Here is a 144,179-nt window from a genome sequence, read left to right on the forward strand (position 1 = left end):
AAGAAAATCAATAAGGTACCTGCTTGTTTATCGACTAATTGAGCGTGCGCTAAGTCTTCCCGTTTCCACAACAACCGTAAAACGATCTTTCTCATCTATGCGCATAATTAAAACAAGGCTACGCAACAAAATGGATGACAATTTTCTCTCAGATTTTTTGATTTTATACATTGAAAAGGAAATTGCTTAGAAGTTTAGCACAAAATTTATCGTAGATGATTTTAGGTATTTGAAGGAGAGACGAGTTCCATTTTAATCTTGTTCTCCCATGTTACTTTTTTATTTCTATTTAATTTTATGACTTAATTGGATATTTTTTGTGGTAATTTTAAACTGAATTGTTATATTAATTTCTCAAATTAGTTTATAACTTCAATATTCGCCCCCACCCCCTTACAAAAATTCTGATTTCGTCTTTGACTGTGGCTAAATCCTAAAATGGGGTACCACACAAAGAACATTGGCTTGGTCGAAAGAAATGATAAGAGGGAAGTTTGTGAGGCTTGAGATGCGGTAAAGGACCGTCCAAAAGATGCACAAGGGTCTGGCAAGAAGTCGGACTAAAATAGATAAGAATGGTCGGCCTAGGCCCGACCATTTATAGGTCGATCGGTTAGGAGAAGTTATTCCATTGGATTCTACAAGGCCTAGCTGAGAGTCCCATAGGATAGGACATCTCTGGGCCAGCCACAGATTCCCATTAGATAAATATTAGATTTAATCCTTATCAGGGAATGTCAAATTAGATGAGAGGTCTGAGAGCATCTCCAATGCAACACTCAACTTCAAAAACTCAACTTGACACCTAAGATTAGTTGAGTTTTTCACAAAAAACACTCTCCAATGCAACATCAACTTAAAACTCAATATGATGTGGCAACAAGAAAAATTGAGATACTCAAAAGAAAACTCAGCAATTGAGTTTTCTTTTGAGTATCTCAATTGGCCACATCATCATTTTATACATTAAAATAAAGAATAAAAGTAAATCTAATTTACTTATTCCAAAGGAAATACCAACTACCCTTTCTTTTGAAACAGAAATACTCCACCGGTTCGTCTCCCCTTTCTTCTTCAACGTTCTTCTTCAGGTAAAGAAATGGATCTTCACTTCTTCCTTTCAATTTTATTTCTTCATTCTTTCATAATATAGAGATGTATGCATTTTATTTCTGAAAGATAGGCTTACAAATTTCTGATTTTATTTGTTTTTCTTAGTTAAATAAAAATTTGATTACAAGTTAGGTTTCTTTTCATCAACATTCTATTATTTTTCTTTTCTGCCTTCTTTTAATCAACCAATGAAGACTACTAAACAATCTCTAGTTATTTTGATTTGTGAAACCATAATAATAGATTTCTCTTTTGGTTCCTCATTTTTTCACAAAAAATCGAGTATAAATATGGCTTGCCTCTTGAATCTCAGTTGTTCTCTGTTGTTCCTTCAATCAGTTTAAGAATAATGAATTTTTATAGGTTTGGTAAATTTCAGGTTATCTTGATTTAGGAAACTCAGATTGTAATATCCCATTTTACGAATTTCTCTTGTTTTAATTAAAAAAAATTATTATCTGCTTGCTTCTTCCTTCTTTTAATCAAATAATGTAAGTTATAACAATTATAAGTTTCATAACTTCTTTTTCTCTTGGTATATAAAATCAAATTTTAATTGAATTTATTTTATTGTACAACCTGCTCAACAATGGACACGGACGATAGTTCAACTAGTAGTGATGGTCCCTTTTCTTACACAAAATGCTCAGTAGATGAGATTTCAAGTGATATCTCACAATTAAATGAAATGGTACAAAGTTTGGCAGAAACAATTGGAACCTATACAACCTATTGTGGCAACTACAATGATGCACCGTAGACGCCCTCACGGTGGATCTGTTTTCGGTACGGTAGACGTTATATTCACCGTGATAGAAAAGCTCGCCATGATATAATAATTAATGACTACTTCAAGGGCAAGGGTTCAAAGTATCCACCTGATCTTTTTCGTCGTCGTTTTCGTATGGATATTAGCCTCTTCAATCGAATTCTAAATGCTATTCGTGAAAAGAATAAATATTTTACACAAAAATTTGATGCTGTTAGGAAGAGAGGATTGAGTCCACTACAAAAAATGATTGCGGCAATCCGAATGTGTTGCATTTGGGTGTTCAGCTGATCTTTTTGATGAATACGTTCAAATAGGTGAAAGCACGACAATAGGTGAAAGCACGGCAATCGAATGTCTTAAATTTTTTGTGATTCTGTGATCGAGATTTTTGAAGAGGAATATTTGAGAAGACCTAATAAAGATGACATCCAAATGTTACTAAAACAAGGAGAAAAACGAGGTTTCCCTGGTATGTTTGGCAGTCTTGACTGTATGCATTGGCGTTGGAAAAATTGTCCTACAACATGGCACGGTACATATACGAACGGTTTTAAAAGGGTCCCTACTTTGATTTTAGAGGTTGTTGCATCACAAAATTTATGGATTTGGCATGCATTCTTTGGTATGGCAGGTACACATAATGATAATACTGTTCTTGATAGATCTCCATTATTTGATGATCTTGTGCATGAAGTTGCTCCAACATGTAATTTTGTATTACGAGGTCATAATTACAATATGGGCTACTACTTAACTGATGGAATTTATCCTGAATATGCTACTCTCATCCAGACTATTTCTCAACCTTCTAGTATGAAAGAGAAAGTCTTTGCTAAGCAACAAGAAGCTGCAAGGAAAGATGTGGAACGTGCATTCAGAGTGCTGCAAAGTAGATGACATGTTATCAAGGGCCCATCACATATGTGGGAGGCCGAGGATCTTGAAAAAATTATGAAGACGTGCATCATGTTGCACAATATGATCATTGAGAGTGAACACAACCAAGGAATCGATCCCGAAGATTGGGAGCCACCTACAAATGAAAAAGTTATAGCAGTTGAATTACAACATGATTATGTGTTTCTAGTATCAAATATCATTAGCCGAATGAATCAAATTAGAAACAAAGGTGTACACAAGGAATTAATGAATGACCTCATTGATCACTTATGGGAAATGTATGGAGATGGAGAATTTACCTAAAAGATGATTTGCATATTTTGATTTCATAGTTCTTCATTTTCTTTTTCAGAAACTAGATTTTGGGTTTGTAATTCTTAACAGTACTTTCTGGTGGTTTTGTTTGAATTTTGATATAGCTTCATTTAGTTGTAATTTTCAAGTTTCAGCAATACAAGATTCTTCATTAACTTGTTCTTAATGAACTTTTACTTGAATCTTTAATCATTTAGCTTTTGTTTCTCCGGGAAGTTCAAAGTTTCATGAATTTTGGTTTGTTAATTGAGTTGCAGATATGATAAGCTAGGTCAAACTGTTTTGGCCAAGTAAACTTAGTGAAACTTCATTTTGTCAAATGTTTCTTGTTGATAATGCTGGTGTTTGTATCCACCATATACTCTAATTACATGTTTGTTGAACTAGTCATACACAGATAAAGATACAAATGAGCATGTGGCCCCTGCTGCAACTGAGTTGATGATATAAATAGCTAATACCGTACTGCAATTGGCCAGATGGCGTAGCAAATTTCCAAATTAAACACACAATTCATCACAAGAGAAACTGAAAACTGAAAAGATAGATTCAAATGAGTAATGTGTCACAAAAAACTGAAAATATTGATTCAAACAAAACAATTCATCACAGGAGAAACAAATTCATCACAAGTTATTCATACGACATAGAAAATATAAGTTTCATCTAGCTTGTTGATGTGGAACTTCTCCCAATAGGCCTTCATCCTCCCATTCCTTCAGTATTTACGTTAGCATTTTTCTATAAGCATCTTGAACCAAAGGTTGGAGGTCGCTAAAATTAGTGATCAGAATTCGTTCCTGCTCTTTTCTCTTTTCTGCGCATTTTTTTTGCCTTTGAGCTTCCTCCTTCAACTGGTGATACTTCTCTTTAAGTTCTATATCCTTTTTCAGTAACATATCTCTAGCCTCCACATTTTGTTGATTAATAGCAAATTGCTTCTCTATAGTGGACTGCAGATTGTTCAACACATTTATCACTTCCTTTTGCTCACCTAACTTTCTTTTTTTCTCTTTACTGCCTTTTCGTCCAAGAGGTCGGGTAAATTTCTTCCACGTCATTATTTTTGGTAGTGGGTATCTCCAAGTTGATATGATTATCTTCGGGTAAGGGAACTGTGTTTGGTGATAATGAAGATGAATTAACCGGGTAATCACCAACCGTCTTTGTTTTCTTTGAACTATTAGTCCTTGAGAGTTGTTTTGAACACCACTTAGGGTCCTCTATCATTATCTCCCAACAATGTACAAATTTGAATGGTGATCCATCTCCTATTCCCACATATATATATATATATATATATATATATTTTGCATTTTTTATCTACAAATACAAACAAGAAAGAAATTAATAGTTAATACTCATACTGATATTATAAAATCAAAAGATTGTCAAAAGTAAGATGAATTATTCTTACCATATCCGAGATTGTCGTTCTACTCTGGGGAGCTCTCTCAAGTGACCCATATATTCCATGGAATTTGTTGACAGGTGATTGTATGGTGCCCCAACGACATTGTAAGCTCTTCGCATTTCTGGATTCATCATTCGTTCCCATTTTATCATTCCAAATGTTGATATACGATCCCACATCATTTGACAAGTCTGGTCTTTTCCTGTAATTGAGTCATTCGAGACATATAAATATGACTTTACAAGCGTCGTGTCCTCAAGAGCAGTCCAACGACGATTTGACGCTTGGTTCGTCTTTCTGGCTCCCTTAGAGCATGAGAGGTTTGAGAGTTAGGAGCACTCAGAAGACCTTGAAAAGAACCTCTACTACCAAATAATTGTTCATCCATAGGAGGATATGCAAGTACTCGATTTAAACCCATTGGTTGAAATTTCAATTGCGGCATGTTCAGTTGGTTTGACTGAAAAAATTGATTAGAGTGGTCAATATGTGATTGTAGCTATGTTTGGAGAGAATCGTTATCTATAATCCTCTCGTTGTGCGAATCATTTAGTTGAGACTCCATCTCGCACGCCTTTTGAATCCAAAAGTACATGCAACCAAAATAAGAAACCAATTGCTCATTAGTTATTAGTTATGATTTCAGACATACTTACGAGTCAAACGAGTTCATATAATTGCAATAACAACAAAGGTAACTCGGCTATTTATTCCTTCACCAAGAGAAACCAATCGTGAAAACAGGTCACTTAAATGGTGCTACTAGTGTTGCTGATTTCCTTGACATCAATTGTCTTTAGTGACTAGTGAATATTGGTTTTCTTGTGAGATGTGTTTTGTTCATACAATTTCATGTGATCCTTCATTGGGTATTTGTGTTTATGAGGCAATATCATGTGTTTCATTTGGGTAGGTCATTAGACTGTCAAATTTTTGTGTTTAGGCCAACAAAAAGATACGCCAAGTAACAACACATAATTGATTGTAATATTAAGATTTCAATAAATTCATTATGATGGTCCAATACATTAATACAAATATCGGACATAACATATACTTGAACAAAAAATTTTGCACAAAACTGTTTTGAAATTAACATATTAATTTGGGTTGGGAATTTATTCGAACAACTGATGAGCGGATTCCAGGAGTTACATTTGGTTGATGAAAATGATTAAGATAGAGACAAATGCAGTAGATATAGTAATCGAGTGAACACTAATGTGTTAATCCATAGACTTTGATGATAACAGAGATCAAGAGTTATCAATGTAATCAAACATACATAATTAATCTTATTCTGTTTGTCAAAGAAGAAATGGATAATCCCAAACTCAATTGATTATAACAAATGCAACTACAAATACAAAATTGTAAGAATGTATTACCTTAGTTGAAAATGATGATAGTTTCCACTATGATCTACAAATGGAAAGAAGATTCAGATACAAAACTGAAAAGACTCTAGCCTGGAAATAGTATTAGCTCCTATTCCCCACAAAAGTTGAACATTCCCTCCTGTGAAAGTTCAACTTTAAATAAGAGTTTTACTTTCCCCCCATGAACAAAACACAGAATTTGAACTTTCCCTCCCGTGAAAGTTGAAAACGAAATATTTCTGGTAAAAAATCGAGTAAAAATTAGTTTTGGCGGGATCTGAACTTTTAACTTTTTAGGTTGTGTTTGATAGGATCTTTTTCGGAGAAAATAGAAAAAGTTTCTCCATATTCCGACATTTTCTCGTGTTTGGTAAACAATTGAGGAGAAAAAATTAACTGGATCACGTGACCCATTTTTCTCCTTTTTTTCCCTTAAAAGAGGGAATCTCTTGACCCCACTCCCACCAAAGAAAGACTTTCTCCAAAGAAAAAAGTCTCACATGTTTCTCTCTCTTTCGTTTTAGATAAGTACGGGTTAAAATAAACTGAGTAAGTTCGTACTTCTGCAGAACTATGGCTCCTTTCTTCTCCATTGATCCTCCTTGTTTGAAGCAGACGCAGGCAGAATAAACCAACGTTATCCGACTGGTTGTGCAACATTTTTCTAAAATCTTCCCATCTTCATCCAATCAGAGATGAAATTTAAGGATGGAGGAGGATAGATTCTAAATGATTACATGAAAGGGGAGGAATTTAAAAGATTGCCTTAAGGGCAGTTGTAATGAAGAAAGAGATTCTGAGATTAGATTTAAAAATAATTTCTTGCATGCCAAAGAATATCCATGGATTCCAACAAACAGAAAACCAAAAAAGTTTGATTGATCTATGAATAAGTTGGTGATTATGTTAAAGGACTGTAGCTGTTTATCCCAAGTATGTTTAGTATAACATGGACATAAATTCATTCCTGGCTCTTTGCTACCTCCATGATCATGAAACAATAATGTCAAAGAAAAAACTAACACAAATTTCATTACAGAAGAAGATAGAGAGAGAGAGTTTGGAAAGAAATCTGAGTTTGAAGAGGTATGTGATTGAAAGACTATCTAAGGTAAAAATGTGTTAGGGTTTACTGCTTAACAAGGTTGATCATGCTACATCTTCTAAAAAATTGTTAGTGGTGACTGTGATGGAGTAAAACAGATACAATCAAGGAATACCCAAGAAGAATCTATCTCTAGGCTTGTGTGTTAACCTATTGGATGTGCCAAATTCATTTGCTATGTATGAGGATATTGGACTCATCAACTTCTACCTGTTTGTGTTTTTTATGTTAATTATTTTTGTTTAGTAAGAGAATGAGAAAAAAAAACAAGAAACAATTATTTTTTTCTCTTGCCCGACCAAACGATGGAAAGATATGAAAATATTTATAGAGAAAATAATTCGTAGAGAAAAAATTTCTCGGAGTAAAACTTTCCCTGATTTTTCTTCCTTTCCCCAAATTACTATCAAACACACCCTTAGTAATATAAAATTTAAATAGAGATGCCACCTAAGTAGTCTTGAGTTTTTTTTTAGTGTTGCATTGGAGAAGTCTTTTTAATTGAGTATCTCAACAATGCCACTTAGGAAAGAGGATCTCAATTCAATCTTGACACATAGGATTAATTAAGTTTTTGTTGAGTGTTGCATTGGAGATGCTTTGACTAAATATTAGCTTAGATTTTAGATAAGGTTCTGAATTTAAGTCTTTTAAGGAATCCCAGCCAGAATGAAATGACTTTTTAATCTTTATAAAATGACAAGATTAAATCAGAAAAAATGTAGAACGTTTCAGATCTATCTTTTTAGCTACTCTGACAAAAGATAAAAAGGAAACAGAGATTTCTCATAAAAATCATTTAGTCCATTCAAAATGAGTTGTAAAATGCAAGATAAAATATCACTAGCGACGGATAATCAAGAAGGTCTTGGTTCTAGCTAACTTAAAGTGAAGATCAAGTCAATTTGTGCGTGTGTCTCAAGTAGAGGAAACTGCGCTTGGGTAATTAAGTTTTGAGCATATAATATATATATAGGGTTATTTCCCTAATAGCCCCCAACTTTGTGACCAGCTTCCCGCTTGGTCCCCTAAATTAGCAAAAATACCCATATGGCCCCCTTTTTCAGTTATCTTTAACTTTCCGTTACTCTCTCTCCTCCATCTCTTTTTCTCTCTCTACCAAGTCACGCCACATCATCTATCACGCCACATCATCATCTTCTCCGGCATAAGTCGTCGGCCGGCCAAATTTTCGGTCGGCGACTTATGCCGGAGAAGATGATGATGTGGCGTGACTTGGCAGAGAGAGAAAAAGAGATGGAGGAGAGAGAGTAGCGGAAAGTTAAAGATAACTAAAAAAGGGGGCCATATGGGTATTTTTGCTAATTTAGAGAGCCAGGCGGGAAGCTGGTCACAAAGTTGGGGGCTATTAGAGAAATAACCCATATATATATAAGCGTTATTTGGGTATTGTGTGAATATAGTTTAGTCCTCTCACATAGTAATCATTTCCTTAAATGTTTTACGGTGATACTATTACAAGTCCGCAAAGGTGTAGACTTAGTAGCCTATATTGAATAAGTGAGGACTAAAGACCTATTCCATACAAAAAATGGAAGCATCAACCAAATAGCTTTAAAGTAATCTATATTATGTGTAATTTATTTTGTATCCTTATCTTATATAGAGTAATAAGTTATGTTATGCCTTCAACAAAAAAAAATTATGTTATGGTATAAAATATGAGAAAAAGAAACCATCAGATCATTACAAAATCTCTCTTTTCCCCGTTACATATTTACTAAGTGATGTAAATACTTTTAGATTTTTAAAGTGGCTCGATAGTCAAAGCAAATCAATCTCTTAAATATACCTTTTGGTTTTATTGAAAAAAATATATTATTCAAACACTACTGATTAAACCAAATAGCTAACCAAAAAACACTTTTCAAGAAACACAAACAAAACGACAAAAAACAGTGGGAATCGGGTCGCGTGACCATGAGCTTCCCTTGTCACGCCGGGTCGACCGGACTCCAAAATTTTATGTCCATAAAGATTGTCTGTCATATTTGGGTGGTCATTTATCAAAATTGATGTTTAAAATCCATCCAAGCATGCAACCCTTCACCTTTTCCGGAGTTTCAGGTTATCCGAATCTCAAACAAGACTCATGACGCACCAAATGATAAATTGATGCTCCCAAAACCTATGGATTGTGGGATAAAAAATTTATATAAAAAATGCTGATATCTAATTTTACTAAACACGTAAAAGAAGTCTTGTTTCAAGTTCACCGTGAGATAAAGAGAATGTAACCACATTAGTTTGAAGTTTATTTTGACTAATTTTAGATCGACATGACATATAATTAACCAAAAATGATTTAATTTATGATTTTCTTGACTTTAGACCTAAATTTAGACAGGCACGAAAGAAATTGTAATATCAATTTTGACTCAAAATATAGTCTCACTAATTGCATAAAAATGCACACCGTAGTACTTCTTTTAGCAACCTGATACCGTTGGGTAAATACTAACAAGTTAGGATTGGAGAAGAAATTGTAATATCAATTTTGACTCAGAATATAATTTTTCTCATTAATTGCGTAAAAATGGACACCGTAGTATTTCTATTAGCAACCTGATACTGTTGGACAAATGCTAACAAGTCAGAATTGGAAAAATATCGAGTACCGCTTCAGAACTTGAACATGATCAGTTTATTTTATCAGACTGGTAAGGTTGAACCCACCCTCAAGTTTTGGGTGTCCAGGGCTCTAACCGGATATATCGAGGATGGATTTGGGGATTTCGAAATATTTTGGGTGCCCAACATACGAGGGCACCAGCAACACACTTTTAGGGGCCCTTTTTAAATCTTTCTTCTTGTTATCATAGATTTTGCTATTCTTGATGCACATTCAATCAAACTCACAGTGAAATAACAAAAGAAGATTTTTGTAGTATTAAGAACATCTCCAATGGGACACTCAAACTCTAACACTTAGAGTGTCACATATGATTTTTCAGAGTTTTTATACAAAAACTTCTCCAATGGGACACTTTGTTAGACACTCAATTATGAGGTAGATGCATATATTATAGAGAGTTTCAAGAAAGACACCCTAAAATTAGTGTGTCTCATTGAGATTATCTAAGTGTCACTCTAAACTTTAAACCAATAGAAACTCTTGCTTTTTAACTACTTTTTTTTCTAAGGTTACTTCCCGATTGACCCCCAAAAGTATGACCAGATTCCCGCGTGGCCCCCTAAAGTATCAAAAATACCCAGATGGCTCCCTTTTGTATTTTTCTAAACATTGACTAAAAAGTCAGATTTTAACTTTCCAAAGTTACCCTTTTGTCTTTTTCTTCTCTTATTTCTACTTTAGTCCTTTATCTTTATGTCCTTTCACTTTTCATTTTCATTTACTTTCTTTTCTCACTCTCTAAAACAAAACCTCCATTAATGGAGTTTCTTAAATTTATTTATTTCAAATTATCATCTTCTTCTTCCCTTTCTTTCTCTAAAAGGGTTAACTAATCTGCTATACTAACATATACTAGAAAATCAAGATCTGGCTGGATATTAAATTCTGATCTTTATAACTGGCAATATAGAATAACTGAATATGGATTTTGTTTTTCATTTTGATCTATTGAATCGATGATATATAGTAAACCTCTCGACAATGTAGAAAACCTAGAGCTGGATTTCTGTTTTGGATATGTCAATCGACAATGTGAAGAACCTAGATCCGTATGGATTTCTGTTTTGGATATGGATTTTGTTTTTCATTAATTATTATCTTCTTCTCTCTTCCTCTCTCTAAGAAATCTTCATTGTAAAATAAACGAACTACATTCATCAAGAACAATGAAACACCCAAAAATCAAATATCTGTTCTTTCTAATCCTAATTTAAAATATCAAAATTATAACATGGGTTGTGAACTAAAATCGTGAAGAATCAAATCACGACCTTGAAGTTTCACTAAAAGAAGATAAAAAATTAAATGGTCAGGGACATCACCCTATGCAGATGGGTTTGATTTCGAATGTGGGTATGACTCCATAAGTGGGTAACTCCATTACCACTTATTTGGATGCCCGTTGAGATCCTCTAATAGAATGACCAGGGGCATCACTCTCCACATATGTGTTTGATTTCAAAAGTGAGTTTGATTTCAAAAGTGGCTAACAAATCCATTCAACTCATGATAACCAGGGGTATCACTCTCCACATATGTGTTTGATTTCAAAAGTGGGTTTGATTTGGCTTATGTCAGTTATGAGCCTGGAAAAATCAATTGAATCCTCACTCATGTACAAGAAGAACAAGAAGATAAAGGGTAGAAGATGTGATGATTTCAACTACTTTAGCTTTAGTCAAATAAATTACTAGAAATCAGGAAGTCTTTGAATAAGGTGTCGTTTGGCAACCAGAAGTAGAAGTACTTTTGTTTGTAGTAGAAGTTCTTTTGCTTCAAAAAGTATAAAAAATTTAAAAGTGTATTTGGCAAAAATGTTACTTATAAGTAAAAAAATCAAGAAGTTAGTTTGGTATACGAAGTAGTGGTGATATTGGTAGTAGTGGTGGTGCCATGAAGGTATGGTTATGGGTTGTGGTGGTGGTTGAGGTTTGATGGTGGTGGTTGAGGTTTGATGGTGGTGGTGGAGGTATGATGATGGCGATAGTGGTGGAAGTACGGTGGTGGTGGTGATGGTGGAAGTACGGTGGTGGTGATGGTGGAAATACAGTGGTGGTTGGGATACGGTGGTGGTGGTGGATAAGGTATGTGAGTGATAGTGACAGAGTTATGGTGGTGGTGGAGGTATGATGGTGGTGGAAGTACGGTGGTGGTAACAGTGGAAATACGGTGGTGGTAACGGTGGAAATACGTTGGTGGTGGTGGATAAGGTATGTGAGTGATAGTGACAGAGTTATGGTGGTGGTGGTATGGTGATGGTGGTAAAGGTGGTGGATAAGATATGTAGGTGGTACTGATGGAGGTATGGTGGTGGTAGTGGTGGTGAAGGTATGGTGGTGGTGGTGGTGGCGGTGAAGGTACGGTGGTGGCGGTGAAGGTACGGTGATAGTGGTGGTGGTGAAGGTACGGTGATAGTGGTGGTGGTGAAGGTACGGTGATAGTGGAGCTACGAGGTGGTTGTTGTCGAGGTGTGGTGGTGTATGGTGGTGGTGGTTAAGGTGTGGTGGTGCTAGTTGAGGTAGGGTGGTGGGGGAGGTGCAATGCTTGTTGTGGTGGTGGTGAGGGTAGAATGGTATGGTAGAAGTTCAGTTGTGGTAGTGGAGCTGAAATAGACAAAAAAAAATTCGTCAAGTAAAATTCATGCATGTCTCAAAAAAAAGTTACTTTACTTTGAAGTCAAAAGCTAAAAATTTTAACTTCTAAAAAAGGTCAAATTTTAACTTAAATAAAGTCGATAATTTTTGCGTACCAAATTAACTTTTTGACTTTTCTACTTAAATAAGCAAAAAAGTAACTTATTTTAGTGTTGCCAAACGACACCCAAGTCTTAGTTTGAATATTTCTTAGGTGAATCCCATCTAATGAGGGAAGTTGTTAGTTTGTTATTTTTCAATTAGTCACTCGTTGTAAAGTCTCTATATAAGCATGATTTTGCTTTCTCAAATAATAAGAAACTTTCCTAGTAAAAGTTAACTTGATTCTTGAGTAGTTTACTGTTCTACCTTACTGTTTTACATTTGGTACCAGAGCAAACTATGGCAGCAGAAGGGAATAACTTTGTACAACCTGCTATTCCAAAATTTGATGGTCATTATGACCATTGGAGTATGTTAATGGAGAATTTCTTGAGGTCGAAGGAGTACTGGAATCTGGTTGAAAGTGGGATCGTGCAATATCCTGAAGGAGTTGTTTTATGTGATGCACAACTTAAAACTTTGGAAGACCAAAATCTGAAGGACTTGAAGACCAAGAACTATTTATTTCAAGCTATAGATAGATCTATATTGGAGACTATCTTGAAGAAAGATACATCAAAGGATATTTGGGATTCAATGAAGAAAAAGTATCAAGGAACAACTAGAGTTAAGCGTGCGCAGCTGCAGGCTCTTCGCAAAGAGTTTAAGATGCTTCACATGAAGAAAGAAGAGTCTGTTAACCACTATTTTGCACGAACACTAACTATAGCCAACAAGATGCGGATTCATGGAGAAAAGATGGAAGACGTGATGGTCATTGAAGAAAATCTTGAGATCAATGACACCTAATTACGTTGTTTGCTACATTGAAGAATCAAATGAGATAGATGATCTCTCGATTGATGAACTGCAGAGCAGTTTGCTTGTCCATGAACAAAGAATTATTGGTCATGTAGTGGAAGAACAAACATTGAAGGTGAGTCAGGAATATAAATTCCTTATGCGAGGACGAGGTCGTGGAGGATCTAGAGGACAAGGACGAGGACGACAAGGTTCATATGATAAATCTACTATAGAGTGCTATAGTTGTCATGAGTTGGGACATTTTTCATATGAATGTCCTCATAGAGAAAAGGATACCAAGGCAAATTTCATTGAGGCAGAAGAAGAAATGTTGTTGATGTCTTATGTGGATGCAAAAGAAGATCAATTCAAGAATTTATGGTATCTTGATTCTGGTTGTAGTAACCATATGAGTGGAAACAAGAGGCTATTTAAAAATCTTGATGAAACATTCAGTGAAAGTGTCAAGCTAGGGAACAACAATAGCTTATGTGTGAAAGGAAAAGGAGATATTAAAATTGAAATGAATGGAGTTGCACATTGTATCTCTGGAGTAATTTACGAACCTGAATTGAAAAGCAATCTCATTAGCCTTAGTCAGCTTCAAGAAAGAGGACTTAGTGTCCTAATTGGAAACAATATGTGCAAAATCTATCATCCTAAGAAGGGCTTAATATTACAAGTAGATATGGCATCAAATCGCATGTTTCCGCTGCAAGCAAAGGTCATATATGAAGATAACAAATGCTTTAAATCCATCACTCAAGATGATAGCTGGTTGTGGCACTACAGGTATGGACATCTAAATTTTAATGATTTGAAGATTTTGCAACAAAAGCACATGGTGGTTGGATTACCTCAGCTGCATACTCCCTCAAATATATGTGAAGAATGTGTGATCGGGAAGCAACACAGTGAAAATTAACCTAAGAAAAGCACTTGGAGGGCCTCTCACATACTTCAATTGATTCATTCAGACTTTTGCGGACCGATAACACCTAATTCAAACAGCGGTAAAAGGTATTTCCTGACACTCACTGATGATTTTAGTAGAAAGACTTGGGTATATTTTTTATCTGAAACATCTGAAGCTCTAAGCATTTTCAAAAAGTTTAAAACTTGTGTTGAGAAAGAAACAGGGATGTCTATTCAAGTAGTTCGTACTGACCGTGGAGGGGAGTTTAACTTGGAAGAATTTATCAATTTTTGTGAATTAAATGGTATTCGAAGACAGTTAACAACAACCTATACACCTCAACAGAATGGTGTATCGGAAAGGAAAAATCGCACTATTACGAATATGGTACGATGTATGCTTGCAAGGACAAAGGTGCCAATAACATTTTGGCCAGAAGCTGTAATATGGAGTGTTCATGTTCTAAACAGGTGTCCGACAGTTGCCTTAAAGAATATTACACCCGAAGAGGCGTGGAGTGGGAAGAAACCAGGGGTGTCACATTTTAAAGTGTTTGGATGCTTAACACATGCTCATGTGAATGACAACCTAAGGAGCAAACTTGACGACAAGAGCATAAAATGTATTATGCTCGGAATCAGTGACGAGTCAAAAGCTTATAAGTTGTATAATCCAGTCACGAAGAAGATAATAATAAGTCGAGATGTAATATTTGATGAAGGCAAAGGTTGGGATTGGCCAAATGTAGAAGAAACAGAAATTATTGTTGATCATGAAGCGAATGAAGAAAGTTCAGCTGAAGATATTGTCTCTGAATCATCGAAGTCAGATACCGACTTAGCTGAAAATGAGTTAGATGAAGATAGTTCAGTCACACATGAAACTAGAAAATCAAGACAAAGGAAAACTCCGGCGTGGTTTACAGATTATGTAATTGGTAATGAATTATCAGATGAAGGAAATAATGCTCAACTAGCATTATTTGTTGAGAATGACCTAATTAAGTTTGAAGGTGTTGTAAAAAAACTTAAAGTGGAGGAGAGCCATGGATTTAGAAATTGAAGCAATTGAGAAGAACAATACACGGGAGCTCACTGAACTTCCAGATGGAGTAAATACCATTGGAGTGAAGTGGATATATAAGATAAAGATAAATGAAAATGGAGATATTAACAAGCACAAAGCAAGATTAGTTGCAAAGGGTTATGCACAAGAGTATGGAGTTGTCTATTCAGAAGTATTTGCACCCGTGGTAAGACATGATACGATTCGATTGGTGGTTTCTTTGGCAGCTCAAAATGATTGGTTCATATATCAACTTGATGTGAAGTCGGCTTTTCTATTTGGTGAACTAAATGAACAAGTGTTCATCGATCAACCTCCAGGTTATATAAAGAAGGGAGAAGAACATAAAGCATACAGGTTAAATCGAGCTCTATACGGACTGAAACAAGCTCCTAGAGCTTGGTACAGTCGTATCGAGTCATATTTTTTTAAGTAAGGATTCGAGAAATGTCCATATGAACATACATTGTTCATCAAACGTGGAAAAGAAGGTAAAATCTTAATAATATGTCTTTATGTGGATGATCTTATATATACAGGAAACAGTGAGGTTATGTGCAATGAATTTAAGACGTCTATGATGCTAGAGTTCGAAATGACGGACCTAGGAAAAATGCATTATCTCCTAGGTATCGAAGTAAACCAAGTTGGACTGAAGAAATATGCTCAAGAAGTTCTTGAGAGATTTCAAATGAGTGATTATAATTCTGTGCAAAATCCAATTGTGCCGGGAACAAAACTTACCAAAGATGTTGATGGAGTTAAGGTTGATGGAACCTATTTCAAACAAATTGTTGGGAGTTTGATGTATCTTACTTCCACGAGACCTGACCCAATGTTTGTTATAAGTCTGATTAGTAGATTTATGGAATCGCCGACAGAACTCCATCTCCAAACAGCAAAAAGAATTCTACGTTATCTAAAGAGGACTATCGACTTTGGATTATTCTACAAAAGAAACTCAGAAACAAGGATGGTAGGGTTCAGTGACAGTGACTATGCTGGCGATTTGGATGATCGAAAAAGCACTTCTGGTTATGTATTTATGCTTAGTTCTGCGGCTATTGCTTGGTCATCGAAAAAACAACCCGTTGTCACACTATCAACAACCGAAGCAGAGTATATAGCTGCAGCTACATGTGCATGTCAAGTCATTTGGATGAGGAGATTACTTGAGGAGTTAGGTTGTTCACAATCTGAGCCTAATCAAATATTTTGTGATAATAGTTCAGCTATCAAGTTATCCCAAAATCCTATTATGTATGGAAGAAGCAAGCACATAAACGTTAGATTTCATTTTCTTCGTGACCTTACAAAGGAAGAAGTGGTAAAATTGGATCATTGTCAAAGTCAAGAACAGATAGCTGATATTCTTACAAAACCATTGAAATTGGAAGTTTTTTTGAAGTTGGGGAATCTGCTCGGGATTCGTTCAAGTTCATGTGTAAACTGATTATTTAACCATATTCAGTTTAAGGGAGGATGTGATGATTTCAGTTAACTACTTTAACTTTAGTTAAATAAATTACAAGAAATCAGAAAGTCTTTGAATAAGTCTTAGTTTGAAAGTTTCTTAGGTGAATCCCAACTAATGAGGGAAGTTGTTAGTTTGTTATTTTTCAATTAGTCACCCGTTGTAAAGGCTCTATATAAGCCTGATTTTGCTTTCTCAAATAATAAGAAACTTTCCCAGTAAAAGTTAACTTGATTCTTGAGTAGTTTATTGTTCTACCTTACTGTTTTACAGAAGATGAGTGGATACAGATCCAGATTAGATTCATTTCATTTTCATTTAAAAAAAAAATATCTTTTTCATGACCTCCATTAATGGAGGTTCTTGTAGAGAGAAAGAGAAGAATATAATGAAGATAGAAGATGAAGAGAGATAATTAATAGGGACTAAACAAAAATGGAGGGAATACGAGCTCTGCTACTTAATAATCTTCCAAACCAATTATTTATGTGAACTAGGATACTCAAAGTGAAAGTTTAAAAGATTTTCAGGATCTAATTTCATTAATGGAGGTTTTTGTGTAGAGAGAGAAAGGGAAGAAGAAGAAGATGATGAAGATAGAAAATAAAGAGAGATAATTACGAGGGACTAAACCAAAAATAAGAGAAGAAAAAGACAAAAGGGTAGCCTTGGATAGTTAAAATCTAACTTTTTGGTCAATGCCTCGAAAAATACAAAGGAGGCTATCTGAGTATTTTTGATATTTTTGGGGGCCACGCGGGAAGCTGGTCATACTTTTGGGGGCCAATCGAGAAATAACCTTTTTTTCTATTGAATTTATAAGTGACATGTGTATTAAGTGTAGGTATTTTAGAGATATCCATTGTGGAAAGAGAAAATTTAGAGTGTCTATTTTTAGAGTGTCCTTTGCTTTTAAGTATTCCACATGTCATTATCCAGATAAAAAAGAAAGATTCACAAGTAAGATCCCAAAGATGACTTCCACACCATACGTGCAACATTATCTCTTTACAATCAGAAGATTCACACACACACACACAAACACACACTCTCTCCTCCTCTTTCTCGCGTCTTCCACCAAATTCTCTCTCTCCTCCTTCATCACTCATCACCTACTTCAATTTCAGTTCTAACAGCTATTTCTTTCTCACTTCCCCAATCACAATTTCCCTCTCTAATTTATTCCCACTCTCTCTCTCTCTATCAATATATGTATTTATAGTTAACTAGAAGAAGAAGAAGAAGAAGAAGAAGAAGAGAGAAGGAAGAGGAGGAGGAGGAAGAGGAGGATGTCGGCAGTCTTTAGATGGCAGAAACTAAGAGAATCGGCTCGCTACATCACCAAATCTCCATATTTTTCTAGTTATCGTTCTTCTCAGAAATCCCCAATCTTCACTCCTTTCAGTTGTCTCCATGTTGGTAGCTACCGTCGGAGAAAATCCTTGCTAGGGTTTCAGGAACGTTATTTATGGGATGGAACCTCTGATGATTTCCAAACTGGTAATATTCGAGCTGAATCCAATTGCCCTCGCTGTTCTAAACAATTAAGCTTGACTTTCTCTAACCGTGGTGACCTAATTGGTTATCAAGCTCTAAATTTATGCCCTAATTGCAAAACTGCTTATTATTTTCGCCCCCAAAAGCTTGTACCTTTACAAGGTAACTTTGTTGAAATTGGTCGGCTTAAGCAAACAGATGATTCTGTTAGAGCTGATTCTTGGGAGTTGGCCAATTCATTTGGTGGGGAACCACCTGTGCCTCCGAAGGAAGAGGGGATGGCAGTGCATACACCGCCTGGACCTCCATTTGCACCAGGTCTGAATGTAGTACGGGCGGCTGGACCTGGTTCGGGTGGGAGCAATGGTGGTTCCTCTGGGGATAATAATGGATGGGGTGGTTCTAATATGGGGAAAGATCTACCGACCCCAAAAGAAATCTGCAAGGGTCTTGATCAGTTTGTTATTGGACAGGAACGAGCGAAGAAGGTACTGCAATTTTACTTCAAAACTTTAAACATGATCAAATTAATAGCTACCAGTTACTATAGTAAGCAACGAATATTTCTTATTGTTTGTATTGCTAGAAGAACTTTTGTACATATTCGACCTTTTATGATCTATAATTTACTAATTTTCATTAAATCGCTTTTAAACATGATACACATCTTTTACACATTTCGTTTTTGAACTGTTTCATTATTGCTCTTTTAGTTTTTCTATTCAAATATAACCAACAAGATGCCAGCCCACATGCTTCCTGCTAGTTATGTACATTGGAATTCCGCAGAATGATCACAAGTTTTGCCGAGATTGATGCTTTCAATGTTGTTAAGTGCAACAGTCTGTGACAGGTTCTTTTGTACGAAAGTGAGATCGAAGAACCATAGATGTTTTATTCACAGATGTTTTTTTCCATGTTGCAGGTACTATCTGTAGCTGTTTATAACCATTACAAAAGGATACATCATGCCTCAAGAAAAGGGTTAGTTCCTAACGTGGGCCAGTGTATGTAAATTTAATGTTTATATAGTAGCTGGGATGGAATTACTTTTAAACTGTAAATAAGATACAAATTGAGTTGTGTAAATTAAATTCTAGGTCTGGAGAGATTCATAACAATATTGGGGCTGAACATGATGATTATGATGCTGTTGAGCTAGAGAAAAGCAATGTGCTCCTAATGGGTCCAACTGGCTCGGGTATGACAGCCATTTTTGTGATTTCGGAATCTTTATGTTAGCTTCTTGCCTATACTGCTTCTGTTGTTTCGTGCTGTTGTCTTTTGACAAGCCAGTGAGCTACGTAGTTTAAAGCTAGGTGGTTTAACCTACATATTGACATCCTTCAAAATTGACAGGGAAGACATTACTTGCAAAAACACTAGCTCGTTTTGTCAATGTACCGTTCGTCATTGCAGATGCAACAACTTTAACACAGGCAAGTTCAGATTTCAATCTGTTATACATTGTGGAGATCCTTCTTCTTTAGCATTTTTAACTATACTTGTGATTGAACTATGCCTTGTCAGTTTAGGTAGTACTACCATTATTCATATGAATCTTAGTTTTTATATCTTCTATCGTAATCATGATCCATATTAAGAGATCTTAAATATTGTGAAGACCGAAACTAGTCTACTGATACAGAACTCCATAAAAAACTCCTTTAGATAGATGAGGCGAAAGTTCTGAATATAGCCAGAACTTTATCTCTTCACGGGTTAAAAATATTTTATAGGATACAGTTTGCAAATCACTTACATTGGTAGGTTTTAAGTTGTAACATGCTAGGTCTTTTGAAGAAATATGGTAAGAAATTTATGCGACTACCACTTGTACGTCCTGGTTAATTTATTTGTTGAGTTATTTAGTATATACCTCTTAGTTGTTGTATGGATAAACTAAATCACACAAGTGATGAGTTTTCTCTTATGCCTTTTCAATTTTGTAGGCTGGTTACGTTGGGGAAGATGTAGAGTCAATATTGTATAAACTGCTCACGGTAAGTGTTTTGGTTGCTGCATCTTATTAAATATTTTAACAATTATTTTTTGAATCTGCATAGTTTAGTAACTTTTCATGCTTTTCTTCTGTTTAATCAATTCAAAGAATGACATGCAACACTGCAATTCTGTCTCTTATTGTGTTTGCCTTCTTATTTATTATTTTCTTCATTGTTGGCTACTTATTGGAACACGTATCTTTTGTCCTTCTCTATATGTTTTTTAGGTTGCTGACTTCAACGTAGAAGCGGCTCAACAAGGGATGGTCTATATCGATGAAGTTGATAAGATAACTAAAAAGGTCTTGTGGGCTTTTTGTTGCACCGTAGTGATTTAGAGCATCTTTCATGTTATGTGATCAAAAGTTTTATATTTACCAACTGCTTTTGTAGGCTGAGAGCTTGAACATAAGCAGAGATGTCTCAGGGGAAGGTGTTCAGCAGGCACTACTAAAAATGTTAGAAGGAACTGTGAGTTCACTGGTTCTGCAATTTCTACATTTTGTTAACATAAATTGGTTAACGCTATTAAATTGTTATTGTACGGAAAACTGGAGGCATGTCTAATTCTGCGTATTCAAAGTTTCAAACCATCTTAGTTTCTCTTCATTTCCTTAAGGATCATATTAAAAGTAAAAAAAAAGAACGAAAATTTCTGGCTTCATGCCAATTTTTCTGAAAGGGTTCCCCTCTCTATGGTTGCTCAATTATTATTTCTTTGAAAATACAATAATTGTTTCCAATTTTCGATCCGACTTTGTGGAAAAAGTCTCATCTTACCAGTTCGGAGGGGAAGGGGCTGCAGCCTCCTTGAAGTAGGTTGAAAAAAAGGTTCATCAATCTTTTTTCCTTTCTGTTGAAAGCCTTTGACCATCTTTGGAGTTAATTCTTTTTTTCTTTTTATAGTTTCTTTTTTACCTTCGCCGCCCTATCAGCTAGTCAACTTTCTTCCTTAAACCTCGTTTAATATGCATAACTTGATTATCTCAACATACGAAAAGAACATCACTAAATGCATGAGTTTTATCTTGTACAAGTCTTTTTCTTTTATAGGGCAACTGGGCAAGTTCACGTGAAAATATATTCTCTGAACAATTAAATGTAACATCATCTCTGAAATTTTAAATATGCGCAGTCTGAAAGGATAATACATTTTCTTGTACAGATAGTGAATGTGCCCGAAAAGGGAGCTCGGAAGCATCCTCGTGGGGATAACATTCAGGTAAACTGTACATCAAAAAGTACTCCCTTTATTTTTCTTTGGAAGTTTTGTATACAAGGGTATATCCTTAACAAAATCATAATTGGAAACCTCTGTCTATTTCCATCTGCAGAGGTATTGGACTTGTAAATCCTTGACATAATTGTTTTGCTTTCCAAGTGAAATAGAAAATCTCGGTTTTTTTTTTCTTGAAATGGATTATCGGCCCTTGATCATCCTAATTAGGGTTTAGGTTTCTCCCTTCCTCGCATGAGTTTTGGAGGGATCGTTACTATTTCGTCAGTTAAATGTCAGGGACTTCAAAACAAAGTCTTAACCGTTGTAGTTGCTCGGGAGTAATAACGTACTACAGATTCTAGAATTTGTGGAAATGTCAAAGCTAAAATTGAATGTTGGATCTGGCATGTCAGTAGCCTAGAGATCATAACTTCAAGATTCAATGGTCCAACAAGCAAGAAATGAAAAGTCGACATATTTCGGTCGAAATGGCCGAAATATGTCGGTTTTCTGAATTAGGTGCACAGAAACACACTTACATGAATTTCTTGTAAGATTTCGGTCGAAACATCAAGAAATTTCGACATTTTCCATAAACTTCTCAACATGAAGAAATAACATACCTTAAGCTTAACTTTATGCAGTTTTTCTTCTCAATTTGGAGTCGAGTTTTTCAAACTTTCTTCTGATTTCTTTAAAATTTCTTCTCCAATTCATTACTATCATCTTTCCCATTAAAACCCCCAACAAAATCATGAAACTTAAAGTGATTTTGGTTTGATTCCAAAATTTAGAGAGAGAAAATAAAAAACCCTAAAGTCTGTCGGCTGGAAACATCAGAAAAGAAGAAGACGATTTTTTGTATAAGGGTTTTGTAGGGTTAATGGGGATTTATCAAGGCGCCCCCCTTTAGGGTAAAGGGCACCTCCTTAACTCACAAGGGAGACACTTTTAACACTTACAGGGTGCGCCCTTAACCCTCATTTGGGATGTCTCCCTTAATTTCTAATATTTACCCCCTACCATAATAGCTTCAAGTTATCTTTTTTAAGTTAGCCCCCCAGTGTTACTGTTTTATTATAGATTAACCCTCAAGTTAACGAATTTTGTCACAAACCCGTCAACGTTTTTGCAAGTTTACCCCTTACTTCATGTTAGAGTCAAGACTACATGTTTTTTATGCTTAGTTATGGTTGAAAGTCTTGTTATGCACAACTACATCACATTTATATAATTTTCGTAGATTTGTTAAATTTCCACACTGACCGAAACGTTTCCACAAAACGTTTCCACTTTTGGGCCGACCGAAATTTCCACCGAAACCGAAGTTTCATTCCTTGCCAACAAGGTTGCAGGTGTTTACGTCCTGGCAGTTTTTTGGGTTGTCACAGCTTCCATACTTGTTTATGTTGGTCAATTTGTATTAGAACTATACTAATGATATATTAATATAATACATGTAACATGGACGCCGACACTGGTATTTGCCACATACACAAGATGTCAGAAACTGTGAGTAGAAAAAGGCCAAAAAGAGGTTACGGATGTACGGGCATAGACTTTTGTGTCCTAGTTATTTGGTCCTTTATGCTTACTATGTCCTGCAGTGATATTTTATGGTCCTAACGCAATTGAGTGCAAATACATACAAGATGTACATACAAAATCTGACATTATATCAGTAGGCAGTATCTGAGTTTTTAGCGCAGTTCAACATCTGCCATTATTGAATGTACTGGGTACCTAGTAGGAGCATAAATATTTATCAAGGCTGTTTAGACCATAGTTACCAGATTCGGTCATTTGGAGAGCGAACTCCGATCTGGTTCGATCGTACCCTTTTAGAGTGCTTACGCGAATGAGATCGCTAAGTCTGGCGTACCCATTTGCAAGAAGAAAAAAAAGATGAAAACATGATATTTAGGGTTTACAAAGTGTGAATATTGCTTTAACTTTAGGTTCTGCAGTTATTACTAAATTTAGGGTTTAGAAAGTGTGAATATTGCTTTCATCGATTTTAAGTTATATATATATACTAGGTTATATCCCGTGCCTCAGGGCACGGACAATTGTATTAATCAAATGTGACGAACTATAATCCAGTGCTTCTAGAGTCACCCCATAATACTGTTTTAGGCGCTCTCTCCAAACATGTCACCCGACTTTCCATATTTAATATCGCTATATTCTGGATATCCTAATTTTTTGGTATTATTTTCTTTTGTTTCCTTTTCTTAAATTAGTTATTATTTTATTGATAGAGATCTTAATTTCTTTTTTTTACTCTTGAAATATCTTTTGTTTCTTTTTTCTTAAATTAGTTATTTTTTTTTCTAAGGATACAATTATTTTTTTTTCTTCGAATAAGTTATTTTATTTCTACGAAGGACTATATTTTAAATTTTGAGAAGAACTTCTAAACAATATCCTTTATTAAAAAAGGATGTTTGTCCCAATCATCGTTTTCCCTTCTGTTTTATTATATATATATATATATATTGCATAAATTTTTGCGAATAATTATACCCCCTAGCGAATCAGAAACGTCTAATTAGCGTACCCCGTATTCGTACCGGAGCGTATCCCGTTTCTGGTAACTATGGTTTAGACATGAGTATATATTGTGGAAACATGAAATATGTATCTGTTTTAGTTTGAGTATCTACTGAAGCCGCTAAAAGTATATGAAGCTGTCCTTCGAAATTGAAACTTTAGACATTGTCAAAGAACATTCAGGTAGAGCTGCCGCTAGAGTTGGGAAGTTGGTATTGGAAATCCTATACACTCCAATTTTTTTAGGGTTGTAGGAAGTTGAAGCAGGACTAATACCCTAAGGCCATGTTGGCGCACGGGAATGGAATGTGACTCCTAGGAATCACATTCCCATAACGTGATTCCTAGGAATCAGATTAATTAGGTTGATGCTTGGTTTGACCAGGAATAGGAATTCGATTCTTGACATATTACTAACTTGGTGTGTTACTCGTACAAGAATAAGAATGTAAATTTTTGTAAAAGTTCTGTAGAAATATAATTTAAAACGAATTTGACGGTAGGCGCAGGATCTCTTAACATCAAAATCCATCAAAATTGGATGAACAAAGAACAAATCTCTCTCTCTCTCTTCAATCCATCAAAATGCCCCCAACCGAGAGATATAAAATTAAATCTATAGAAATTAACTTCATCTTCCCACATTAAACCTCTGAGATAATTTTGTTTTCTTTTTAAACGGTATGAAATCGATTGGAATGAACAAAAAACGAGAAAGAAGGAAAAAAAATCTAGAGAGATAGAGAGTTGCTTTCGAGAGAAAGAAAGAGTTGCTATTGTGATGGCTGAACCCGTAGGTTTATAAGTTTTTTAGTTGTGATATTATATTAAGGACAACTTTAATACTAGTCATTCTAATATTTTATTATGGATAATTTTGTCCATAAATATTAAAACAAATCATTCCGGGGAATGAGAATCACAAACCCGCGCCCTCATTGGTTTTGCTATTACCTCCTTTAGGGGGGTCCCATTCTCGGGGGAATAGGATTCCCCCTTCTTTCCAGCGAGTCAAACACTAATCTGGATTGTGATTCCCAGAAATCACATTCCATTCCACACTATTCCCGGATGCCAAACATGGCCTAAGAGTTAACACCAAATTCACGTAATGGGTCCTGAAGTTACCCTTCATGATAGGAATTCCTTTTCTTATGTGTTTTGGGAGGAAGCATTTGCGTCATTCTAACTAATGTGGGTTAATTTAAAAAATCAATTGTTTTAATATTTCTAGTTTAGTAGTGGAAACAAGATTTCTGTTTAACTAAAACAAACATAAGTTCTTGACGCGTACAAGTATACCCGTATTATTTATGCTACATTTAACTCAGTTTTTGTACTTGTTTTGCTTTGTTATGTCGTTATACAGATAGACACAAAAGATATACTTTTTATATGTGGTGGAGCCTTTGTCGACTTGGAGAAGACCATTTCAGAGAGGTAGATTGTATTATTTTGTAATACTCTTTATGGAAAATTTGCTATCACCGAATCACGTATGTTCACTTTCGTCTACTAAGATTAGAGGCTAAAAACTTGTTATCTACTAGGCGGCAGGATTCTTCTATTGGCTTTGGGGCACCTGTCCGTGCCAACATGAGAGCTGGCGGACTAACAAACGCCGTGGTGACATCATCATTATTGGAAACAGTGAGATCCTGAACACTTCTAACCTGTTTAATCAAGTTTTGTTTGTCCTGAAGCATGTGTAGGATTCCCTCCTAATTTAGAACTCCTCCCTTCTTATTTGTGTTATACATTCTTCTAGATATGTTAACTCAAAAGCTGCTCTGCCATTTGCAGGTTGAAAGTGGAGACCTTATTGCGTATGGTCTGATACCAGAATTTTGTGGACGCTTTCCGGTCCTAGTTAGTTTGTCAGCTTTAAATGAGGACCAACTTGTTCAGGTAATCTTCAAAACATTCATATCATGTTTTATTGCTTAGGGTTTTTAAAGTAGTTATGCCTTTCTCTCAAATTTCAGAAAAACAATAATGTTTAGTTTTATGGTTTTTAAACATGACTGAAGACCTACTTTATAGAGCTTTGATAGGGCTTCTTAACAGTTCATAGAATCACAACAGAGCAGTCGAGATTATCTAATCATATACCAACACAAAATTAAGTCTTGTTATGCACAATCGCATCATATTTCTGTCATTCCCATGGATTTGTAAAATTTCCAGACCGAAATATTTCCACGACACGTTTCCACTTTGGGCTGACTGAAATTTCTACAGAAACTGGAATTCCGTTCCTTGGTTATGATCAAACGTGAAATCTAGAATTTTTTTTCTCGATATTGCATATACAATTGTATTGAGAGTCTTGTGTCGCAGAACCAAAATGTGATTTTTTTACTTATCCATTGGTTGTCGGACATAATGATCGTGTTAGTCTCTCAGAGAAGCAAAATAAGACATACTCTTAAACTGAAACTTCAAATTTCAGCATTTCATATGGTTGACAAGCATGCCAAGTGCTGATCAAACTAGAAAGCCCAAGTACTAACTAGCCCAGCATAGAAACATAGCTTTCTTTTATACGGTATTCGTATTGATATTTTCCTTGTTTATTACATGTAGGTCCTAACAGAGCCTAAAAATGCTCTGGGTAAACAATACAGAAAAATGTTCAGCATGAACAATGTAAGTGCTCCGCTCTCTATATCTTTCAACACCCCCATGTACTAGTTCTAATTCTGTGACACATTACAGGTCAAGCTACATTTCACGGAAAACGCACTACGGTTGGTCGCAAAGAAAGCAATGGCTAAGAACACTGGAGCTAGGGGCTTAAGATCAATATTGGAAAATATTCTTACCGAAGCAATGTATGAGGTAATAGTAGGCCTAGAGTCTGTTGCAAATACAATTCTACGTATCTTAGTGTAACTTAAGACTTTTGATCCAGATTCCGCATGCTTAGCTACCTTTTCTTGTGGGGGGGGGGGGGTGCAAGCTACTAAGACAGAACTCAGATTATTAGCATGCAGGTTTTGAGGGATAATTATACCCTAATTGATTTGATTATCTCTATTCATCCTCAGATTCCAGACGTGAAGACAGGAAATGAGAGAGTAGATGCAGTTGTGGTTGACGAGGAGGCAATTGGGTCATCCGATACACAAGGTGTAGGAGCAAAACTTCTTCGCGGGGAGGGCTCACTGGAGCGTTACCTTGCTGAAGTGAAGCTGAAGGATCAAACGGTACGTACGACTGATAAGTCTTTTGCTCATCTGCTACTTTCTTTTCTTAAGCAGGAACGTAGATTCTTTAATAATCATTAGGATGGTTTGAGTTCCCACTAATTACAACTAGGGATACTCTCAGCCAAGTTGCTGAAAATTCATACTTAAACTAAGTCCGTCTAAAATGCAACTAATTATGTGTGGTTTCAGGCTAATGCTGAAGTTGCTGAGACGGAGACATCGGAGGGAGAAGCAGATGTCTCATCCAGAGTTGTAAGCTTGTAATTTTCTACGACCCTCACAGTGAGTCATATCTCTCTCCATGAAGTGCATTGTAGAATGTTACTCTGTATATAAATTGGTCAACAAATGTGATGTAATTATATCCTTGTAGAACGAACCTTCTGCCATGAAAAAAAATGTATAGCAAAATGAACTACTAGGGAAAATAAAACTGCCAATAATTGCTAGCTATTACATAGTACTTATAAAAGGTGTGCTTCCCTTGATCATAATCAATACGACATTTCGAAGTAAAAGTGAAGCGAGCTGAGGTTTTGTGTGGATTGAATATCATATCATGTGGTAGATCGTCTCTTCAGCATGTGAATTATCTTTCCTGAAAGTTACAGTGTAGGGAGATTTAGTTTCATCCGGCGAGCTACATTCGGAGTGTGAGGCTCAAAATGTACCGGATATAGAAAATTTTCAGCAAAAGTTATTCAGGAATAGTCATTAATTGTTTCTTAGAGACTAAAACTTGATGTACTTGGACAGTTTAATAGTTGATCAGTACAAGACCAGTACTTCTCAAATGAAACTAGACAACCCACTTCGACCAATGGAATCACATGCTATGCTGCACGCTATTACATTTATATATTTGAAATTTTGGGCCGGCTAACTAAAAAGTTGGTTGAGAACAAGTAACACATTAACTCGTATAGAACTAGTTTTTTTTTTTTGAAAATTTGATTAAATATAACGAAAAGAAACTATACAACAGCAACACAAGAAGAAGGGAGGCTAAAGCGGATTCTTCACGATATCCACGCCTCCCAATTACAAACTATGTCGACATAAGACGAGTGGCTAAACTTAGGGATGCCCTTCGCCCAGATAAATACAATCGACTTAACATCATCCACATCTAGACTCGTATTCCCATTAGCCTCCTTGAAAATTTTACTATTCCGATCCTTCCATATGCTCCACACTATTGCCGCTGGGATAACATTCCAGATTTCTTTTCTTGCCTTAGGCTTCGGAATGGAAGACCATTGCTCAAAAAGTTGTGGTACAGATACGGGCATACACCATGTTATCTTCAAGGACGATAAGAAATAAGACCAAATCCAATTGGCGACCTTGCAATGGATGAACAAGTGATCTCTTGATTCCTCCTCCTGCTTACATAAGATACAACGATTAACCATCTGAAAACCTCTACTTTTTAACTTGTCCACTGTCGGTAACCTATCAATGAAGGTGGCCCAAAGCATAAATCCAATTCTTGGAGGGGCTGAAACCCTCCTTAGTACTTTTACTAAGGTTGGAGTTATGATTTGGTCTCCTCCGTCCAATAACCCATAACACTGTTTAACAGAAAGCGACTCCTTCGCATCATGTTTCCACACTCTTCTATCGGCCTCATTGCCTAGGCTGACTGATTGTAATACCTCTAGCAGACCCATGTATGAATTGATTTCCCAGTCGTTTAGCGCCCTCCTGACATTGACTTCCCAAATTTGTGTCTCCTGATTGAACATTTGCTCCACTAGCGCCTTCTTATCTGTAGCTATATCATATATTAAAGGAAACTGGGCCATAAGACTTGTTGATCCCATCCAGACATCCGACCAAAATTTAATCTTCCCGCCATCGCCTACTTCCCACCTGGTTAAGTTACGAAAGCTGGTAAGGAAGCCTTGAATTCCTTTCCACACCCCACATTCGAAAGATGAATTGCGTGTCCTGATAGCCCATTGCTCCGGGTCTTTGTCATATTTGTCGCCCACGACCTCTCTCCACAGATTTCCTACTTCTTGATCAAATCTCCATATCCATTTTGACAACAATGCTTGGTTCATGATCTTCAGCTTCTTTATACCGAGCCCACCTTTCCCTCTAGTAGTGCTTACATATTTCCAGGCTGCCCAATGCATTCTCTTGCTATCCGACTTACCATTCCATAGGAAGTTGTTCATCTTGGCGTCTATGACCTTCAATACTCCGGAAGGAATAGAGAAGAGTGAGAGATAATATGTCGGGAGCGCTTGAAGTACTGCCTTAATAAGAGTCACCTTCCCACCTCGGGATAAGATCGTGCCCTTCCACATTGCCAACTTCCTATTCACTCTTTCGATGACCGGGTCCCACAGAGCTTTTGCTTTGTATCTGTGGCCTAGTGGCAAACCCAAATAAGAAGTTGGTAAAGTTCCTAACGGACACCCGAAACTATTGAGAAGCTCGTGGTTTCGATTGGCGTCCCCCACTTTCGTGGCCTCATAGACGTATGATTTTTCCATATTTACCTTCAGACCTGAAGCTAACTCATACCACAGAAGGATTTCCCTGAGTTTAGCCAATTGATCCGCATTCTCGTCCAGAAAGAACAGGGTGTCATCCGCAAATTGAAGATGGTTGATTCTTCTACTCGAGGATGTAACCTGGAACCCTGTAACCCACTCCTTCCTTTCCGCCAATTGCATACAATGACTCAAAACTTCACCCACCAGGAGAAAGAGGAAGGGGGATATAGGGTCCCCTTCCCTGTAACCCACTCGTATAGAACTAGTAGCTTTTATGAGTTCCTTCCAGAGATGATTGTTTCATTTTTGACGGTCCGCTGTTCTAGATTTACTACAAGATGGGTAGAGACTTGACAAGGTATCTTCAAGTGCAATGTAAGAAACTTAATAGATAGATCTAATATTAAAAGTAGTTCTAATTTGAATAAATATAAAGTGAAATAAAATTTTCTTTTAAGGATTTAGTGAGAGAGCCTTTTGCTATTATATGAGGTTCTCCTTGACGTTGATTATTTTAACATTATAATCGTGCCACATTTGTTGTAATACGTTTCTAGAGATTTTGTCCGCATAAAGATCCTTATTAGCTACATGTATAAAGAGTTGCCCTTAAATTATTAAACCAAACAATCTTTTTTTTTTTTTTTTTGTTAAGAGAAACCAAACAATCTTACACAAGGATCACAAACCAATGTTGGCTCTCATGGTCTTTAAGATTTTAAGGACCCTCCATCTACAATTCTCTAGATTTACATTCTTGATAACACCTTTCTTTGCTTTTCTTTAAGTTCTCTAAAATCAATCAACTTTTTTTTTTTTGCTGAAAGAAAATCAATCAAGTTGACTTTCAAAGAAGAGTATTATACAAGCATTTCCAATGTAAAACTCTGAAATAACTTCCTTAGTTATGTATGTGTTGAAGTCTCAATTTTTTTGGTCGCGACTTTGGAGAATGAATAAAAATTTTCGGGCATAAAAACTTTAGTCAGGAAGGTTTGACTTCGAGCACATTTTCATTTTGAATCTAAAAGTTGACTTTGTTATTTTTCGCCTCCTAACCATCATCTCATTTTTTTTCTCTCTCTCATTCTCTCTTCTCCCCTCTTCGTCTGTTGTTGCTATCTCCCTACCTCACGATTTCTCTCTCTTTTCTATTCCCATTTCTCTCTCTTGCAACGTCTCTCACGATCACACTCTCTCCCAACTCTTGTCAATTCCATCTGCAACAACTCCAATTGACTGACCTTCTCTCCCAACTCTTGTTATTACCCTCACAATAACTTCGTTTACCTCCAGCCATCCACCACTTCCGATCAAGACATTTTGTCGATTACGATTTGTTAAGAACAAAGCTTCGAAGTTGAGAACTAGAGGTATCATGTACCCAAGAGTTGTACAGAGAGAGGTTAGAGAGAGAGGCAGAGATCTGGTCATGAGAGAGTAGAGGGGAAGTTTTTTTTTTTTTTTTTTTTTTTTTTTTAGAGAGACTGGAAAAAAAAGTTAGTTTTGAAGAAGGTAATGGATAGGGTTAGGGTTAACAAAGAAAGGACCGGTGTCTACATAATTAGTCGGTGCTAATAGAGGAAAGAGCAGTTGGGCTTGGTGCCAACAGAGATGGATGCTAACAGCTTTTTGGTCCGGCGCCTTTAGAAGCACCCGAAACACAAGGACTACAATGTAAAAAGTTTGATCTGCATGTAGTATGGTACGCCAATAAAAGAAGTGCGACCTTAGGCTGATGAACAGCTGAAGTAGCCAATTCGTGAGCCACGGTATTGCATACTCGGGGTGGGAGGAGGAAGAAATGGGGGTGGGGGGGAAGAAATGTAGTTCAACATCGGCTATCGAGACAAGGGCACATATTTCTTTGAGTTGATCACTTAGTCTCCAAGGAACTTCTTGTTGATCGTCAGATAATAGGACAAATCACTCTCGAGTATAAAAATCTCTGGAGCGTCCAAGGAACTACTTGTTCAAGTCTTAATTGACATTCTCATTTTTAAGTGGTATTGTGGTAACTCTAACTCTAATTTTTACGTCTCTCTACCACAAACTTGTAAGGTTGTGTTTGATATCGCTTATTTTCATGATAATAAAAGAATTTCAATGGAAACATGTATTTCCACTATTTGATATTAAGTATATATTCATTGGCTTTAAATCTATGGGGAATCTAGTTCCGCAAAATACTCTACTTCTAATTCTTTGCTCTCCTGGGAATTTGCTTCGTGGAAAGTTGACAACCAAAGAAATGATTTTTTAATATATTTGGATATTAGAAACTTAATATATGTTCAAATCGACATTTTTACCCTTATATTTTCAGAACAACATTCGATAAAGATGTGTAACGCACTCTGGTTGACTGGTTTAAACCCCAATAGTTGACCGTTGAGTACAACTTGAAACATTTGACAGTTGCACACACACACAAAGGAAGGAAAAGAATCTGAACTAAGTGAAAAGATAACCCTAAACAAAATCTTGTTACAGTTTATATAGTGAATGTAGTGAAGTTGCATCCTGTGTTTTGATGGCAAAACAAGATAACAAGCATCATAAAAACTAAATGCCGATCAAAATCAGACCTTCTACTGATGGGTATCAGGGTGTGCATACATTTTCTCTCCCCCTGGAAGTTTTCTAGAATTCGGTGTCAAAACAAGCTACCATGACCTTTGAGACCATTGATCTTGCAAAAGGAATGTAGCTCAAGCTATACCTGCAAACATTAAAATGGAAAAAAGAAGCATGAAGTGATATTGTAAAGCTCTAGAATTAGAAAGAGATGATGTGTTCCCCTGTGTGAAAGTTGTCTTCAATAATTCGGGATCAAATACGTTGGTAAGAAAACTGTGGAAGAGACGTAAGAGTAAAGAGCAGATAAAATATAATCTCTCATGCACTATGAACAAAATATATACTTGTGCAAGAAGACATACCAAACAAGTGCACCAAACTCTAGCATGATTGCAAGAAGGGTTAAAAGCTTGTTATGGACCTGGAAGATACCATAAGACTAAAACTTAAGCCAGAGGCAGAAGGCAAAAAAAAAGTAACATAAAGAGAAGCAAAAGAACAAATGGAAAAAGTGAAATGATTGTCGACTTACATAAAGAGCGCAAAATAGGGCGACTATTATGCTCGCAAGGTATATAGCTGTTGCATAAATGCGAACAGGATCAAGCATCATTGTCACTTGACGTTTGGGGCCTATGAGGAAGGCTGTGCTGGCATACAAAAGACCACTTTAAAGTCTGGAACTATAAGTACTGGGATACAAACAAGAAAACTGCAAGATCGACATAATTTTGGGGATTCCTTTGTACTGATTTAAGAGAAAATGCAGCAAGTTTTTAGGAGAAACACCGTAAAGAATCTCCCTGAGTCAATGTCAATAGTAAAGAGGATTTTTTACGAAAGATAGAACAGAAATATAACAGGCTAGTCCATAGTGTCGATATAATCATCTATGGCTTCTCCATTAATACAAAAAAAAAAGAGCAAAAAAAATCAAAATTTTCCTTCTGTTCGATATATAGAGTCCAGTATCCATGAAATCAAATAACATACCTTCCAAGCGAAAGCAGGTTGCCAAAGGTAAATGTTATCCCAAACTTGATTGGATGGAGAAAAACAAGCAATGACTGTCCCCAAAAGAAAAGAAGTGGTAAACATGTATGTAGGTACTAGTTAGGAAGAAATATGGAATACGGAAAATAAATAACTAAACTTACAAGGAGAGTACAAGCTAAACCAGCAGACAAGCAAATCGCAAAGCCATAGAATCTCTGCTCAGTCAGAAGGAAACACATCAATGAGTACAGAAAATTAACTCAAGAACTTCATATGGAATACGTAAAAAAAAGTAATTCCAATACTTCATAAAAGTTGATCAAGCATTGACTAATTCAGTTACTGACCCTTTCACATTGTTTTAAATTTTGAATAGTTGATGTTATAAGATAACTACAAATCCTCGCAAATCTTTGTTTTGAATTTTGTTTCATCGACAACCTAAATACGAATTCCTTTGAGCCTTTGGCTCATGTTGTTGATAGAGATGAATGGCAGCAACTGTTTAAGGCATATGGGAGACGTCAAAAGAAGGATTGCCAGACCCAAATTCTGATTTGGCGTGTCTTGCATGAATGGCCCACTTAGAACCTTGAATAATGCGGGCCTGATCCACATGTCTTTGTGGAGATTCTACTAGTTTCTAAGTATTAGGATGGTTAAGTGTCTTTAATGTCTTTTAGTGTCTCTTTAATGTCTTTAATGTCTTTTAGTGTCTCTTTAATGTCTTTAATGTCATCTAGTGTCTCTTTAATGTCTTTTATGTCCTAGGAGTTTAGAAGTTTAAAAGTCTAGAAGTATGGGATATTAAGGGTCAGTTTTAGGCTATATATAAGGGTTGTATTCTGCTGTTTGAGGACAGACGGAGAGTATTCCAGCAGCTATTTCAGCTTTATGTGTTTGTGTGATGCAAATACCCCAAAGGTGTGATGCCTGAGGGCTCTAGGAGTGATTCCTAGTTTGTACTGGTGTGATACTAGTGCGTTATTTCTTATATCTATAATATAATCAAGTTATTTTCTTCTTCAATTCCATTTTCCCATTTCTGTCCTACATCAGTTGTTATCCTCTTTTGTTGCCCTATCGCAAAAATAAATTCGACTACAAGAGTCGACTTGTGTATTCATCGGCTATTGTGAAATGTCCAAGGGTTACAAGTGTCTAGATCCGAAAACATCTAAATAAGTAAATATGTTTAAAGAGATGTGTTATTCGATGAAACTCTATTTCCGTATGCTTTACCGCAATTCCATAACAACAAAAATGGGGTCGTAGTAAGTGAAGGTCCCCAATGGCTTTTTTAGAGACACCCATGTGCACTTCTGTCATACATCAGTCAGAACCCATAATACCTTCATGTCCCAACTCTACATCATCCTTTACCTCTCTCGGGCTCATCTCTAGTATTCCAGAAGTGTTATCCCACCAACAATCATCAAACACCAATGCCTCAGCTGAGCCAAGTACTGATTCGGAAACACCAACGGAGACACCGCTTGCTCCTCAACTGACTGATCAAATTCACTCAATGGTAACACGGGCAAATGACACAAATGACATTCGGGAGATCGGTTTTGTGGCTTCCAAATCAGACAATTCCATATTTATGTCTCGAACTCCTACTTCAATTACTAATTTGCTACCATGTGTTGACGACTTCTTACTTACATGGTCGAATGCGTGTGAGAATTGAGATTACTCGATTAATTTCTTGTCTTCATGAGCAACATTCTATGACAGATTTAGGGAAACTACATCACTTTTTAGGAATGTAAATAAATGATAAATCGTTCTCAATCAGGTCTTATGCTAACAAAAACTCGTTATACACTTGGGCTAATTGACAAACTCGACTTGATTAACTGAAAGCTGGTGTCTACACCTTGTGTTGTGGGCAAGAAGTTATCGATTCATGACGGAAGCCCTTTTGGTGATCCAACACTTTATCAATCTTTGGAAGGAAGTCTCCAACATCGATTCTTAACTCGTCCGGATATCAGTTATTCGGTAAATCAAGTGTCTCAATACATGCACTCTCCGCCGATGTACACTTTGTTGTTGTTAAAATTTTTTTTGGTATTTAAAGCAACTTTAGGACGTGACTTATACTTTAGGGCAGAGTCTGATAATCAACTAAGAGGTTTTAATTCACAAGTTAATTCTTATTCTGATGCCAATTGGGCCGGTGATCCAGATACACACTGTGTTGTGGGCAAGAAGTTATCGATTCATGACGGAAGCCCTTTCGGCGATCCAACACTTTATCAATCTTTGGAAGGAAGTCCCCAACATCGATTCTTAACTCGTCCAGATATCAGTTATTCGGTAAATCAAGTGTCTCAATACATGCACTCTCCGCCGATGTACACTTTGTTGTTGTTAAAATTTTTTTTGGTATTTAAAGCAACTTTAGGACGTGATTTATACTTTAGGGCAGAGTCTGATAACCAACTAAGAGGTTTTAATTCACAAGTTAATTCTTATTCTGATGCCGATTGGACCGGTGATCCAGATACACATTCACCTATCTCAGGTGATTATGTTTATTTTCTTTCCCACTTGATTCTTTGGTTCTCTAAAAAGCAACCAACTATTTCACGATCCAGTACAAAGACCGAATATACGGCCATCAAAATTACTACAGTTGATATAGCTTGGTTACAGTTTCTTCTTCGTGACCTGAGTATTTATATGAAGGACCCTCCTACGTTATATAGCTCACAACCCGATTTTACACTCTAGGACGAAGCATATGGAGCTTGACTATCAGTTAATCAAAGACGAGGTGTTTTGTAAGTCCAGTGCAAAGTACATACCAACTCATGCTCAAATTGTTGATCGAAGAACAATGATAACCCAGTTCATTAAAGTCCCACATGGGAAAAAGGGTGATCTAGTAAGCAAGAATATAATGTCACACATTAATACATGAAAGAAATTTCAGATCTAACAAACATTAATAGATAGATCAAACTAGAAATTTCAAAGACTGAGGTTTCAATAACAAACCCTAATAGATAGATTTAAAATAGAAATTATAGATGAATGCATAAAGAAATTTGTAAGCAAACCAAATAAACCCTAGAGAGAAGGGGAAGAAATTGATTAAATGTGGGGAAGTGAAAAAACCTGTTTGGTGGACAATGTGCACTGACGATTGAAATCTTCCATGAAAGATAAAGATTCTTCTTGTGCTTCAACTTCTTCTTCATCACCTTCAATTCCTACCATCATCTTCATCCTCTCCCACGTTTGATTCATCTTCTCCATCTCCTCCTTTTCTCTCTCCCTCCCTTTCTCTCTCTAGAAGTCTAGATAGATTATTAGGTCAGATGTGAAAGAACAAATTGGGAGTATCCAGTAAGTTGAAATCGAATGGAGAGAGAGAGAGTCTAAGTTGTTCCTTCTAGGAGTGATGAACTGGCGGGTAATCTTCTCGATCACCTTACTCCAATAGACAAATCATGACCGTTCAAAGATGAGATCGATCGTCGATTATCTTAGTAGATAGCACGTGCGACCCATACGTGTGGAATCAAGTGGGAGTTTGCTGAAATACCACCACTACTGTTTCTTTTAGCAAGCCAAGGAGGTAAACCAGTCAAGTACTCAAGTTCAATTTCTAGAGAGAGAGAGAGAGAGAGTAGAGAGATGAACGGGGGACGAGGGCGGAGGAGAGAAGACGAGGATGAGAAGGGTTTGATTTGGAGGTTGCCGGTGGTGAAGACAAAGGAATTAGGGAAGCTAGGTCCTGCTTTTGGCATCGGAGCTGGTTGTGGTCTCGGTCTTGGAATCGGCTTCCTCGGTGGTATCTTTCTCTCTCTATGCTTATTGATAATTTTTATTTTGTTTATGCATCTAGAATTTGAGTTCTTATTGCTTGATTTGTTTTTATGGATTCTCTTAGTGCAAATGATCAGAGCAACTCGATCACCTCGAATGAAATACAAAAGCCTAACACATAGAGGAAGAACATTTGTAACCTTAGATCAATTTTTTCTGATAATAAATTAAACTATTAGTTCTTCATCTTTTATAAATTGTGGATATGATTATCTTGACTTAGCATAAACCCTAGAGTCCTAGACTTAATCTGATTTGCATGCTAACTCTTGGAAGAGATTTATCTATTGTAACTATTGCTTTGTTTAGATGCTTCCTCTGAGCTTCTTGTCAATAAGAAGCCCCCTTGGTATGATGTTAAAAGGGATTTTACATTACTTGTTGTATTCTATTTTTGTCATATAAGTCAACTGCTTTGTTTTGCATTAAATCTTTACCTAGAAATCAGAACGCTCCGTTACGTGGTATAGTTACTATCAGTGTATGATATTTGAATCGAAATCTATGTCAAGTTGATGGTATAACGATGGTGTAAGAATTCTTAAACTGAAGAAAATAGTGTTTTTAGACAATTGCGGTGCCGTTATGGAGTTAGTTAAGATTCTCTCTCTCTCTCTCTCTTTAAAAAATTTGTAACAAACTTTTTACTCCTTTCTCGCTCTCTATTGTAACAAACGAAATGTCGTCTATAAATAAGAGTTCTTTTCTCATGTAATTATGAGCTAAGATTGTTCAATTGGATTTTTCATTTCCTCTCACCCTCTTGAAATTTTTTGAAACTTCCATTGTATCAGAGCTCTCACGGGTTCTAGTGAGAGAAAGCTTAATCTTCATTGGATCCAACTCTCATGTTTTTTTTTCACGTGCTTCGACTACACATTTATATCTGACTTGATTTCTCTCAAATGTCACAAATTATTTATCAGAAGACCTAGATAAACAAACTATCTTATTTGGAAGGATCAAATTGGAACATTTTTAGTGAGGAATGATTTGTTTGAATACTTAGATAGTTCGATTAAATCTCAAACTTAAGAGAACAAATTCAACACATTAAGAAAGGTAGTTCTTCTATTTGTGAATATCTTAGTAAGATCAAAGCTATAGTTTATGCATTTATACTTGTAAATGATGGAGTGAACGACAAGAATTATGTAGGATTGCTTTAAGAGGACTTGGTAAAGACTATAACCAGTTCATTTGGTAATTCATCAATATCATCGCACTAAGCCAATAACTAGTCGAGGTGTCGTGTTCTTGTTGTTGGGTTTTGTACGTCTCTAAGATTACTTAATCATCTAACTAACGTTGTAAGCGGAATCTCAAACATCATATGTTTAACGCTAGCTACCAGAATCATGTAATGAACTATAAACTGAAAGAAGAATATCTGGATTCGCTTTCCCACGAACTAGATTCCAATGACTTTATCCCGAAGAAATTAGAGCTCCAATTGTCGCTCCTTACTTGAGACACCCGAGTAAGTGACTTGATCTCCCTTCTTTGTTGTCTGCTAGAACTCCATTGAAGGTTGAGAAGAAGAACCATTCTTCTTTTGACTAATTAGATAGATTAAGAGTTTTTTCTCTAAAACCCTCTCTCTCCACTTAGCAGTATATTGTGAGAGAGAAGTTGTTTTCTCTTGAGAAAAATCCACCCCTTTTCCGTTCTCTAATGACCTTTATATAGAGAAACCCTAGTAGGAGTGTCATTCAAGTTAGGTTTCAATAAGAGTCCCAGAAAAGATAAACACCAGAGTCCCATCTGAATGAGAAACCGTGGGATTTCCATTAGGGTTTCCCCTTCTGGTGTGGCCGGCCACTTAAGCCCATTAATGGGCTTAGCCTGGCCGGCCCACTTAAGCCCATTAATGGGGTTAGCCTGGCCGGCCCACTCCCCTTTTGTGGCCGGTTCAGATCAACCCATTACCGGGCTTGATCTGGTCGGCCCAAAAGTGGGTTTTCCACTTTTTCGGGCTTTTCTTTCGAGACCGATTCTTTCTATCTGTTGGCACTTTCAGACTGGCTCATATCCATCTATAGGCAAGCTCCCACTAGTCAACTCTCTCCGATCAAGCCACCACTCTTTGGTGTAACCGTTGTAGGATCCGGTCTATGTTAGCTGCGGATTACCGAAGTAACCCGACGATCGTAAGCGGCTTCTAGCTAAGCATTACGACCCCTAATTGGACCGGACTAGATGATCTTCCGGATAAAGTCATCGTTATCCTAACTGACAAATTGAAGGCATTGCCACCTTGGTCGAAGGACACTCCTTCGGAAGGACATCTCCTTCAGACCGCAAGGATATATCCTTCACTTGTATGATCAAGATTTCGAAGGGGTAGAAAAATAGGTTTAGGAATTTAAAAAATTTTACTTAAAGCAATTGAATAGGTAGGATCTCTAACGTGTTACAAGTAGTGACGGATAATGCAACGAATTGTAAACTTGCTGGTAAAGAAGTTGAAAAGGTATATAGACATATTTTTTGGTCTCCTTATGTTGTTCATACTGAAAACCTTATTTTTAAAGATATGGAAAGTTGGTTACAAATACTTATACAAGAGGAGAAGATATTGTTAAATACTTAGCTATATTTAGAGCTCATTCGAAAATAGAACTTTTAAAGGTAGAAAAGGCTAGATTTGCATCGCACTATATATTGTTGAAGCAACTTATTGTTTGTAGAGAGACTCTTGCAACCACTGTTGTTGTTAAAACATGGAAAGATTTGGTAAAAAGTGGAGATGATGACACAAGAAAATTTGGTGTATTAGTTACAGAATCTATTAATAGTGAAGAATATTGAGATGAGGTGGAAAATATAATAAGCATCACCAAACCAATATATATTCTGATCAAATTTTGTGACGGAGAATGTCAGAAAATGGGTGAAATTTATGAAAGGACGGATAATATGCTTGGTGAAATAAACAATGTTATGAGAAATACCATCCAGTGCTCAGAGCGGTTCAAGTTTCATATCAAGCTTTGCAAGCGCAACTGCGCAAGTAGTTTAAAAAGCAAATCAAAGATGAATTAGGACTATTTGTTTGAGTTTTTTATACTATATTTTTATGTTTTATGCTTTTCTATATTTTATCTTTAAACATTAATTTAGTTACTAGTTACTAATTTCTTAACATAATAAACTTTAAATATTTATAAAATAATCAAATTGGTGAAGTTTAGCTTCATTTATACATGTCAATATATATATATATATATATATATATATATATATATATTGGATCTTTGAGCGTACAGATACCCTAACGAATTCCATAGCCAAATAGCACACAGAAAAAGTATACCCCAACATACCAAATACCGGAGCATATCGCGTTCTAGGTAAACTTGATTTTGACTCAGATTGGGTTAGGCGCCCAAACATAAGAAGACCTAGTGGTAGATCTTCAACACAAAGCCTTATCTGTGGCGGCTTCAGAATTGGTAAGGGTTTCTTATATCCTTGTTGAGTTGCATTATCCTAATGCTCGCCCAAATACTCGCTACTGTGATAATTTGGGTGCTAAAAGTTTGAGAGCAAATCCTATGTTCTTTGCTCGAGCTAAACATATTGAAGTGGATTACCACTTCATTATAGACTTAGTTGCAGCAGGAGCTATGTTTGAACCTTGTTCCCTCTGAAGAACAACCTGCAGATAAATTCACTAAAGGGCTTGTAAACCTTCCTTTCTTGCTTATTCGGAAAAGGCTGATTGTTCTTACAGATCCCTCTGCTCTAGTAGGGGAATATTAAAGTATGATATCTGAATCAAAGAAACCAAGATCATGTCGATGGTGTAAGAAATTCTTAAAGAGAAGACAGAGGTGCTTTTAGAAAATTGCAGTGCCCTTAGAGAATTCTAATATGGAGTTAGTAAGATTCTCTCTCTAAACAACTTGTAACAGAGTTCTCACTCATTCCTTCTCTCTCCTGTAACAGACGAACTGTCATCTATAAGTCAGATTTCATCTCGTATGTAGTTGTGAGTTAAGATTGCTCTAAATGAAGTTTCAATTCCTCTCTATCTTTGTCTCTTGAAATTCTCTGAAACTTTTAGTTACTGATTACGCTGCCATGTTTGTTATGCAGTACACTAGGGGTATACCTCTTTGATACGCTACTTTCTTTCACTAAACATTTTAACTCTTTTTGTCCACGGTGGAAATATTTCAATGGGTGAACATTGAACAAACCCTTGGCTGGAGTGGTTACCAAGTTGGTTTCTACCCGCTCACGGGTTCGAGACACTGATATATAAGCTATCTTAGCTCCCATATGCCCAACATAGCACATCAAGGTCTGGCCCCTTGAATAGCTCAATCCTCCCAATGGCAGAAGCTAGCACGAATCACGGCCCGGCTCGGCACAAGAACATGTAGAACCTTTCTCCGGGTACTGTCCCAAGTCATGATATTACCTTCCCACAAATATTTCAATGATGTATTTTACAGCAGACGGGTGAAGGATCCAATATTCCATCTCAATGATATTTTTAAACATTTTACTATTAGTTGTTAACTCATTTAGTTAATTCTGTAGATTTCTATGAAAACTTGGGTATTTTAAGGCTACAGATTCCGCTTCACCAAATGTAGAGTACTGGGTTGCTTTCAAGAAGCAGAGAGAGTATCTTAAATGCAGTTTGATCTCCATTAGGTGGATTTGGTAGAATGATACTAAAACTTCACTTCCCTTTGGAAATATGATACTATGGATACGAGGCAACCAAATAGTTGAATAAAATTACAATCCTAGCTCTACTTTATTCTGAGTCCCCACATAGCCTGTAACTAAAACATTTCTTCTAGACACAATACTAATCAATTCATAGACCGAAAACTTCTTAAATACGATTTCATTGTTATGTTACTCTATATAATTGATAGCTATGACCTCTAATGGATTGTGTCCTTTTCAGGTGTCGGTATTGGTCCAGGAATTCCTGGATTACAGCTTGGAATTGGGTTTGGTGCTGGATGTGGGGTTGGACTTGGATTTGGTTATGGCATGGGTAAAGGAATTGCACATGACGACATCAGGCGATATTCTAATGTGGGAAAACTCTCTCTAGGAACTGGAAATCTTCCTTCTCAGTAAGTATATCTTATTGTTTTCGTACTTATGTTTACTTTCTAAAGCAATCTACTTCTAAAGAACGTACTAGGTACTTACTGTTGTCAGCTAAGCCATATTGATTGACATCAAAACTAAATTAGTTAAATCTACTGAAAGCAAACACAAAAACGAGAAAAGAACGGAAAAATAATTCCTCAGACTGGGTTATTCTATTGTTGTTTCTGAATAACGATTTATAATGCACTTCCATTTTTCTCTTTTCTGTTTCTTTCCTTCTCTCTGGAAATGCATTGAAACATCGGCTGCCCTAATTCTCTATTAAGCTTAGATTACACAAAATCCGCTTTCTAGCACATCAAGGCAGAATAAGAGCGTTGATGATTGAATTCAGTGTCGAATATAAAGGTGGACAAATTTAAAACACCTTGGGCCAAACTGTTTCAGGTGAATCCTGTGTTTTTCATTTACTTATTTGCATCATTTTGCTGCGGCGTTACAGGGAAGACATAGGTGTCCTGATTGATGATTTGGTTGTACAAACCAAGAAGGTAATCAGAGCAACATCAAAAGAGATTGATAAATGGAGAAGATGAAGATGATCACAGTATATAAAAGACGATATAATTGTTGTTAGTTAAAGTTAGAATGGCAACATATTTGTGATTGAAATGTCCTGTAATCGTGTATTCCTTGCAGAAAATACATTCCAAGCCTTGACCGGATTTTGTACATCATTGCCCATTGTAACATTCCAAAATAACATTCATTCTGTCTATAGTATCCTGCTTATCTTCTTCTGGGGTCTATGGAAATGATCGAATAAATGACCTCCTTAGATAATTTTCTTGGACTCCTTGAGTACAGAGTTTGGGCTAGTAGGCCATTAGGGTTTAAAAGTGGTAGTTCTAGGTCTTTATGCTGTTAATGCTTTATTATATGAGAATCTTGTTAAAATTTTTATTTTAATTTGAAGTCTTATGGTGCCCTCCGTTTGCTAGAATCGGAGCAAATTCGATCCGAGATACATTCACTCTTGGAGTGCTGTCAATGCATGTAATTTTACGATGTTTAGACTGGTGCTGAACCGAACATACTTATCCCATTGAGAAAGCACTTCACTGAACGAACCTGTGTACTCTATTTGGTACCAATGTTTGGTCCCATGAGGCTTCTGGTTGAATCTTTGACAGGAGGGAAGATCAAGAAGCAACCTTTTGGGAATGAAAACCCTCTTGGCAGTAGTAACCAAAGAAAAAGATCGCAACAAAGCTCTAATAGAGAACAAAAAAATATGGACGGTGCTTTCGAGATATGCAGTATTGGTTGGAGGCACGATTGCAAAGACTTGGGTCAAGTTTATTTGACCCAAATGACTTAATGAGTGTAGAATTTTATTTTAAGACCCCGCAAGTTGAGATAATTATCTTTTACATCCACGACTCATGTTCATCTTTACTTCATCACCACCTGACCATTTCCACTCTCTTTCTCTCTCTCTAGGGTCGGCCACTTGTTTAAGGTTTTTCCCCTTTCATCGAGAAGAACCTTGACAAAGGGAACCCTGGAAACCCTTTCTGTTGGACAAAGGGTTTAGAGTACGCTGTTGAACAAAGGGTTTAGAGTACGTTTCGACAAACATGAAGGGTTGCAAGGGGTTGCCCTTTCGCCATGGTTCCTTGTGCAAAGGAGAGAATCCTAGTTGATGGCAGAAAACCGTCGTCGATTAGACCCGGAACTAGAACAACAAGGAAATGAAACCACATCTTTTAATAGGTTTCAGTTGGATGGTGAGATACCCGAACCGAAATCAAGTGGCACGACTATGGTGGAGGTACCAAAGTTGTCTTGGTCAAGATATGGGGCCAAATGGGAGCCCTAAACTACAACGGCATAACAATGTGACAGCACTCAAAAAACTAAAAGCAAGAAATAGAATAAGGAGAAAAGCTAAGCTCAAAAGCAAGATTTCATGGACTGCTTACATATAATTTGTTAGTTGTTAGCCGTTACAAACCCAAATTCTGACCAGACAAGGTCACCACCTTCATCACCTTTGAAGTGTATATTATATATATATAGACAAGAATTATAGATGACCAAACATGTACCCACATTGATAAACACATAACTAGAAGAAGAAAAAGAAGGAGAAGAAGAATGAGATCTAGAATGAAGATTGTAGATGTCAATGAAAAGTTGTCATCGTTTATCTGTGGTTTCCTTATGATACTAGTCGTCATGGTCGATAGCTCGAGTGGAGCACCTAATGTGCAAGCAGTATTTGTGTTTGGAGATTCATTGGTTGATACCGGAAACAATAATTATCTAAGATCCATTGCCAAAGCCAATTACAGACCTTATGGGGTTGATTTTAATGGATGGGCTACTGGCAGGTTCTCTAATGGGAGAACCATTCTTGATCTTCTTGGTATAATCCTGCTTTTATATATCAAAACTTCTTAACTTTGAGGTTTTTAATTACCTTTTATTGGAGATATAAAGTAAGATAAACTCTTAACAACAGACTTCATACGATTTGTTTTTTTTGTTTTTGAAATTTTAATCTTTCACTATTTTCATCTAAAAAATAAGAACATTTTAAGTTAGTCAGTATCGCATGAAGTCTGAAAATTTTCTTGTACTTTACTTGCAATTTCGCTCGTAAGTTTGACTTTATGTAGAACCATCTTCATGACCGATCTTCATCATCTGTGTCATTTTAAATCTCGATAAATTAAATCATTTAGTACGAGTGGATGTCGTAAAAACTTTAAAAGAAAGTAAGAAACTAAAATTAGACTACAAGTAATATTGCTGATAAACAAATTAACATTTGTCTCGCCTAAATTGCATTTGTCTGACTCACTAGCTATTTCAAATATAAAAGAAAGAAAAAAAAAAATTATGAAGGGCATAGTAGCTAGATTTCTAGACTAGATTTTGGCATTTCAATTTCATATTTTGAGGTTTGGGAGTTAATAAGAAGGGTTTTGATGCAGTGGAGAAGTTGGGAATTCAATATATTCCAGCCTATGCAGATCCAACCACAAGGGGTGCAAAAATACTTGGAGGAGTTAATTATGCTTCTGCAGCTGCAGGCATTCTTGATGAAACTGGTCGAAACTACGTACTATTTTCTTACCCAAATCTTCTATTACCACACTTTAGGTTTCCGCTACGGCGCTACGTATAGGTTTTTCGTTTGAGAGGGCTTCTAGCTTCTACGTACAGGTCTTGAATAGGCAAAAGATATAGGAGTGAGTATATACATATAGGTTTTCGATAGGCGAGAGCCACTTCATATAAGTAGAGGGGAGAACATAGACATTCTAGTTCTCGTTTTCGGGGTCTAAAAACCCATTAGCAGGCTTACAAACGGTTCTCAACCGCAAACCACCAGAAGCGAGGAGGCCAGATTAGCCTCTAACGCGTTTTCTACATCAAAAACCAATCAGGATGTTTTCAATTACCGAAAACCTCCCCAATGATAGAAGCGAAAAATTTGTGGACCCAAACGAGACCGCTAAAAATATCTTACCCGAAACAACGGGCACAATACCCCTTACAGAAAATGACTTTCCATATAACAATAGCAAAGAAGAAAATATTGATAAATTCTTGATGTGAAATCTTGTGCAGGGAGAAAGGTATAGTTTGAGCCAACAAGTCTTGAATTTCGAAACAACATTGGATCAGATGAGGGGTCAATTGGGAGCTCAAACTAATCTAACTCAGTACCTGACGAAGTCGATAGGTGTGATGGTCATCGGTAGCAACGACTATATCAACAACTACCTCATGCCTTCCCTTTATCCTTCAAGCTATACCTATAGTCCTGAGGATTTTGCAAACCTTCTCCTCAACCACTACACCACTCAAATTTTGGTAAAACTTTGCACTCATATCTAGTACTGTGGTAAGGTAGTGTTAATTTTTTTTTCTCGTTGTCAGAATCTGATTTGTCTTAATTAATAGACCATAAACCAATCAACACCTACCCTTCAGATGAGTCAAACATCAAGCACCAACAAAAAAACAATATGAAATCTGTCTCGCTTTCATTCAGACCTTGAAAAAAATACTACCTAAACGTATGTGCTACATCAGCTGCAGGGTGCCAGCTGAGCTGACAACAAAACCCAAGAAGCTGATGTACTCATGCCATCAGGGCCGTGTGGTGGGGGGTGCGGGCCGTGCGCCCGCACAGGGACCCCCACCACAGGGGCCTACTTTTGGAAGTTCTTTATAGACTTATTCTTTATATAAAAGTTTAAGATGAACATTTAAACCAAAAAGCATAACAGCTCACTTGGTTAGGCACTTGGCCGATTGGATGATTAGGGGATGTCTTGAGTTCGAACTCAATGATATAGAATACGTTTTTATCATTTTCTAATTTTAAAAGCTTAACTTCACTCTTAATCTCCCTCTCCTTTCTTCTCTTCTTTCTCAAATCTTTTCTCTTTGTCAAATTCATCTTCCATGCATCTAATTTACATTTTGTCCTAAGGTAATAATTTCCAGTGTCTTTCTTAATACTAACATTTAATAAGTTCATAAAAATATCGTGTTTTTTCAATGACAAAAAATCAGATTTCTTCATCAATTTCTTTTGGCGGGAGCGTAATAAAACCCTAGGTGTTAAGACTTTATCCTAGAAATTAGTTTCTTTTCCTTGAATTCTAAATAATACTACGTGGAATAAAAACTTCTTCAAATAAAAGGAAGTTGTACTTGCAGAAATGTTAGACTGATTTGTAGCAGCGTCACTACTCCATTTGATTTATAATTTTATGACACAAATTACTCTAAAATTGTTAGTTATTATCTTACGTGTAAAACAGTGTGAGCTCGTTCAAAGCATCCTTAATTTGACACTGGGCCCCTAAATTGTCAGGCACGGCCCTGCATGCCATGTAAGCTAATCTGGTCAAATGGTTTAAACTAAATATCTTTTGGATGTTTTTGACAGGCACTCCATAGTTTAGGTCTAAGGAAGTTCTTTCTAGCAGGGATAGGACCATTAGGATGCATACCAAATCAATTAGCTACTGGTTTAGCACCACCAGGTGGGTGTGTTTCCTATACGAACGAGATACTTGGAACGTTCAATGTAGGTCTTCGATCACTAGTCGAGCAACTCAATCAAAACCATCAAGGTTCGATCTTTGTTTATGGCAATACTTATGGTGCAGTTGGTGACATTCTCAATAACCCTTCTATTTATGGTAAGACTTAAACTACATATAATTTTGAATATTCTTCTTATAGCCGAATAGAAAATCAAATCGAAATTCAAAAATTCGGAGAACTAAATAAATGTTGAGATTGACTTATAAGTTTGGGTTTGGATGTGGGCATGCAGGATTCAATGTGATCAACAAAGGGTGCTGTGGGATAGAAGGGAGTCAAGGAATAACTTGTCTACGGTTCTCCATTGCATGCCCTAACAGGAATGAATATGTCTTTTGGGATGCCTTTCATCCTACACAAGCAGTGAACACAATCCTTGCCGAAAGAGCTTGGGCAGGCCCACCCTCAGATTGTTACCCGATCAACGTCCAACAAATGGCTCTAATATAGGAGGAGAATATCAACGTATGGGTACACGTAAACGATGTTATTATGTGGAAGTGGTTATATGTACTTTTTTGTTCTACGCACTTACGTGATTTCACTAAAGATAAGATAAGTTATAAAGTATTAACGGTAAAGCTCCTCCCGTATCGTTAACCTAGAAATGTTCATATTATTATTGTCTGTATCGCCACAGGCGGATATAATGATAAACCTCCTCCCACATCGTTAACCTAGATATGTTCATATTATTACCTGTACCATCACATGGGGAGCTATAGGTGGGCTGATCTAGACTGTAGAGCTGTTTGCCCCACCTATATTAACAAAAAAAACATGCATTTTTGGTAAGATTGGCGAGATTCTTGTTGAACTTTGGTGTTGTCGTGGGATCACTTCCACAACTAGACCTACTGGTCAGGTGTTTAGGCTATCCAAGAACATGATGGGATTGTAAACATGATGGGTTTTATATGTCATGGAAGGAATCGGTAGACTAACACTTGCTTTAGTTTCCCAAGATATCCAAAGATTTCCAAGTGAAGGTGAATGACATGTCTTGGGTTTGGGTTTTATAGAGGATGCGTTATAATCGTTGGAGGGGGGAAAGGGCAATCTGGGAATGATGTTCTAACAACTACAAAAAGGGGGGATTAGATCAAGACCCTTCATCACGTTAGTTTCCTCCCAAAGTAGGTTAGACAATCTTCCTTATGTACTGCATGTTGTGAAGTTGAGGCTGAGAGGAAGAAGATACTTGAGAAGTAAGTGGTTGTGAAGCTCCAAGTGGTATTTTGGTCGGAGGTGTAGTCCTAATATAGCTAAATAAATGGGAGTCATATACTAAAAATGTTTCTAACCGTGAGACTAGGATGAAGGTATTTTGGTCTGAGATCGAGCATGTGACGGAAAATGGCTTTGGGAGTTAACGCCTAAACGAAAATGTTTTTAGGGGTGTAGTCCTAATATAGCTAAATAAATGGGGGTCATATACCAAAAAACTCTACTATTTTATCGCACTTCAGTGACAATTTTGAGAGTTTAATACTTGTGTATTTCAGTTTTGTTCTCTGGATCAAAACTAAAATAATTTGTTGTTACACTAACATATTTTATAACCACAAGCAACGTATCATTCTAAAGAAAAAACAAGACAAGTTAGTACAGATTGCATAACAGCATAGGGTGAATTCAATTTTTGATCAGTTGTTTATAATTTTATGTCTAAGGCTAATTTCTAATATAAACTATGGGAAAATAGTTATTTGGGTTGAAAAAATTATTATAATAACTAAAAAGACCATCTTCAGTTATCAAAATATCATGGGTGATGATAAATTAAGTTTAAAATAATATGCTTATTTACCAATAAGGTCATGTCTTAATTTTTTTTAGTTCCCAAAATAACTTTATACTTAAAATCCACTTTTTCAAGAAAGCACAAATTTTTTGAGATTTCTTCTTCTTCCGCTTCTTCTTCTTCTTCGATGTTTTTTCTTCTTCGAATCTTCGAAGAATTGATAATGATTCTCTGAATCATGTTCTTCTTCCTAACTGGCAGTGATGAATGAAGATGATGTTGATGTGATGATGAATCTGATGTCCGTGTTCTGAATCTACTTCCTCCTGTCTCTATGCGATTAAGAGATTCGAGAGATTAACTAAATAGTTTGTGTTTTTCATCCTGACTTTCGGCCATTAAGAGATGTTGATGATGAATGAATCTAATTTTCGTGTTCTCCATTTTATTCCTCTTCACTCCCGATGGTTAAGAGATCCCAGAGATAAAGAGGTTCGCGTCCTTCATTTGAAGATGATGAATCTCTTCATGTTTTTCGAATCTTTTTCCTGTCCTGACGATAAACAGAGGAGATGATGAATCTCTTCATGTTTTTTGAATCTTCTTCCTGTCCCGACGATAAACAGAGGTGTTGTTGATGATGACAAACCTTAGATTTACTGAAATCCTAATTTTGATGATGACGATGATGATGAATTAAATGATAGTCACAAACCTTAGAACCACTAAAACGAGATTAAAGAGATTCTGATGATTACAAACCTTAGAAACCATATCTGAAACCCTAGATTTGAAGAAGAAATTTCGTTTTTTTTTTTTCATCGATTTGCAAATCGAGTTTGCAGTTTACACTATGCAAACACATGTTTGCAGAACAGATTGTTGCAAACACATGTTTGCAAAACTTGCTTGCAAAACAAATTGTTGCAAACCCATGTTTGCAAAAAAAAGACGGTAAAAAAAAAAAACGTTTTCTTCTGATTTTTAAAAAAAAAAAAAAGAAGTATTGAATCTTGTTACAAAACTAATAAATAATACTTTCTAAATATATAACTTTCATCGAAATCTGACATCTCAAAAGAAAAGTTATATAAATTTAAAGTTTAAAGAAAAAGTAAAAAGTTACAAAAATGACAAAAGGATATTTTAGACTTTTTACATTTTTTTACTTGGCTAATAATTATCAATTTGTGATTTTCTACTCATTTTCAATATTATTTTGACATTTCTAATTAATACCCCATAAACTATTATCTACAGTTATAAACACGCATAAATTTTGATATAATCAATGAACGCAGGCCTTCAAGATATCGGGGTCGACTATATAAATGTTAAGTTCCTCCGGTCTACACCAAACCAGGAACTACCGCAGAAGGCTAAACGTATTTGGGTGAGAGTTAGAAAACTCTGTGACCAGTTTCGAAGTATTCGTGTACATGTATACATAGAAGCTAACCAAGCAGCCGACTATCTTTCTGAAATGCGGATTGGCTTAGGGACAACTTATCTGGATGTTTGTAACTAATTGAATTAGTCAATATAGTTAACTCGGACTCTAGAGGGACAGTGAAAATGAAAAAAGAGTCGGGCTACTAATGTAATTACCTATCCCCCTTATCAATATATAAAACACTCCACTATACATTATATGAATATTTAAGAGTGAGTTTTAGGTCCAAAATCACATGGTCAATGGGTTTAGACCCCAAAGATAATACTAAATAGAAAATAAATTCACTAGGAGTAATTTATATGTCTAACCTTTTTTTTCTACTACTACCTAACCTATCCTAAGTCAAATAAAATTACCTAGATTAGAAGATACAAATGTCTTTTAAGTTTCATGAAAATAATTCCTTAATAAGAAGTTTTCACCATTACAAAAAGTTGTCTTTTTCTTTTAAATGAATGTTTCCATAATCTTTTTACTCAAAGAAAATCTATTATAACTCTCTCTTATTCAATTCACCGAGAGGAAACCTAGAGAAATCGCAGAGAAAAATCATCCACGCTTTTTAGTCTTCACCTGGAGAAAATCTAGAAGAACAAGATGCTCAATTGATTAAATTTTTTTTTACCATATTCTCGTTTTTTTTCAATGATAAGTTGTTGCACCGTGCATGGTTTTGTTGTTCTTATTCTTAAAGTTAGGATATCAATTTTTTTCTTAAAAAAATCTTTCGGATCTTGTCTTATTGTTTCTCTCTCTACAATCTTGTTTTCTTCAGAAAAATTACATGAAAAGTAATTAGATATTTTGCGAATATTTTGCATATTCTCATAGCATTTTCTGAAATCTAACAGCATATTTACGTTTTATAATTTTCCGACTTACCTAAAAAATCATTTACGCTTTGTAATTTTGAATGAGCGGGTTTGTTTATGCAGTCAGTACCACCCTCAAAATTGCTGTAGCACTTCGTTGATTTTGCATAACTTCTGGAATTTTTACCAACATTTTATAAACTCTGACAAAACATAACACATTTTACAGACATAACATCGTCACTCTCACAATGCTTTATCGGTAGTAGAACTGTACAGATATTACATAAAGTTTTACATTTCCATTATTTTACTTTTTTTATTTTATCATTCCATGAATTAAAAATACTTGTTGGAACACTAATATATTTTGCAAATTTACTGACGAGATTGTGGATGATTGTGGTTGTATGTGATTTTGCACGTAGATGAATTTGTGGTCGAAACTAACTATAAATATTTTTCACATCGAATGTTAGCCAAAGATTTAACGATACAACCGCGAAGAAAGAGGGTTGAATTAACTTGGTTGTTACTAGATCAATTGAAGGATAAATGGAAAAAAATCTGTAAGTTATTAGTTCTTGTAATAGATTATGTTGTAATGAGTTTCTCTTAATTTTAATTACTCTAAGTTTTAGTACAAATATCGTGAAATACGTTAAAAATGTTGAGAGTTAATGGAACATGCTAGAATACATCACAGAAATGTTAGAAAATCACAACGATGTCGGCAATATTTTATTTATTATCTTTGTGTATCCATATAATGTTTGGCCGACATGGGTGATTATATGACCAATGTTAAAGAATAAAAAATGTAAGAGGCAGTAGAATTTGTGCCAACGTCTATTTCATGATCGCGTAACATGTTTATTTACATAATAAATAATATTGAATGATACGAAAGCATCAATGTGAAAGAATAAAAATGTAAAACTTTACCAAAAATCTATATACTTTTATTGTAGTTAAATCCAATTTATTTATGTCTGTAAAGATATGATGGTTTCTTGAAAGTTTAGAAGATGTTGGTAGAGTTGCCAAAATATATGCAAACAATCAAAGAAATGCTACAAGAAAATTTATGAATATTTTTTTAACAAATCATATTATTTCGTTAGAATCAATAAAATGTTACATGATTATTGAAAATGTCAGCAAAATATGTATGTTAGTTTACATGCATATTTTTAATAAAAACAAAATTAAAATTGTTGTTAACAAGATTGAATTTTTATTAATTTGTAGCTTTTTTTTCGTACTGATAGAGTAATGACCGAGAGCATCTCGAAAGGCTTGAACCCCACCCTCGAACTTTTGACCGACGTGGGTGAAAATTAGACCCCATGCATCTGTCTTAGTTATTCTCCATTAAGGTAACAAATATAAGAATTTGCATCACTAAAATCCATTCAATGATTGAATAACTATCCATAAAAATGTAAAAGCATTACGTGTAATAATAATAAAGAAAATTCTAGAATAATGTTTAAAGTGTTGTTCTCTTAATTTCAGCAATACAAGAGATTCAAGGAAATGCTAGAAAATGTTAAAAATTTGGTTAACATAATGTAAGTACGTCAGAAAACATGATACATTATTGTGTCGTTGTTACGTCGATTCGTCACCTAAGTTGCTTTAAAAACTTAGAAGTATTTTTTAGTGTAAGTATATAATTGTGGTTTTAAAATCAATAAAATGCTAGATTTTTTTTTTAAAATTTTGTTATATCTAAGAATGTTGTTAGAATCGATAAAATGCTAAATAAATAATCAAACGTTTATTCACCTACTCTAACTTATTCATGACGTCACACATATTACGTTAATAGAATCAATAGAATGTTACAAAAATAGTGAAAATGTTAGCAAAACAAATATCAGTTTACATTATGTTTTTTATGAAAATAAGAATGCAGTGGTGGAAAATTCAACTTCTCTTCTTACAAGAAAAAGTGATAAAAAATGTTACACTTAAGTATGTTCTTAGAATTAAATAAATGTTTTAAGAAGGATCAAAATTTAACCAAAATATATATAACTTTCATAATGATTTTCAAGACAAACTAGTTTGTAGAGATATAAACGTTGTAAGAACATAGAAAGAGAAAGAGATAGAGAAAGGAATCTCGTTTTTAAGACAAGAACGACTGATTTGGTATGTTTGTCTTGACAACTACAAATTTTAAAAATAAATTTTGACCATAAATTTATGGAAATAATATATTTTTTAAGTTTACCCCAAGAAACCTTTGGTTTACTCTAAGTTATATTTATAAAAGGGCAATAATGAGAGAAAATAAAGGACTGAGGCATGGAGTCCACCAAAAAGTACACTTTTATTTTGGTCTTATGCTATTTATTGATTTATGAGCTATATGACTAAACCCCCCGTATATTTGGACCTTAGACTCAAAAATTCTATTTAAAAGTGTTCAGTAGACATTTGATACGAAAAAGTTTGTTTAGTACAATTTTCAGTCGGACCCTACATCAATTCTTGACTTTTAACCTGATTTTCGAATTGTTGAAGTTGTGGAAAAATCTGAACAAAATAAAGATTTGAATCTAGTGATATTTGCTTAAAAAAATATCTTGCCTCGTGAAGTTCTTCAATAGAAAAGCAAACAAGAATTTTGTCACATCTGGCTTGAAATATTCAACTACAGTTTTTGAAAAATTCTTGAAAAGGAAAGCGAACAAGCATTTTATCACATCTGGCTTGAAATATTCAACTACCGTCTTTGAAATGTTCTCCATCCTGACAAGTTCCTATTTTGAGATTGAAGTTTTTGACATTTCATTTTGAACGGCTAATACATACTGAGATTTTGATGCTGGGAAACCTATGTTTTGCGCTATTTGTTGCATATGTGGAAATGCATCATGATTCATGAATCTCATCCCCATAAGGTGTGAGTTTGTGATTCTCTTCTTTTAAAATCATCGATCAATTAATCTATTACAATCAATCTTTGTCAATCCTGCTCCTTGCCAAACCATATAGTAAATTATTGTGATTACACGTACCATATTACCTGATATCAGACTCCACTTAAAGTTGCCGACAACATCACATATTAGTGTCAAAATCTTATATATTCAATCAGATCAAAAATCGATATGAATCCTAATTGAACCCTATGTAAAAAAATCCGAGGAGTTCTTTTGAATAATTGGAAGCAAATCAAATCCCATGATTCCTCTCAACAACAACCTAAGCTCGTTTTATCTGACCAGCTGTTTAAGATTATAGTTTACACAGTTATTTACAGCATTTCGCCGTTCAATCTTGTTTGTAACAAAAAGATAACCCTAAATTTTTTTTGCATGTGATTTCTCTCCCTCAAAACACAGGCCGCTTCTATCTATCTGTACTATTTGTCAGACACTCAGACCAACGATTAATATTCATATTGTTCTATTCTTTTTATAAGTTATAGCATGACAGCCAGTGGTGTGCTAACTTAGTTCTCTATCCCTTTTGTTAGGGTCACATGAGATCTACCTAAACAAGAGTGGCATATGGTTCTATTCAGAAACCTTATCTAAAATTCGTCATGTCAAGTTTCACCGCCTGTAAATGTTGTGCAAACACACAAGAAATCTTTTTTTAAGGAAGCTCAAGTTGAATTGAAGTCCACACTTGAAGATTTTGTTAGCAATTATCCACACTAGATGAAGATAGACAGGTTCATGTTACGGAGACAAGACAGAGAGGCATCATCTTCTATATATTTCACGCATATGTGGATTTGCATATAGTGGCATGTATTACGAAACAACATACCTTTATAAGGAAAAAAACGATGGAGGATAAATAGATCAAAGAGCACATCGAATGTGGATGCAACAAGTAAAAGCTATCAAATAATCACACTATTTATGTAATTCATTCGAACAAATGCATCCATAGCTATGATACGCAATCTGAACGCATAAATATGTATAGAATCTATGACAGTCTATACAAAGATATATTGTAAAATAAAAAGACTATCCCAGTAAGATATCATACCCTCAAATATGCGCTTCCAGTCCTAGAAGAAGCAAGTCACCGGAAGATGAACATTTGGAGCCTGAATCTGGTTTGGGTTCTTGATTGAGTTCTAGAGTTTGAAAGTCGAAGCACATCTAATGTGAAATGCAGCTAAGACCGCGACAAATCCCTAACCAGATCCCAAAAAGGACCAAGCACACAAGCAAATCAATAGCAAGAATTATTCGAACTGAGCGCCACCACATCCTACGAGCATGTTCCCGATTTGTTTTCATCCTTGAAGAACTTGAACTCTTTTGCAGTGAAACTCCTGACATCCCCATTCCTTGGTTATGCAACTCATTAGCTTCCACATCAATCTTGATCCCTCTCTCTGTAGACCGATGGTGTCCCTCGGAACTATTATGGACATCGACTACTCTTTCCTTCATCTTCTTCTTCTCTTGCTTACTAAGCTTTCCTAGTAGTGGCATCTTAGTAGATGAGGGTGCTTCGACTTGGCTATTCGAAGTACCCTCTAGTGATGGAAATGGGCTTGGATGTCGTTGTGATGACAGAGACTCGCCGATCAAGTTAGTACCTCGTGAGTGTGATAAATGCTCCAATGAGGATATCAAGCGAATAATAACGGGCGACATTTGTTCTTCGAGACAAATTGAATCTGAAATTGAAATATTTCCCCTCGAACCTTTTCTCGTGTTCCTTATTACCTTCTCAAATTCATCCTTAAAGTGTTGTAAGAATTGACGGACCCCTTGACTTTCATGACCCTCGTCTACAACTGTGAAATAAACATACCCATCCTCCATGAGAAACCCAAATGTTTTTTTCCGAATAGTCTGAAAATACCAAGTGTGGAAGGAAGGAGTTCTTTCCAAGCACATAGCAGCCAAGTTTTCAACTACACTATCACCACAGCTATAAGAGTAGAGAACTCGACTCCCCTTCGAGACACAACAATAATAAACAATATTCCGTATCGAAGTCATTGTTCCAAAACCCTAATTTCAGAAACTAATTACCTCCACAAATCAATGATTCTTCGTTCTCCCCCAATATAACAATAACTTCTAGACTATGAAGATCTGAGAGGAGATACTCCTAACAAGTTCTTCAATCAGAAAGCTAAAAATTTGACAAACTTCAATTACTCCGTCTGTAATGGTATCGAAAACCAATAAAAGATGCCAACAAAATTCAAAAGCAAGATACTCGAAATCAAGAATAACATCAATCATATTTCTTTGATCTCATCACAACAATATATCATCTTATTCCTCTTGACTAGGGTTTCAATAACCTAAAAGAACCTCACTAAATTCTTCTTTTTTTAGGGTTTCACAATCTGTAACAAAAACAAAACATCACCCACAAACTATAAGAAAATTTCCTATTTTCTATTAACAAATTCATTCTCAACTAACAGTTTATAGTTCAACAAAGAAAAAAAAAAGTTAAAATTTGTAACAACTCAAACCAAGAAAAGAAAACCCTAATCAAGATAAAAATCTTGAAAAAGGAAGTACCTGATGATGATGATGATAACTCCTTCGTTTCTAGTCTGAAAGAGTCTATAGAAAACCGATTAGATATCTCCTTGACTCTCTCTCTCTCTCTCTCTATTCAAGTAAAAAAAGTTCAATGCTTCAGAAATTAACAAGAACTCTGAAATGGTAATACTGATATTACGTTTATACCCTCAATATTTAATGGATTGACGCTGGTTTTCTGTACGTGGCTTAAGGGTGTGTTTGTTTTTGCTTTCTTTTTTTAATGGGATAAAGAGGTGTTTGAATTGGGATCCACATTAGCCAGATAGGGGTGGGAATTGGGCGGGTATGGGCGTCCATGGGCACTTGAAGCATCGGGTCGGGCGGGTCGGGTGCAAAACTTCAATGGCTATTAGGGTAAGCGGGTTAATCGGGCGGGCAATTTTGAAATTCGCCTTGTCCATTACCCGCCCAAGCCCATTAAGAAGCTCGGGTAATTCGGGTATGGGCGGGCGGGTAGCGGGTAATTTAATGACTTGAAAAAAATCACTTTTTCCTCTCCTTTTATAAAATCTCCAAACGCCTTTCCTGATTCTAAAAAGACAATGTGGGATTAAAATTAGACGTTATTTGTGTTGTTCCTTTTAGGAATTTAATCTCACATTGAAAACTAATGAAGAATTCTCATAAGATATAATATAAACTTATCTCACTCTTTGTTCCCTCGAAGCTAAAGACTACTTCAGTGTTTTACTAGGAATTCTCTTGGCCATTGCAAAGCAATGCATTGGGTTCATGTGATTGCCCTTAAACATATTGTTTACCATCTCAACTAAGCCTAGCAACATGGACTGTTGTGCTTCATCAACTCATAAAGTTGATGTAATTTGGTTGGTTATCATTGGGTGAGGTTAAGTGGTTGCGGGCATGGGCGGGTGCGTGGGTAGAGGTTTTAACCCATGCCCACCCACTAAAACTTGGCGGGCTGGGCGGGTTGTGCCCGAGACGGGCGCGGGCGTCCACGGTCCTCGTTGGGCTCGGGTGCCCATGGGCGGGTTCGGGCTCATGGGCAAAATTCCCACCCCTAAGCCAGCCAGACGAGATTGGTCGAGAGCTTCACTCAAAAGAAAGCAGTTGAATTCAGATTTTCATTATACCTCCCGAGTCACGGGCTGCTAGATTTATCTGGTCTATGACATGATTTTAGTTGAGATTTTGTCACTGCTAGTTTTCTACTGCTCGGCTACAACTTGCATGTAGGATTAGGGTTCATGTGTCGGTTTCCTTTCTCATTACCCTCAGACGTCTTTATTTTCTAATTGTTTTAGGGAAGCAATTTTGAGTCAACTTTTTTTGGGTTTTTTTCCAATCCCGCTAGGCTGCTACCACTTTTTTTCTACTTCCATGATGGTAGTTTTTTTTGTTGAAACTTTCATTAATTAAGAGAGAAAACTATTACAATACTTATTAATTAAAAAAAGATGGAACATTCTTCCAACACTCAGATCTATTCTTCTTTCGAGCCCATTTAGATAGCTTGTCTGCTTGGTCATTCAACTTTCTATTGGTGTAGCTGAATTGAACCCTTTCAAGCCTGCTTTTAACTTCTCGGATTTTTTTGACGTGAACTTGAGAGTGCCAATGTATTGTATGACGATGATCTTGGATATGGTTGATAAGGTTGATATCATCGCTTTCGATAATGATGCATCTATGATTATGCTCTTCAGCCCAGTAGAGACCTTGTAAAATGGCTAGAGCTTCACCCTCTTCGCTATTCCTCGCTCTAGCATTGGTCGCAAAAGCTTCAAGAAATTTGGAGTCCGCATTGTGTACTATAAGACCAATTCCAATATTCTCTTCTACGGAGATAAATGAGACGTCAACATTTATTTTGATATAAGGATCTACTGGCGGTTGCCATTTAGCTGTCTTGGAAGAATTAGTGTTAACCTTAACGATCGATTTTTCCGGAAAACTTTTTATATTGTTGATGACTGTTTTTTTTTTTATGAGAATGTTGATGACTGTTTTAGTCTCTGTGGTGATATTTTGGAAGCAGCTATCGCATCTCATTTTCCAAATGTTTCATAAAATCGTTGCAAAATGAGTACCATTTGGAGTGGTGCTATTTTGTGAGGAATCTTGCCATGAAAATATCCAATCTGTTATAGATTTTATATTCTCTGAAATAATATTGAAGTAGAACCAAATATTCTTTGTCATAGGGTAATGAATATTTGACAAACAACAATTGCTGACAACTTTTAATTTTTTTTCCTCCGAATATTTGTTCTCCTTCTTCTACCACCTTCGACCACCATTCTCTCTCTCTCTCTCTCTCTCAACTTTACATATACAATGCAGATAGATAATTCAAGATATTGCATATGCAGATTAAATGCCATGTAAACATTTTAAGACATTGAGTTTATAAACAAAATGACGTGTGGATACTGTTGGAAACATTGAGTCTATAGACAAAATGATTTGTTTTCTTCAAGACATTAATCCACAAAATGAGTATGAGTATCAGACATTTTTCAGGTTATTTAATTTATAATTATTATCATATTTATTAAATGAAATTATATATCTTACTGTAATATTTCAAAACCATTTACAAACTTTTGTGGACTGTTGTGGCATTGAAAGACAACTATGTATATTCGTCATAATATTATTATAATCCCATCATATAAATTAATTAATTTTATTGATAATTCAATAATTATTAGGAGACTTTCATAGACATATGTTGACATTAATGTACAATTAGCGAATATTTTTATTATAATATTGTTATTATCTTAACATAAGCAATAAGATGTTTTTACTGATACTAGGGTATATCCCGTGGCCCAGGGACGAACAATTGTATCAATCAAACAGTCACCCGATTTTCCATATTTATTATTGATATATTCTGGATACTCTAAATGAATTATTTTATTGAGAAATAAAATTTCAATTTCTTTTTTAACCCTTGCAATTCATCTTCTTACATTAAATATTTTATTTCTAAGAAACACAGTTATTTTTTTTTTAAAATAAATTATCTTATTTCTAAAAAGGGCTAATTTTAAATTTTGAGAAGAGCTTCTATACAATATCTTTTATTAAAAAAAGGATGTTATTTACATTATGTTATTATTTGAAACAATCTATTTTCACTTTTTAAAATAACTTGTTGGACATTAATGTACATCTAGTGGATGTTGTTATTATTATTATTATTATTATTATTATTATTATTATTATTATTATTATTATTATTATTTGTTAGGGTTTTTTAGTATATGACTTCCATTTATTTAGCTATATTAGGACTACACCCCTAAAAACATTTTCGTTTAGGCTAACCCCCAAAACCCATTTTTCCGTCAAATAGCCGTTATGTGAGGGGCGTGCGGGTCACATGCTCGATCTCTGAACAAAATACCCCCGCCCAAATCCCACGGTTACAAACATTTTTAGTATATGACCTCCATTTATTTAGCTATATTAGGACCACACCCAAACCAAAATACCATTTGGAGCTTCACAACCACCTATTTTTCAAGTATCTTCTTCCTCTCAACCATCAACTTCACAATCTGCAATACATAGGGAAGGTTGTCTAACCTACTTTGGGAGGAAACCAACTAGACGTATTGGTCATGTGTTTAGCCCATCCAAGAACGTGATGGATTTTATACACGCGTTTTATATGTCACGACAGGAATCGGTCGACTAACACTTGCTTCTGCTTTCCAACATATCCAAAGATTTCCAAATGAAAGTGAATGACATGTCTTGGGTTTGAGTTTTATAAAGGATGAGTTATGACCGTTGGAAGGGGTGAAGGGCAATCTGGGAATGATATTCTAACTGAAGGATATGTCTTTTCGGTGTGAAGGAATATCCTTCGACCAAGATGGCAATGCGTGCAATTTGACGGATAGGATAACAATGACCTTATACGGAGATCATCTAGTCCAGTCGAATTAGGGATCGTAATCACTTGGGTAATCTGCGGCTAACCTAGACCGGATCTTACAATGAGTTACACAGAGAGTGGTGGCTTGAACGGAGAGAATTGACTAGTGGGACCTTGACAATAAATGGATTAGATCCAGTCTGAAAGGCCCAAAAAGATAAATAAAATCGGGTCAGAAAGGGAGGCCCGGAAAGGCTAAAGAGTCGGTCATGTGATGGCCGACCAGGAGCAATAAGTTGGCCATGTGATGACCGGCTAGGGTGATTGGGACGGTCAGGTCAAACTCATTAATGGGTACTCTGGCAACCTAGTGTTAGACATATTAGATGTCTAAGATTCCGCAAACAACATTAGGAGACACCATAACCCAACACCAACAACTACAAAAAAGGGGGATTAAATTAAGACCCTTCATCATGTTACTTACCTTCCAAAGTAGGTTAGGTAATCTTCCTTATTTACTACAGGTTGTTAAGTTGATGGCTGAGAGGAAGAAGATACTTGAGAAATAGGTGGTTGTGAAGCTCCAAATGGTATTTTGGTCGGGGGTGTAGTCCCAATATAGCTAAATAAATTGGAGTCTTATACTAAAAATGTTTCTAACCGTGGGATTCAGACGGGGATATTTTGGTCTGACATCGAGCATGTGACTCGCGCACCCCTCACATAACGGCCATTTGACGGAAAAATGGGCTTTGAGGGTTAACGCCTAAACGAAAATGTTTTAGGGGTATAGTCCTAATAAAGCTAAATAAATGGGGGTCATATACTAAAAATGTTTCTAACCGTGGGATTCAGACGGGGATATTGGTCTGAGATCGAGCATGTGACTTGCACGCCCCTCACATAACGGCTATTTGACGGGAAAATGGACTTTGGGAGTTAACGCCTAAACGAAATTGTTTTTAGGGGTATAGTCCTAATATAACTAAATAAATTGGGGACATATACTAAAAAAAAACCCTTATAATTATTTGTAATTACTTTTAATATCTCCCTTGGTCAAAATGTCACAAATGTATTCCATATTTTGGACCACATTCTTTCTTATTAAAATGTTCATGAAACTAAATTTTCTTCAAATGTTAGTGATCAAGTGTCTTAAACCTGACCCCAAACACTAAAGGACATTTGAAGTGTCCCCAACAAATGGCTTAGATTAGGAATTGTTTGAAACACTTCAAACCAATACTCGAGACATTGAACGACATTTGATATATCGCCAACCAGTCCATTAAACATTGGAGGACAAGTTTCCTCTTGTTATTACTATTATCATTATTAGTAATTACTTTTATTATCCCCCTTAATCAAAATGTCACAAATATCTTCCACATTTTGGCACATTCTCTCAAAGATCTCTCAAAGTTTACTCTAAATAACATACTAAAATGTATTCATATGTCCATGGAAATAAAATTTCTTCAAATATTTGTGATCTAGTGTCTCAAACCAATGGCCCGGGCATTAAAGGACATTTGAAGTGTCCCAAACGAAGGCCTGCTTACTGGGAATCATTTCCAACACCTCAAACCAATATTCTAGATATTGAATGACATTTGATATATCGCCAACCAATGCCTCAGATGGTGGAAGGCATTTCATACCTCAACAACTAAAGCCCCAGACATTGGTGGACAACTGCCATAGTTCCAGTAGTAACATTAGCTAATGACAATATATTGTTTTCCAGTATCATCATCCCAATGGATGTGCATCTCCTCTGCAATTTAAGATGTGGGAGGATAAATATCTAGTAGCTGCAAGTTACCTACCTTACCATGTAAAGTTGGATACTTGGATCTCTGTAATGTTTATACCATCTTCACAATGTACCCATGTCATGTGAATATGTGATGTAAATGATGTATACATCCTTCAAGAATTTTTTTCCTTTTAAAACAATATACTACTTAAAACAGCTCAAGTAACCTCGCAAATTATAAACGAACAACTATAACTGCCAGATGTATGAAATGTAATGACTAAAAGAACTAAGAATGGATAGAAAAACTATAGCTATAATTTCACCATCTCTGCCAAAGAAGTTCTATAAACTAGCAAATACAAATTTCCTTACATGTTTTGCCACTTCTCAAAAAACAAAGAAGCTAATTTGCATTGTTACGTTTGGCTTTTATGGGCAAGCCATTCTTCATTGAAATAACATAGACAAAGTTGACAAGGTTTGGTGATTTATACAAGATTTAGTTGGGGTACGTTAGACCCTGAGGATCACTTTTATGGCATCTGTAGTCAGACAGCCCTTACTTTGAGCTTTGCATCTGTAAGAGAATGTAACGGGATCTTTGGGCTTGAAGGACGAGGACTGAACTTCTGAATCAAAAGCTTGAAACATGGCAGAAGCACAACATAGAGTGTAGCGAAGATGAAAGGTGAAGCCACGAGCCACCCTAGCAACTGCCACAATCACAAGGATTCAGTCTGAAATTTATGAGTGTGTGTGTGTGTGTGTGTGTGTGTGTGTGTGGGCGTGTTTGTGTGTGCGTGCGTGTGCGTGTGTGTGTGTGTGATAGAGAGAGAGAGGTACCGCATGTAGAACGCTAAGTAGGACTTCTCGAGAAGCTTGACCGGTTAACACCTTCTTCAATGCATCAGAGGTTAGTGGGAAATGAGAACCTCCAGAAATGAGTTCACCTAACCTCAGAAAGGGAACCACAAGACTACAAAGAAATAACAACGAATAATTATAGTAAACATAAAAGCTTTTATGTCCATTACATTAATAAGTTAGATATTTCGTGTCATACAAAGCGCACTTGCTCATAAGCTCACATGGTAACCAATATACTCTCAAGAGTGAACTGAAACATCAAACAAATGCTCAATTCTTGAGTACTGCCCATTTACGCATTTGTGGTCCAACTTTATCTTCGTAACATTCTAAACCCACATTTTCATATGTCCTCTCTCTCTCTCTCACACACATACACACACACACACACACACACACACACACACACACACACACACACACACACACATTATCAACAACATATTTAACAAATCCAATTTGATTTTGGATTTGAAAAGGTACCACTCACTATTTTGAAATCGTACCCATATAGGGGTCCTTTCATCTAGACTAAATTACGTTATAGTTTTCAGATGAAGGAACTAAAAGTAAGCAACAAAACTAATTAATATGAACTCAAAATTTTAATTCAACATGACAATTTAAAAGCATTTTCCCGTCTTGTACAGCCTAGTAACATGAGATGCTAAATAGAGGTGGCATTTCATAAACATTTTGTTTTTCTCTTTTTCGATGACAATATGAACTTGTTTCTCTAATAAGTAGAACTAGAACTTTGACTGTGATAAATTACCTCAACTCTATTGGAGCCGAAACAAAATTAGCGAGCATAACACTTGGAGCATGGCAACGAGATCGAAGCAATGCAATAGCCATCCCACAGAGAAACACGGTAACTCCTGATAAAGCAATCACCACCTCAAATTCACTACCATAAGGTATAGATGAATATACTAATATACTATGTAATATAAGCATTCCATATCAGTTGGTTTCTCGTAGTTTTCAGCGTGTTGACATACGGGCCCACATGTCCAACACTTGTGGAAATATGGAGATTCAATGGGTACTTCCACATAATAACACGAGACTTCATATACGTATATATATATATATATACACCCGTGTTGTGCGTTGTTTCCCTACTCACTGTGTCCAAAACCCACTGCTCGAGCTGAATACCAACAAAGGCACTCCCAACAATGTTATATAACTTAGGTTTATAAGTTGTAACTTTGAAAGTTGAGTTTCAGAACTATGGATTCATGGAGGGCAAAACCAAGTAGACGATTATCATCTATGAATCAAGACCAGTTACAATGTTGTTAAGCTTGTTACTACATAGTACACAGAAAAGCAGTAGATTATGTCCATAACCCTTCCAAAATTTTGGGAAGAACCAACATTTCTAGATTCAAACCTAGATGATTTGTGCTAACTTTCTTCTAGTAAACAGTTAAATTGACTATTCATAGAAATGGGTAATCCTTATCATTTGAAATGAATCAATAATAAAAAGTAATAAAGAGATCCAAACCAAAGATGGGAAAGATTCCCAAAGTAATTCCAAGAGCCACAGAAAATGCCAATTCCTTTGGCTCTGCTCCTCTACCCACAAACACAAAAACAAATTCAATCTTTTTTCAGAAACTAAGTTAGTAATTATAATCATTAATCACAAAAGAACAGATTGAACCAATTATTGTTGTAAAATGAGTCCGAACAAGCAATACCTTCGAATTATTTGAAGAAGAGGATCGACAATCTTCTTGTTGAGCCAGGGGAGTAATTTAGGAACCCTCATTTTTCCTCGATCAATCAGTTTTTGGGGTTTCAGTTGATGATCAAACTAGGGTTTCTTTTAAGAAACTATTTTCATGAATTCTGTAATAGATCGAGTTAACATTAATTATTTCGTCCTCGAAAGTTTATATAGAAATTAAAAGCACTGGATTAGTTCTTGTTAATTACGGAGAAAGAGAGAGAGTGAGTGAGATTTCTGCAATGACAGTTCACAGGACTTGGATGAGCAACCGGTATGAGTTTGGTTCACTGACTTGTGGTGTGGGTGATACAATACACTGTCGCGACGGCTTATGAGTCTCGTGTTTAACCCCTAATACTAGTTTTTAATGGAGTTTACACTGAATGATGTAGAATTTTGACTTTAACCCCTAAGACTAATTAGTAATCAGCCCTGGTGGGCGGCTCGAAAGTCGAAAACGACCATGATTTTCGTTCAAATTCACTCTAGAGAGGAAATTTTAGTTGTTGATAACCGATTGCGGTATGTTTTCGGCAAAAATGTGAAGGGAATGTTAAACATCGAGAGATAGGGAGAGTGAACAAGTGATTGTTGTTGAGTCAAATATTGGTCAGTTTTGATCTATCAATAAGCCTAGAGATTGACATGAACGACAGGTGTCAGATCCCTATATAATGTTCGAGTGAGCCTTTTATAAGGCCATTAGAGAAGTTGACACGAAAGGATTATTCTACTTGAGGCTAACTCTAACTTAAGAGATTTTTGGGAAGTAGACATGAGTCTCCTAGGACCCTGAACCTCTGTCATAACATGACCCCTAGATTAGGGCGGTATGTGAAAGTAAGCTCCACACTTTGAACTTTGCCCTACCTAATTGAAATACACAGAAGATAGAGAAAGAAATGGAGATAGAGAGAGAGAGAACGATAAAGAGAGGAGGAGAAAGAGATAGAAAGGGGAGAGATTGAGGAGAAGGAGGTGGTCGGCGGTCAAAAATTGTGGTGGTGGTCGGCGGTCGAAAATCATGGTGGTGGTCGGAACTGTGGTGGGGGAGGGGAGGTGATGAGAAAGAGTTAGAAAAATTCAATCAAGTTAATACGTGGGTTGAAAATAAAGATGTCATTTAAGTCGATCTTGATTGACTAAGTTTTTATTCCTACGAGATTTTTTTTATGCCTCAAAGCCACGACCATAACTTTAGGTAAATTCTTGTATGGTCTGTCATTTTTCCAACAAAGTATTGTTAGAATCAGAGTCGATTTTGGATCTGTTTGAATTGTCAAACTCAGAAACGGAGCATGCCATTGTGTTCATCTCATCGAGTTCTTAAGTTTAGAGCCAAGAATCACTCAAATCCAGTTCCGGATGAATCAGATATTCAAGTCTGGAGTTTAGGCGAGCATTGGTTAAGTTAGGGACCAAATAACAATAAAGAAATGTTGGTTTGGGGTGCAAGTACCGCATGTCCAGATCGGACGAATCGCGTTAAGTCGCACCCATCTAAGGGACGCGCGAAGATCCCTTTGGGATCGTGGTAGGACGTTGAAGGAGATGTCCTTCGACCAAAGTTGCAATGCGAGCAATTTGTCGGATAGGACAATTGATGAAGGAGATCATGATCATCAAGTCCGCATGATTTAGGGTTGTAGTGTTTAGCTAGAAACAAACTAGGATCGTCGAATCACGAAGCGATTCGCGACTAACTTCGTCCGAATCCCACATCGGGATACACAAAGTGTGTCAACTTGATCGGAAGATATGACTAGAGGAATGAGACATATATGAATGGGTAAGAACCATAGATATGTCCAAAAGGCCTAAAATAAGTTTAGGCAAAGATTGTACAAAAGACCCAAAGAAGAAGAATTTGGGTCGGGCACCAAAAGGGATATTTTGAGCCCAAAAGAGGACTACCCATGCTTGGACGTGTTCCCCTATAAGGGCCAGCCAGATCTTCCCAAGAGGGGCATGTTGTGGTCGGCCAAGAGAGATGGAAGGAGAAAATAGCAACTAGTTGCTATTTTGACTGTTCCCTAAACCTTATTCAAAAGGGATTTTTAGGAAACCCAATTAGGGTTGTACTTTAACTTAGGGTTCTATATATGTCTCTTGAGAATTGAATAAGGTGTGGAAAATTCTCAAGAAGCTTTCTAGCTCTACAACATCAAGTAGAGATAGAAAGAGAGATAATTCCCAATACTATTTATCTAGTCAAAGAAAAAGTGTTCTTCAATCTAACCACCATTGAAGTTCTAGCTAACAACAAGGTGGGAGATTAAGGTGATTGCTCAGTGTCCCAAGTAAATGAGTTATAATTGGAGTTCTTGTTCTTCTCAAAAGCGATTGGAAAGGTTTGAGGGAAAACTAGCGATTAAGGTAATCTTCAAACTAGTTAACTTAGTTATAATCATTAGCTTATGCATGAGATCCTGGGGATACTAATGTTAGACATAAAATGTCTGAGATCCTGCTACCGACATTAGGAGACTCCATAATCCAACAGTGGCGTCAGAGCCTCTTGCACGTAGCTAGTTTTTCCAAAGTTTTAGACCAATATATGCTTCTTTAGATAGATAGTTGTGTCTAAAAGTGTTTTAGGCATCTCAAGTTGATTAGTTTTGAATATGATTTAAAGTTATTCAAGTTGATTTCAAAAAGTTCAATTTTGATCTATTTCGATTTTGAAAAGTTTTTCAAAAGAGTTGTTTTTATCAATTTTAGAAGTTGTTTAAAACCAAAATTTGGGGGTTTTTAAAAGTTTATACAGCAACGGAACAACAACTTATGGAAGCACAAGAAAAAAAATGGAAGTTGCCAAAGTTCTGGTCGGACGCGTCTTGGATGCGTCTCGATCTGCTGACAGAGACCGTCTCAAACTTCTTGTCCGAGACGGTAGCGTCTCGGGTTTAAGGGCGCGGACGCGGCCCAGGCAAACCCTAGTGTGTCTCGGAATTAGCCTGAGACGCAATGGGACTTCACTTGACGCGTATGGGACGGCCTGGGACGTCTCGGTCTTGGTCGAGACGTCCAAGAAGGCTCGGCCTTGGCCCAGACACGTCTAGGACACGTCTGGCCCATAGGCTAGCGTCCTGGCCTAGGGTCAGGACGCGTCCGAGCCCAGACCGAGACTCAGATGCGTCTAGCCTATGTCTAGACGCGTCTGGTCTCGGTCAGACCGTGCTTAGGTGCGACCCAAGCTGTTGGCCTTGAGCCGAACCATGCTTGGACCAGACCGAGGCCATTGGGTCGGGCAAACCTATTGGTCCTTGACCAAGGCTTCTCCCGGACCATTCCGAGTTGACCAAGGACTCCGGGCCGAGATTTTTTGGGTCTTGACCCGAGCGGCAGTTTTTCCGACGAAAGTCCGGTTTGTCTCCCGGTTCTACCCAAATCTTACCGAAATGGGTTAGATTTTTCTCCCATTAGAGACTCTTATTGAAACCTAATTTGAGTGAGACTCCTATTAGGGTTTCTCTATATAAGGGTCATTAGAGTTCATAAAAAGGGTTGGATTTTTCTCATGAGAAAACTTCATCTCTCTCACAGTATACAGCTAAGTGAAGAGAGGGGGTTTTAGAGAAAAAGCTCTCAATCTATCTATGGAGTCAAAAGAAGAATGGTTCTTCTTGTCATCCTTCAATGAAGTTCTAGTAGACAACAAAGAAGGGAGATCAAGTTATTTACTCGGTGTCTCAAGTAGAGGAGCGACAATTGAAGCTCTCATATTCTTCGGGATAAAGTCATTGGAATCTTATTCGGGAAAGCGAATCCAGGTATTCTTCTTTCAGTTCCTAGGTCATTATTTGTTCATGCATATGATCCTCGATAACTACTGTTAATCATATGATGATTGAGATTCCGCTTACAACATTAGTTAGATGATTATGTGTATTATATACATACAAAACCTACACCTACACCATGATTCAACAACTTAGGGACTTGTTCCAAAAGCGGTCGAGATTGGAGAGGTTTGAAATCTCCAGGACATTACTAAACATGTGCCTCGAGAACGGAAAACCAGTAGGTCCTCGTGTACGACAAATGGTTAGGCTAAATGCCAAGTTAGGAAAGCTGAGTTTTCCTTATAGTCAAGAATCGACTACTGATACCATCCTTCATTCCCTCCATAGTGGTTTCAATCAATTTAAGACGAACTACAACATGACTGGATAGGACAAGACATTGGAGGAACTTCATGCGACGCTTCAGACATCCGAACAGAATGTAGCGATAGTGAAACATAAGAAAGAGGTTTTTAAGGGTTCAAGAAAGGTAGAAAATAGAAGAAGAAACCGACGTCCATAGGAAAAGGCAAACAAGTTGCTAAATCCAAGGACAAAGGTCCTCCTCCTGACACCAAATGTTTCTACTGCGATGGCAAAGGACATTGGAAGAGAAACTGCCCTAAGTTCCTGGAGGACAAAAAGAACGGAATAGTGATTTCCGATTCGGGTATAAACAATGACACTATTGATTTGACAAATACTGTAATATCCCACTATGGTATGACATACTTAATGCTTTTATCATTACGAATGAACATGAGCGACTGGGAACGGAGTATTCGGCTAAAGAAGAAAAGATCCAAGAGGGAGCAAAAGCCAAGCTTGCTAAGGATCCTGAAAGGGATCGAAGTCTTCTTTAGGCACTAGTCTAGATTAATTTTAATTTTCTTGTTGAACATCATCTTTATACTAAATATTATGGAGAGTCAATAAAGAATTTTATTTCTATATTGAGATGTTACTAAGTGCTGAATCAACAATTTATACCGACAAATTCCAACTTGATTATAACTGTAAAAGAGACACATCACCGAATCGAATGATTTAACATCATAAGGTACATATGGCTCATAAAACAAAAGGATAAGGACAAAGTGTCCAAAACAATCAAGAACGCTTCATGAAAGAAAAACGTTTTCTTTCAAACAAAGCGATGAATCGATTGATAAGAAAAAAGAATCTTGAGTCAAACACAGAGGTTGATCGTTACTTCTAACCTATCCAAATTGGAGAGTCCAAAAGGATAAAGTTGAAGTCTATAGATAAAGCCCTGTCCTCCAAAAACACTATGTCTATACCGCAACTTCCTACACAAAACCAAATCCGCCTAAAAGCTAAGCTTATGTAAAAAGGTTTTACAAAGGTACAAAATTAGCTAGTCTGACGCACTTTCTTAAAAAGAAATTTAGACTTTTCCACAACTGATCAGAGAACAAAGTGGTTGTTGCTCATGATGGTTGATGATGCATAAAATGTCCAGATGTTGACTAACGTCCGAAGAGTCAAAGATCGGACCAGAAGTCTTTTAGAACAACTCGGCTTAAGGCAGTAGGACAACTAAAACCCCTGATGGTCCTCCACACATTCCCCTAACTGGGAGGTCGGCCAGAAGAATCCAGCTCTGCACAAAACGCCCCCGGCATGGATAGATCAGCCCTGGGATCTCTAAAGGAATAAGGGGGATCTCCACAGGTTCAACCCATATCTTACGCCCAGAACTGGGGAGATATCAGCGCTGCGCGACCTAACAACTTAATCCCAGACTTTCTACAAAGATCTCAGTCGGCCTCACATCTGAAGTGTTTAAGCCCGGTTGGACTCCACGTATCTAAAGGAAGAAACTTCTCCTTTAGAGTCTATCACTCCGGCAAGATATCAACGAAGTATTCTTGAACTTAGGAACTTTCCCTTATCAAAGATTCGGGATAGACTCGAAGAGAAACCCTAGATACGCAAAAGAGGTAACTTCTATTACAGTTTGACGACTGCCGCCTAACCACCACCACTAATCACAGTCGGCCTACCTTCGCCGATAAAAGGCCCCCCACATCGTCCTTCAAAGGACACGACCTCCAGAGGGAAAAACACATTCTCTCTCTCTAAATCACGATCTCTTCATACGAAGAAGGATCGCCCCCAAAAACAGAGTTCTCATAACTCGCCCCCAAAAGGATCAATCAATATTCATTCTTTTACTGCAAAGAGCACCCTGACTGTCTTGAGCGTCGGAGCGGTTTTCGAACCCTTTGCAGGTTCCCCCCCCCCCTCGGGAACAGAGGAACATGAACAAGGATCCGGGAGCTAGAGCAAGGAGTCAGGAGCTGGAGCAAGGAGCGAGGAGCGGAGAAACAGAGCCAGAGCAGAGGAGCAAAATAGAGGAGCAGAAACGAGCAGAGAAGCAGAGCTGAACAGAGGAATCTCTCCTCTCCAAACAGGATATACCATCATAACGGAGGTTGTCATGCATCAACTCCCTTTTTCATGCTGATTTAACTGGGAGCCAATTTTCGACATCAGCAATGGTATTCTTTTAATAATTAGTGTTTCGTTAATTATCAGAGGAATAAGTTGGAGAAAAGTACGAGTCGAATTAGTTCGACCATCAGAGGAGTCATGAGAAAGTCATGGAAAAAGTACAGGTCGAATAAGTTTGACCAAAAGCAACAAACTGTTAAGAAGATTGAAATCTTACCCATAGAAGATAAAAGTCATAGACCTGCGCAGAGAACTCTCAAGTAGTTGAAATTTTTTCAAACAAAAATATATCTCAAAAGTTGAGAGTATTCGAAAGTGTTGTTCGTAAGCCCTTAAGGTCACAATAGCTTATCTAACAAGTTCAAAAGATTGAAATCTTACCCATAGAAGATAAAAGTCATAGACCTGCGCAAAGACGGAAACCAACTCTGTATTTTGGGTTGAAGCCAAAATATCATGGAATCTATATTTCATCAAGTTTTAGAACTTGATAATTAGTCAGTGGAGTAAAACCCATTCGACGAAATTAGTTTTTCCAAAGAATAAAACTGAGAAGGATGGAAACATTAGAGTTTCCCAAAACTAGACAATGAGATAAAGATCACAAGTTCATACCATGAGACTATGAACGAAATCCTTTTCAGTCTAAGTTTTGTCTGTACTAACATAGAAAGTCAAAACCATATTTCCTAATAAGATTATGAAACTAAAAGGTTAACGACTTTAGAAGTTAGTAAGACACGTATGCTACGGACGTCGATGGACTAATACAGACAAGAGTTGGAATCTTCGGTTCGACAAGGCAATCAAAAAGTTTGATTTCTAAGGAATGAAGAAAATCTTGAATCTCGGAATTCAAGAAGATAAGTGGGGGTAACAATTTTTTTAGGTCCGGTATGCAGAAAACATACCAAGATTGAGAACAACATAGAGATGTTTAACAACTAACTCAATAAAGGACCACACACAAAATGATGAAATGCTTTTGGGCGTTAAAGATCTATAAACATAGATCGAATGGATGATAGGATTAAGTTAGAAACTTGACACGCTAAGATTCTTAAAATCCGAACTCGGAAAACTCTACAAAAGAAATTGGACCCAAATCTCATGAGATAGATCTCAGCAAGACTCGAACTCTAGTAGGCATTGATGAGCAAGCGCACATGGGAAACATTTAGAATATAAAATCGGTCATGTAGGACATGATTAGCATTTAAACATCTCGAATACTAGCGTATAAACAAACGTCAACATCTGAATTCAGGTTAGATAATTTGAAACTAAACTAAAGAACATCCTAGAAAGGTTTTAGGTTAGAAGTAGTACAAAATTTGAACATGTCACACATTGCAAACTTCCAGACATGGAGGGAAAGTAGGTCGGAAAGTGTTTTCGAGCCGAGAACTATTGCAGACTCTACAAACGAAAGAATATAATTGAAATTTAAGAAGTTTTAGTACTAGTAAAGAAACTAGAAATTATCAAAGAAAATTGAAGTTAAGTTCAATTAATTTATATTTAGCAAAGTTTAACCGGATTACATCCGTTGACAACTAAACTGTCACCTAAGACGAAGTATGGATGAATTCATACATAAGTCTAAGTCATTAGGTATATTCTGGAAATAACATTGACTGGTAAATTGAGTGAGTAAAGGAGTTTAAGGAATGGGCTCAAATTTATAAACTCTTGTTATCGGAAATAAATTAGTTATTTCGTCATCTAAATTTAGTTTAGTATTTAAACGACAGTCCAAAGATAATAAAATATTCCAAATAGGTTTGTCAGATACGTGATCTTATGAAAGAACCCCTATTAAGTGAACTTGGAATTATTTCATTATAATCTCTCTGTTCCAGGTCATTGCATGGACAACAATGACTTACGAAGACTAACACGTGAAATCGACGTTATAGCATTGTTTCATGGGTTATGTGAATAAGGTATTCGAGTCGACTACGTGGGTGTATTATTAGGAATATAGACTGGATAACCCACAAATGAGAATTACATCAATAGTGACGAACGTCAAATACGTCTCATTGACAAAGTTGGAGAGATTTCTCATAACATGAGTGCTTCACTCATCTTATGTAAGGAATGTTTGGCTTCAATATCGTTAAACGTCATGCCGTAAAAAGAGGTTATAAAGGCGATCACTGGGTCATGCATGATAGACATGAAGTTGAGTGGGAGTATAAAAATGGATTGGGTCATCCTAATTAAATTAGGAAAAGTATTTTGAGGTCGTTGGATGAGTACGTAGCAACTGAAAATGCGTGACCACGCTCGAATGAATTAAGTAGTTAATAATTTATTTTGACAGTTGTACTCGGGATCAAGAAAGTCTGAAAGATGTAACGTGTCAGATGGGATACAAATTGACACGGGAATCGAGCATTGCAATTGTCCTAAGTACAAGCGGGACACTAAAGGAGATGTCCTTCGACCAAAGATGCAATGCGAGCAATTTTTTAGATAGGACAATTGATGAAAGAGATCATCAAGTCCGGGTGATTTAGGGGTCGTAGTGTTTAGCTAGAAACCAACTAAGATCGTCGAATCACGAAGCGATTCGCGGCTAACTTCGTCCGAATCCTACATCGTATAACACAAAGAGTGTCAACTTGATCGGAAGATATGACTAGAGGAATGAGACATATATGGATGGGTAACAGTAACACCTATAGATATGTCCAAAGGGCCTAAAGGAAGTTTAGGCAAAGATAGTACAAAAGCCCAAAGAAGGGGAATTTAGGTCGGGCACCAAAAGGGATATTTTGAGCCCAAAAGAGGACCGATGATGCTTGGTCGTGTGCCCCTATAGGGTCCGGCCAAATCTTCCCAAGAGGGGCATGTTGTGGTCGGCTAAGGGAGATGGAAGGAGAAAATAGCAACTAGTTGTTATTTTTTACTATTCCCTAAATCTATTCAAAAGAGTTTTTAGGAAACCTAATCAGGATCGTACTCTAACTTAGGGTTCTATATAATGTCACTTGAGACTTGAATAAGGTGTGAAAAATTCTCAAAAAGTTTTCTAGCTCTACAACATCAAATAGAGAAAGAAAGAGAGATAATTCTCAATAATATCTATTTAGTCAAAGAAGAAGTTTTCTTCAATCTAACCACCATTGGAGTTCTAGCTAACAATAAGGTGGAAGATCGAGGTGATTATTCTGTGTCCCAAGTAGAGGAGCTACAATTAGAGCTTTTGGTCTTTCTCAAAAGCGATTGGAAAGGTTCGAGGGAAAATTAGAGTTTAAAGTAATCTTCAAACTAGTTAACTTAGTTATAATCATTAGCTTATGCATGAGATCTTGAGGATACTGATGGGCCTAGAAAGTTTCCTAAATAGGTCACCACCCGCAAGTATACGGGCGTCAAGTGATAATTCCGGTAAGTCCGGTTCGTTCCTCAGAGACTAAGTCAATCTATTCTGACTCCTATAACTAATTTGGATTTTCTTAAGATTTTGATTTTCTTGCAATTTAAACAATAATACTAACAAAGACAAATAATAATGGTAAATGATTTTATGGGAGAAGTAGCCTAGGGTTTTGAATCCGTTACGATCAAACACATATATTCACTCAAATCTTATTTTTTCTTGTCTCACCTCGATTGATTCTCTACGATTCTAACTATTGCCTATCAACTATCAAGTATTCGTCATTAAAGAATCTAACCTAAATATGACGAATCAAGATGTACGAAGTATAGGTAATGAAAGATTCAAACACAATTTCAACATTCGCCTATTAACTAAGAAGCAGTAGTTATTAAAGATATACCTAAACATGACTAATCAAAATAGAAATATAAACGAAGAAGAACTTATGAATAATTTCGAAAATTTATCAATTGAATTTATCCTTCAAACTATTGAGATAATAAGTCAATATTCATGTAAAATGTTAACTTCATCTAACCCTAGACTAAAGAAACTTAGCTACTCATCACTAAAAAGATCATAATCTTGGTGAGATGAATAAAAATTAATAAAATAAGAGAGGGAGAAAGAATTGGCAAAGAAACAACCTTTTTTCTTGCAAATTTCCCTCTGCGCAGCCAAACAGACCCTTAGGGAATTGTATTTTCCTTCTGTTTTCCCAGAATTCTGCCAAACGCGCCCTCAGGGAAAACGATTTTCTCTTCTTCCCGGAAATGGATTTCCTCAGGGAAAATTATTTTCCTCGCCTGGTTTTTCTCTCTCTCTACTGTTTTCTCCTTCTTTCTCACTCTAAACCTTCTCTTTCTCTCTCTATAACAATAAGAAACTCTCTCTTTCTCCATATAACTGATGTGGCGTTAAAATACCACATTGAGATCACTTAACTTGGATAAGTTAGTTCGTTTCGGGTTTTATTTCTAATAATTTATGTATTTTTCTTGTTAGGAAGCTTATTGGGAGTTTGGCATTACATTCGGAATAAAACGAAGCAATTCGTCACATTTTCGTCTCATGTGGAAGAGATCGAAAGGAGAGGGAACCAGTGGTATTTTGGTCATTTTGTGAAATTTAGAGGTTAAATGGAAAGTGGAGCCAATGGTGAGTCCGACGGCGAAGACGGAAGTCGAATCGGAGTTCGGACGAAAAAGTTATGAAAGAAGGAAGTTGAGGGTCATTTTTGTCTTTTCTGAAAATTAGATGAAGTAGAGACAATTATGAAGGCACCTCCTTGGTTTCTAATGAGATACAAGGCCCAGCCCAAAAGTCTAAAGAAGAATAAAGAAATTATGTGAGCACCTCCTCTCTAGGGGTCAAAGTCAAAGTCTATGGAGGTGGTCAAGTTAAGGGTCTTAATTTTAGTAAAGGAAAAATAAAATAAAATAAAAGGAAAAAAAAAAAAGGCTGGGGGGACTTGATCTTCTTCAATTAGAAATTAGGGTTGGTGTGGGTGCTTGAGAGGGAAGCTAGAGAGAGAAAGGAGGAGGTTAGTCGCCGACCAAGCTTAGGCCGGCCAACACATTAGCCGGCCAAGCTTCGGCCGGCGTTACCAAGGTGAAGAACACAGCAGCCACTCGAGAAAGGAAGGAGCAGATCGGCTGGACAGAGAGGTCACCAGCTCGGGTTCTCCATTGGAGTAGCTCGGGACAGCAACTCAACTGCTCGGTTTTCCTGAAGGGTTTCCGGCACGGCACGGGAGCAGCTTCATCAGCAACCTAGAGGTGCACGAACAGCAGCTCGGGAAAAGGGACGAACAGCAGCTCGGGAAAAGGGACGAACAGCAGCTCGGGCCTCCATTAGAGCAGCACCCGCGACAGGAACTGACCGGGAACATCAACTGCACCTTGGTCGGCCAGCAGCTGCTCGGGTTTTCAAGCCCTAAACCAAAAGACCATCTTCTTGGCCGGAATTGAAAGTCACTTGTGATTGAAAACTTAGGGTTTTTACTGTCCATTCCATTGATTTGATGCTCCTTGTGTTTGATTGAGTTTTTGAGTTAATATATCTAGAGAGAAAAAGCTTAAGTGAAGCTTTCATGGTGGATTTTTCTTAAGGAAGAAGATGATACTGGTTGATAAGGGGAGGTCACGTTCTGCTGAGAGGACACCCATTGTTTATTGTTAAGAGGACCCCTGCATTCTGTTACAGGGAGATCGACAGCACTTCAACACATATATTTTCCGTCGATCTTAGTCTCGCGCCTCATCGGAATAGGGAGATTCTCACCTTAACTCGTGTCTTTCTTTGTTTTCTTCCCATTTATTATTTGTATCGCCATGTCTAGCTAGCTTTTGTAGTCGGATACTCGTGAAACATGTTTTGATGTGACAAAAGAGTTTTATTGCTTTTAATGATAAAATCTTCCGGGTTTTTAAACCGTTCATGGACTGGAATCTGAGTTAAACCAAGAGTTCGTTGACCTATCCAAGTAAATGGGTGAAGTTAACTAACTTTTTACGCTTATAAGATCATTAGTACTAGTCACTATCGACTTTGTGGATCGAAGTATCCCTCTCATTCGATTCTTGCTCGACTCTTCCCGAATCTCTCACCTTTAGTTTAGTTAGCCTTATTTGTTTATTTATTTGAAATCAATCCAACAACCCAACTTATTATCTTTTTGTTTTTAGTCTGAGTTAGTGACTGACACTTAGACCGGTGGGTTAGACTCTTTCGGTATTCGAATTACCCCTATCCTTGAGGATCGATCCCGGTCTTACCGGGTTATTACTTGACGCCCGTATACTTGCGGGTGGAGACCTTTTAGGGTAACCTTTTAGGCCCATCAAGTTTTTGGCGCCGCTGCCGGGGATAGGTTTAGTAGTTTGAATATTGTTTGTTTGTTTTGTTCATTAGTTTAGTGTTATTTGTTAACTTAGACGTCTTTCTTTATTTTCGTAGTTTCTTATCTTTTCTTTTTTCAGGTACCACTTTAAGAGATAGGCCCAAAAAACAGGAACATAGGAGCGAAGGGGAACAAAAGAATCAGAAAGGAATCGGAAGGAAGAACGAAACGAGAGGAGCATCCGCTAGTATCGTATTCTATCTCTTTCTTTCTTACTTGTGTGTGATTGGTTGGATAAGTTTTGCTTTGCATTGATAGCTTGTTTGTTAGTTCCTAGAGCATTGTGAGATCATGGCACGTTATTCTAACGGTTGGCCATTCCATGTTGATGATGATGATGACCTTGATCTGAGGAGTTCCATCACTACCCGACTTGGTATGACCTTCGGGGAATACCAGCAGATGAGTAGAAACGAGCCTGACCGACCTGGTATGACATTTGGGGATTATCAACGAATGTCTAGAAACGGTCCGATTAGTGGAGTAGACCAGAACCTGATCGATCTCGTATGACATTAGGAGAATACCGACAAATGTATAGAGATGGTCAAATTAGTGATGGATATGGTCTGACACCGAATATGTATGAGAGACCTTATAGTCCACACTATTTAGAGACCAATGATTTTAGAGACAGGTATGATCCTAATATGTACGATGAGAGTTATGCTCAAAAGTCGTCATTGAATTACACTAGTGAGCCTTATTATGAGGAGACTCTTGAAGAGTCCACGAGTCGTCTTAGAGAGATGATGTCACAATTTGCGACTCAAACGACGCAGGAGATTGAGTCATTGACTCAACAGGTAAAGATGCTTAAGTCACAGTTATTCGTCGACGAGGAAGGGGTTTCACCACCCCAAACTCAAGAGGGTACTAGGTACGATGACGAGGGTAATACGTCTAACCCTAGTACTAAGTTAAATGTCGATGAATTTACTGATAGTACCTTAGAGCCTGAACGGTCTGATGACCTTGTCGTCTTGTTTCCTCCACCAGTGTCGTCTCACCATGATAGGACTACATTAGACGTTGATGTTCAGGGTGATGGCTCTATGAGCAAGTTTGAGGATGACATGATTATGAACTATCCGATTTTTGACACTTGTAAGGAGTCAGTCTTAGATGCAATGCTAGGAAGGCTTGATATTATAACTGACTGCGAGGCTCCAGATGCCTTTGAGGATGTTGATGACTTAGTAGTTAGAGACATGTTGGATAGTTTGTCAGACTATTTACCTAAGGAAACCATGGACCTTGACTTGGTCCCCGAGCCTATTGCCTTACCCTTAGAGTCTAGTTCGACTTTCCACATGATCTCAAACTCGGTTGTTGATCCCTTTTGGGACATTTCAGACGTCTTTCCAAAGACGTCTATGGACGTAGTGGATATTCTGTCCACTAAGCTTCCAAATGATTTTTTGCCTTCGACTGATATTTTGACTCTTCACATGTATGTCGATCCTTTTGATGATTTCTTTGTTGTCGTTCCTTCTATTTATGCCTACTTAGTGGACTGTGCACCCACTAAGTTTGGGGATGGCTTGTTTTCTTTTATCGTCTCATGTGCACTTCATATCCTTTATCTTTTTGTGAGACGATTATCACCTGCATATAGCTTTCTTTGGGTTGACCCCCAAAATTTCCGTCTCTTATTGTATGATCTTTGACTGATTGAGATGGGTCTTGATGTTTGTAGGTATCATCTCTGGAAACCCTCCACGAGACAGAACTCGTGCTCTTGCGAAAGCAAGAGAATCAACGGCTAATTGCATAGCTCAATGCAATCGTGTTTACCCGCGTTAGTGGTCATTTTTATGGTCATGATCTTATGTACTTCATTCTCATATTTCTTGTTGATCATGGGAGCATTTCTTACTTGTTTTGCTTCTGAGGCATGGTTTGTTCCAAGTTTGGGGATAGCGACGAGCTCGACATCAACTTGGAACCTGTTCATACACGAGTCTCGGTAGTAGTATCTATTATCTCCTCCGGCTATGGTAATATCTTTCCATTCTTCTCTTTAAATTAATATGTCTTATCTTTTGGTGAGTATATGGTTGAAACATTGAGGACAATGTTAGTTTTAAGTTTGGGGATGGGGTATGACTTTTAGCCATGACCATGGGGTTTCAAAAGACAAGAGGGTTCAATAATTTGACCAAATTTGAAATTTTTTGGGTAGATATGATGTGACTTTAGTGGTATGCTTAAGTATGTTGATGCATGTGTTTCAGTTTTGGTGAATGTTATGCATGTTCTTAGTCTTTTCAATGAATGTTAAGTCCTTTAGTGTTTGTTTTCTGATCATATGAGTAGCATCCTAAGGAAAAAGAAACATTTCTAAGGGACCTAGAAAAGTCATTAGTGGAGACTTAAACCCATGTGAGATATCCGAGCCTTTATATTGTTTTCGAGTGTACTCTTCTGCGCTAACTCTTAGTAGAATGAAGAGCTACTCAACCTCGTAACTTTTCAAAGAGCTTAGACGATCTCATGAGCTCAACTTTCTTAGCCACTAGGAGTGACATCAAGATAGCGACCTTACTCTTGTAGTCCAGGAAACCCGATAATAGTGTCAACTTTAGGAAAACGGATACTCCTCCATCTGTTCATCATCTTACTCCCGAGAATGAAGGCATGATAGTTATAGAAATAAGAATGTGAAAGCAAAGTGCGAAAGAAGAAAAAGTTGTTTGTTGAGAATACTAGTGTTAGTATTTGTTTGTTATGAAAAAAAAAAAGTGAAAAAAAAGAAAAAAAAAAAGAGTTTATGTGTTATTTTATGCTTTTGATGTGTAAGTGTTGTGGGAAATAAAGTGTTCAAAGCAAAAAGCTAAGTTTAGTAGTTGTTTGAGCGTTCTTTTTATTGAAGGCGTCGACATTCTCGGGATTTCACTACTTTCATCTCATTACTTGTATCCGTTGACCTTTAGGAAGCATTGTTAGAGGGTATAGTGGGTGAGAAGGGTGAGTGAACTTCCCCATTCCATTTTAGTGGTTATTTCCATTCTTTAGAGATCATTTCGTTCTAAAACTTGTTATCCTCATTTGTTTTGTATGTGTTGAGTTTCTCTTTATTCCATGCTCACACATTAGAGTGAACCGTATTATCTATTTTTGAGTGATTTCATGTTTTTGAGTGTATGACCGTGAGGCTAAAGTCGAGGCGAAATGTACTAAGATAGGAATCGAGGTTTTGTAACTTTGAACTTAGATGATGCTCATTATGATTGGACACTCACATTTTCGGATGAGACTACTAGTGAGGATACTTTTAGCATATATATGCGTTTATCGATTTTGATTCGTTTCTTTAGCATGCTTGAGTGTGTCATTAGTTGTCATTATCTTATTTACATCGATGTTGAAATCTTTTCTGTCTTTGGAATCTTGAATTTTGTGGGTATATTCACTGGAAACCCTCACGAGACGACACTCGTCCACTAGGGGTAACCTAGGGGTTTAACGGCTTGTTGCATACGCTAAATGCAACCGGGATTCCTCCGAAAGTGAGTTAGGATTTTACTTTATTGTTTTGTTTTGTTTATTTGCTCGAGGACTAGCAAATTCTAAGTTTGGGGATGTTTGATGTGGCGTTAAAATACCACATTAAGATCACTTAACTTGGATAAGTTAGTTCGTTTCGGGTTTTATTTCCAATAATTTATGTATTTTTCTTGTTAGGAAGCTTATTGGGAGTTTGGCATTACATTCGGAATAAAACGAAGCAATTCGTCACATTTTCGTCTCATGTGGAAGAGATCGAAAGGAGAGGGAACCAGTGGTATTTTGGTCATTTTGTGAAATTTAGAGGTTAAATGGAAAGTGGAGCCAATGGTGAGTCCGACGGCGAAGACGGAAGTCGAATCGGAGTTCGGATGAAAAAGTTATGGAAGAAGGAAGTTGAGGGTCATTTTTGTCTTTTCTGAAAATTAGATGAAGTAGAGACAATTATGAAGGCACCTCCTTGGTTTCTAATGAGATACAAGGCCCAGCCCAAAAGTCTAAAGAAGAATAAAGAAATTCTGTGAGCACCTCCTCTCTAGGGGTCAAAGTCAAAGTCTATGGAGGTGGTCAAGTTAAGGGTCTTAATTTTAGTAAAGGAAAAATAAAATAAAAGGAAAAAAAAGGCTGGGGGGACTTGATCTTCTTCAATTAGAAATTAGGGTTGGTGTGGGTGCTTGAGAGGGAAGCTAGAGAGAGAAAAGAGGAGGTTAGTCGCCGGCCAAGCTTAGGCCGACCAACACATTAGCCGGCCAAGCTTCGGCCGGCGTTACCAAGGTGAAGAACACAACAGCCACTCGAGAAAGGAAGGAGCAGATCGGCTGGACAGAGAGGTCACCAGCTCGGGTTCTCCATTGGAGTAGCTCGGGACAGCAACTCAACTGCTCGGTTTTCCTGAAGGGTTTCCGGCACGGCACGGGAGCAGCTTCATCAGCAACCTAGAGGTGCACGAACAGCAGCTCGGGAAAAGGGACGAACAGCAGCTCGGACTCCTCTTTACAGCAGCTCGGGCCTCCATTAGAGCAGCACCCGCGACAGGAACTGACCGGGAACATCAACTGCACCTTGGTCGGCCAGCAGCTGCTCGGGTTTTCAAGCCCTAAACCAAAAGACCATCTTCTTGGCCGGAATTGAAAGTCACTTGTGATTGAAAACTTAGGGTTTTTACTGTCCATTCCATTGATTTGATGCTCCTTGTGTTTGATTGAGTTTTTGAGTTAATATATCTAGAGAGAGAAAGCTTAAGTGAAGCTTTCATGGTGGATTTTTCTTAAGGAAGAAGATGATACTGGCTGATAAGGGGAGGTCACGTTCTGCTGAGAGGGCACCCATTGTTTACTGTTAAGAGGACCCCTGCATTCTGTTACAGGGAGATCGACAGCACTTCAACACATATATTTTCCGTTGATCTTAGTCTCGCGCCTCATCGGAATAGGGAGATTCTCACCTTAACTCGTGTCTTTCTTTGTTTTCTTCCCATTTATTATTTGTATCGCCATGTCTAGCTAGCTTTTGTAGTCGGATACTCGTGAAACATGTTTTGATGTGACAAAAGAGTTTTATTGCTTTTAATGATAAAATCTTACGGGTTTTTAGACCGTTCATGGAATGGAATCTGAGTTAAACCAAGAGTTCGTTGACCTATCCAAGTAAATGGGTGAAGTCAACTAACTTTTCATGCTTATAAGATCATTAGTACTAGTCACTATCGACTTTGTGGATCGAAGTATCCCTCTCATTCGATTTTTGCTCGACTCTTCCCGAATCTCTCACCTTTAGTTTAGTTAGCCTTATTTGTTTATTTATTTGAAATCAATCCAAAAACCCAACTTATTATCTTTTTGTTTTTAGTCTGAGTTAGTGACTGACACTTAGACCGGTGGGTTAGACTCTTTCGGTATTCGAATTACCCCCTATCCTTGAGGATCGATCCCGGTCTTACCGGGTTATTACTTGACGCCCGTATACTTGCGGGTGGAGACCTTTTAGGGTAACCTTTTAGGCCCATCAATAACCGAACCAGTAAAGGGAGAAGAAGATAAAGAGATTTAAACAAAATCGATTTTATTAATATGAAATCTCTCTCTCTACAGTATCTCTCTCTCTTAATTCTTTCTTTCTAACCTTCTATCTCTCACAAAGAGAAGGATTAGAAGATGAAAAAGAAAAGAAAAAAAAAACTCTTTCACTCACTTTCTCTCTCTACCCTCTGGCTCTCGGTCTTTCTTTAATGGCCGTGGGAAGATGTCTTCTTCACTGTTACTGTTCCAAGCTATATAGAAGAAGAAAATAAACAACATCAGAATTCCTTCTCTCTCTCTAGATTTCCTTCAATTTTCCATATGTGATTATCTTATCTTTTCTCTTAATCAAGCAATTATCTCATTTGTTTCTATAAAACTCTTCATTTCCAGCTAACTAGAATCAATCCGAAATCTCTATAAGGACATAGGTCCAACCTCTCTTTTTCTCTAAGAATCCGCTTACCATCTCTGTTAAATTCTCATCACGAACCCACCATTTTATCACACAATAATCCGAGCTCCATCTATCTCTCTTTCCTTTCCAACTTCTGATTTAAAACTCTTTCCTTCTCCAGCTATATCTCATTCCTTCTTCACATTTGTTTTATTTCCATTTCTCTAACCAGTAGAGAGAGAACCCGAATGGCCAAATCCCATTAATTTGGGAATAACTAACCAACGTAGTATTAGCTGTCACGAGGAGATGTTTGCATGCATTGCGGAGCATTTTAAATAGTTTGCAGCGGCAATCCCGTTGCTGCCATGTGTGCTGGTACAGTTTCAACCGTTGCATTTGAGAGATATTCTCGGGTACACGGTAATATCTTCATACTGGTTATACTGAATCGTAAACCCCCTGGCAGTACCGACGTACTACTGCGTGTTACAGAGAGTTGCCCGAAACTCATCCAAGCCGTCAGATCTGCCCATGTATCTCTGGATATTCTTTGACTAACTTTAGTCATTGACTTTGACCAAAACTTTGACCGAATCTATCTTTCCCGTCCGGACTCCAATTTAGCCTTTGCTTTCGTCGTTGGGTTCCTCTCTGACCCTACTATTCATCCGCGCATCAACATTACCCCAAAATTACCATGTTACCCTTGTCACCAAATGACCAAAATGCCCATCTTTTATCCATTTTCGCGCTAAACTCCTTAGAAACACCTGAGTAAGGAAACAAAAGCAAAACATCAGAGTAACAACTCGAAATAGACTAACTAGTCCAAATTAAGATATTCAGATGAGACATTTTCATGACTCATCAGATACTAGTGTTAGACATTAGATGTCTGAGATTCCGCTACCAACACTAGGAGACTCCATAACCCAACAGACGCCACTAGAAGTGTCGGATTTAAGAGATCTGAAGCCTCTCGCTACGTCGGCGCCTGGTAGGGAGTGGGATAACCCCAATGCTTCATCTAACGACTTGTAGACGGACGGAAGTCTACCGGTCGGAAGCGTGAATGCCTTCAGGAATTCCAAACGTTGAGATCTTGATTGTTGAGGCATTAGCAACGTCAAGAATATATCTACAATAAACAGACACAAACAAACCCGTGAAGTCTTGGGGGTCACCGGGATGGTGCCTGCCAAGGGGCCTCCGACGGTCAAGTCATAAAACTATAATAATGAATAATAAATGGAATGTCGAGGGTGTTAGTGTTGACGTGTAATCGGAGAATGGCAAGGCTCGTATAACGACCAGAGCTTGAATCTACGGGATGAAGATGATCAGAAGCGTGAGCTTTCATTGTCACTGGACTGAAACCAGAGGATTATCTAAAGTATGGAGAAGTTATTTAGTGATCAGATAACTCGTATGCAAATGTCTCGAGAACAATCGAAGAACAGAGATTGAGTAGAGAAGAAGGAGTAGTATTGCTTTGCTCTGCATTCGATGATCTGAGAAATGGAGGTGTTCCTTCTTTATATAGCCTTAAAGAGTGATCCTTTGGGAGGAGTAAGGGTTGAACATTACAAAGTGAATGCATGGTGTGATACCTGAAGGAGTTGAAGGAGATGTCCTTCGACCAAGATGGCAATGCGAGCAATATGTCGGCTAGGACAATTGATGAAGAAGATCATCAAGTCCGATTGATTTAGGGGTCGTAGCGTTTAGCTAGAAACCAACTACGATCGTCGAATTACGAAGTAATTCGCGGCCAACTTCGATCGGATCCTACATCGGGTTACACATAAGAATGGGTATTTAATCGGATGATATGACTAGTGGGAGTGTGATATAACATTGGGAATGTCCCATAAACATATCTCACAGGCCTAAATAGAATTTGGGCAAAAGATAGCAAAAAGGCCCGAAATAAGGGTTTTGGGCCTAGGCCGATTCGGGCACTTTTAGGGCTCGGATTGGGCTGATTTTTGGAGGGACGTTTTCTTATGTTATGAAAATTAAATATGCCAATTTTGGCTGGGTTTGGACGTCATCTCCTTAGGGAATTGAGAAAATACCAATAGTTGCTATTTTCGACTATTTCCCTAAATCTTATTCTAAAGGGTGTTTTAGGAAACTTAAAAGGAGGTGGATTCTTATTAGGGTTCTATATAAACACTCTTAGGGCAGAGAATAAGGTGTGGAATTTCTCTCTAAGCTTTCTTACTCTACCACATCAAGTAGAGAGGAGAAAGTGAGCTAATTCCCAAGCTATCTTCTAGTCAAGCAAGAAGAAGGTCTTCTTATTATCAAACCACCATTGGAGTGCTAGCGAGCTTTCAAGGAGGGAGATTAAATACACTATTCGGTGTCCCAAGTAGAGGAGCTACGTTTGAAGCTCTTGGTCTTCTTTAATCAATTCAACTAGTTCGAGGGAAAGCGATTAAGGTAATCTACTATCTCCATTAGTTTAATTACTAGTTTTGCATGATGATCTTGGGGATACTAGTGTTAGACATTAGATGTCGTTATCCGCTATAAACACTAGTATAAGGGTATAAATCCCTACAATACCTGGGATAGGGTGACGTGCACATTGGTTGTACATGCACAACAGTTGTGCGTACTATCTGTTAACTACTCTCAGTGTGTGTACACGATCTCGTCAACAGGTGAGATGTTGCCACATTACTGTATCATTAATGAGGGGAATATTTCTGTTAGGAGGTGTGTTGACCAAGTCTGAGATCTCTGTCTTTTTTGGTGCATTTGATACGTAGAAGATCTCTTCATTAAATGTTATATTTCACGTGGTGCGTGGAGATTTAGACGTGTTTAGCTCTAGACGTGTAGATATTCAAACACGTGGGGGTTTTGTACACGTAAACTTTTTTCACGTGTTTGGACTTCAACATGAGCTTTAAGGGTTTAGTCGAAAAGAGCCCATCGAAAGACTTTTGGGTTATGCCCGCCCGAATAAGAACACGTGTGTCAAGTTGGATTTGACGTCTCAATGGACATTTTACCGTTGAGGGTCCTGGTGTAGTTTTTGGTCAATACGCGACTAACAATCGATCTCCTTCAGATTTTGGGTGCATTTCGAGCATAATCGAGTCGATCTACTGGTGGGTGTTATCTCTGCGCTTATGAGCGTGATCTAACGACTCAAATCGCATCTGACCATGATCAATGTGAATTAAGTAATATGTCACTTTGATTTCTCAACAAATGTGTCCCTGAATCCACCAAAAGTGTCTCTGAATCCACCAGAAGTGTCCCAAATAATGCATCTATTAGAATCCTATTTATATACCCAAATGCACTCCAAATTAAAAAAATAGTTTTTTAGAGTATCAAGCATTGTTAAAAGGCCATTTTAGAGAGTTTAAGAAGAATATTTGATAGAGTTTTCAGAGAATTTCATAAGAAAGAAGTCTGATCCATTTGCATTAAGTCAGAGGGTTAGTATACTTTCAAGTTCGACTGCTTTCTAATTCGGAGTACCATTGAATCGAAAAGTTAATCGGTGTTTCCTGGGAAACAAACGCTGGTAACTGTGTGGTATTATACAGGGCGCCAGCTGTCTTAAGGAAAACATACTACCTCGCCTCGATTAAAAAAGTATTATTTTCTTATCCTCTGATTATTTATTTATTAGTTACTGCTTTTCATTTTAGGGATTATTTTATTTATTTTTTAAAAGACTTAGTTACCTTTTTCCATTCTTTTTTTACTTTAAGTACTCTTTCCTTTGAAATTTGTTTCTTATTTTTATTTAAAGTATTAGTTTGTTTTAAGTTATTTATATTTTGTTAACACTTGATTAAATTTTAATTTTTAACTAATAATTATAAATAAATAATTGAAAAACAAATCAAAAATAGAAAAAAAAACTTAGGAAATCAAAATCAGGAAAAATTAAAAATTATTAATAAAACTTCATAAAGTTTAAATCTCAAACTACATGTCTAATTCTTTTTTTGATACAAAAGTATATAACTTTTTATTTTTTATAAAATAAATATTACAATTAGTAAATGACCTTTCTTTTTTTCAATTTAATTACGTAAGTTTTAGATCTTAAAACTAAAGATTAATGAACTTTATTTTTTCTTTATAAAATTAAAGATTATTTTACTCATAAATATTGTAGTAACTTATGATTACCTTTTATTCTTTTAGGTATCAACTTGTTAATTAATTTATTTATTTATTTATTCTTTTCCATTATGAAAACTATTTTATTAAATGTTCATAAGACTTATAACCTTTTACTTTCAATTTGAGTATTAGTTTGACAATAATGAACGTCCCGGAAGTAATTCGTGTGGTGTTGCAGGTTATGGGTCAAAATATTTCGAAGACATTATTTTTTAGAGGGTATGTACATTTATATTTATTTCTTTTTTTCATTTTTAACTAACTTTATGATTTTATATTAAACTTTAGTTTTGAACTTCAGTTTTAAACTTCAGTACTAGTATTGGTATGACCCTTGAAGAGGGTCGCTCTTTGAAGAGGGTCGTTCCTTGATGGTTCGGGCCTTACCTCTAGATTCAAATTAACCGTTATACTAGAGTCTGCATCAATTTTCTCACCGATTTCTAGACAAAATTAGTAATGTTTAATTCTTTCCAATTTAATAAACTTAAATTTAGATCTCAAACCAAAGAACTTTAACTTATAAAATTAGAGATTATTTAATCTTCTAACATTTCTTTAAATAGGCATCAATTTTTTTATTTTCTATTTTAAAGATTATATATGTTATAAGCTGTTTAAAAGACTTAATTCCCTCTTCTTTTTTTTCTTCTTTTTTTGAATAATTTGAATTAATTAGAAAAAGGGAAGGGAGGTACAATCCTAAGGGCGAATGAAAAACGGCAAAAAAACGGGTCCATAGGTATAAGGCCCAAAATATTGTTCAAAAAGGATTTAGGGTCCAATCTTCCCAAGAAAATGAGGTTTTAGTCCTTTTACATTTGGGACATAATAACCTTTACTATATATAAAAAATACCGTTGATGTCCCGTTCAGATTTCCCGTAACTTTTTTAATTAGGGTCGGACCGATTTTGAAACGGCATGTTTCAAGCGTGATTTATGGTATTAAATAAGAATAACTGATATTTTTCAAATCAGATTTTCTCTCTCATCCTTTCAGATTTAGAAACCAAATCAAAACAACCTCTTCCTGAATCAGATCAATGACTGAATTTTTTATGATGGAAATCGAAATAACCGATGGAGATTTCAGCTGTGTAATAGATTGGAAGGAGATTTCGAGCTTCTTCAAATCCAGATTGAGTAGTTTTCAGTTTTAGAGAGAGAAAAGTAATGGTTTCCGTTTTGAAGAATAAAGAAGATAATAGTTTCTGTTAATAGGATCGTGATTGGAGGGAGAAGGTGGGAGATAAAAATGAAAAACAGATATTTGAAGATTTTGATGGAAAAGGAGTTTTTGTTTATATAGAAGGTTAGTTTTTGGTATTATAATTTAATATGAAATCTAGGGATTTGTGTTTTCTCTAGAGATGGATACAAATGGACTAGATTTCTATTTTTTAATATTTTGGTTTATTGACCCATTTTACGATTAGAGAAGATTAAAAGTGTGTTTAAGGGTTGACTTTTGGACCCTAAGCCCAACAATTAAAAAAAAAAATCATTACAAACAAAAAATAAAGGCTTCCCACAAATCTACAATCTCGGTGAAGGATCTTGATTTGGCCATAATTTTTATTTCTTTTTTACTTTGAGATCTTTCTACTTCGAAGTTTTCAATTTTTGTTTTAATTATCTGTTTGTTTTTAGGGTTAATTCCGTTTTGGCCCCCGATTTGTGACCAACTCGTCGTTTTGGCCCCCAATTGTGTCCGACAGTTCGTTTTGGCCCAAAAAATGGCCCCAAATTATTTTAACCTCCGAATTCTACCCCCATGGCATTTCTGTAATTATTTTTTTTCTTTTTCTTTGTCCACCTCATCTAACAATTACCACATCACTCTGTCCACCTCACCCTTCTTCTCCGGCGAAAGGCTGTCGACGGAATAAAAAAATCCGGCCGGCCACCTTTACCAAAAAAAAATTTCTTCCTTTCTCTCTCCTCTTCTTCTTCTTCCTCTCTCTCTCCATTGCTTCATTTCTCTCTCTTCTTCTTCCATTCTCTCTCTTCTTCTTCCTTTCTCTCTCCTCTTCCTTCTTTCTCTCTCTTCTTTTCCTTCAATCTCCCTCTCTCTAAGCTCCCCTTCGCCGACAGAAATTCCGGCGAAGGGGACAAGGGTTTCCGATCTGGAGACCCTTCGTCTTCACGAAGGGCTTCCAGATCTGGAAGTCCTTCGTGAAAAGAGGGTTTCCAGACCGAAAACCCTCGTTTTCACGAAGGGTTTCCGATCTGGAAACCCTTGTCCCCTTCGTCGGAATTTCTGCCGGCGAAGGGGAGCTTAGAGAGAGAGAGAGAAAGGAGGAAGAGGTGAGAGAAAGCAAGAAGAAGAGAGAGAATGGAAGAAGAAGAGAGAGAAAGGAAGAGTTTTTTTTTTCGGTAAAGGTGGCTGGCCAGAATTTTTATTCCGGCCGGCAACCTTTCACCGGAGAAGAAGGGTGAGGTGGACAGAGTGATGTGGTAATTGTTAGATGAGGGACAAAGAAAAAGAAAAAAAATAATTACAGAAATGTCATGGGGGTAGAATTGGGAGGTTGAAAAAAATTTGGGGCCATTTAGGAATTTTTTTTGGGGCCAAAACGAACTGCCGGACACAATTAGGGGCCAAAACGGCGAGTTGGTCACAAATCGGAAGTCAAAACCGAATTAACCCTTGTTTTTAAGTTATTTACTTATGTTAAGACATGATTAACTTTTAAACAATAATTATAAATAGAGTTAATTCCTATATGGCCCCCTACTTTGTGACCAGCTTCCTTTATGGCCCCCTTTTTTTCGTAAATTCAAATATGGCCCCCTATTTTCAGATAAATGTCATTACTACCCTTCTTAATTCTAAATTTAAAACAATAAAAAAAAATTATTTCCACCTCACCCCTCTCTCTCTCCACCTCATCTCTCCCTACACCTCATCTCTCCCTACACCTCATCTCTCCCTACACCTCACCCCTCTCTCTCTCTCTCTCCAACTCTCTCTCTCCTACTCACCCCTTTCTTCTCCGGCAAGGTGGCCGGCCGGAAAATTTTCCGGCCGGCCACCTTCAAATTTAAAAAAAAAAAAAATATATTTCTCTCTCCTCTCTCTCTCTAATTTTTTTTTTTTTTTTTAAATCTCACCACCCTCTCTCTCTCTAAAACTCCGGCGAAGGGGTTCCCTTCGCCGGAGATCTGTTCACGAACAGATCTGTTCGTGAACAGACCTGCTGTTCACGAACAGATCTGTTCGTGAACAGATCTACTGTTCACGAACAGAGATCTGTTCGTGAACAGGTCTCTGTTCACGAACAGAGAGCTGTTCGTGAACAGCAACTCTGTTCACGAACAGCAGCTCTGTTCGTGAACAGACCTGCTGTTCACGAAAAGATCTGTTCGTGAACAGATCTCCGGCGAAGGGAAACCCCCTTCGCCGGAGTTTTAGAGAGAGAGAGAGTGGTGAGATTTTTTTTTAAAAAAAAAAATTTAGAGAGAGAGAGGAGAGAGAAATTTTTTTCTTTTTTTTTTTAAATTTGAAGGTGGCCGGCCGGAAAATTTTCCGGCCGGCCACCTTGCCGGAGAAGAAGGGGTGAGTAGGAGAGAGAGAGTTGGAGAGAGAGAGAGGTGAATTGGAGAGAGAGAGAGAGAGGGGTGAGGTGTAGGGAGAGATGAGGTGGAGAGAGAGAGGGGTGAGGTGGAAATAATTTTTTTTATTGTTTTAAATTTAGAATTAAGAAGGGTAGTAATGACATTTATCTGAAAATAGGGGGCCATATTTGAATTTACGAAAAAAAAAGGGGTCATAAAGGAAGCTGGTCACAAAGTAGGGGGCCATATAGGAATTAACTCTTATAAATAATTGAAAAAACAATTGATACTAGCAAAGAAAATCGTATAAGATATAAACTTAGAAAATAACAATAAAAATAATAGTTGATGTCTAACTAAGAAAATCAAAATTTAAGGGTTTGTTTGATATAACCTATTTCCATGGAAATAAAAGAGTTTCCATGGAAATAGGTATTTTCACCGTTTGATACGTAGTCTATTTCCACGGCTTCAATTTCCCCGGGAATCTATTTTCGTGAAATACCCCACTTTTAATTCCTTGCTTCCCCCTAGGAATTAGTTTCCATGGAAAGTAAGGAAATAGTATTTCAATATTTCTGGATACTTGAAACTTGATAATTATTTCTATATTTTCGCCAAAAAGAAAACCCTAATGTTTATCAACAAATTTTCGTCATTTTTTCTACCTATAAAAATAAACTTGTTGATTTCCCCTCCATCTTCTAAACTATTGCCTGGTCTAAAGAAGAAACAAAGCTAAAAAAAAGAATCTATATCTCCATAACAAGGTAAGTTTTCTCTTTTCTTTTTTACTTTTTAAACCATCTCTACTTTTTGTTTTTACTACCAATATCATTATATCAACATCTCACTAGCCATTGCTTACACAAAAAAGGAAGAATCAAAAGTTGTTCCATGGATTTATTTATGTTTTTGCTATACTTAAAACCAAAATAGTTGTAATAGTATAGCTTATTGACTAAAACTTAGAGAAAGTAAGAGATGGAAAGTAGTAATAGTAGTACTGGTGGTTCCATAGCTTCATATAGAGTAAATGGATGTATTTATGTTTCTACAATACCTAAAACTTAGTTTTAAAAAAAAAGGTTATTTCCCTAATGGCCCCCAACTTTGTGACCAGCTTCCCGCCTGGCCCCCTACTTTACGAGAAATACCCATATGACCCCCTTCCGTTATAACACCGTCACTCTCTCTCCTCCATCATGTTTTCTCTCTCTGCTAAGTCACGCCACATCATCTGTTACGCCACCTCATCACCTTCTCCGGCAGAGGTTGCCGGCCAGCCAAATTTCCGCCCGGCGACCTTCAAACTAAAAAAAAAAAAGATTTTTTTCTCTCTCTCTAAAATTACTCCGGCAAAGGTCTCCCTTCGCCGGAGTAGTTTTAGAGAGAGAGAGGAAGAGAGAAAAAAATTAGTTTTGAAGGTCGCCGGCTGGAAATTTGGCCGGTCGACGACCTCTGCCGGAGAAGGTGATGAGGTGGCGTAACAGATGACGTGGCGTGACTTGGCAGAGAGAGAAAACATGATGAAGGAGAGAGAGTGACGGTGTTATAACGAAAGGGGGTCATATGGGTATTTCTCGTAAAGTAGGGGGTCAGGCGGGTAGCTGGTCACAAAATTGGGGGCCATTAGGGAAATAACCCAAAAAAAAAAAATACTATACCTAAAACCAAAAATATTGAACTTGTATACTAGGTGGATAGTAGTATTTTATTTACTTTGCTAGATTAGTGTTTATTTACTTTACATAAATTCTGACTTCAGATTTATATTAATAGTAATAATTAGGTTTGATTTTGTTGACTTATATATGTTTTTAAATATTAATCAATGTTTTTGTTCTTTATCTCGAAAAAAAATATTATAACTATTTCCATGGAAATAAGTTGTCAACCAAACGACAGAATCATACAATTCCACGAAATAGCGAATGACAACCAAACAAAAGAATTTCTATTTTCGTGACATATGTTCCGTGGAAACATTTCCATGGAAACTCTTCAATTTCCATGGAATTGTTTCCCTAATATCAAACCCAACCTAAAGGTAAATTGAACTATAAAATAGTCTGTAATATTATACAGACACAGATCAATTAGAACTAATAAGATAGTGGTATTAAACCCTCAATCTAGATAAAGAAATCTCTGCTCTAGGACCTAAATATGATTGAAAAAATAATAATTGATACTAAATCGAAAAAAAAACACTTCGATAATCAAAGTCAGAAGAAAATAAAACTAAAAGTTAATAAAGTCGATAAAATCGTACAAGATAAACTAAGAAAAGAGCAATAGAAATAAAAGTTAATACCTAACGAAGAAAATCAATATGTAAAAGAAAATGGAACTACAAAATAATTTATAATGTTATAAAGAAATTGATCAATAAGAACTCATAAGATACTGGTTCAAACCCTCAATCTGGATAAAGAGGGCTTTAGTTGTCCTTGGCGACCCGACCTAATAATAGACCTTTAGTACATATGAAAAAAGAAACTTTGGCTCTAAGGCCCAAAAAATGTGTCCAAATAGGAATGAAAGTCTACCCAAGAGTCAACAAACCTTGGTTGGAGTGGTAAGAGGTATAATCTTCCACTTAGAAGTCAAAGGTTTGAGACACGCTGACCAATTCAAAAAAAAAAAAAGTTTATCCAAGATCAAAGACACACCCTAAGTCTACCCAAATAGGGGTTTATCCTATATAATATGTCATCACCAAACCGAAACCCAAATAAATTAGATTTTTATTATTTCATCTCCTTAGAAAACCAGCAAACTACCTTCTCTCCTCACAAACCTTTCCAATCGAACCCCAAGAAATATCAGTGCTATAGACATTTCATCGTTCTCATCTCCCTCAAATTAGTCACCTTATACTTTAAAATCGAGAAAATTTCAATCATGTGAAACACCTTATCTTGAATTTTCTAGGTTGTATCTTGTAAAATGGGTTTCATCATTTGCTGGTTTGTTTCTTACCTCCATTAATGATTTTGAAACATTTTCTTTAACGTTGAAGCATATTTTGCAAAGAAATTTCAATTTTTTTTTTATGAAAAGTATTACTATTAAACCAGAGTCTATTACAAACCGACTAGAAATCAGAAAAGAAAGAGCGGACGTCATGCCAAGTTTTCTTATGACCGTGGGTACGACCCCATTTAGCTAATGCATCAGCATAAGTATTACAATTTCGAGATATATGAGTGAATATAATTCCTGTAAATTTGTCCTTGATGTCTTTGATCTGTTGGATGATTCTTTGTGATTGCTAGTGAAGATTTACTCCCTTGTCGTTGAGCGCTAAGATTATTGCTTGATTATCGCTTTCTAAGTGCGCATAAGGAATTTGAAGTTGCATAGCACCTTGGAGACTAGATAACATTGCTAAGCTTTCACATTCTTCCGCATGTTGCCCTCGAACAATATCTGCCACCTTTATTATGTAGTTAGCCTCTGCATCTCGTATGATGTAGCCAATTCCCGCCTGTTCATTTAAACTGACAAATGAAGCATCTACATTGATCTTAATATATGGTGTCGATGGAGGTCTCCATGTTTGGGTATTCGTTTTTTCCTTACATTTATTGATGATACTAGACTCAGTTCTGAGTGGAGTAGTCGTGGTATTGATAATTCTGTCTATCATTTGTGAAGGATTTTGTTTATTCGTCGTAAAGCAGTTTTCACATCTGGCTTTCCACATAAACCATAGAATTTTAGCATAAAGATTAATTGTTTCTTCCTCCAGCGGTTTCCATTGTTGAATCCACTGAGTAATAGTAGAGATATTATCCGTTCTAATATGGAAATGGAACCAGATTGCTTTAGCGAAAGAGCAATGCAACATAACATGATCAAGTGTCTCATCTTCATTACAATTAACACAGGAGTAATTATTGCCAATGAATTACCAATCTTCACTCTTACTGGTAGGCTATTAGTGCAGCATTTCCAGAGAAATAGTTTAATCCGGGGAATAGTGTTCATATTCCATATAAAGAACCAGTCCATCTGGTTATGAGTATTGTAAATTGTATTGTTACGTAAAAAATTATACATGGATTTAAGAGAGAAATTACCTGATTTAGTCAATGTCCATATGGCTTTATCCTCTTCGTTGGGATTAAGATTAATGCTGAGAATAGAACTGCAAATATCATTATTAAAACACATATTTATTAAATTTAAGTTCCACGTACCATTCGTAATAAGTTGAGATACCTTCTCGAACGTACAACCTCTATCATTCGTGATTGGTGGCGGATGATTAGGTATCCAATAGTCAGTCCAAATATTGATATGCTCGCCTTTATTAATACTCCAAAAAATAAGGCTGTCAATTTGATGATAGTGTTTGGAAATAGATTTCCAAGGCCAAGAATGATGATTCTTGGACTGCGTAGGTTTGTGAGAGTTATGAAAGTATTTCCCTTTAAGCACTTGAACCCATATAGCTTCCGGGTTTTTGACGATGCGCCAGTTTAGCTTGTGCAGAAAAGCTTGATTATCGAGTTGAGGAAGACGCAGACCAAAACCACCCTGATTGCGAGGTTTGCAAATCGAATTCCAGTTGATAGTATGGAAAGTTTTGGATTTTCCCCACCAATAAGTCCTTTGAATAGACTCAATGCTGTCACTAATGCCTTTGGGAAGGGCAAAGCACTGCATTTGGTATCGGGGAACAGCTGTTGCGATAGTTGAGATGACTACCGAGCGGCCAGCTTGCGAGAGGAGGTGAGTTTGCCATTTGGCAAGTTTATTTTTAATTTGAACAATGAGGGAATTGAAGGCTTGATTTTTGTTAGGATCAATAAAAAGCTTGGTTCCCAGGTATTTATCCCCTGACGACGACTGATGAACTTTAAGTTCTCTAATAATCATCCGTTCGAATTTCGGATGCGAGTTTTTAGAGAAAAAGATATTCGATTTAGCATAATTAATCATCTGCCCAGACGCCTCGCTGAATTCCTTAAGAATTTGTTTAAGATTGAAAATATTCTCAAGAGAGTTTTGCCCGAAAATGATACAGTCGTTAGCAAAAAGGAGGTGTTTAATAGTGAGGTTCGAGTGAGGAATGGGAAAGACAATGAAAGAGGACTCCTTGTGATTTTTCTCTAAAAGACGACTAAGACCTTCCATGGCAATAGCAAAAAGAAAAGGAGAGAGAGGATCGCCCTGCCTAATGCCCCTGCTCACATTGAAAGTACTGCATGGGCGTCCATTGATGAGAACCGCCATAGAACTAGTGGAGATGCAAGTCTGGATGAGATTGATCCAAGAGCTTGAGAACCCCATCAAATTCATCACATTTTCCAGATAACTCCACTCAATTCTGTCAAAAGCTTTAGACATGTCCAACTTGAGACCAATGTAGCTCTTGGCGCCCTTAACTTTTTTGAAAGAATAAATGAGTTCTTGACTGATGATAATATTATCAGTTATTTGCCTACCTGGAACATAGGCTCCTTGAAAAGGAGAGATTATATCAGCCAAAATGGGTTTTAAGTCTATTGGCTAGAATTTTGGTAATGATTTTGTAGGTGGTGTTAAGCAAGCTAATAGGCCGGTAGTCAGCCGGCGATTGAGGGGTTTTAGTTTTGGGAAGAAGGCAAATATGAGTGTGGTTAGAGACAGCTGGCAAAGTAGAATTCTGAAAGAATGATGAAGTCATCAACTGTATGTCTTCCTTGACAGTCTCCCAATTAGACTGGTAGAGATACGGAGGGAAACCATTTGGACCAGGAGCCGCTCCTGGCTTAAGAGCGAAAGTGGCCATTCTAATCTCGTCATAATGAGGAAGCACAGTGAGAGACTCATTCTGAACATCTGAGATTTGAGGGAAGAAGCAATCCTTAATATTAGAGGACATTGTAGATTCCGCTGTGGTGGAAATCTGCTGAATATGGTTAGAAAAAATCGTCGCTATTTCAACTTCATCATTAGCCCAAGTATTATCGGTCCTCTTAATGGCCAGAATCTTATTCTTACGCATTCTAGTGGTAGCCTTAGCATGAAAATATTGGGTGTTTCTATCTCCCAAGTTGATGTTAGCTATTCTGGATTTTTCCTTCCATAAACTCTCTTGTTGAAGAAGAAGATTCTCGATTTGGGCGTATGTATTTCTGAAATCTTCTGCATTTTTAATCCTCTGAAGATTATGGGTAAGCTGCTTAATGTTCTTGTCCAGATTACCAAAAACTTCTTTGTTCCATTTAGAGAGTTTAATGGTCAGGGAGTTAAGCTTGGATTGAATCGGGTTAGGGATCGAAAGCCAATTGGATTTGATGAAGCTAGCACAATTGGGGTGAGACATCCAAGTGCGAATGAATTTGAAGGGTTTGCGGCCAAGATTAGAATGATTATTGGTAGATAGCAGAATAGGTTTATGATCAGAACCAAGCGTGTCAAGATGATTAATCCTAGAATGAGGGTAACTGAGGAGCCAATTATAACTAGCCACTGCTCTATCTAGCCGTTCTTCAATCAGATTTCCAGCAAATTGTCTATTAGTCCAAGTATACGGATAACCAATGAAACCTAAATCATAAAGGCCTAGATTGTTGATAATATTCTTATGATGTTGAATAGTGGGAAGATGAGCCGGTTGACCTCTCGACTTCTCAGAAGGATCAAGAATGCAGTTGAGATCTCCTATGACAAGCCAAGGTGTATTGTCCTTAGGAACAAGGTGAGCTAGAGTATCCCAAGGTTTCATCTTATTATTTTTATAAGGGCACCCATAGAAACCGGTGAGATAAATTTTACTACCCGAGACTGCCTGAGTGCTCTGGACATGAATCATATTATGATCTGCATGTATAATTTCCATGTCATAGTTTGAATTCCAGAAAAGGCCTAAACCCCCTGCTTTATTAACCGGATCAATGATATGCTTATTGTAAATATGATGAATATTCAGCATTTGGTCTATGTTCACATTCATGCATTTAGTTTCGGACTGAAAAAGAATGTCCGGGTTGTGATCTTTAATCAGTCTGAGTAAATGCTTACGATTAGCAAAATTATTGCAACCTCGCACATTCCAAGACAGAATAGTTAGGTCCATAAGGCTAAGATAGAAGAGAAAGAAAGCATTTCCAAACTGAAAGGCTAAACAGACCACTATAACGACACCCTAAGATGACCCTTAAACTATTCCTGCGATCTAGAGGCACCTACGAACCGGCTACAGGGAACTCAACACCGTGCTAGAGGCACCCTCGGACTAAAGCTCTATCCAACCCTCTAACTTACCAAGGACAACCAAATATCACTCTAAAGACACCCTCAATAGGTCAACACCGTGCTAGAGGCACCCCCAAAAGGACACCCTAGGATGGCCCCTAAACTATACCTGCAATCTAGAAGCACCCTCAAAAGACTCCCTAGGATGGCCCCTAAACTAAACCTGCAATCTAGAGGCACCCTCAAAAGGTCCACTCACCTATCACAGCCTAACCGAACCCACTCCAGACTCAGGTCTAACACTCTAAGGAAAAGCACTCGCTAACCTGCTCTCACAATCTAATCCTACTCTCTACTCTTGGAACTAATCACCAAGGACTAAACAACCACAAGTAAACTACCCTCCACTCCTCCCTGGAACAAAAGAACTACAGCTAAAGAGAAGCTAGACAGGAAATCAACCTACCACAAAGGAAGCAAAGAAAAGAACAAGAAGCAAGTAAAAGAACTAACAAGATCAGAGAAGATTCAAAAGGAAAAAGGAACTCAAAGATAAGAGTAATTAAACAGATTACATCACTAAGAAGAGCTAAATGCTAACAAAGTAATAAAGAGAATGCTATAATAAAATAAGAACTAAAGAGAAAAGAGAATGAAAGAAGATAATAGTAAATAGGATTATATTAAGATAAGCAAAGGTAGGACACAAAGTCTGTCCTCATTCTCAGACCAGACACACCAAAAGGAAGTGACTAAGACTGGAGTGTCTAGTACCACTCCAGCTCAGACTCCTTCGAATTAAACACCCAAAATAGTCCAGAAAGGACCACGAGTCTAAGAAGAATGAAAACGAGTCTAAGAAGAAATTTCAAACTTGGTTTGTGTGGAATTGAAACTTTATGAAAGTTACAAAAAATGCACTTCCCGGAAACCATATGCATTAGGCAAACTTCATAATGCGTGATCCAAAATATAATATAGATTATCGTCAAATATAAATAGTGAAAGAAGCAAATAAGGAAATGCATTTGGTAGCTTATAAATGCTTATTGTGTCATTGTCAGTGGTGCAAATCCTATAATACATCATACCATTGACAAAAAAAGTTTCTACTATTCATGGCTTTGAAAGAGGTGATTTGAAGGTGGTAAACATTATGTTTGAAGATGGTTCCTTTTTGGAAGGTTATAAGAGGGAAGATGGAATCAGGTCAGATAAGAGTTTAGAAAAGGACCAAACACCTATTTCTTTTTTTTTTGTTTATCTTACACCATGTTTAGCTATATTATGGACCTAAAGCTTATGACATATTAAAATATGTTAAAGTAACTTACTAAACCAAAGTGTCAACAACCCTTGGTTGGAGTGGTAAGAGGTATAGTCTTCCATCTTAGAGGTCAAGGGTTCGAGACACGCTGAACAATTCAAAAAAAAAAACTTACTGAACCAAAGTGTGACCTCATTTTTGTTGTTCTACCATTTGTTCCTACCGAAAGAACGAGTAATTTTGGGTTTGAGACACTGGAAATCAGTGAGGTTTTAATCTTTTCCTTCATTTCTACTAAATAGCGAAATAATTTTTTTGCCCGAGTCAAATTGTGGAGTAGTGTATTTGGTCAATTCTTCTATGTTTACCTTCAAAATATTGGTTATTGTACTTTTTGGGTTTTAAAAGGATTATACCCCATAAGATAGAAAAATTTGATGAAAGGCCCAAATTTTGGGCCCAAATACAAAAAAAAACCCAATAGGGATTATTAACCCACCCAAAAATCAACTAATATTTGAAATCAAACCCAAATACACATCCCAATGTTCAATCCGGGCCCAACTCGTATCTCTAAGATTTCCTATTTTCTTCTAAACCCTCTTTTGCCCTCCTATATATATCCAACAACTCCTAACAAATCATATCTTTCTCTCTCAAAAATCTGATTCACTTTCTCTCTCCAAAATCTGTTTAACTTTATCTCTCTACCTAAACCGAAACACAAACCCTATTTTCCACCTTCATCTCTCTACAGTCCTCATCTCTTCGATCATCATCTTCGTTTTCACCTTTCTCTCTCTAATATTTTCATCATCTTCGTTCAGTCATCACCTACAGACACAAACCGAGATACAAACCCTCTTCTTCATTCATCATATCGAGTCATCTTCTCCAGCCATCAACTTGTTCGTTTCTAGATTCTGCTTCAGCCATCAACTTGTTCGAATCACCATCTTCTTCTCCTATAAATCCAGGTAAGTGTTCATGATGAAACTCTTTTTTATGAGATTTTATGCTCTTTTTCATCCTTCTTGTCTAATGCTTAGTTTCTGAAGTGTTCGTACAGTTCTTTCGTTGTCCGTACATTATTTTTGTTTCTGGTACAACTTTAAAATTTGTGTTAACATTTACTAAAATTTCTGAACATTTGGTTACATGTTAACAGTACTTTATCATGTGTTAACACATTTGTTTCATAGCTATGGAATTATCACTTTGACCAACATTTGATAGAATGATCAGACATTGCTTCTTGGACCACCTGATTATACCACATATTCGAAACATTCAGTAGAATGTTATTCATCATTTTCACATAAACTCACACATTTAATATAATTGTAAGACATTCTCCTTCATAACTTAACATTCCTACGCATGTCATTACATTCTGTCTGGTGCCGCGACATTACACTAGATGTTCATACATATGTTAACCTTTTAAGACAATTGATGATACTTTCATAACATTTTATTCAATTTTGCAGTATGGATACTGAAAGGTCACTTTCTACATCTCAAAATAATGACAAGAAGTTAGTATGTGACTCATGGGGCGACGTATTTACGGAGATTGGGCAAATATTCCCCGGTGGTGTCAAAGCTTTTCGACACGCTCTTGGTCGATATACCATTGCAACCAAGAACAACTACAAATATATCAAGAATGAACCAGGTCGTGTGACTGCCGTTTGTTCCAAACCCGGATGTAATTGGAGAGTCCACGGGGTTGCACCATTGGGATGTAAATCCGTGTTTCTGTTGAAAGAGTACGAACCGAAACACGATTGTCTCGATGTTGTTCTCAAACCTGCGGATCCCAAACTCTCTAGTAAACTTGTTGGCAGCCTAATGGATGAAGACATCAGAAAACACCTAAATTGGAGTACGGCTGAAGTTAAAGAAAAGTTTCAAGACGATTACGGTGTTGAGTTGAGCTATTACTTTTCTTACGGTGGTAAGAAGGTAGCTATGGACAAAGTATTTGGGCAGGAGGGTGATTCCTAAGCAAAATTGAAGTGGTACGTAGATGCTTTGGCGACTACTAATCCCAATAGCATAATTGATTTGCAAATCGAACCCACTACCAATAGATTTGTCCGAGTTTTTATTGCCCTTCACGCATCTATCCTTGGGTTTCAACACTGTCGCCCTGTGATCTATATTGATGGAACATTCACCAAAACTCGTTTTAATGGCTGCATTTTAGCTGCGGTTACCAAGGACGGAAACGACGGTATGTTTTCATTTTCACATCTTACGTTAACATTCTAATGTTCCTGCTAACACTTGACAAAATGTTAAGAACATGATCTATGATGACGCGGCATACAGTGAGATGCTGCGTCATTTATTGATGTCATTCCTCATTCCCAAGTATGTGTGGACATTTCAGAAACTTCTTATGCAATATTTCTTTATGAATCAACAGAACTAATTTTGTATTTCTTTTTTTTTTTGTTAGGTCTTTTCCCCATTGCTTACGCAGTTGTGGACATTGAGAATGATCATAATTGGGATTGGTTTCTCCAAAATTTGAAATTAGTGGTGGATCCGATAAAACGTTACACCTTTATTTCGGATAGACATACTGGAATTCTAAAAGGCGTGAAGAATGTTTTTCCCACCGCTCACCACTCATTCTGTGCTTGGCACTTACGATGTAATCTGAACTTGAGAATACGTAACGGGGCGCGCCAGTCGCGTTATTTTCAGAGTCTTATGTTTACGGCGGCACGGGCATTACCCGAGAGCGAGTATCACGCAACCATTGAGCAAATGGTTGAGATGGGTGGAACCAATGTGGAGAGGTTTTTCCAATCCCTTAATCCGGAATCATGGGCAGATTCCTTTTTCCCAGGGGATAGGTATTTCGTTTACTCTTTTTCAGTTGAAATGTTGAAACACCATGAACCCTGTTACCGGCACACTTTAAGTTTACTAAGTTATTTTTTCACATTTAATCATATCTTCTGTTATGGAAGGGCATTCTTTCTAGTGTCCCGCCATTCTGATACATGTTGCCACATTTAGTGCACTGTTCTAACACGACATGATTTATTATAAGCATTCCATTAACTGTTGGGACATTCGTTATAATGTTTTCTTACAGGTATGGCGCCATCAGTTCCCAACTGTCTGAAAGCTTCAACAACATGGTAAAGAAAGCCCGCGTTCTCCCTATAACAGCATTGTTGGATGCCATAAGACAGAAGATTATGAACAAGATGAGAAAGCATAGAGACGCCGCTATTGGATGGAATACATTTCTTTGCCCATCCATTAACTTGGAGCAACAAGCGAAATACAAAGTTGCGGAGACTTGGAGATACGTGGAGGCAGCCCCACTTATTTATGAAGTATATTCGACTCCACGCCATTCCGTAAATCTTGGTACTCTCACATGCTCTTGTCGGCGTTGGCAAGTAGATTCGCTTCCGTGTCAACATGCAATGTTATGCATCAACAAGACTCGTGGTGATAGTACATGTTTTTACGATCCGGTGTGGACGGTGGAGGCTTACAGACACACATACCAACATTGTGTTTACCCCGTTCCAAATTTTGACGAACCCTATACTTTTGATCCATTAACCAAGACTCTTCCTCCACTAGTTAAAAGGGCACCAGGCAGACCACGTACAACACGGTTGCAGAGTTCCGGAGATGTTACCAGGAGGAAAAGAATATGTCGCAGGTGCAACCAACCCGCTTATCACAACAGTGCAACATGTCGAGCCCAACTGTAGTTCTCATTTTTTTAACCTACTCATCAGTGCATGAACATTACAGTAACCTACTCGTACCTTTTGTCACTTTTCCTGAGGAATTCTTCCAACAGACCCTTTTTTTGTTCCTTCACATTCTTCCAGACTGGGCTTCTTCTCCAGTTTCCAAGCTTCTGACCTTTCTCCTCTTCTGACCTTCCGGCTCCCAACTCTACAATGTCTTCTACATTAATTGTTTTTTTTTCTCGAGTTGCTTTGGTTTCTCGGTCATAGTTCGGGTTCGCGGCTGAGTCTTAACCCTCTTAACTAAAGAGTTTTGTTTGTTTTTCTCTTTCTTTTCATCAACTTCAGACATTTCAACCTTTGGCTTATCTACAAAATCGTCTTCAGAAGAACTTTCATTCTCCACGATCTCGTAGTTTTCATATTCTTTGGCCACCTCACAAACCTCTGAAAAGAAAGCTGAAGGCCAAGTCAGCTGAAGGCCAAGTCAGCTGAAAGTCAAGTTCTTCCGTCTCTTTTTCACCTACATTCAAAAAACTTGCAAATTGCTTTTCACCTGTTCCCACCACCACACGTTTAACTAGTCAACATTCGATAGAAAACCAAATCTTAACAAAAATCATTCTCCAATTCTTGATCAATATATATAAACGTTATCACGGATGTTCTAACATTTTACGTATTTATGCGGAGAAGAACACTTACTTGTTTGTTTCTTATTTATTACTTAGCCGACCACTCTACTGTCGTTCGTGGTAAAAGACAGTCTTCAATTGTCGTGGTAAAAGACATCGTGGGAGTACGATAGAACTCTTTTACTTACCGTTTATCAAAAAACTTGTAACGATGGCGGAACAATTTATGTTCATACCAATCATCTGACAAGTAAGTAAGAATTTCAGAGAAGATAGAATGATTCCACACAAGTTAATACGTTGGTTAAAAAAAAAAATAAACTAGAAATAAAACCAACTTAAATCTAAAAAAACAATATTCATTTCTTTTATAAATGTAGACTGATTTTAAAACATAATGTTGAATGTTGAAGCATTCTGGTATTTGCTTCAACATTTCGAACTACTTCTCAAGCAAAGACAAGAATGCCAACAGAAGTAAAGAATTGCATGAGCATTTACTCACTTGACCCAGCAACTTGGCTCTCTATCTGCTCCTGGTTTTGCCCCTCCCCTGAAGATTGACCCTTTACCAACTCATCAGAAATTGCCTTCTTACCCTTATTGTCTATTTCTGTTCCTCCAGTTTGGGCTTCGGCATCACTTTCTTTTTCGTTGCGGGCTTCTACGTTTACTTGTTCCGGATTTTTTGGGGCTACTTCCTGCTCCACTATCTTCTCTCCACCATCTCCACTCTCCACCTCTTGTCGAACCTCCCCACCCTCCACCTCCTCTCCACCAATCACCTCATCTCGACCAATCACCTCGTCTCGAACATCCACCTCCCCTCCGACACCAAAATCAAATTCCAAAACATCATTCTTCTCTTCTCTCTCTCTCTTCATCCTCTCCAATTCCTCTCTTAATACTTCTCTCTCTCTCTTAACCATCTCATTCTCTCTCTTAACCAACACATTCTCTGCTCTCAACCTCTCAACTTCCTCCTTCAACTTTTCAACTTCCTCATCATTCATCTCCACCACCACCCTCTCAGTGAACTTTAACAAACCTTCCTCTTCAACAGACTCCGGCACCAACTCCACCTTCACCTACAAGGAGGGATACATATGGTTATTATCTCAACACCTCCCAAAAAATGCATACATTTAATTAAATGTTTAAAAATTCATTAAAATGCTCCATCATTTCACACAATGTCACTCAGCATCAGTTATGTTAGAACATTTGTTCAAATCACAGAGACATTATAGGAAATGTTAAAACAAATTACCTGCTCCTTTGAAATGCTTTCCAGTTCTTCTTCCAGTCCTTTGAGGAAGAATGGCTCGATAATCCATCGAGCTATTCGAGGACTTACCCCTACTTCTTCTACCAGGTCCTCATGGATCCTGGTGTGCATGCAATACCAGTACTGCAAATAAATTAAACACAAATAGGTCAGAAGTGTTTTTCTGTATCATCACAAGGAATGGGGAAAAATACTTTAAAATTCTCAAACATTCTGCAAAATGTTTCAGCATTATATAAGTCCCCCAAGTTAATGATGAAACATATTAGAGAATGTCAGAGCAAACTAATATGACTTTTATCATTATAAGAATTTATAAAGCATTTAAGTGCATGATCAAGAATACTTACGGGCAGCAGAGTCAGGCAACCTGAAGCTTTTGTCGGGTCTTTCGAGTGCTTGTTGATTCTCTCCATCATGTAGGAGTGAATAGCTCTCGGCCATGAAACTCTATTTATCATTCTCTCCGTTTGGAGATTGTGATAAAAAGTCCCGACCACCGAGGAGCCGGTCGCTGAAGCAAAGAGGAAGGTTGCTGCCATGTACATGATCCAGAGTTTCAAGAACTCAATGGCAGGAGCCTTTGTTCTGGCAGCCACACTCAGTGCCCTTTCGATGCTCGGGCCCCCAAACGATGCAGACTTCCCCTCTACAATACAGTCTTTGAAATACTTGCTCAGAAACTGGTCCTTAGCCACATCTATGGTGACATTTGTTGGGAATGCTTCGTAAACCTGTCGTTCCATGGGGACTCCCAACAGCAAAGCAACATCTCCGGGAGTGAACTCAATCATCTTCCCTCCGATGTTGAAGGCTTGGCTCTATTTGTCGAAGCAGTAGAGCAGATCGTATATGGCTTTGTTAGGCTTCTCCATCACATTCTCCTTTCGGAAACTCCCACTGGTCAGTGCCTTAAAGAAGGCCCCGAATGGGGAAGCAAACACCATATTCTTTTGCTCGTCAGTCATGTCCCATTTACAATCCCTCGCCACCTTATAAACTGCTTTCAAATTACATTTGTAATTGAAAGTAGTTTTCTTCATTTGTTCCTTGACCTCTGTTGGTTGAGGCTCCACCGTCGGCACTCTCGTCTTCGAAGTATACCCTCGATGCTTCACACAAACAATAACAGAAATGTCAGGGCATTCAACAAAATGTTCAACACTAAACTGAATGCTACATCACTATAATTAATGGCAGATCATTTTTGAATGTGTCTACACAATAAGCCTAGGCCAATGGTCTACACAATAATGACAGATCAATAATTGAAGCAACATTTTACAAAATGACAACACCCTAACAAAGATGCCAAACCATTATAAGAAATGTGAGAACACAAACATTAATTACAGGACATTGTCAAAGATGTGTATACAATAACATACCTTTGCTTGTTTTGGACTAGCAACTTTCTTGCCTTTTTTGCTAGGCCCAGCAGATGATGGTTCCTCGCTAGCCCTCTTTCTAGGGCTAGCCCTCACTAGAGTCTGTTGTTTTTTTTTCAGGACCATCTCCTTTCTTTGTGTTTGTTTTAACCATCTTTGTAATCTGCAAAATTTGTTATGTTTTGTATTAGACATCCACATTTTTCAAACAAACACAGAATGTATGTACACAACCAAAATGTCTAAACATATACTAATTTCTTTTACACAACCATGAATGTTAAAACAAACCATTCAGTTCATCAACAAAGACAAACACCCATAAATCCAAATCAAATGACTAAATTCCTCCACAGAAACCTAAATGTTAAAACAACCCTAACCTAGAAACTTGATGAAGATTCATAAACACCCAAACGACCTTTCTGTGAAGATGCATGCTTCCGAAATCACAAACAACTATCAAAATGTCTAAACATAAGCCAACATTTCTTCAACACAACCCAGAATGATGAAACAAATCATTCACTTCATCAACAAAGACAGACCCCAAAAAATCAAAGACAAAGTACTAAATGTCTCCACGGAAACCTAACTTTCGAATCACAACCCTAAATGTTAAAACAAACCTAACCTAGAAGCTTGATGAAGAACCATAAACACCCAAATGCTTCCGAAATCACAAAACAACAACCAAAATGTTTTATCACAAACTGTAGAGCAACTTAACCCTAAAACTTTTTTGAAAAACAACCCAAAATGTTTTATCACAAACTCAAGATCAGACTACTGAACTTGAAATAATAAACCCTAATTGTTTGAAAACACCCCCAAATTTTCGAACACCCCTAAAACTGTACCAACAACCCTAAAATATTACTAACAAAGATCTGAAAGAAGAAACCCCAAAATTTTTTTAACAATCCTAAAAATCTACGAAAAACAGAGAGAGTAACAAGATTTAGATGAAGAACAGAGACGTACCTGTGTTTGAAAGAGAGAGAAATCGAGAGAGAAGCACCAGATCTTTTAAGAGAGCGAAATAGAGAGAGAAATGAGTAGATCAGGTTGCTTAAATAGGTTTGATATATAGAGATTCGCCGGTAACGTTTCGAATGGAGAGGTTAATGGCTGTGGTTGTTTCGCTTGAAAAAGAGATAGAGAGAGAGATAGAGATGCACCGGTATGAATGAAGAGAGAGAGTTTGATCGAAATAGAGAGAGAGATAGAGATGAATCGTTTGGATGGAGGGAGATAGTGGAGAGGTTTTCAAGTCAGAGAGAGAGAGAGAGCGCGGAAGCCGAGAGAGAGAAGAGAGGCTGCATGTGGGTCGGGTCTAATCAAAGTCAGGGAGAGAAAGAGAAAGGCTGGTTGTTGGCGGGAAATGAGTGAGGGATATAAGAGGTAAGCATTTCTTTTGGAGGGATAGAGAGGTAAAATCACTTTTTGGGATTTTTTTTTTAGATAATATTCCCTATTGGGTTGGATTTTGTATTTGGGCTCCTTTTTTGGGCCTTAGATTTATCCTCTCATTCCTAAATGGGTGGCGGGTTACATATTTTTCTTTTTTTTGTAAATATTGCAAAAATCTTTAAAAAAAAGTATTCCTTTCTCTTTTAACACATCAACGTAACACATACAAATTTGTTTCCTCTAATCATATACGTCCCTAATTATGTAATTTTCTTAAAATAAAACAAATTATTTCTTCAGTTTTTTTTTTCTATTCTTTATTATTTGGATATCTGGCTTTTCTATTATATTTGGTTTTTTAATCCTCTCCGTATGTCTCTTTGCACCCTATCTAATGAAGAAAACTAGTTAGCTTTTTTTTATATGACGAGTTGAATATGAGATGTTTTATTTTATTAATGTATTAAAATTTTATTTAAGTGTTGTAGTGTTGATTTTGGATTTCAAAAATTGTTATTCGAGCTAAATGGTTGTTCAAATGATTGAAGCTTCATTATCAGAAGCTTAAAAGAAAACGGACACACAAGAAATACTTCGGTTATAATATGCAATTCAGGAAAAACAAATTTAACAATAACCCTTAAAATATATCTTTTTATATAAAAAAAAAAGCATAAGTGTACCAAAAAAGCGAAATAATTTTTTTTTCCCAATAATCAGTTTCTAAAAAAAATTTGTCTTTTCCAGCGAATCAATCATCGTTAGAAGTTCATTTTAGAGAGTTTAAGAAGAACTTTGATAGTCTTCAAGGATTTTCATTAGAAGGAAGTTTAGTCCATTCATATTTAGTCAGAGGTTATAATACTTTCAAGTCTGCTTTATAATTCGAAGACCATTGAATCGCAAGGTTAATCATTTTATCTTGGAAGACAAACGTCGGTAACTGTGTGGTGCTATATAGGGCGTCAATTGTCATAAGAAAATAAGAATACCTCACCTCGGATATTTATTCAGTAAAGAGACTCGCTGAGTAGACTTGTTGAATCCGTACACCAAAAACAACATTACTTCACATTTTAGTTCATCTCATATTCCTTTCGCAGTGACAAATCACAACCAAAATATTGCACTAAAACAACAAGAATCAAAATAAGTTTCAAATGTCTAATACCCTCAAAATTTTCTTCCTTTTTATACGAAAATTGTTAAAAGTCATAACTATTAATCTTATTTGGTTAAAAAAACGATGAGGTAAATTAAATTTAAGCAACATAATACATATAAACCTACTAGTCTAGGAAATACACTGAGCTCTGCTATCCCCTGTTTATGATTTGATCGCTCTTACGAACCTAGACTGAGATCTACAATTATGACATGTCATAAAAATTAGTATTTTCGTAACCAAGGTTACCTGAGTTTATATTCAATCAACTAAAATTTACTAGAGACAAAATCTATTATATAAAACAGAAGGGAAAACGATGACTGGGACAAACATCCTTTTTTAATAAGGGATATTGTCTAGAAGTCCTTCTTAAAATTTAAAATATAGTCCTTCATAGAAATAAAGTTACTTATTTAAAAAACAATAATCGTTTCTTTCTTCGAAATAAAATAACTAATTTAAGAAAAAAAGAAACAAAATAAATTTCAAGTTAAAAAAGAAATTAAAATCTCTCACTCTCTCAATAAAATAATAACTAATTTAAGAGAAAAGAAACAAAAAAATAATAACTAATAAAAATCTCTCTCTCTCGCAATAAAATATAACAATAAATTTCGTAACATTTGATTGATACAAGTGTTCGTGCCCTAGGGCACGGGATATTGTCTAGAAACCCTTCTCAAATTTTAAAATATAGTCTTTTTCTATTTCAATGGTCCAGATTGAAATATGGTACTTCATCTTTTTATTTTAGCCGCAAGATCTTATATAGAATTAGATGTTATCTTTTTCCTATTAAATTTACAATATCTCTAGAGTATTTTATTATAGGAGTAATTTACATATTCATTTCCTAATACGGTTTTATTTCCTAATACGATTTTATTACTAAATGCGTATGAACTTGAATCAAATACCTTTATGTAGATTGCCTCTTTGGCAAAAGGGTTTAAATCTGGTAGAATGCCAAGGGAGGACGAGGTAGCAGATTGCCAAGGGCAATAATGGGAGCTTCAAATAGATAATCTGCCTAAATCTGTTGAAGCTTCACAGGTATCATCTTACTTATCCCAATTGAAGCTTCACAGGTATCATCTTACTTATCCCCCATTGAAGCTCATTACTTGAGCATTTTCCTTGCATTTTTGGTCCTACCTGACTCTCCGATCTAAACCTTTATTTTAGTATGTGTGGATGGTGAATTTCACTTCAGACTGAAACTCAAACCCAAGTCTTAATTTTTTTTTTCAACTTATATGTTTATGGGCTACGGGGAAGATGTGTTCTTGCTGAAACATTTTAGGTGGTTGTCTTGATTAGGACAAGCAAACCTTGGTTATTTTGCTGCCATATCATGCCTTTCCTTCACTTTGGGTCATTCTTGGTTCCATGTTTTGTGAAAAAAAAATAACGGCTACAATATCGAAGACATATCCTCATGCCATTTGTTTTTCTACATTGTAAATTTGTTTTGCAAATATTCACTTGATCGGTGCTAGCAGGTAGTGTTCGTTTATTCTTTAAAATTCGAATAAGACTTGTATTGAATGTCTGTAATCGTCTGAATTTGGTTGATTTGAGAATCTTTTCATAATAATCTACCAATGCCTATTTTGATCGAGAAATACAACAATAATCTATTTAATAAAACAGAAGGAAAACTACTGACCGGGACAAACATCTTTCATTAATAAAAGATATTGTTTAGAGATCCTCCATAATTTATAATAGAGTTATTTTCTGTTTCAATGATCCAGATTGAAATATGTTACTTCATCTTTTTATTTTAGCCATCTGATCTTATATAGAATTAGATGTTATTTTTTTCCTATTAAATTTACGGTACCTCTAGGGTAATTTATTATAGGAGTAGTTGATATATTCATTCCCTAATACCGTTTTATTACTTACTGGACAGTTACCGTTTCTTCTTCCAAATGATTCTCTCTCTCCATCAGAGTATGGGAATTTTTTCTTTGATTTTCTCTCTAATAGGGTTTCAGTTACCGTTTACTAGACGCTTTTCTCTCTACCTAGTACCAAGCGATTCTCTCCCTGTACTGAACCGACAAGATTCATTTGGACGAATACTATGGGTCAAGAGTGGACACTTTTTTTTCAGACGCAGAAAGTTTTTACTAAAAAATGTAACCACATTTTCAACGAATTTCGTGTCGGAGGCACAGGTTATACGCTAGTATATATAAAAAAGATGAGTTAATTCCTATTTAACCCCCTTACTTTGTGACCAACTTCTTTTATGGCCCCATATTTTTCATAAATACAAATATGACCCCCTTTTTTGGTGTAAATGTCATAAGTACCCTTCCTATATATGTTTTTTCAAAATAAAATTATTTCCAAAAAAGAAACTCCACCTCACATCTCTCTCCACCTCACCTCTCTCTATCCAACCCACCTCTCTTTCTATCCAATTCACTTCTCTCTCTCTCTCCAACTCACCTTTATCTTCTCCGACGAAGGTCGCCGACCGGAAAAATTTTCGACCAACGACCTAAACATTAAAAAAAAAACCTCTCTCTCTAAACACTCCGGTGAAGGGGTTTCTCTTCGTCGGAGTCGGTCTGTTCACGACTTCGCCGAGATGAAAGGTTTTTTTTAAGTGTTTAGGTCGCCGACCGGAAAATTTTCCGGTCGACGACTTTCGTTGGAAGAGATAAAAGTGAGTTGGAGAGAGAAAGAGGAGTGAGTTGGATAGAAAGAGGTGAGTTGGAGAGAGAGAGAGAGGTGAGTTGGAGAGAGATGTGAGGTGGAGAGAGATGTCAAATGGAATTTCTTTTTCGGGAAATAATTTTATTTTGAAGAAATATATATAGGAGGGTACTTATGACATTTATACAAAAAAGTGGGTCATATTTGAATTTATGAAAAATAGGGGGCCATAAAGGAAGTTGGTCACAAAGTAGGGGGCCAAATAGGAATTAACTCAAAAAGGATTGAACTCTTTCTGTACAAAGTTATTTTGTCAATTCTCAGTCTGTCTTTTAATTATTCATGATTAACTCCGGTGGTAGTGGTGGCAGTGGAAAGAGAAAGGAAGAAGATATAGAATTTTTTTTTTATTCAAATGAAGGTCGCCTAGCGATGATTGTTCCTTGTGTGTCGATGACCTTCATTCCGACGAAGAAGGAAGAGAAGGATAGGAAAGCGGAAATACTTTAGGAAGAAAATAACAAAAAAGAAAGAACAAACCAAAAATCGACTAACAAAAATGTAATCTTGGGGCCATTTTGTAGTGTTGGACAATTATGAGGGGCAATATTTCAAGTTTGTTCCAAATTTGGGGACAAATCGAAGAGATTAACCCTTTACTAAAAAGCTAATACAGCCATGCCGGAATATCGAGATAACACCGTTTTGTTTGAGCGGGGGGAGCGGAAACTTGCGATTGTAAGAAGAAGAACCAGCAGTTGAAACGGCAATGCCCGGAAATCGAGATTGCACCGTTTTTATAGGTCAGTTACCAAATCTACTCTCATTCCGATGTTCTCTTATGGTATTAATGTGATACTACTATTCTTCTTCCTTCAATTTGATTACTATTCTGAATCTCTACAATTTCTTGATGAAACCTAGCTCATAATCTTATTTCATATTTATTTTGTTTGTAGTTTCATCTAATTAAGAAGTAATTTTCATCTTTAATCCAATAATCCAATAACTGGATAACTTCTATGATTCTATTCCCCTTTCTTTATATTCTAGGGTTTCCATACCTAAATCACAAAGCAAATACTGAATCCAAGCTATTTCAGATGTAGTAATAACTAAGGTCCGATACTCAGCTTCAATACTAGATCTTGCAGCGGCGGGATGCTTCTTAGAAGCCCCAAAAATAGGATGATTACCTAGAAAAACACAACTCATGAAACAAATCTTCCGAGTGTCAGTGTCACCGACCCAATCTTCGTCGATGAAGGTCGTGATGCTTCACAACACTAAAGTGAATAACAGTTAGAGCATCATATGTTGACACACTTGGTTGACCAAATAAGTTATATCAGGTCACGTTTATCATTAGAGAACTGATGGTTAGAAGCAATAATCTGAAAAACTATAGTATATCTGACCCTATGATAATACGTCGTCCACGTACGAACATGGAACTAGTTGAACGAGATGCAAGAAAACCCAAGTCAAGGAGATATGTGGTTAAACTTTAAAGCGGTTGAACCAAACTCATTGCGCTTGCTTTAAGCTATACAAAGCTTTATTCAACTTACAAGCATGATTTGGAAAGGCCGAAACCACAAAATCGGTAGGCTTATGCATGTATACTTTCTAACCAAGAAACTCATGCAAAAACGCGTTTTTAATGTCTAATTGCCTTATTTTCCAATCTGAAGTAACAACGACACCAAGAACTAGTAGACAGTTACTTGTTTTACAACCTGGGGAGAGTCTAGTCAACATCAAGGCCATATTGCTGCGAAAGCCCAGTGGCGACTAATCTCGTCTTAAATCGGTCAATTGTTCCATAACTTTAGATTTAAGTCAGATATAGGCATATAGCCATTTACAACCCACCAAATCTATCGAAGGATGAAGAGGAACCAATGGCTAGGTTTGATTTTCAGCAATGCGGTAAACTCGCCGGTAGTGGCAAGGTGCCATCTTTTATCTTTAACAGCAACTGTGAAACTTGTTGGTTCAGTGCGCAAGTTACCAAAGCTAAGAAGGCTTTAGATGCAGGGTGACGTGAAGCAATTACAGAAAGTAGTTGTTTAGGCTTAGGGATACCTGACTTTAAACGTGTAAGCATTTGACGTTGCGCAGGAATCGCAGGAACGGAGTCATTAGTTTGTTCTCGGTTCAATGGGAGTCAAGTTGAATCAATCATAGGGGTAGGTTCTGTCATAATAACGTCATTGGCCGAAAGTGCCATTGATGTATTAAAAGGGAAGAGGATGAAGTACTTGGAAGCCGATTTGTTTGATTGGTCTCACTTTTAGCAACTAGGGTGTGAATATGAGGGAGGAATCAACAGAACGTTTCTGTTCCTGTATGCGCATTTATTGATTGAACAGTAGGGGAAGAAGTTGATGTAAGCTTGAGAGATTTCTGAGTTTCAATTGCTGGGACAAAGAACCGAGACCAAGGGTGTGAAGGATGAGTTCAACATCAGGGATCGGGTGATGAGATGCAGCTATGGTATCAAAGATTTCCTTGTTTTTCCCTACATAGTCTGGCATGGAGGGGGAACCTTTTTTAATGGTTTGAAGATGGAGTAGCCATGGGATTTCCTTCCCGTATTTTGGCTGGAAAAGGTGGGTGGGAGATACCGGTAGAACTCACGGGAAGTCCTAAATTCAGGGATTTAGGATTGAACAGAGGATGAGAGAGTTGTATTAATTCAACTGATCAAAGTTTGATCGACCTTTGTCCTCTGATGAAAAGCAGGGTTTGGTGTTACAATTGATTAACCATCCGCATTTTGTTTTAATGATTGCCTAAATCCTAAAATATTAGCAATTTGTAAGAATCCCTGACTTCTTCCTTAAGGAATAATCTTGTTCAGATGCACTTTAACTCATTTTCTTAATCTACCAAAGTTCTTGGTTCAGGAAAAAGACTTTGAATACGATCTTTCATCAAACGATTGACTCTTATTTATTTGGTTTATACAGGTAACTTGGATGAGAGGGTTAGTGATAGAGTGTTGTACGAGATTCTCATTCAAGCAGGACGGATAGTGGACTTGCATATTCCTCGAGACAGAGAATCCAGCCGGCATAAGGGTTATGCTTTTGCAGAATATGAAACTGAAGAAATAGCAGAGTATGCTGTTAGGCTTTTCTCTGGCCTTGTGACTCTTTATAATAGAACCTTGAGATTTGCTGTGAGTTTTTGTGCCCATTACTCATTAGTTATATTTATTTGTGTTTTCAAACGTAAGGGTGTTTTAATGTCTTATGTTGGTGGAGCACCATTTGTAGTTCTTGATCTTTTTGGTTTCCCTCCCAATTCCTCGTTGTTCGGGGTTTGGTTAATTTATTTTATTTCGTTTACTTATGTGTTGGTTTGAGTATTTTAGCATTTGACTTAGTTATATGTACTTACGTTTGAGAAATATCATGTTCGAAACAGATTTCAGGACAAGATAAGACCACACCCTCGTCTTCCAAGCCAAGGGCTCAACCTGTAAATTTTAACATTAACGACAGCTACCTACAATCTTTCAGATTATCTGCAATTCCTTCAAGTGATATACAACATGGTGATCTAGTTTCTCACTCAACTATAAAATAAATGATCACATTGTTCTTTATTTTCTTAACTGTCCTCTAACCAATTCTCTTGTGCAGAACCTGCTCCCCCTGGGGTAACACAAAGTAATGGTTCCGGATCAGACCTCAATAGAAAAAACTATGACTACAGTCGTCGGGTTTTTGGGGCAACAATGGACAGCATTGGACGCTCAAATTGAAGTCGGAAAACGTATGACTCCAGTAAGCAGTAACACATTTACTTGTCCATCATACTGATTTACCGTGATTGATAAGCTTAGTTTGCAGTAGCAGTAACATATATTCATCTCATACAAATCTTCAACTCCATCGTAATAGCTGGGGGTAGGGGCGATTAAGAACGTTTAGTCGTTTTGTAACTTTGTTTAAGAGGGCGGGCGTCAGATGTTGCTTATTAGGTATTAGGTTAATGTGGTCTTTCAGAAAAACCTAGGTGCAAATCTACGCTTTCAGTTTTCAGGGTACGGCTTAGCTGCTTAGCACTTCTTCTAATATTTGCTTCTTGGTTTCTGTTTGCACTTAAATATACAAATTTTCGGTGTCTCCTGTAGTAGCCAACCAGTGTTTGATAGAATCAGGTACCACACCTAGTTAAACTATACACTTAAATGCGTTTTACTATGTAATGTCGATGCTCCTTTAAGTATTTTTTTTTTGCTTTGTTGGAAAATCTTGTTTGCACTTGCCACTTGTCTATTTCTTGTACTTGCATGATCGTGCTAGGATGGATAACCCATACCAGTCCAAGTTGATATTTTTTGTGTACAATGTCCTCGTTTTGTTATTTTTCAACTCGACACCCGTATCACTGTCCACGTTAGTTGTTCGTTCTTACCCTTTAATATATTACCCAAATACATCAAGGGAAGCTGGTATGTGATATACACCTTATTCACTTAAACACTATAGAGAAGATAAACTAACCTCTTTCCTCTTAAAGTTGGCAGAATAATGCAATATTCCATGTGTTCTTTGAGGAGAGAGGGGTGGGGGTGGGGGTCTCCAACAGTCGATAAATTTCCATATACTCAATATCGGGTTGACCGTGTCGATTTGCCATCCTATGACTTGATTAGTGTTACTCTTTTAATTAGATAATTTTATGAGTTAACAAAGTTAGATTACCTACATTGATACAAATCTGTTATTCATATGTTTAATATCTACTACTGATTGCTTGGAGAATTTTCAGGTAGTAGCAGCTTGCTGGTTGAAATGGATTTATGCCGTGCTTTAGAAGACGATGTTTGAAATATTTATTTGTGTAGAACCTTTCAAAAGCTGCAGAATGGGGTAAATTCGAACTTTGTGTTGATTTCATAAATGAGAGTAAATGTTGTATAAACCGTTCCGTTTTTGTGAATTAAGCAATTTCCATATTAGAAGACTAATTTCAGATCTTCACTTTACTAGAGAGTGCAGAGACAAAATAGATAGATGAAATTTATTTAAATGAGATTCACAGAAATCCATCCAGTTACCATTTGGATATGAATATACAATGTTTATTACTGTTTTCTCTCTTTCACCCGTCAATCTAATTTAAATCGTCCGGAATGCTTAACCCTGTTATAGATTTATGGTGCTGGTTGTGTAGTTAAGTTGATCACTAACTAAAGTTATCGGCCTCGAGAGTAAGCGAATGAGATTCTTGAGTAACTTGCAGGAGTAAGGCACTGTTTTTCTTTTTGAGTTGGAAACATTGAATGCTTGATTTTATATGGAGCTTGTTCATGAAACATCTTGTTCTTTTGTATTCTTTACAATTGTAATAAATTAGGAGACATCTTAGCTAAACGGACGAGAAAAGATAATAGAGAACGGATGTGGAACTTGGTTCAGTCAGTCGACTGTCTGAATGTAATAAAAGGAGATTATTTTAAAATCTTATAAATGAGAAGATAAGTCTAGAATTAAGAAGTTTGCCGAACAAATAAGGCTAGTAATTTGTCACAAAGAAGTTATGGCAGTAATAGTTTCATAATCATAAGTTGACGAAATCGAGAAAAGAATCATCAATGTTTCTTTTTAACTTAATGCTAGGATGGCTAGCAATTATGTGGAGTTATAGTTACTCTCGTGATTTTCTTCATGATTTATATGTCCACAACTAAAACTATGAAGTTGTTATCAGATTAAGTGTTTGAATTAATTAAATATATTGATAAGAATAAATAATTATTCTACCACCAGCCCTTAAGATAACACATTGGTTCTTTCTATTTTTATCAGAGAAATACTTAAGCCAGAACGGTCTGTAATGAAGAATCAACTTATAGAAAGAATTTTTAACTTAACATGCATGTGTCTAAGAGTGCGTGTTACAAGAATCTAAGATCTTATTTAGCAACACTTAAAATTGTGGTCGACTCTGAATGCCATAACCAGGAATGACTACTTTGTCATCAAAGGAGAATGTATATAATTCATAGATTAGACAAATACTTATTTGTAGTATTCAAATTGTGATCTCTTAAAATAGATCCATTATCACAAACATAGTGATTAGCCAACATGTCTCAAGATATGAAACAAGCACAAGTTTCACATCAAAATGCAAAGTTGGTGAAAAGAACAAGGAGAAAGAAGACAAGTAAAGTTGGTTGTGTTGGTTATTGATGAATGTGTTGCCCACTAACTATCTATTGTTTATTGCAATTTTCTGAGAGTTCAATTACATCAACATATATTTATCAAATTACACTTCATATACACCATGCGATATGGTCGGCCCAAAAATGACATTATTTTGTGAGAAATTTTGCACTTGTCTAGGTAATTTTCACCTTAAATCAAGTTGCTTTTTCAATTTTTTTTTCAAAATTAAATATGTTTTTGAGAGATTAAACAATTAATATAGATGAGTGTAGAAAAGGTGTAAGATAAGTTTGAGCAAATAGAAAGGAAGTGGGTGGAAATAGAACTTTCACCAAAACTTAGACAACTCAATAATTGGGAACAATGATCTCGAGGAAGTTTTATAGAGCTCTGTGTACCACAAAGTGGCACCACGTGGAATATGAGTGGGACCCTGGATTAAGAAATATTTAGTGGGCAACGCCCATATTTTGGGCATAATTGGTGGAGAATAAAGGGATGAGATAAGGTTGATCATGTGACTACAACTTTTGTTGCAGGTCTACTCCACATTATTTATTTATTGGGTTTAGGGCATTATTCTTTGAGGATTCTTGATTTCTTGGGGGCTGAAACAAGATCTTTGCTTGAAATTTGAAGACATTGGATGTGGTGTGAGCTACGAAATGCCTCCACCTAGATAGCCTAGATTTTGCAATGCATGCATGCTTGCCACATATTGAGAACTTTATGCAACATGGAGAAAATATGTACAAATTAAGGAATATATCCACCAATATCTTATGTTAAGTTATCTTTTAATAACAACAAAAAATATCTTATGTTTTTTTCAACAAGAAAATAATCTTATTTATCCTTATCTTCCTAACAAAATCCCGCTAGTAGATCTCTAATTATCAATATCACGAAACTGTTGAGCTAAATATTTGAAGTGTGTGATTCAATAACAAAAGAATTGAAAACAAACTGGAGAAGGCATGAAATAAAAAATACAAAACATTTATGGAGATTTAGTGTATAGGTATTATATGCGTTTTATTTTTTCCACCCTAACAGGAAAAAGTGAGAAACGGATACTCCACTCAAAGTGAGTAAAATACAGACGTATCAGGAAATATGGATGGACCACTCCATTTCAGGGAAAGTTAACGGGAAAGTTAAAATTCACGATTAAGTGATAATTAGTGAGATAAATTGAAATAGTCCACACGAAAATTTAACTTGGTTTAGTTGAAGAGCTTCTCATAATCCCAATTAATTTGTCGTGGTTAACTCCTCAACTATAATAGTCTTATAAGTAATTCTGAACCCTTCTAAACCCTTCAGTCAAGGGTAAAAAACCAAGTTGTATGGGAATCACTAATGAGGGGGCAATGATGTACATGACTTCTACCCGGCATTGGAGCCCCAAGATGCACAACAAAACAATGCAGAACGAGCTACTACCCGAAGTTTGTCAACACCACCAAGTGGTGAATTGAAGCTTAATTTTGATGCAACCTTTAAGGAAGGAAAGGTTGCAAATGAAGTGGTTTGTCGAGACAGCAAAGGAGATATTATCATGGTTGAAGAGAGGAACATCTTGACTGTGCAACAGTAGTTGAAGCTCATGCGGCAAGACTTGTTGTTGAACTTAAAAAAAAGGTGAATCAATTCCCTTGTACCATTGAAGGTGATGCGTTGGTGGTGATCAAAGCATGCTCTACAACGGAAACATATCCGCCATGGAAAATCAGACCAATAATTATGGATATCTTGGTGGAATGTAACTCTCTCATTGATATTTCTTTCCAGTTTTGCATGAGAGATTTGAATCGAGTTGCACACTTATTGACAAAGGATTATTTTATGTCCCTTAGTAATAGATCTTGGAATACTATACAACTTCCCAGCTGCATTGTAAGCCAATGATTGACGGAGAAATCCAACATTGTCATTGACAATTTTAAGAGTTAATTCCTATATGGCCCCCTACTTTGTGACCAGCTTCCTTTATGGCCCCCTTTTTTTCGTAAATTCAAATATGGCCCCCTATTTTAAGGTAAATGTCATTACTACCCTTCTTAATTCTAAATTTAAAACATTAAAAAAAATTATTTCCACCTCACCCCTCTCTCTCTCTCCACCTCATCTCTCCCTACACCTCACCCCTCTCTCTCTCTCTCCAACTCACCCCTTTCTTCTCCGGTAAGGTGGCTGGCTGGAAAATTTTTTCCGGCCGGCCACCTTCAAACCTAAAAAAAAAAAAAAAAAAAAATCTCTCTCCTCTCTCTCTCTAAATTTTTTTTTTTTTTTTAAATCTCTCCACTCTCTCTCTAAAACTCCGGCGAAGGGGGTTTCCCTTCGCCGGAGGATCTGTTCGTGAACAGACCTGTGAACAGACCTACATTTGAAGATGGAAGATTAAGAACAAGACCATGTGGTTGTTGTTGTTGCTGAAGAAGTTGTTGTTGTTGTTGTTGACGTTGAAGTTGTTGTTGATGATCACCAAATGCCAATTGAAGGCCGGTGGAAACAATATTAGGATTTTGATGATTCTGAAGTTGGGCGAGATTTACAAAAATTGGAGAAGTTTGAGATTGATGTTGTTGTTGAGTGAATAAATTGATTGGGGCATTGATATTAACATCTTCTCTTCTTCTCTTGAGATGATTATTATTTGAACCAACTACAAAACACAAAGAACAGATTTCAATATCAAACTTGCCTAGTTGAAGAAGATAATTAATGGCTCTAGTAAGTGGACTAATACCCAAAAACAGAGAAAATGAAGATAATCTAGTATTATTACCTCCATTGTTGTTGAAAAACATATTAGATTGATCAAGAACACCACCAGATTGTTGATATTAAAGAACTTCACAAGCAGTTCAAAAACTTTGAACAAGATTGGGATACATATAAATCATCTAAATCTAAGTACCCTTTTAGTCGTAGGCAATGTTGGGATGATAATGATGATGATTATGATGATGATTATGATGATGATTATGATGATGGTGATTTTGATGTTTTTGATCAATTCTATGATCGAACTTGTTCTCCAAGAAGTTTGATAACTTGTCTGCAAGATGGGAAAGAAGAATGGAAGGTGGGGACTAATGATTTAGCAGTTTTGGAGATAGTTAGAGAGAGAAAGGAAGCAATTAGGAGTGGAAAATTGAAGGGAAGAAATTTAATGGAGGCTTTGGATAATGCAAGTAGTGATAAGGGGAAAGTGGAAGAGGTTAGTATTGGTGTGGGTATTCTTCTTGTGGGTTAGTACAAGGTAGTGAAGTTAGATCTCTTTGTTCATCTTCTGGTAATAGCGGTGGCGGCGGTGGTGGTGGTGGTGGTGGTAGGGAAGAAGAAGAGAAGAAAAGAGTTTTTGTTGTTGGTGTTGGTGGTGGTGGGTGGAGTATTGGAGGTAAATTGAAGGTAGTAATGGGTTGGTTTGCCATTTTCTTGATGGCACTTGTATTCCCTACTAATGCTTGGAAGAGTTTTGATGCATATGGAGTTTTGATGCATATGTAGAGAGAGAAAGATAGAGATTGAATGAATAGAGCTACCTGTATTGAAGTAAAACATTAGATGGGTATTGAGCTTGAACGGCCATTGGAAATATAAGAAGAAAGAAGGGGAATAAATACAGATTGAAAAAAAATAAAAGGGTATTATATAGAGAGAGAAAGTCTAGAGAGAGAGAGAAAAAAAAATGGGTGTAAGAAGATGGCAGTAGAGAAGGACAGAGAGGATAGATAACAAGAAGGGTATGAACAGATCCTCCGGCGAAGGGGGTGCCGGAGTTTTAGAGAGAGAGAGTGGAGAGATTTTTTAAAAAAAAAAGAAAAAATTTAGAGAGAGAGAAATTTTTTTTTTTATAGGTTTGAAGGTGGCCGGCCGGAAAATTTTCCGGCCGGCCACCTTACCGGAGAAGAAAGGGGTGAGTTGGAGAGAGAGAGAGGTGAGTTGGAGAGAGAGAGAGAGGTGAATTGGAGAGAGAGATGGGTGAGGTGTAGGGAGAGATGAGGTGGAGAGAGAGAGGGGTGAGGTGGAAATAATTTTTTTAATGATTTAGAATTAAGAAGGGTAGTAATGACATTTACCTGAAAATAGGGGGTCATATTTGAATTTACGAAAAAAAGGGGGTCATAAAGGAAGCTGGTCACAAAGTAGGGGGCCATATAGGAATTAACTCCAATTTTAATGAATAATAGGAGGCTCTGTGCCTTTTCACCAAAAAAAAAACTTGAAATTTTTTAGATTACTCACTTAAAATTACTCTTATAACTTCGAATTACTACTGGCCTAAAGTCCGAAGAAATTAAATGGTCTAAAGCTCGACGAATTAAATAGCCTAAAGACCATATAAACCACTTTTTATTTATACCCAAGTTCAATATTCTTAGATTTGCACTTCTACATGACCGAACTTGGGACCTTCTCGTTGCAAAATAGATGCACTTACCAATTGAGCTATCAGTTGTTAGCGCGACACTTATTCATCTTTGATATTTCTAGTTACCACCTAATTTTAACATAGGCTTCGTATCAGGCACAACCTTCGGATCTTGCAAAATTGAATAAGTAAATGAAAGCTTTTGAGATTTTTCGTGAGAAAAAACAACAAAAAGGGTAACATGGGAGATAAAGTTGAGGATCCGCAATGACAGAGGGTGGGATATATCACATATGTAACTAACATAATTAGATTCACTTTTCTTGTGTCTAAGTATATATGTATACAAAGTTCAACAAAAAAAAAGTATATATGTATACATCATACATAAATACATGAATTAAATAAATTTTAAAACTACTGTTGATAAAGAAATCTAAACTTACATAATTTTCAATATAAATGTATACAATCAACTGATCAAACACCTATTCACAATGTGATTATTAAGTTTCACATTGACAATGTCAACTGATGAAACCTACATAATTCATTTATCGGACTGGATTTTCAAATAAGATGCAACAATTAATATGCTAGTATTATATATTTTTTTTATTTATGCAACTTTAGCAATTCTTTCAATACAATTCTACTTTCACCAAAAAAAAAAAATGATCAAACATGCATAACCAATTGTCAAACACCGGTTGGTTTTTTTTTTTTTTTTTGTTGAAGTACATTTCACATCACAGTGCTATGGTCTCATGAATATATATAAGACGGCTGGTTTGAAATAAATTTTAAATTTATGTTGAAAGATATAAACGTGGCAAATCTAGAGGTAGACAACATAAGCATCTCCATGCATGCAACATCCACGCGGAAGGCAATTTGGTTGCCCACACACCCACTCTCTTCATTCCAAACCCTAAAATAATGTTTCACATGTTCAACCTTATCTCATTGGTTTCTCAAGTTTAATGATTAATTCTTCCACCAATTATGTACAAACTATAGAATATGGGTCTACCACCACTTTTCCCTGCATCTTTGTGGGTCCTCTAACACTACATGTTTTCATTTTCGTGAACAGCTTAATTTGTTCCAATTATTGAGGACTGATCTATGCAAGTAACTAGGGAGATTCTTGTTTCTTTCAACAAACAAAAAAGAAATAAGGAGATTCTGTTTCTACCCAATAATCTGTTTTGGTTTGAGCAGCTAAAAGTGTCCCTCTTCATGTGCCATTTTTGTGGTTTTCTTTTTTTTGTTTTATACCATCTCGAATTTAACCTATAACCTCTCACCTTAGGTAAGTAGAAATAAAACCATTATAAAATAAAATTTTGTTGAGTTGAAGACTTTCTCGCCCCTTAACTCTGGCTATGTAAGAAACTGTCTAGTATATTTTTCTCTTCCATTCATTTTGAATTGTATTTTTTTCATTTCTCTTTTATAGAATGGCATTTTGTTTTTTCAAGTGGAGAGAGAAAAGGAGGACAAGGAGTAGTGAGGGAGAGATAAGGTCGATTTGCATGACCCAAGTTTTAGATACATTGTTATGTTGGACTAGAAGTCCTATAATTGTGGGGTATCTTATTTTATTTTTTTTTATTTTTTTGAGAATTCGACTACGGTTTACGTTAGTCGTTACAAGGCATTGATGCATCATAGAGATGTAATGAGCACGATAACCGCCTACTTTAAACTGAGACTGAAAGAGGCCTAAAGCCCGACAACGAAGAGGCCTAAAGCCCGACAAATTATTACATTATTCATAGCCTACATTACATAGGATAAATCTTGATGGCAACTGCTTCCACCGAGACTCGATCCCACGACCTCATGGTCTTAAGAGGGGTGTCCAACCGTTACACCAAAGGGTGGTGGACTGTATCTTATTATGTATGATGTGACTCGACATCTTGAGAAAACCAACTTAGTCCAAGTATTAGTTCACGAAGACCTCAGTGACTGGTCAAATCAAAGAAAATGATTTGGGAACTCCCTAAACCTTACTCCCAAGTGTACTCCCCCTCACATGAAGGTTATTTTGGTTTTTTCAGTCTGATAACAACTCTGAAAAGACCAAAATGGGCTTCCCATGTGAGGGGGAGTACCCTTGGTTGTAGGCTTAGGGAGACCCCTATCACCTTTGTCAAATTAAAGCCCTCAGGTGAACTCATCGTGTATGTATCTTTGTTTGGCTCTTAGATATTCTATTATTTGTAGATATGGGTGTGACCCATATGATCGCGAGATGGAGATTATATCCAGAGACTCATGGAAGCCCAACTCGATGTATTGGGACACATCAGACACATTGGTTTGGAGACTGGGGTCACACTCGATTGATAAAGATTCGTAGTGTTGTATCATGTTCATAAGCAACACTTCGCTTCGATCACGAGCAAAACAAAATAAGATGAGAAGTGTCTCTCATGAACATCACACGGACACACGTCCTTATCAAATAATCCAAACAAAAGTAATTATAACCTAGTGCAAATGAAAAATATTTCATTCACATAAAATGTTAGTTGAGGACATACATTTCTAACGAATTGATCATCTCTCCCCCTTTTCACAATGATGCGTCGTCAATATATGAGACTCTTTGAGAGAGAAGGAAAGAGAGAGAAATAGTTGGAAATGGGGATCTTCTTTCTGTTGAGAAACCCAATTTCTTAGTTTCTCTTTCTCTCTCTTGACCAACACAGGGCTTCTTCTCTCATTGACGACCACACTTCATTCTCTTTATCTGTTTCGCTTTCTCCTTGTCTATGTCAATGGCAAAACTTTTTTTGTCAACGACCTATTGTTCTCTCTCATGCTTGCTCTTTTTGTCTTTCAACTTTCCTATTTGGAGTTGATTCGAGGCTATTTTCTTAGGTTTCTAATACAGAAAGAGGGGGATAGAAGGGAAATGCTCCCAAACTCTATCTCCATTTATTTGTTTATTTTAGTTTTTTTCTTGGAATCTTTTGTCTAACAATTAATATTGAAGAAGACAACAATTAACGGGTAAATGGTAATGTATATAGGAATGAGCTAAAGTTGTGAATGCAAATCATTATAATTATTAAGAGGCCAAAACTATCTATTTGTCTCTATTTCTTAAAATAAACTATAAGAGTTATCGTTACAAGACAATGATACATCATAAAGAGATAAAACAAGGATACATCATTAATGAATTGAATAAGCACTATAACTTGAGGGACAATATATTTGTCTTTAAAAGTCATCTTAAGATACATAAAACTCATCTAATCTACCTTTACTTTATTATATTTAAGTTCAATAAATCATAAATTTGCACTTCTATACAATCAAATCTGAGACCTCTACATTTCGGAATAAGTGTCCAATTACTATTTGTCAAAATAAAATCACACTGACAAGTGGTCAAGTGGAGGGGGGCCATACACAAATTAACCTTTTCCCTAACAACAAGGAGGAAAAGTAAATATTCCTTGCATAATCTTGACTTTGGGTGCACTGGTAGGACCCACCACTCATATTAAAAAATGAGAAAGAAGAGAAAGAAAAGAATGATGGGACCCATTTTGCCTTGATCAACCACCTATAAAACTCACATTGTTTCAGATCCATGAGACATGTTGGTTGGTGATAGTGAAGATCTCAAAAACCTTTGTTAAAACATGAAGTCCTCAACTCTCCGTTCTCTCAAGTTTCTAAGATTTCCGGCAAGATCGTCATCGCCCTCAGTAGCACCGTGGCCTATTCCCCGGAACTCATTCGACGAGTGGCTGGCCGGAGAACTCAACAATTTAAAGGTACAAATCAAAGACCAAAACTCTTCAAATGAAACATGGTCAATAAATGCACTAAAGGTTGCCATATCTAGTCAAGAATTCGTGATTAGATCATTCTCAAATATTTATCGTGAAGACGACACAAAATTTATCCAAGAACACGCAGATGATATCGTAGAATTGCTTGATGCTTGCAACAAATTCCGCGAGAACATAGATTTTTTACATAACTACGTTGCTTCAATGAGAATTGTGCTTCATTGGCTTGATGGGAATTCACCTAACAAGGTTGCTTTAGAACGCGCAAGAATTTTATTAGATTCATGTTATGGGTTAGAGAAAAAGTATTTCGAATTACAAAAAAGTAGCTCCAACGTAAGGAAATTAGTCCGAAAATGTTCATTTGGTACTAAACCGGGGTCTCAAAATGAGAACGAGTTGTGTGAGATGTTAAATGGATCAAGGGCAATAACATTACTCGCGGTAGAAGAAATTGAAATCTCATTGTCCTTAAAGTCTAAGCGTAGTTTCCCCATGACACGATCATGCCAGGGATCGTTGTGGTCGAGTTCGTTAAATGAACTACTCAAAGAAATGAAGGAAGAAATCGAAAAGGATCCCAAATTGCGCGGAATGGTTCAAGATGTGGTAAAAAAAGCATTTATCATCGGCAAAGGTTTAAGAAATCTAATAAATTCTCAACGACTTGGCAATAAAGATTGGGAAGAGAAATTGCGCACTAATATTCAAGAAATGAGAGATTGTTGTGAGGAATTAGAAGAAAGGATAACCAAGCCATTGGAGGGAAGATTAAATGAGCTTTACAAAAATTTAATTAGTGTTAGATTGGATTTGTTGAACAATATGTCACAATTACAAACCTAAATTGTGATTGTCCTGTTGTAATTGTAATTAAAACATATTTCTATGTAAATACTTCATGAAATTAAACATGAGCATTGATATTTCCAACATAAATTGATTTCACTTGTTTGGAATTTTATTTTAGTAATATTACATAAATCTAATTAGTGCTTTAGAAAATCTATTTAAACTTATTTTCTCACTTATGTGTCCGTTCCGATGTTAAAAAACGGACTTCACAATTTTAGCCACCGTCCTTTCTGGGTAAAGTACCTCTCAACTTTCGAATAAATTTACTTGCCAAAAGAATTAAATCTGTAACGGATTTCCCTAGATGAACAGGTTCAAGTAGGTCTTTATCGTGAACCACATGAACATGTTTGTATTGTGCATATCAGTTTGAGAATATAGTGTAATGTTTGTGATTTTAAACATCTAACGGATTTCCCAAGATGACACAAATTTTCACTAAGAAATCTATTTTTTTTTTCTTATTATTATTATTATCCTTAAGATTTAAAGTTGATAACAAAAGTCATTTATATATAAATGGGATTAAAGTTTCTGCATAATCTTTCTTCAGAGATATGTATATCAGCAAGTGTCAATCTTCACAAAAGAACAACTAAAGAATCATTTTCCTAATGCTACAATTAAAGTTGAGAATATAGTCCTTTTGCTCTTAGCTCGCCCCTCTCTTGGCACTCTCCGTGGGTCTTGAACTGGCCTGAGTCTGTATTGTTCGAGCAATCGAGCCCAACAGAACTAGTCCAGTCCGAGTGCCCTTGGACTTGCCCAATCCGTGGAGGCACTAAGAGCGAGAGAGAGAGAGAGAGAGAGACCCACGAGTAAAAAAGGAGGGATGCGTCCATCTCCTTTACCTACTGTGGAAGCTAGGGTTTCCATTGCACTTTAACCATGTGAGACACCTGAGATGGAGAATGCAAAGCCTGTCTCACAGAGTCACAGTATAAATTAGGTTAAACAGAACTGTTTAAGATTTCTGGAAATAAATTTTTGTAAGGAAAAGAGCATGTAAAGCCTGGCTCATGTGACAGTATAAATTAGGTTAAACCGAGCTATTTAAGATTTGTGCAAATAATTTCTTTAAGGAAAAAAAGCATGCATGAGATATGAATCTTATACTATAGAATTGCAGCCAGGCTTGCACTGCCCTAGGCATATGGTGGTGGTGGTGCTTTTAAGGCTTCTAATACTAATAAATTATTATTATTATTATTATTTGATAGACCTAATTTGTACTTTTACCTACCCATGCTTATCCCTTAATGTGTGAACCTACCCTTTTTTTTTTTTTGTTGAAAGGTGAACCTACCCTACATATATAGGGTTGGCAACTTGGCATAGTGGTAGATCTTTTTTTTTTTTTTTGGAGATAGTGGTAGATCATTTACTTTTTTTTTTGTTGAGAAAGATCAATTACTTTCAAGTACCTTAAGTTCTATTATTTATGGAAACTGTGATTTTTTATTTTGTTGATTTTGTTTCATTCTTCAACTTGTTATACTTTACCTTTAATTTGATAATGTATGAAAGTAAAATATTTTATTGTGTTTTTATCCAATGAAACATATTCAAATTATGGTTTTTTCTTTCACCTTTTAACTGATCGATCGATCAATCAATAAGATTTTAGGGTAAATGTCAATTCAAGATGATTATGTTTTTTGCAGCAAAAAAAAAAAAAGATGATTAATTTTGTGTTCACTATCCTTCTAAGAGTGACAACATAATTTCTCAATCTCTCTGGCTGACATGAACCCTTTGTAAGCTTAAATATGTCCTGGGTAGAGCCCAACTAGAGCCCGGGTGCACGTAATATTTGTACTAAAAAGGTATAATTTCGTAGATTAATAAGACCCAGAACCACCAGTCCTATAATTTCTTATGGCTCGGTAAGCTTGTGTCAGCATATTCTGTATAGTTTTTGTTGGAGATTAGTTCTAATAGTAGACACAGTAAACCATTTTTACTGTCAAACCCCGACTGCAAAATTGCTTTTCCGTACTAGCTACTATTTAGTTGCTGCAATATATCATATGCCAAAGTGATAAGAAAAAACACTAAGATTGAGACTAGAGAAAATAAAATTAACTTTTTTTTATTTGTCCATCCAATGATTTGGGCTTCAGCATGAAGCCTACTTTGTTACTTTCCCTGACTGAGGTGATGGTGGTGATTTTGGTGTTGGTGATTAGTCTTCCATCCTTCTCCTTTCTAAATTTTTGGGGAGGTTGTGCTTAGTAATTTCTGCATGTAATTCCCCTTCCCAAATCCATCGGGGTTTCCATTAAGTTACGGGCACCACTACTTTTATCAACCGTCCAAACCCATTTGAGTCTTTGTTAATTCAACCACCGGAACTATTTTCCAAAAAAAAAACCCACCGAAACTAAGGGAGATTTTACATACATTCACCATTTTTAACTGCAATATTCACATTCAGACTTGGTCAATTTGTCATGACCGAGTCATATTTCACTCTCACTCACACTCACTACTATGTCATTATTGATCAAGCTAATTTAACAGGTTGCGGCTTTGGCTAATAAAGAAAAATTTCCGGAGAATAAAGAATAAGTCAATTAAGATTGACTTAGGCGGAAAATCTATCTTTTAGTCCAAAAATTCATATGATTAAACTTTGCCAATTAATCTTCATCGCTTCACCTCTATTCTTCTATCTCTTTCTCTCTCCCTCTCCTGATGTTTTCTCTCTCACTATTATTGTCTCTCTTTCTCTCCCACAGATGATTTATATAGTCTTGTTCACCGATAAATCCTCTAATTTCTTGATGATTCTGGCAAAATTTTAGGGTTTTTAGGGGACAAATTAACAGAATAAATTCTCACCGACTTCTTCTGCACTTCACCACGAATCACCTAATTTCCAATCTTTAGAGAAAACACAAAATCCGCATTGAAATTACTAATAAAGAGAAAAAGAGGGAGAAATTCAGGACCTTAGAAGGCCAATCAATAGTGGGAGGAGATCAATCGATAGGGACTGCACCAATCATGGACAAACTCAACGAGGACAGAAAGTTCAAATTTCAAAACGCTCTCAGAGAACAAAGTCGGATCAATCTCTGTAACACCTACATTTTACATGAAGTCTTCTGAATCGAAGAAGCGAACCCTAATTTTGACTGTTTCTTAGACCATAACAAAAGCAACCTTGCAGAAGAAAAAGAAGAGATAAAGGGAATGTTAATGTTGAAGTTAGATGTGGAAGAAAAGATTGTGGAAATAGATGGGATTGATAATCGAATAAAACTTGTTGTTAGAGTTCAGAATACCGTCTGTGACGTCCCGTGTTCCGACTCACGGTTTGTCCAACAATTTATAGAAGAAACTCAGTCTAGTTCTCACTCAAACCAGTTTCAAATATAAACCCAAGCCAAAACTCTCATACAAGTTACAAATCAAGAACAAACGCAACGGAAAATCAAATATAGTTTAAACCTTTGAAAATATGTTCGGAAAACGTGTAACCAAGAATAGTTTTCATAAGAATAAAAACAACTTGAATTGAACAATTCACAGAAGAAACTGAATTTGAGCAGAGTCTCCTCTATAAATCGAACAAATCAAACCTGAAAAACCTGTCAAACATTCATACATTTTCATAAACTTTATAAAACTAAATCCAAACTCAAATATCTCATCAAAGTGAAACTGACAAAGTGCATACTATTTACTTGTGTACAATCACAAACAAGTGAGAGAACGATCTTAACTATTGAAGATGATACATATACAATATTGACGTTGTGATAAAATCGTAAGTTGAAAATGTAATAAAAATTATATCGAGCTTACATAATGTGAGACAACGAAGTAAACTATGTCACTCCGGGTCACCAGTACTTGCAACTGAACAAAAACAAATAGGAGTGAGATAACCCGAAGGTCATCTCAGTAGGATACCTAGACATCCTACCCGCACTACACACATCAACAGTTTGATATATCAATAGTTATAGGTGTTATGTATATACACAGAGATATTATTATGCACACAAAATAAAGCAATATAGCAAGATAATTCTTCTTAGGTTACCAAGATCACGATTGAATACGCTCTTAGTCGGAGTCACCTACTATTCAGCTAGGAAGAACCGCTAGGCCTTTGTTAGTATTTAGGCAGGCGACGCCTTATCGAAAGTTTGACTTCTACAGTGTACACATGGATCCACGTAATACCCCGTTAAGAGCTTCTGTAACTCTCCCTTCGTCATTATCGCCCATCGGGCTAGCTTGTGATCTCAATACGCATCAAATAGTAAATCTCACCCAAAAAGTGATACACTTAGAATATGTATGACTTACCCATATGACTATACAAGCATCGTCGTGTAGTAGAGGGATATACCCACGACGATACAACTATCTCATCTTGAGGCGCGTCCTACCTCCGGGCAGATCTGACGCTTCCTCGCAAGGTAATTTATTAACCATTCGAAGAATACCCAAACATATGCATGAACCTATAATAATATTAAATGATCTGATATTCTAAATTCCGTAACAATTGTGCTTTCGCTACGACCCACAGTCCGTGACTGAAGGTCCCGTAGCAAATGCCTTTTGCTACGACCAATATCCCATAACGAAAACATGACCTGTTGTTATGACTTTTTCCATAGTTAAAGGTCATAAAATTTTGAAATATATAACCGTTGGATAAACATTTGTTACAGTGCAAGTCCGTATCAAAAGATCCTATGTCTCCAAAACAATATAGCCATTGTACATTTTTTCTTGTGGGGTTTCCATAGCAATATGTCATATATTTTTGAAATAATACAATCGTTTGGTTACACCATTTTCATTAGTAAAAAGTTCAAAGCAAATAGTGAAATAATGCACCAACAATCTATTTTATTCATTCAATATTCATTAACACTCCATCGTATTTAGATAAAATCACCCACATGTTTACATCCATCGTGCCTAAGTTATCAACACAATCATCCAAACTCAGCCATGTTATCTAAGAGTTGACCACATTATATATTAACGAAAAAACCTCCCACTAGCATTCGCTTGTCCAACTTCTCCTGCACCATTACATATAAAATATCATAATCTGAAACCAATTCAAGAGTGAGTTATCCATAATCTTACAGTACACATTCACTAAGTTAAACGGTACAACTAATTCACACGCTAGTTCAAAATGCCCAAAAAACTAACATTAGTAATAGATATGGTATTGTTGTTCAGCGTAGGCAAGAACTAAGCAAAAAAGTATTCAACCAAGATGTATTTTCACAGGTCGAATCTCAGTATATCTTATCTATACCAATTGTGAAAGAATTATGTTAAATGAGCTAAAACCTCTAAAGAATTAACGACATTAAAAAGGTAACTAGTGTAATTAACTTTCCACTTATTACGTTTTGGGGGCAATCCCCTTATCAGGGGGTTCCGTTTAGACCTCAAGGACTGACAAGTCAATACCTAACCCGAAGAACAACAGATTCTCAAGAAAAGATAAATCAACAAAATTGAGGTGAGTGTACCTTTTGTCTCAAAGTATTATTGTAATAAACCAAATAGAAATGAACATTTCCAGCTCTCAACCTGATGCAAGCAACAAAAACAACTTAGACACCCAATGGTAGCAACAAAATAAAATAAACATGCTCTCGAGAAAAAGAAGTGGTCACAAGTAATAAAAACAGAAAAATGGAGCATGTATGGTGGTTTTCATTTTCTAACTGAACATAAATGGATGTTGAAAAATGGAAAATCCAACCCCTAACATGGTGTTTGGCCCTATATCTCTTAGTTAATAAATAAACACTACTTTGCGACGGAAACTGCGATTAAATTGGTTTGCAGCGTTGATATGTGGCAGATGGGTGTCACATTTAAGTGGCAATGCTAATAATGAGCATCTAGATTTTCATTAACCTAAAAATAAACTACGACCTTTCACATTTTATTTGGAAATTTGAATTAATATTGAAAAGGAAGAAAAAAACTGTAGAAAGTCTTATAGTCAAGGCTTTGAGCACCAAAGCAGATAAAATGTTCAGGTAATGATGAACCAGGCACGTGTTCGTAGGTGTAAGAGTCATAAGAGAGAAAATAATGATAACCTGATAATCACAAAATTGATATCACCTCAAATTGAGATACAATGTGATCTCCATCAAAATCAGAAGCAGCAGTAACAACAAGAACAACACCACGATGTTACTCGTAATATTCACAAACATATTACGGGCCAAGTTGTGAGACCACGAAGTATATTCTTTTGGGGGCATTTGAGGAAGATGAACAGAAGACCAAATCTCAGGTCAATTTCATGGGTCATCCCTATGATTATCATTACTCTCGTCTGCAATTCCTATTGTAGCTGCCTATGGTCGAAACAAGGCCTAGCTGATGTTATCTTCTATAATATTATAGCTACCTATGGCTTTTTCAAACAAAAAATGCATATCAAACCTTATCTAAATTACCTTATAAAGATCTATTAGAAAAACTAAAACAAAATGATAAATATCAATTCTTATCTAAATAAAAAGTACAGAGATACCTATTAGGAGGTCCACATTGAGAAAGGGTAATGGCACTTCATAAAGAGTTTGAAATCCCATGCAAATATACCGATGTGAGTTGTCATTTACTGATGTTGGAAGATAAAACTGTCATGATAAAACGCATATAGGTATATCTTTAGTTTCTGGTAATAAGAAGTAAACAAATATTGTCATGATGAAAACCCATCCACCAAAGAAGAAGAAAATCCCAAACTTAAAATGGCAAGGCATTGATAAAAAAATTTAAGCAACAGCGAATGTGAAGATAAAACTAGCAACAACGGTTACACTTTGTCCAGCTGATCTAATCTCAATGGAAAATTCTCATTTGGTACTAACCAACCTGAATTAGTAGTGCCTCACGTCAATTGTCATGGAAATCTTCTTGTGTGTTCTATGCATTCTATGTAGCCTTTAGCGGCAAGATCATTCCAGCCACCCTCGTCTGGGTTCTCCTAAGAACATAAGAAAATGTCAAGAACTGACTACAAAGGATAAAGATGCTCAAGAGGAAAGTACAACTTCATGAAACTCCGAAACATGCACAAAATACTTCTCCTAAAACCATAGAATCCAAGACATTGAGACCATAAATACCAACTCCTGATGCATGTCTTGACAATCCAGTGAGTGATAATGATATCTTTTACAACTATTTCATATATACTTATGAGAGTGAAAATCGATCTTCACTATGAGTGCTTGACAAATAAGAATAGAGACTAACCACAAAGTCCACCCCACTTCATAAGTTTCATACTAGATTTTTCAATAAGGGATCCAGCGTTGATATAAGTTCTTCTGAAACATCGGAGTCATCGGAAGGAACCAGCTAGATCAGCAAAGTTACAGTCCCCCTTCATATGTTATTCAGAGTAAGATTTCTAGCAAATGAACTATAAATAATTTAGAACTGCTAGAACTAGATCATCAAAATATATGATTCAAATGAATGCAATATGTTTGGAATATTGGGAAACAACTTTTTGGAGTAAAACATCAAACAGCTTGAGTTCATCTTTACACATAATCTGGTCTAAACATTTCAGTTAACATTTAATATGCAATCAATGAAACTAAAGAGTATGAATGAAAAAGAAGAAGAAAAGAAAGTAAACCTGTTTTAGGATTATAAAAAAACAAAGCTCTAATCTGAAACTCCCATTTAGCTTTAAGATTCCAACCCAATTCCATATTTCAAGACCAAATAATTAACCAATAACAAGATGAATCAGTTATATAGAGAGAGGGGGATTCAAATCGTTAAGTATTGAGAGAAGGTGTTATCTGGATGACAAATCAAGCCAATGATTTGTTTCAGTCAAAGCTAAATAAAGATTAGTCTGTATGAAAAAATCAAAAAATTCTTTCACATGTAGATCCTCTCTGATAACCGTCTACAAATACTAACCACGAAGATTATTAAGAAAGAAAAAACGAGAGAAGAAAAATTAGAGAAAGAGGGAAATTTAAGACATAGAAAAGGTTACCATACCAGTGGATAATTCTTCACCTTCGGCAACGAACCCTCTCTCTCTCCCCAAGCCTGCTGGAACTCGTTTTGTGCCCTAGTCATTTTCCTTCTTCTCAACTGATTTGGAGCACTCCAAAGTTTGACCCCGTTTACTGCGAGTACCCCAAATTTTGCCTCCTTTGCCTAAAATTTTTGGCGCACCTTTTTCAACTACACAAAATTTTGGCTCCTTTACCTTGAATTTTTGGCTCCTTTACCTTGAATTTTTGGCCTCTTAACAAAAAAAAAAAAAAAAAAAAAAACCTTGAATTTTTGGCGCAACTTTTTCACGGCAAATTTGATCAACATTTGCTACCAATTTGAGCTACTAACTACAGATAGTTCATAACAGATGCCTACTTATTGCTATGCCTAACATACCGTAGCAAAAAGACTTTTGTTAATTTTTGAGAAATTTGTGCGTGTAACTGATGCACCCGAAAAGGTTGCAAACCCAAGCGGAGATATCAAGTAGTAATCCGGCAAAGCCGGGATCGATCCAAGGATAGGAATGTAGCTTGGATATCGAATGGTCTTATTCGTCAGTTTAGATATCAAAGACTTACTCAGACAAAAGCGGAAATAAACGAAGATAATGTGAGGTTTATAATCGAATAAGCAATAAGAAAATAAAGTAAGTAAAACAAACTAAAATATCAATGTAAGAGGGCGAGAGAGATTTGAGAGAAGAGTTCGGAGGAACAAGAGTCGGGAACAACAAGTGAGAGAAGTGTCGAGGTCCGGGAATCCGATGTGGTGAACTTATCACTATGTACGGTCTAGTCGAATGGATTGATACAAACCTAGTCTCGATTTCTAAGGTGGATGTTCATAAGCACTATGTATGTCCGGAGATAATACTTAGTCAAATAAACTTCCTAAACGAATAAAACCGAATCATCGATCACATTGTCTAATTGATTAACTATGCGAAGTACTTGATAAGACACATGAAAAACGATTGAAACAAGTAATCGAAGTAAGAGAACATCAATTTATTATCAAACACATTCAATTATCACAAACACAATCACAAATTCATCAAGATTTCATCCCTAGACCTCAACAAATTGATTAGCTACTCATGTTCATTCTTACATAAACATTCAATCGGAAGTGAGATCAAGTCTAAAATCATGGTCATGGCATAGTACTTGACTTAATTCACATGTATCTACTAGTAAGAATAAGAAAACATATAGTAATTAAGAACTAGAGGGATAATTAGACAATATTCAATCACTTATAAGAGTATTCAATCATAGATATATCACAAATATGCATGAAAGCATGAATTCCTCTTATTTGGCACGTTATCTCCCTAGAAATTAACAACTATGGTAGCTAAGATGACCCTAGAATTAATCAAGATAACTTAAAATAACCCTAGAATGCTCAAGGAAGGATGGAAAAGCAAGAAAAACACAAATGGCCCGAGCAAAAGTGAGAAAAAATCAATTTGGCCCGGCCAAAACACTTCTGGCACGGGCCAGCACGTTCTGTCCCATGCTGTGCACGTTCTGTCCCATGCTGTGCACGTTCTGTCCCATGCTGTGCACGTTCCGTCCCATTCTGTGCACGTCCCGTCCCGAGCTGAGCACGTTCCTGGCCTGTGCTTCCAATGCCCAACAGGTGTTCGATGAAATGCGTCAGGGAACTCCGTGCTCTAGATGCGCTCCGTCCCTACTAAGCACGGCCCTTCCTATGTTCTGGCCTATGTTTGGCGTGCTCCTGGTCCGCACTTCCGACGCGCACAAGCTGTTTGATGAAATGCTCGAGGGGAACCTCCGTGCTCCAACGTCTCCGTCCCGTGCCAAGCTCGACCTCCACTAGATTGGCTCAAGAAGCTTTTGGCCGTGCTCCAAGAAGCTTCTAGCCCGAGCACCCAATGCACACCAACTGTTTGACAAAATGCCCGAGCGACTCCCAGGTGCTGCTCCTTCACTCCAAGCTCGTTTCTCCTTGTTTTTTCCTTGCTTGGCCGGACCAATGGAGTTCTTGGCCGGGCTAAAGGCTCCTAGGTCCGGCCAAGTCCTTCCTTCTCTCTCTCTTGTTCTTTTTTAGCTCAAAACCCTAGTTTCTCCTCTCTTTCCTCCCTCTCTCTCCTTTCCAAGGTAGAAGATGAAGTCTAGAGACCAAGTTAGGGTATTATATTTCTATTTTTATCAAAAGACCATTTTGCCCTTCCTTAGTAGTTAGCTCCTCATTTTGATTTCTTCAAGCTATTTTGACTTCTTCTTTGACTCTATTTAGCTCTAGCTTGACCCATAGACTCTATAACTTGACCCCAAGGTTGCAAAATGCCTATTTTGCCCTTATCTCATAACTTTTTCATTTCTTATCCTTTTCATCTCTAGTCTTCACCAAAGTGGTCATCGTGCTCCCGAGACTTCATAGACTTTCTTAAACCATATTTTGACCCTCTTAGGTGTAAAATGACCAAAATACCCTTGGTGAGTTTTTCTCTCCTTACTTCATCTTTGCTCCTTAGGCTTTAGGGACTTCTCATTGGGTTCTTGTAAGCGCTCTTGACTCTTATAGGACCTCCTTGGCTCATTTCTTTGGATAACTCCTTAGAAAGTACCTAATCAAGAAAAATCGATTAACTTATTAGAATAACACCTCGAAATGGACTAACTCGTCCAAGTTAAAGGACTCAAATGTGACATTTTCATGTCACATCAGTAACGCACTTGACACAGATACATGTGTAGCAAGTGCACACGGAGTTTGTAACTATTGGTCTGTATTTGCTACGCCTAAAGAAATAGCCATAGCAAATGTTGACAAATAGCTACGGTATGTGTTGTCTGTAACAAAAAGGGTGTAGCTAAAGCCCATCTATTTTGTAGTGTATAGGCTCCCAATGCTATAAGAACATAGCTCTCCTAAAGGTCCCATCAACTCAAAGGAGAAGAACGTTCTTGTGTCTCAAGGTAGGGTAAACCCTGTTTAAAGCCAAGCTTTTACAAATTTCCACATTCAGGGATTAAGTATTTTCTTATTAAGAAAACTCGGGTAAACACCCTTTTTTTCAGTTCGGTGAAAGCATTGTAAGTACCAATCACAATAGAATTCAAATCACACACACCAGTGGGATAGCAGAATAAGTAAACAAGCATGACATTATGATCGATCCCCTAATGAGTCCATGGGTCGGAATACCCCAACTCCGATCCAAGTGCGGAACTATTAAGAGGCTAAATCGGGCAACTACTCCGTGGCAATTTTGTAATATTTGAATAAAAGAGGGCTAATTTAGTATTTTGAACTTATGGTCTAATTCTTAGGGGTACAAGTTTAGAGAGTTACGGGACTTGATGAATACTTAGAAACTGCCGGATAGAGAAGAAGAAACTGTTGGATATAGAAGAAGAAACTGCCAGATAGAGGGAAATCTTCACTGTTAATGATTTAAATTGGGTTATTTCCCAAATAGCCCCTAATTGTGACCAGATTCCTGCCTAGCCCCTAACTTTATCAAATATTCCCATATGGCTCTTTTTTTCAGTTACCGTTATCACACCGTTAATAGTCATCACCTTCTCTCCTCCATCTCATCTTCTCTCTCTGCCACATCATCTTCTCAACACCTCATCGTCTTCACCGGCGAGGGTCGCTGATGCACCCGGAAAGGTTGCACACCCAAAAACTTGATGCACCCGAAAAGGTTGCACACCCAAGCAAAGGTATCAAGTAGTAATCCGGCAAAGCCGGAATCGATCCAAGGATAGAAAGGTAGTTTGGATGTCGAAGGGTCTTATCCTCCGGTCTAGATATCAAATGCTAACTTAGACTAAAAAGGGAACAAAGATAAAAGTGGGGGTTTTAGGATTGAATAAGCAACAAGAAGAGAATAAAGCAAGTAAAACTAATCAAATAAACAAAGTAAACGGGCGAGAGAGATTCGAGAGAAGAGACGGAGGAACAAGAGTCGAGACGGGTAAGAATCGATTCGGGCAAAAGTTGATTGAAACGGATACTTCGATCCACAAGATTGATAATGACAAATACTAAGTATCTATTCGCATGAAAATGTAATTAACTTCACCCACATTGACAATCCTAAGCATCATGTGTCTAACTAAGCATAATCGATCAAACGTCACTAAACATCGACTATCAAACTCACACACACTATCTAATGAATTGAAAATGAACAAGTATGACACAAAATAAGTATAATACGTCAAACTAAGTATAATCGATCAAAGGTAAGTAAGTATCGATTACCAAACTAAGTATGCCTTATCAAACTTTGTATCAATAGACGATTAAGATCAAGGCTTCTAATTTATAAAACTAGACGAAGTCAATTAAAGTCACATGTAAACAAATCATAAGTCATTCATCACATTCAAATCATGCTTCAAGAGTATCCGAATACAAGAGTAATGTGTCGAAGTCCGGAAATCCATAGTGATAAATCTAAAACTATGTATGGTCCGATCTAATGTTCCAAAGTATAATCGATACTCGACTCCTAAGGTGATGTCTATAAGCACTACGTATATCCGAAGATCATACTTAGTCAAACAAACGTCATACTCGGTAAATCTCGAGTAAACGAAAGTGTTGTCTAGTCGCCTAACTATGTGAAGTGCATGACAAGACACATGAAAATATGACTTAGACTACGATCGATATCGAATACTTCGTTTCGTCTATTAACTATGCGAAGTGCTTGACAAGACACATGAAAATACGATCGAAACGATAATCGAAATAAATGAACATCAATTTATAATCAAAACATCAAATCATATTAAACACAATCACGAATTCATCACATTTCGTCTCATATAATCGACACACTAAAGTTAGCTAAACATGGTGATTGAATAAGAAATGGAAAGAAAATGATGAGAGAATCCCCCTTTTTCGATGTGGTTCGAGGCTAAGATCGTCGGAAAATATGAGTCTTTAAGGTGCAGTCGATCTACCCTTAGCAAATTCTGGGTTCCACATAGCGACCATCATCATCTTCTCCATTTTGAACTCAACCTCCATTAAAGTTAAACCCTAGTTTTCACTCTCTAGCAATCTTCAACCAAAATCAAATCAAACTACATGGGAAGCTAGATCAAGACATGGGGAGTAAAAGCCTTAAGGTTTCAGATCAAAAAGGTTGCCGGAAAACTCATATAAACCGGCCAAAGAAGCATGAAATTCCGGCCAAGAACCAAGAAGATCAGGCAAAAGGCTTGGGTCCGGGCCAAAGGCTTCTTGCACGCGCGTCCCGAGCTTGCTGAGCTGCTGTCCCGTGCATCTCTAGTGCTATCCCGTGCTGAAGAACACCCGAGCAGCTGCTAGAAGATGGCGTTCCGAGCTGATGAGCGACCGGAGCAGCTGTTGTTCCGTGCTTGGAGGTGCTGGTTCGTGAAGAACCTGTTCCTAGAGCTACTGCCGGAGCTGCTGATTTCGTTGTGCCCGTGCTGCTACTGTGGAAGCTCCCATGGCTGCCTTACCCGAGCTCTTGTAGTGCCGGCCATGATAGGCCGGCCAAGCTAAGGCCGGCTACTCCTTCTTCCTCTTGCTCTCTTTTTAGCTCAAACTCTCTAACTCAAGAACACTCACAAACCCTAGCCTCCTTAATCTCTCTCTTATTTAGTTGTTTCCTTTCCCAAGCTAGAAGATCATAAATAGTAAACTCTAACTTGTGTTTACTACTCAAACCCTAGGGTCCCTTGACTTAGTCAATCCATTTAGACTTTGTTGACTTGGATCCATAAAGAGAGAGTGCTCATAAAATCTTCTTTGTCATTCTTCTTTGGGCTCTTGGGCTTTGATTTGGAAACCAAGAGGGTGCCTCCATCCTTATCTCTACATCTTTAAATTCTCACAAAGGACTAAAATACCCTCGGACTTCTTTCTTTAATAACTTCCCCGTCTGAACTCGGAATTGACTTCCGTTTTCACCGTCGGACTCATCATTGCCTCCTCTTGTAATTGATTTGCTTGAAGTCATTTTCTCTTGTTTTGGGCACATGAAATCACAGTGAACTCGTTCCTTTTATTCTTAATCACACGCTTAACTCCAAAATAAGTACCTAACATGACAAACACATACTCCCTCCGTCCCATTTTGTTTGGGTGTTATTCCTTTTGTGGAAGTCCCAAATTGTTTGTCCACTTTCTTTATTTGTCTATCATTTAATTACTATTTTCCAATATTACCCTTTATTTATAATAACAATAAAAATAGTTATTTATCCTAGTCCAATTTATTCTACCAAGGTCTAATTTATTCAATGAATGTTTAATAACCTCTCTTTTTCCAAACACCTAATCAATACCTCTAATTAATGAGAAACAAATCAGACTTTTGTTGTTACTCATTTTTTAGGCTTTTGGTTATAGAAAGACACCTTAACAAATTGTCCATTTCATTTTTCTTAAAAACAACCAACAAATTCATAGCAAAATAAAAGAAAAGTTTCTTCAAGTCCAAACATAAAGTAAAGTTTAAATCAATAATGACTCAAAAATTTTGTTGTTCCAAGTAGTTTCGAACATTTTCTACTAATTCGGAATCACATTCAAGTTGAATTGGTAGAGTACTACTTCTCTCTAATCGATGTTTTCCCATATGTGGAACTTTGTAATTGTTGCCTCCAAAAATTTTCATTGTCTCAATCATGCACATTTGAAATGTCAAAAAAACATAATTCAGGTTTTCAAATGATAAATCTTCAAAAGATTTCTCTACGGCATGGACTAATTCATCAATTGTTTTAGGTGCTTCTTGATATTGCAGTGATTGAATTGCCCGAAAATAACCAAGATCGAAAACATTAAAATCTGGACTATTTGGTGGTTGAAATGACAACAAAATTTGAAACCATCTCTAGAAGCGGCTTCGAGAAATTCATTGTCGTTGGGATCTATATGTGGTCTTGCATTGTCTTGTTGAATAAATATCATTTCAGTAATGTTGCTACGTGGCCATTTACTCCGAATTGCCGGTAAAACTTTGTTAATCAAACACGATCGAATAACATCTTTAGTAACCGATAAAATTGGTTTTGTCTCTAAAGTTCCGGCAATACGATTCTTACTATTCCGTTTTGCTGGCTCTTGAAAAGTAAATGGAAAAATTCCAATTTTTCCATTGAATTCTTCATTGCTATAAGAACCATATCTTGGGCGTGCAACCACCGCTAGAAACATGACTTTTGTGATGAAGCATTTACTTTTACAACTACGTAGAGGTTCTTCTTCTTCCGGGAGAAGATAATATTTTTGTGATTTTTTTGTTAAATAAAACTATTTTTCATCAATATGCACATAGTTGAACATATTTTTGAAGAGTGGTTTGCTAAGAAAATTGTAATCTTCAAGCATTGATAGACAAAAATTTAATCTTGCCTTCTTATTCACATCCGTTAACATCGGTTTTAAAGCATTTGAATGAGGTCTAATGACACCTTCTTTGATTCTTCTATGAAGTGTAGATTTTGACATGTTTGATGCCTTCGCAAGTGAACGAATATTTGTGCGTTGCCGTAAAGGAATTTCAGAAATTTTGGTTGGGTCAATCTCAACTCGCTTACGTCCAACTCGTTTTGTTAGCTTATGCGACACATTAGCCAACAACCCATTAGAAATATTGGGTAATCCTTGATGCCAAATACGAAGAATTGTTTTCACACTTACACAAAACATAGCTGCAACTTTAGTTGTAACACCTCTTTTGAGTTTCCCATTATGACTTTGTTCGAGGAGAGATTCAAAAATTATTTGGCGTTGAAGATTTGTTAAATTTCTTCTCGATTTTGATTGTGTAGAAGAATTAGTTTCCAATGAAATTTCCATTTTATTTACTGTATCAAAGAAAGAACATGTAAAAGGTGAAGATGGAGTAGTTGGATAAAGGGGTATTTATAAGAAAACAGTACTCAATGTTTGGTGAAATTCAAATTTTAAATTAATTGGTGCCAAAAGTTTAAGCAATTGGCTCAAATGAGATAATCTTTGGTGTACAAAATTTCAAACAGTTTGTTTGAGCAAATTCAATTTTGGCGCCACTAATTTCACCCAATTGGCTCCAATGTGATAGGTTAAATTCAATTTAGAATAGAATTAAATTTGGCACCAGTTGTTTGAATAAGTTTTACTCCCTATCAATTAATTGGAGCCAAATTAATCAGAATTCATTTTAGCTTTTGGCATCCCTAAACATTAATCACACAGACTATGGTAATTGCTTTTTGAGTATTAAATGAGAAGATTTATCTCATAGTAGTCCAAACTAATTTGACTTGTTCAAATTTATGTTTAATGTATATTTAATGAAGTATTCTAAAATATTTGAGGGTAAAGTGGGAAAATATTTCTTACTTCAATCTCTCCTTAATAAGTTGGAATTTCGAAAAGGTCGAACAAATTGGGACGGAGGGAGTAAAATATTATTGATAATATTCGAAAAGGACTAATTAGTCTAAGTTAGGCGTTCCAAATGTGACATTTTCGTGTCACATCAAGAGCCCCAAACTTAAACATTGCTAGTCCTCGAGCAAATAAAACAAAATAAAAGCCTAACTCACTTTCGGAGGCATCCCGGTTGCATTTAGCGTATGCAACAAGCCTTTAAACCCCTAACTTGCCCTAAAGGACGAGTGTCGTCTCGTGAGGGTTTCCATAGATGACACCCACAAACATCGTGGTTTCAAATACACAAGGGTCCAACATCCAAATCATAGATAAGCATGATTCATATAGTAAAGGGTTTAAGCATGTCGACACATAATGAATCAAGTAAATAAGCTCATGTAAAAGCTAAAGACCTCTTCACTAATGATCTTACCCTAAA

General features: G+C 36.7%; 10 protein-coding genes and 2 pseudogenes across 11 annotated transcripts; 6 read left to right on the forward strand and 6 right to left on the reverse strand.

The window, feature by feature from the left end:
* The first annotated feature begins 1,811 nt into the window (after positions 1-1,811).
* LOC147567168 (uncharacterized) lies at positions 1,812-3,088 on the forward strand (annotated as a pseudogene).
* A 14,426-nt stretch (positions 3,089-17,514) lies between these two features.
* LOC147567169 (CLP protease regulatory subunit CLPX1, mitochondrial-like) lies at positions 17,515-27,650 on the forward strand. Its single transcript, XM_086653790.1, has 15 exons — positions 17,515-18,633; positions 19,071-19,129; positions 19,246-19,346; positions 19,505-19,584; positions 20,098-20,148; positions 20,376-20,450; positions 20,542-20,619; positions 21,314-21,370; positions 25,290-25,360; positions 25,471-25,570; positions 25,724-25,828; positions 26,507-26,569; positions 26,639-26,761; positions 26,971-27,129; positions 27,322-27,650. The coding sequence occupies exons 1-15, from the start codon at positions 17,938-17,940 to the stop codon at positions 27,394-27,396; spliced, it is 1,893 nt and encodes a 630-aa protein (XP_086509916.1). The 5' UTR covers positions 17,515-17,937; the 3' UTR covers positions 27,397-27,650.
* A 4,447-nt stretch (positions 27,651-32,097) lies between these two features.
* On the reverse strand, positions 32,098-36,488 carry LOC147567170 (Got1/Sft2-like vescicle transport protein family). Its single transcript, XM_086653795.1, has 6 exons — positions 36,348-36,488; positions 33,380-33,433; positions 33,216-33,289; positions 32,755-32,872; positions 32,585-32,643; positions 32,098-32,364 (listed from the first exon to the last, which is right to left on the reverse strand). The coding sequence occupies exons 1-6, from the start codon at positions 36,486-36,488 to the stop codon at positions 32,286-32,288; spliced, it is 525 nt and encodes a 174-aa protein (XP_086509921.1). The 3' UTR covers positions 32,098-32,285.
* A 130-nt stretch (positions 36,489-36,618) lies between these two features.
* LOC147567171 (uncharacterized) lies at positions 36,619-42,924 on the forward strand. Its single transcript, XM_086653796.1, has 3 exons — positions 36,619-37,026; positions 41,992-42,166; positions 42,649-42,924. The coding sequence occupies exons 1-3, from the start codon at positions 36,870-36,872 to the stop codon at positions 42,740-42,742; spliced, it is 426 nt and encodes a 141-aa protein (XP_086509922.1). The 5' UTR covers positions 36,619-36,869; the 3' UTR covers positions 42,743-42,924.
* Positions 42,925-43,788: 864 nt separating this feature from the next.
* Positions 43,789-47,879, forward strand: LOC147567172 (GDSL esterase/lipase At1g71250-like). Its single transcript, XM_086653794.1, has 5 exons — positions 43,789-44,577; positions 45,149-45,276; positions 45,789-46,034; positions 47,122-47,377; positions 47,515-47,879. Exons 1-5 carry the CDS (start codon positions 44,307-44,309, stop codon positions 47,730-47,732), a joined length of 1,119 nt encoding a protein of 372 aa, XP_086509920.1. The 5' UTR covers positions 43,789-44,306; the 3' UTR covers positions 47,733-47,879.
* Positions 47,880-55,140: 7,261 nt separating this feature from the next.
* On the reverse strand, positions 55,141-56,932 carry LOC147567173 (SNARE-like superfamily protein). The gene is made up of 2 exons (XM_086653791.1): positions 56,823-56,932; positions 55,141-56,641 (listed from the first exon to the last, which is right to left on the reverse strand). The coding sequence occupies exon 2, from the start codon at positions 56,283-56,285 to the stop codon at positions 55,431-55,433; it is 855 nt and encodes a 284-aa protein (XP_086509917.1). The 5' UTR covers positions 56,286-56,641; positions 56,823-56,932; the 3' UTR covers positions 55,141-55,430.
* A 5,834-nt stretch (positions 56,933-62,766) lies between these two features.
* Positions 62,767-65,392, reverse strand: LOC147567174 (uncharacterized). The gene is made up of 5 exons (XM_086653792.1): positions 65,056-65,392; positions 64,860-64,930; positions 64,116-64,221; positions 63,317-63,449; positions 62,767-63,186 (listed from the first exon to the last, which is right to left on the reverse strand). The coding sequence occupies exons 1-5, from the start codon at positions 65,124-65,126 to the stop codon at positions 63,022-63,024; spliced, it is 546 nt and encodes a 181-aa protein (XP_086509918.1). The 5' UTR covers positions 65,127-65,392; the 3' UTR covers positions 62,767-63,021.
* Positions 65,393-76,731: 11,339 nt separating this feature from the next.
* Positions 76,732-80,302, forward strand: LOC147567175 (uncharacterized). The gene is made up of 2 exons (XM_086653793.1): positions 76,732-77,569; positions 77,623-80,302. The coding sequence occupies exon 2, from the start codon at positions 78,156-78,158 to the stop codon at positions 79,314-79,316; it is 1,161 nt and encodes a 386-aa protein (XP_086509919.1). The 5' UTR covers positions 76,732-77,569; positions 77,623-78,155; the 3' UTR covers positions 79,317-80,302.
* Positions 80,303-94,572: 14,270 nt separating this feature from the next.
* On the reverse strand, positions 94,573-98,247 carry LOC147567176 (uncharacterized). The gene is made up of 3 exons (XM_086657258.1): positions 96,937-98,247; positions 95,745-95,843; positions 94,573-94,788 (listed from the first exon to the last, which is right to left on the reverse strand). The coding sequence occupies exons 1-3, from the start codon at positions 98,245-98,247 to the stop codon at positions 94,573-94,575; spliced, it is 1,626 nt and encodes a 541-aa protein (XP_086513384.1).
* Positions 98,248-104,463: 6,216 nt separating this feature from the next.
* Positions 104,464-105,530, reverse strand: LOC147567177 (uncharacterized). The gene is made up of 2 exons (XM_086669066.1): positions 105,396-105,530; positions 104,464-105,213 (listed from the first exon to the last, which is right to left on the reverse strand). The coding sequence occupies exons 1-2, from the start codon at positions 105,522-105,524 to the stop codon at positions 104,623-104,625; spliced, it is 720 nt and encodes a 239-aa protein (XP_086525192.1). The 5' UTR covers positions 105,525-105,530; the 3' UTR covers positions 104,464-104,622.
* Positions 105,531-112,713: 7,183 nt separating this feature from the next.
* LOC147567178 (RNA-binding (RRM/RBD/RNP motifs) family protein) lies at positions 112,714-117,179 on the forward strand. Of its 2 annotated transcripts, none has more exons than XM_086653797.1 (5): positions 112,714-112,858; positions 115,031-115,242; positions 115,491-115,620; positions 115,709-115,852; positions 116,844-117,179. In XM_086653797.1, exons 1-4 carry the CDS (start codon positions 112,825-112,827, stop codon positions 115,828-115,830), a joined length of 498 nt encoding a protein of 165 aa, XP_086509923.1. In that variant the 5' UTR covers positions 112,714-112,824; the 3' UTR covers positions 115,831-115,852; positions 116,844-117,179. The 2 variants fall into 2 exon arrangements, with proteins under 2 accessions (XP_086509923.1, XP_086509924.1); XM_086653798.1 differs by having other exon boundaries at positions 112,725-112,858; positions 115,709-115,841.
* Positions 117,180-141,848: 24,669 nt separating this feature from the next.
* LOC147567179 (uncharacterized) lies at positions 141,849-143,182 on the reverse strand (annotated as a pseudogene).
* Positions 143,183-144,179: the final 997 nt, after the last annotated feature.

Source organism: Eschscholzia californica, unplaced genomic scaffold (genome assembly GCF_041429995.1).
Source record: "Eschscholzia californica isolate CP2 unplaced genomic scaffold, dmEscCali1.0.p SCAF_1, whole genome shotgun sequence".
NCBI classification, from domain to species: Eukaryota; Viridiplantae; Streptophyta; class Magnoliopsida; order Ranunculales; family Papaveraceae; genus Eschscholzia; species Eschscholzia californica.

What these genes read in the sequence shown, in the direction of transcription:
- LOC147567174 (XM_086653792.1), bottom strand. Translation starts at nt 65,126, where the DNA reads ATGAGGGTTCCTAAATTACTCCCCTGGCTCAACAAGAAGATTGTCGAT. An exon ending in CTTCTTCAAATAATTCGAAG is followed by an intron (nt 64,931 to 65,055) that starts GTATTGCTTGTT and finishes GTTTGTGGGTAG; the next exon opens with AGGAGCAGAGCCAAAGGAAT. An exon ending in TACTTAGCGTTCTACATGCG is followed by an intron (nt 63,187 to 63,316) that starts GTACCTCTCTCT and finishes TGATTGTGGCAG; the next exon opens with TTGCTAGGGTGGCTCGTGGC.
- LOC147567172 (XM_086653794.1), top strand. Translation starts at nt 44,307, where the DNA reads ATGAGATCTAGAATGAAGATTGTAGATGTCAATGAAAAGTTGTCATCG. An exon ending in AACCATTCTTGATCTTCTTG is followed by an intron (nt 44,578 to 45,148) that starts GTATAATCCTGC and finishes GTTTTGATGCAG; the next exon opens with TGGAGAAGTTGGGAATTCAA. An exon ending in ACTACACCACTCAAATTTTG is followed by an intron (nt 46,035 to 47,121) that starts GTAAAACTTTGC and finishes TGTTTTTGACAG; the next exon opens with GCACTCCATAGTTTAGGTCT.
- LOC147567169 (XM_086653790.1), top strand. Translation starts at nt 17,938, where the DNA reads ATGTCGGCAGTCTTTAGATGGCAGAAACTAAGAGAATCGGCTCGCTAC. An exon ending in GACAGGAACGAGCGAAGAAG is followed by an intron (nt 18,634 to 19,070) that starts GTACTGCAATTT and finishes TCCATGTTGCAG; the next exon opens with GTACTATCTGTAGCTGTTTA. An exon ending in CTCGTGGGGATAACATTCAG is followed by an intron (nt 21,371 to 25,289) that starts GTAAACTGTACA and finishes GTCGTTATACAG; the next exon opens with ATAGACACAAAAGATATACT.
- LOC147567173 (XM_086653791.1), bottom strand. Translation starts at nt 56,285, where the DNA reads ATGACTTCGATACGGAATATTGTTTATTATTGTTGTGTCTCGAAGGGG.
- LOC147567176 (XM_086657258.1), bottom strand. Translation starts at nt 98,247, where the DNA reads ATGAATGTGAACATAGACCAAATGCTGAATATTCATCATATTTACAAT. An exon ending in AGAATTCTACTTTGCCAGCT is followed by an intron (nt 95,844 to 96,936) that starts GTCTCTAACCAC and finishes CCTCGCAATCAG; the next exon opens with GGTGGTTTTGGTCTGCGTCT. An exon ending in CGGAAGCTATATGGGTTCAA is followed by an intron (nt 94,789 to 95,744) that starts GTGCTTAAAGGG and finishes TTAAATGAACAG; the next exon opens with GCGGGAATTGGCTACATCAT.
- LOC147567170 (XM_086653795.1), bottom strand. Translation starts at nt 36,488, where the DNA reads ATGGAGAAGATGAATCAAACGTGGGAGAGGATGAAGATGATGGTAGGA. An exon ending in GCACATTGTCCACCAAACAG is followed by an intron (nt 33,434 to 36,347) that starts GTTTTTTCACTT and finishes CTGACTGAGCAG; the next exon opens with AGATTCTATGGCTTTGCGAT. An exon ending in CCCTATTTTGCGCTCTTTAT is followed by an intron (nt 32,644 to 32,754) that starts GTAAGTCGACAA and finishes GGTATCTTCCAG; the next exon opens with GTCCATAACAAGCTTTTAAC.
- LOC147567171 (XM_086653796.1), top strand. Translation starts at nt 36,870, where the DNA reads ATGAACGGGGGACGAGGGCGGAGGAGAGAAGACGAGGATGAGAAGGGT. An exon ending in TGGAATCGGCTTCCTCGGTG is followed by an intron (nt 37,027 to 41,991) that starts GTATCTTTCTCT and finishes TGTCCTTTTCAG; the next exon opens with GTGTCGGTATTGGTCCAGGA. An exon ending in ACTGGAAATCTTCCTTCTCA is followed by an intron (nt 42,167 to 42,648) that starts GTAAGTATATCT and finishes GCGGCGTTACAG; the next exon opens with GGAAGACATAGGTGTCCTGA.
- LOC147567178 (XM_086653797.1), top strand. Translation starts at nt 112,825, where the DNA reads ATGCCCGGAAATCGAGATTGCACCGTTTTTATAG. An exon ending in AGATTGCACCGTTTTTATAG is followed by an intron (nt 112,859 to 115,030) that starts GTCAGTTACCAA and finishes TGGTTTATACAG; the next exon opens with GTAACTTGGATGAGAGGGTT. An exon ending in ATAGAACCTTGAGATTTGCT is followed by an intron (nt 115,243 to 115,490) that starts GTGAGTTTTTGT and finishes TGTTCGAAACAG; the next exon opens with ATTTCAGGACAAGATAAGAC.
- LOC147567177 (XM_086669066.1), bottom strand. Translation starts at nt 105,524, where the DNA reads ATGCACACCAGGATCCATGAGGACCTGGTAGAAGAAGTAGGGGTAAGT. An exon ending in AAAGCATTTCAAAGGAGCAG is followed by an intron (nt 105,214 to 105,395) that starts GTAATTTGTTTT and finishes CCCTCCTTGTAG; the next exon opens with GTGAAGGTGGAGTTGGTGCC.
- LOC147567175 (XM_086653793.1), top strand. Translation starts at nt 78,156, where the DNA reads ATGACATTAGGAGAATACCGACAAATGTATAGAGATGGTCAAATTAGT.